At 47.7% G+C, this 108241-nt stretch overlaps 7 protein-coding genes across 14 annotated transcripts; 3 read left to right on the top strand and 4 right to left on the bottom strand.

Annotated features, from left to right (window-relative positions):
- Positions 1-207: 207 nt before the first annotated feature.
- Positions 208-5981, bottom strand: YIPF3 (Yip1 domain family member 3). The gene is made up of 9 exons (XM_067293235.1): positions 5825-5981; positions 5526-5729; positions 5337-5443; positions 4420-4465; positions 3896-3988; positions 3419-3550; positions 2742-2855; positions 2151-2274; positions 208-704 (listed from the first exon to the last, which is right to left on the bottom strand). Exons 1-9 carry the CDS (start codon positions 5903-5905, stop codon positions 583-585), a joined length of 1023 nt encoding a protein of 340 aa, XP_067149336.1. The 5' UTR covers positions 5906-5981; the 3' UTR covers positions 208-582.
- A 347-nt stretch (positions 5982-6328) lies between these two features.
- POLR1C (RNA polymerase I and III subunit C) lies at positions 6329-9886 on the top strand. 3 transcript variants are annotated; one of them, XM_067293232.1, is made up of 9 exons: positions 6329-6428; positions 6517-6588; positions 6714-6821; positions 7498-7630; positions 7762-7881; positions 8074-8226; positions 8399-8548; positions 9092-9208; positions 9561-9886. In XM_067293232.1, exons 1-9 carry the CDS (start codon positions 6360-6362, stop codon positions 9677-9679), a joined length of 1041 nt encoding a protein of 346 aa, XP_067149333.1. In that variant the 5' UTR covers positions 6329-6359; the 3' UTR covers positions 9680-9886. The 3 variants fall into 3 exon arrangements, 2 of the variants coding, with proteins under 2 accessions (XP_067149333.1, XP_067149335.1); XR_010883702.1 differs by lacking the exon at positions 9561-9886 and having other exon boundaries at positions 8399-8750; positions 9092-9174; XM_067293234.1 differs by lacking the exon at positions 6714-6821.
- A 2620-nt stretch (positions 9887-12506) lies between these two features.
- On the bottom strand, positions 12507-43462 carry XPO5 (exportin 5). Of its 4 annotated transcripts, none has more exons than XM_067293228.1 (33): positions 43357-43462; positions 42855-42976; positions 42126-42198; positions 41344-41481; positions 40870-41052; positions 39826-39867; positions 38908-38934; positions 38387-38572; positions 37603-37679; positions 37065-37164; positions 35495-35578; positions 34916-35041; positions 34577-34667; positions 32964-33092; positions 32080-32195; positions 30953-31108; positions 30493-30534; positions 29772-29879; positions 28164-28363; positions 27434-27533; positions 26329-26510; positions 21251-21351; positions 20340-20436; positions 19659-19795; positions 18843-18940; positions 18254-18300; positions 17760-17854; positions 16818-16880; positions 16224-16306; positions 15354-15461; positions 15037-15174; positions 14709-14873; positions 12507-14171 (listed from the first exon to the last, which is right to left on the bottom strand). In XM_067293228.1, exons 1-33 carry the CDS (start codon positions 43459-43461, stop codon positions 14031-14033), a joined length of 3660 nt encoding a protein of 1219 aa, XP_067149329.1. In that variant the 5' UTR covers position 43462; the 3' UTR covers positions 12507-14030. The 4 variants fall into 4 exon arrangements, with proteins under 4 accessions (XP_067149329.1, XP_067149330.1, XP_067149331.1 ...); XM_067293229.1 differs by having other exon boundaries at positions 29772-29861; XM_067293230.1 differs by lacking the exon at positions 39826-39867.
- A 288-nt stretch (positions 43463-43750) lies between these two features.
- Positions 43751-53359, top strand: POLH (DNA polymerase eta). Of its 3 annotated transcripts, none has more exons than XM_067293225.1 (10): positions 43751-43922; positions 43999-44133; positions 44236-44453; positions 44876-45045; positions 47058-47161; positions 48232-48351; positions 49082-49205; positions 49873-49938; positions 50661-50824; positions 51740-53359. In XM_067293225.1, exons 1-10 carry the CDS (start codon positions 43786-43788, stop codon positions 52587-52589), a joined length of 2088 nt encoding a protein of 695 aa, XP_067149326.1. In that variant the 5' UTR covers positions 43751-43785; the 3' UTR covers positions 52590-53359. The 3 variants fall into 3 exon arrangements, with proteins under 3 accessions (XP_067149326.1, XP_067149328.1, XP_067149327.1); XM_067293226.1 differs by having other exon boundaries at positions 43786-43845; XM_067293227.1 differs by lacking the exon at positions 44236-44453 and having other exon boundaries at positions 44928-45045; positions 51740-53358.
- Positions 53360-54936: 1577 nt separating this feature from the next.
- Positions 54937-65884, bottom strand: GTPBP2 (GTP binding protein 2). Its single transcript, XM_067293224.1, has 12 exons — positions 65708-65884; positions 63473-63499; positions 62699-62883; positions 62294-62402; positions 61539-61736; positions 61066-61240; positions 60217-60436; positions 59639-59774; positions 59174-59232; positions 58194-58365; positions 57730-57894; positions 54937-57279 (listed from the first exon to the last, which is right to left on the bottom strand). The coding sequence occupies exons 1-12, from the start codon at positions 65882-65884 to the stop codon at positions 57082-57084; spliced, it is 1821 nt and encodes a 606-aa protein (XP_067149325.1). The 3' UTR covers positions 54937-57081.
- A 1539-nt stretch (positions 65885-67423) lies between these two features.
- Positions 67424-70871, top strand: MAD2L1BP (MAD2L1 binding protein). Its single transcript, XM_067293222.1, has 2 exons — positions 67424-67816; positions 68391-70871. The coding sequence occupies exons 1-2, from the start codon at positions 67424-67426 to the stop codon at positions 68919-68921; spliced, it is 924 nt and encodes a 307-aa protein (XP_067149323.1). The 3' UTR covers positions 68922-70871.
- LOC106485556 (epoxide hydrolase 1-like) lies at positions 70813-82028 on the bottom strand. Its single transcript, XM_013943957.2, has 11 exons — positions 81942-82028; positions 81647-81803; positions 80269-80292; positions 79080-79293; positions 78071-78251; positions 76865-77095; positions 75978-76107; positions 74823-75037; positions 72139-72247; positions 71683-71808; positions 70813-71165 (listed from the first exon to the last, which is right to left on the bottom strand). Exons 2-11 carry the CDS (start codon positions 81781-81783, stop codon positions 70964-70966), a joined length of 1569 nt encoding a protein of 522 aa, XP_013799411.1. The 5' UTR covers positions 81784-81803; positions 81942-82028; the 3' UTR covers positions 70813-70963.
- Between the last annotated feature and the right edge of the window lie 26213 nt (positions 82029-108241).

The following is a 108241-nucleotide window of genomic DNA, read 5'->3' as shown; positions in this document are numbered from 1 at the left end:
CAAAAAACCAAGCAGGCTAAAGTTCATGTGCCTTTTGGCAACTATTGAAAAGCTGTCCAAGAGAGGTCAGGTAACATGGAATATTTGAAGTAGGACAGGACAAAAGTGCAAAGAATTCTGTTTTGAGTCTAGGAAGGGACAGAAAAAGGAACAAAGACCCAACACCACTCTCCCGTTAACACAAGTAGGCTCAAATGTAAGACATCATTCAGCACCAACATCAATTTAATTCTTCCCTCTTCAGGACAGGAACAGAGCGCATAGCCCTGGGGCTATAGGAGCAAGCAGAAAGATGGGGGAAGGGATGAACTGAGCTGGGAAATCCCAGCTAAGCGTGCAGGTGACAAAATTGCTCTACCCCAAACAGCCCAGGCCTGGGCAGGGGAAGAGCCTAATTCTTCTGAGTCACTGAAGTGCTGTCCACTCCACTGCCCAAAACTGCAACCCAAAAGAGAAGTCCAGGAAAACAACATAAAACCAAGTCCTGTTCCTGCTGTTCTGTCCTCTTCCTAGGAGACAGCAGGTAATACTGCCCTATACAGCCCCAAAAGTAGTGAAGGAAGCAAGTCCAAGTTTGTGAAACTACAGGGTCAATGCCACAGCTTTGGCTGTTGTGTTCAGTATAGCATTGGAAACAACTGGAATGTCTCTGGCAACTCTCTGAAAGGGCGGCATGTTGGGTCCTTCCAATGTGTCCAGGATACCTGCAGGGAACAGAAAAAAGGGGAGAGCGGCAAGAGTTAGTACCACACTGATTCAGATACAAATGACATTTATTCTTGTTCTCTCTGGCCAGTGGCTGATCGTGGCAGGGCCTAGGATGTGGGAAACATGGAGGGAGAAGACATCTAGCCCCAAGGAATGGACAGACAGCCTTTGGCTTCAGATAAAGCAGTAAACACTTCCATCCAGAGAGCACTGTGTACAGATCAGAGCTTATCCCTGGGGCAGGGAAACTGCGTATCCTCAAGGGAAGCACAGATCATGCCATCTTGAGAGTGCCAAATCCAACCCTCTGCCATCTGACCTGAATGCAGACACTGCTGGGGGATGCTGCTCTGCCAAGGCAGCCTTGTAAAATCCTCTCCCCACCTCATCCCAGCACAGACCCTGCTCTCTCTTAGATCCACTGGTTGCTTCCATTCTGAGATACACTTGCAGACTTACATCAGGAGCTGCAGCTGGGAATGCAATATGGAATTTGTATTGCTGCAATGTAAACATAGACCAGGTTTGGCAGCAAACACATGTACTGATGCAAGTGTCTGTCAGACCTTATCAGTTACCCTCTCAAGACTGATAATCGGTCCTGGAGATTGTTTAAGAAAATTGCTTGGAGTATATTCTACCCTATCTCATCTCTATCCGATCAGGGCTTGGAACCCTGGCCATGAAAATGGATCCAGGGAAGAACTGTGTTTACATTTAAAAGGACTTTTAATGCCATGCTATAATCTCAAATTATTCAGGCTTATCTGCAGTATCATGAACAGGACTGGCTGCCTAAACTCAAAAAATGGGCTACAGAATGGCAGGTTTAGGGATCTGGAAACTTTCTGGTGATTGAAGATTGTGACTTTTTTTTTTTTTTTAAAAGGGATAGTGGCTTTTTGTTAGGGGAAAACAAAAAAGATGCAAAAAGGGGACCTGAATATGTACAGCATGCTAAACAGCACAGACTGGAGGAGATGGAGCTTCTGCTGTCTGTGTTGTACAACACAAGATAAAAAAGGCATTACGCCAATTTTAAGAAGAAAAAAGATTTTTCTTATGACACATTGACTGTGGATTTTCTTATCACAGGAAAAGCAACCTGACTTCAGCAAGATTCAGGAAGGGACTGGACATCTGCATGAGAGAAACAGACAGTGCTGTAACACTTCATTTGTGGGGAAGATTAAACCTGTTGTCTCACAACTTCTGTCTTAAATCCTATGACTCAGCTCACACAGATTACCCCATATCTACCTGCTGCCCCATTTTGACAGCTTCCTCTAACACAGCTAGTGCTGGCCACTTTTGGATAGGAAATTGGCACAGATGGCCCCAGGTCAGATCCAAACCAGACATATTTTTTCTGAGAGAGAACAAAAAGCAGCTCCTCTTTCCCCAGATCTAAGAGGCACTGCCTTCCTACCTCCCTTTCTTACCTTCTACCACCTTGTGATAAGCAAAGTGCAGGTAGAGGAGGAAAAGCATATGCAGAGCAGCAAGGGTCCCACACAGGATGAGCCGCTGAGTATGTCCCACGGTACGCGACACCAGCACAGCAACCTAGGAGAGAGGTGGAGATTAGGGACAAGGTAGCTGCTACCTCAGACTTTGGCGTTGCAGTCAGGAGCACACAGGCAGATGAGCCAAGTGGTAAGAGCCAAAGGAAGCACTTCTCAGAGACTCTTTGGCAGTTTACACCACCAAATTCAAACTAATCTGACTTTGTTTCACGTAGGTGAAGCTTGTCCAGCCTTGCCAAGAGTTCGGGATGCTCAGGCAGGACTCTCCACTGCAGTAGGGGCTGTAAGGGAGCAAACCTCCTGCAGCCATTAGAGTTGGTGAGGATATTAAGCCAAGTGTCACTACCAGACACCAGTGGCCAAACAACCCAGGAGCATCAGGCTGTTCTTCATAGCAACCTAACTGGCTGCAATATGAACTACCTGCACCAAGGAACAGAAAGCAAATGACATTTTCCTTTTTTCTCATCCCCAGAGCAGGAGGACACCAGGCTGCCTGTCCCTTACCATTCGTAGTGTAGACAGTCCACCAACACCTAACCAGAAGATGTAGAAGAGGGAGTGGAAGTGGATATTATAGGTGACAAAGAGGGTGATGCAGTGTCCAAAGAGGCCATAGCCCTGACAAAACAAAAAATGCATGTGTTATGAGTGGCAGTCCCACATGAAGGGCCATTGGTGACGAGCATGAGTAGCCTACTCCTGCGGCATTTCAAGGAGGCAAAGCTTCACTAATCACTCATTCAATGCCCAAGAGTCAACCAGCACACCAAACACAGAAGCCAGTGTGCTGTGGGAGCAGCTCACACCTAGCTTATCTGTCTGAAGGATTCACAGGGATGATAGAGATCACAGCAACTTGGGAAACAGAGAAAGTCAGCCTCTGTTTCCAGAGAAATTGGAATCTCCTGTTTTTTACCACCATGCTCCCAGATCAGGAAGTACAAAGCAGGAGATCTGCATGAAGCAACAGCCACTTTGCGCTTATCCTCATACCTGGGATGGGGCAGGTCAGAAGAGCAACTTGGAATTCCAGGTTATCCCCAGGCAATAGGACTGCAGTCATCTGGGACCATGGAATTACGAGGAGACTTCCACGTCTCTGGGAAGACCTCACACACCACCCTTCTGCTGAAGCACTGTGCAGCTAACCTGCGTCTTAGGGCAGCCCTATCCATACATACCAACAGTGACAGCATCTGCACCATCGTGATTTGGGCATTGCACAGATATGCCAGGAAATAGATGAAAGAGGAGACGCCCAACCAGTAACCAAAGCAGGTGCCAATGGCTGTGCCCATCAGTGTGCCTTCCCTCTGCAGAGACAGTGTTAGGGTGAGGAGAGCGCTAAGAAGTGACCCGCCAGTACCCAAATTCCACCTCAGAGTTCCCAGAGCCTTTGCTCGGCATTACTGAATAGTTGGCCAGCAGCATCCAGGATGCCACATAACCTACCACCAAGCCCTCCCAGCAACAGAGCATCAGGACTTTCTGATGCTTTCTTCCTCCCACTCCTAAACTAACAGGCTCTTCCTCAAGTCAGTCTGCTTTTCAGCAAGGTGCTATTCAATCATGGAAGAGGTTTCCTCTTCCTCTCTAGTATCATTATGTCAATCCAGACCCCCATGCAAACCCCAATCTATCACCGAGACTCGCCGTACAATGATGGTGTCTGAAGTTTTCATCCCATGCAAGAGGATGGCCACCAGCGTGAAAACCAGCATGAGGGGCCCATAGAGCTCGCCTGCAATTTTCTACAGGAGGAAACAGACCAGGGAAGGTTTGGTTAGTGGTCCTGGATGCCAGACTCCCCATCCCAAGCCACGTGAGAAATGCCTTGGATGAAGTTTATCATCTAGCCACCTACTGATCTGAGAAGTAACAGTAAGGCCACTGCTGACAGGAGCCAAGCAAAATAGGTCATGTGATTAGGAGTCAAAGTGGTGTTAAACAGGATGTGGAAATGCGATAAGTGAAGTCTGGAGATCTAGAACTGTACCAGCATTACGGGTAGCAGAAAGGGGTTTAGAAGAACCCCGGGAAAGAACTTACCAACAAACATTTTCAGGGAGATGAACACCTAACAAACTCAGGTCCCTACTAACATGGGCTAATTAAAATCTCCAAGGTGTCTGTGGGACATTCTCTTGACCCATGGAGTCTGATTCAGCAAAAGGGAACTCACCTGTGGGAAATTAATCATCTTCACAGGAATCATGGACTCTAGCAGTCTGCATCACAGAAAAGCATAGAACGACATCAAAAGCAGGGAAAACAACAAGATTAACGAGATGCTTCAAAAGTAAAAGATCCCATACACCAGTCACCAGTGTTTTCCTGGTGATGCAGTGTCACAGGCCTTGGTGGACACAGATTCCTTCTAAAGGGTCACAAAAGGTAACTAAAGAAAACGATCTTACTGTCAACAGGTTAACTTTGCCAGGTGGATTTAATGAAAATGTAGAGATATCCACCCAGGGATAAGGGAATCACTGCCAGAAGAGCAATCCCTAATTTTTTGAGCCAGCCAACTCCTTGACCTGAGGCTGGATGAAAAGATGCATGTTGATGATATAAAGCCTTTTCCTTCCTGATAGTGGGCTAGCCAAGCCTCCTCACAAGTCAGTCCTAGATAAAAACCATGTGACAAGCAAGTGACACCATGCTTTAAAAATATAAACAAACTGTATTTCAGTGCTGGCTCCTTAGGCCTTGGAAGGTTTTAGAAAGCCTCATTCTCTCCAGTTAGATAAGCTGCTCCCTGAGAAGACACAAAACTTTGCTCTTCTGACCACAACTGTGTTGCAGGTCCGACAGAAGCCATGTAATGGGGCTGGGCAGTAAAGCGCTGAAGATGCCCCAAAGCTAGAGAAGCTCTGCTGGGCCACAAGTGACACCGCTGCCAGCCTACCTAAGGAACCTCTTTAAGGACAGGGGGACAAAGCCCAGCATGTCACCCTGCATCTGGGCAGCGCCACAAGGGTGGCAGCCCACCCCGAGCTGCTTGCCTGGGGGGCAGCTGCTCGCTGGTGAGGAGTCGCTGGTGCCCCCCGTAACCCCAGGCGCTCCTGGCGGAGACGGCCAGGCCGCGGGCCTGCCCACCTGGTGCGCACTTGGACAGGCTCCACGTCGAAGTAGGGCCGGAGGATGTCGATGTTGGCGTAGAGGCTGAAGGCCTTCGAGGCTTGCCTCTTCCCCACCTGCCACATCTGCGGAGAGAAGGGAGCGTGCAGTGGCCGGGCCGGACCCCGGGGCCGGGGCGGCCGCGGCCGGGCGGGAAGCCGCGCTCACCTGGTCAGCGACCTGCCGGCCGAGCTGCCCCCGCAGCCCCTTCATGCCCAGGAACTCGCCGTCCTCCTCCTCGGCGGCCCCCGCCTCGCCCTCTGCCTCCTCCTCCTCCTCCTTCATGCGCTGGTGCATCTCCCCCATGTCCTCGAAGCTGGAGCCCGACGTGTCGTCCATGTTCTCCATGTCGATCACTGCGGAGCCGCCGCCCTGCGCCGGGGGCAGAGGAGTCGGCGTCAGCGCCCGCCCGGGCCCCGCTCGGCACCGGGCCCGGCCCGGCCCGGCCCGGCACGGCCCGGCCCTACCTGCATGTTGTCCTCGAAGCCGCCCCACTCTGCCGCGCCGCTCCTGCCGCCGCCCGGCGCCGCCGCCCCCGGAGCCGCCATCGTGGCCCGGGCCGCACCGCGCCGCGCCGCTCTCGGTGCTGGCGGCTCCGCGGGCAAGCCGGACCGGGAGGACCCGGATGTGACAAGCTCCCCCTCCCGCACCGGCGGACGTGGAGGCCGCGCCCAAGCTCCCGCGAGATCGCGCGAGCGCGGGCTGCCGCTGCCGCCATGTTGAGTGTGGCAGAGGAAAGAGGAAGTGCGCGGTGAGAGGAAGGTGAAAGACGGTGAGGGAGACTCGCAGAGCATACGGGAGCGCGGGCCGCGCTGCCGCGGGGCTGCCAAGCCAGCCTGCGGCAAGGGAGGGTTGAACGCCCCGACCCTGGAGCGCCACACATAGGCGGGGACAAGCCCGCCTGCCCGGCCGCCGGGGGCACGTCGGCCCGTCACGTGACAGGAGCCTATCCGGCCCCTCCCCCCCCAGCCCGGCCGCGCACGCGCTCTGGTAGCGGCAGCTATGGCGACCAAGCGGGGCACCGGGGAGATGCGCGACCGCGTGGTGCTGGGCGAGTTCGGGGTCCGCAACGTGAGTTGGGGCGGCGCGTGGCTGCCGGGTGCCCGCCTCGCTCCCGCCGCCGCCCTCACGGGCGCTCTGTCTGTCTCCCTTCTCGCAGGTCCACACCACGGACTTCCCCGGCAACTACCCCGGCTACGACGATGCCTGGGATCAGCTGCGGTTCGAGGAGGTGAGCGCGGCCGTTGGCGGGGGGCAGCCATTGGCGGGGGGACGCTTACAGGCTCCAGGCGGCGGCGCGCGGCGGCCGTTGGCGGGAGCGGGCCCGTGGCGTGACGCGACGCGTGGCCCGTGCAGGGGTTCCGCGTGGACGTGGTCCGCGAGGAGGACGACGCGCTGGAGTTCGACATGGTGGGCATCGACGCGGCCATCGCCAACGCCTTCCGCCGCATCCTGCTGGCTGAGGTACCGCCGCGGGGCCGCCCGGCGGGGAGGGCGAGGCCTGACGGTGCCCCCCGGGCCGGTTCCCCCCGGGGGCGGGGGCGGGTCCCCCCCAACTCGGGTGGGCTTCGGGGTGTGGGGTTATCATTTCTGCGCCTGCGGGGGGGAGCCCGCTGCAGCGTTTCTGCAGCAGGGCATGGGGGACAGGGCCCTGTACAGAGAACTGCAAGCTGCCTGAAAGTGGGGCCCTAGGTGTAGAGCAGTCTGTATGATGGGTGTGTGTGTGTCGTGTGTTATTGTAGTCCCTGAGAACATCATCTCTATTTTAGAAGAGAAACAAAAATTCTTTCTACCTGTGCATCAGGGACCCAGAGAGGGTTAGGGTCTTAGCGGCATGAGCAATAGCAATTGTAACTGTTAAGGATGCTGAGTAATGTGCTGTTGGTAGTGTCTGTGGATTGGTCTGCCCTTTACCTTTCTCACTTTTTTTTTTTTTTTGATTAATCTATGGGGATAGAGGAAGAACTCATTCATATTTGTATTGGGTAGCCCAATTTGATAGAAATACCAGTAAGAAGAGTCTGCAGAACAATTATTTAGAAGAGAGGAGTGAAAACGAGTGTGTTCTAGATGGATACTGTTTTAGTTTGTAGTTGGACTGTCATCTTGTACTGACTTGATCTGTCGTCCTCTTCTTGAGGTACCAACGATGGCTGTAGAGAAAGTCTTTGTGTACAACAACACTTCCATTGTGCAGGATGAGATTCTGGCTCATCGCTTGGGCCTTATCCCTATCCGAGCTGACCCTCGACTCTTTGAGTACAGAAACCAGGGTAAGAGTCTTGGATCTCTCTTAGATCAAATAGAAATATTGAAGATTGCCCCCAAAGTAGGAAACCAGGGGTCAGGTAAACTGAGCAGAAATGTGATTCTATAGAGACTTATGCTATTCTCCCTTTTCCAGGAGATGAAGAAGGGACAGAAATTGATACACTGCAATTCCAGCTGAAAATAAAATGCAGCCGAAACCCTCGGGCAGCCAAGGAGTCATCTGACCCCAATGAACTGTACTTCAATCACAAAGGTAAGGTCTTTCCATGTCCTAAAAATAGGTGCTGTTGTTTTTCTTGGGAGACAGAAGTTGGTCCATTCTCTCAATCTTGTGAGCGGAGAGAGCTGATTCCCTTATTCTGCTAAACTTTTTACCAGCTCCAGTCCTGTAGCAGTCTGCTTTCTGAGGCAGCAGCTGGCTGATGCTTGTGGCTCCTCTTCACAGTGTACAGTAAACACATGACATGGGTGCCCTTGGGAAATCAGACAGACCTCTTCCCAGATGCTGACTTCCGACCTGTTCATGACGACATCCTTATCGCACAGTTGCGACCTGGCCAGGAAATAGATGTGCTTATGCACTGCGTCAAGGGTATAGGTGAGTCATGGGTCCTGGCGGTAAGGGGAGAAGGTGTGTGAGTGCTCGGACTAGGGCGTGGATGTGTGGAGGGGAGAGGTGGAGGGCTGGCTTTCCTCTTTGACCTTTAGGCCCTAGCATCTTTATGCTTTTGTTCTGCGAGGCCTGTCCTCACCCTTACCTCTTTGTGCAGGTAAAGATCATGCCAAGTTTTCTCCTGTGGCCACGGCTAGTTATCGACTGCTCCCTGACATTGCTCTCCTGCAGCCTATTGAGGATGAGGCAGCTGAGTTGTTGCAGAAGTGCTTTTCCCCTGGAGTCATTGAGATCCAGAACGTCAAGGGTACTTTATTCACTGCTCTAAAGTGCCTTGTTCCTCACAAGTCTTAGCAGAGACTGATTAGAGACTAGAGACAAAACCATGTTGTGATATTGTCTTGCTGATCAGCAACTGTTCATGCTATTCTGAGCCTGGTTTTATGGATGAGTGGCTGTCACATGCAAATATGTTTGCTGATGAACTGGGATCTTCCTGAAACGCTAAGGTATTGTGTGTCTGTCTGCAGGGCCCTGTGGCTGCTTACTGCAGCTTTCAAGTACTGCTCAGTTTGTGTAATACTGTGTAATGAGCTTGGTCTTTCTAGCAGTTGAGCGTGGGGATGACTTGTATCCTGCCCAGGGGTACGTAAAAGCGTTGTGTTTGGGTTGGAACTGCCCATTTCTATCATGTTTGAATTTTGTGTTGGGAATGTGCTAATTCTTTATATATGTGGCTTCACTGCCTTTGCTGGTGGGCGAGTGCTTGTTTGGGGTGTCTTTTGGTCATGGGAAGTGCTTGTCCCTATTTGCTGCTGGTGCCCATCTTGTTTTGTCTTTTTCACTTTAGGAAAAAAAGTGGCAAGAGTAGCAAATGCACGACTGGACACGTTCAGCAGGGAGGTTTTCCGTCATGAGGGTCTGAAAAACCTTGTGCGCCTGGCAAGAGTGCGAAATCATTACATCTGTAAGTGACCTGTTTTCCTCAGAGCAGAGAGCCTTTCTCTGTTGTGTGTGCAGCATAAGCAGAGACTTGGCCAGCATTGCTATCTCTGGTCTCTGTCCTCTTCCCCCTCCTCAATCATTAGCATTGGTGCATTTGTATGCTAGTGGGCAATTACTGAGACTGTGGTTTGGTGCTGTTTTGGGACTGAAGGTGTTTGTGCTTCTTGCTGGATAATGCTGTAACCTCTCCTCTTCTGGCTGTGAAGGTTTAGCTTGACAGGAGTGCAATGTAAGGGAAGATTCAGGGGCAGAAAGGCTGCAGACAGGTGTAGGCTGAAGCTGGATAGTGGCGGTACTGACTTGTGTCTCTGCAGTTTCAGTGGAGTCTACGGGTATCTTGCCTCCAGACGTGCTGGTGAGTGAAGCCATCAAGATACTAATGGGAAAGTGTCAGCGCTTCCTGAATGAGTTGGACTCTGTGCCTATGGAGTGACCAGGCTGTAGCTGAGAAGCACATCTCTTCACTGCTGGTTTGGGCTTCCTGCACCTGCATGCAGGGGTGGCTCTTCCTCTCTAGGCAAGAGATCTGAGATGGGTTCGTTAGATTCCCAAGACCATCTCTTTGTATTTGTTTTCTGTTTGTAATGAGCCTCCTTGAGGAAATGCCCTAAAATAAAGGCTTTTTTTTTTTTTTTAAACAGTTATGTGCCTCTGTACTGTTAACAGTTGTAAGACCCTAATATACAGAGAAGAAAGTGCCAGCAGGCCTAAAGATGAGTAATAGGATTTATTCTGGATGGCATACACTGTCTGAAGAGGGCTGCTATGGCAGTGTAGTAAAGCACTTAGCAGCAGGTCAGTGAGATCTTAACGCAGTCCTGCCCTGGTACTGACTTGCTAGCAGCGGCTGTCTCAAACCAGCTCTTTGTTGGTTAATTGATGTGGTAGATGAAAGGCTGCACTGTTACATAGTATTGGGCTTCTCTGTGTAGTAGCAAAGTGGGGCTTAAAAACATGCTCTGTAAGGACCGACTGTTCCCTGTTATGTGTCTCAGAGTGAGGCATTTCTTTCTTGGTGTTAGCCAGGTTTGACTACTCTGTTCTCCCTTTCAGTGTGTGAACTTGAAGCAGAGTTAAGAGTTTACTGGGGAACAGTGGCAGAGTAGGTGGGAGCTAAAGGCCTGTCCCCACCAAGGGAAGCCTGTGAGAACTTGCAAGCAAGTCTCTGTGGTGAGCACTCTGTTAGTCAGCACTAGGTATTTCTTGTGAAGGTCCCTATTGTCAAGCTTATAAATGAACAGGAACTCCAAAGAGTGGCTGTGGGTACTGCTCTGTTTCAGTGACGTCAGTTAATGCTTATTAAACTGCTAGAACTGGATGCAGAAAATCATACTTTATCTGTTTCACAGGGGTAGTTACCTATAAGTATGTTTACAGTACAAGTATTAGGCTGGATGTGCTGTAGGAAATGTGTGTGTTCAGGGCAAAGTCAGTGAGGATCTGAAAGTGGGATAGAAACAGCAGTGACCCTTGGTGGCATTCTGGCCACAATCCCAGGCCTGTCCCATGCTATTGCACTGTGTTGCAGACCCATGCCCTCCTTCCAGATTTTTTCAAGACAGCTGGTAACTAGTTGCTGGGAAACCGGCTGCTTCCCTGTCAAGGCTATTCTGCGTGGAGGGGAGGCAGTTGGAGTTTCACAGATGCGCTTGCTGGCTCTTGCACCTCTGCTTCTTTCAGTTGTCTTGCAGGAGCCTTTGCTGCAGAACCTACTCTGCATGATCTAATTCTTCTGCTTACAATCAGAAGAGAGTGTTGAGAATCAAATAGCTAGGCCTAAGTTTTGTAGTCTGTACCTCCCCATTTAAAGTTCCTAACAGCCACAGCCACAGCCACGGTGTCTCCCTAGTGCTTTTGCTTCCTTAAAACTAAGACAGCCCAGCTCTACAGTACTTGTCTCACGTGTATGAGGATTCTTAGTGCCAGCACAGGCATACAAATCTTCTTTTAGATCTGGACTGTGATTAGTTCTTAATCAACTTCATTCAGGTTTTACTACTCCTTTTCAAAAGTAGTAATTTATAGCTGGATTGTTTCAGTTTAAACAAGCTGAAGCAGCTTCCCAGTTGAGCTGGATTACAGCTAGGGCCTCAGAAGAAGGTTTTGTAGCAGGAACTAATAGTGAAGCTGTTCAGGCTCACCTCTTGGAGGGCTTCTGCTTTAGTTGTAATAGAGGACTTTCTTGCAAGCCTCAGGACAAAACAAATCTTCCAGGGTTACTGAAATGGTAAACTGAGAGAATTAAGGCTGAATAGCTCAACTACAGTATTGCTGCTAGCCATTGTTCCTCCCAGCAGTAGCTAAGGTGGTGCTCAGAGGCTACATTAGCAGCATATGCAGCTTTCTGTTTCTGGGGGCTTGGAAATATCCTGGGATAACCGAAGAAAGCCCTAAAGACCTTTAATTATATGGAGTTTGTTGTTTCGTATGTATTGATGGAGTTTAGGAAAGAATATGCTACTGTTGACTGGTTACTAGCAGGTGTGGGAATAAGTCTTTCATGCTGGAGGAGTTTAGAAAGCTTCCAACCACAGAGAACAAAAAAATTATGTGAAAACGTCAGGTTCTTCAAACAGGAAACAAAACTTGGGACAACTCCAAACCCACTGCTGGTGAAACAGTGATGCAGCAATGGACTAAAGAAGCAGCCTGGAGGCTAAGCCAGCCTCTTTGCCCTACTTCAGATAAGCCTTGCTACAGTGGAAGGAAGAGAGGAGAAAGAACTCACTTCAGTACATCCAGAGCTGTGTTCCCAAGAGACAGTATGTCAGTCGTCATTAACTTCTTGTGCTGTCCTTAACCACTATGAGGGATGTCACCCTTGTGGCACCTTAAACCTTTTATTAAGGTGTCCTTACAAGCTCCTGCATCTATTGTAAGGCAACAATACTAAACTTGCCATTCCTTGCGTTTTCAAGGCATGCTTTGTCTTCTGTAGCCATGTCAAAGCATTCTTTGTAAACACGTACCCTTCAAGCTTTGAACACAGCAGCTGTGGTAGAATTAAGATAAGCCAGCTCTGACTGATCAACTAATACTTTTTAAATGCATCTTTTTCCTTGCCTTCTAATTTAATTAGCTAGTCTGGGAGGGTGCATCCCCATCCTGATTATTGACATGTGACAATTCCCAATTTACACTGACTACTAGCAAAGGTGCCTCCCTTCTAGCAGATGGGATAAGGTATGCTGAACAACCCTTAGGAAGGCTTCAGCTTTTATTGAAGCAGCTAGAATAAAATGAAATCATGACACCATATGTATGAAACTGGAATAGCTTTACTGACATTCAGAGGTGTAACACAACCAGTTCAGAGACAGCTTCAGATTTAAACATTCCTACAAAAAGGTTCTAAAAACCATTTAAAAAAACCCCTTGTGTCTAGCATGAAGTCACAGAATGTTAAAAATACCACAACACAATAAATACACCCAGCCTTTGCTAGAGCCAGGAGCCATGTTAGCTCAGGAGTTTAGAAAAAGTTGAGGCCAGGAAGAAATTGGAAGGTGCTGGTGGAACAGCAGGGGCAGGAGGGTGAGTGGATTTCCTCAGGCCTGCCCTTCCTTTCAGCCCCCTCCACCCTCTTCTAAGCCAAGCTTTTCTGTCCAGTCCAACCTAGTGGAGACACTACCTTTGTTCCCCTCGTGATTTATTACTTCCTCTGTCTCCTGAATGGCAAAACCACCAGCTAGTTCTGGACAGACTGTCCCAGCTCCTGTACCACTGTGCTAATGTTATAATAGATTGAATGAACCATTTATCACATAAGAATAACCAGCTTTGCAGCCTGGAGTGGTTTGCTTGATTCCCACCTCCTCCAAAACCCAGTTTCTGGCCAGGCTTCTCTCCCGTAAACAGCATTATAAAACCCTACTACCTCCTGCCATGCCATGCAATCCTCTGACAAGTACCATACTGGGTAAAAGTAGAGGCTACTGTCACCTCCACAGCGACAGGGTGGGTTGATCCCTTTTGGTTTGCAGGTGCTTCAGCTATTGGTCCAGATTTTGTGTACCTGCACTGCCATGTTCTAGTCTACAAGGCATGGTTAAAAAAAAATTCCTGTCCTGCTCCTGAGAGATGTAAAGGCTGGCACAAAGCAAAAGCCTTCCATTTGGCTCTGGGTAGAACAAGACACATGAACATACATACATGATGACAGTGTCTGCCTCCTTCCAGAGAGGAGCTGCACCTTAAGAAGACTGAACTCAAGGGAGAGCCTAGAGCACTGCAAGGCTTGCTGGCACACAGCCCTCAGCCCAGGGCTCTCAGAGTCCAGAAGGGAAACAGATTCATCAGAAGACAAGTCCACTAGGGACAAGCACCTATGGGCATGACAGGAGTGTCTGATGTGTTCCCTGCAAAGCCTGGTTACTGCCACCCAGGGTAAGGTTAGGGCAGCCCCTTTTCAGATGGGGCACTATTCTGCTTTTTGCATTACTCCTAAATGCCAAGGGATGAAGGGGTGGAGTTAGAGACACCCAAGGCTAGAGAATGACCAGGCTTTACCTAATGGAGTCTGTAGGCTCAGCTTCCACCTTGCAGAGAAGCAGAAGTCTAGAGTAGCTAATACTCGGAGGGGAGGGGAAGGAATCAGAAAAGCTTAACGGACTGGATCAAATGCCACCCCAGGCCCCATCCCCATGTAGGGAGAACAGGACAGGACCTGTAAGGGGCTTTATTCGGGTGAATGCTTGTGGAGATGACAGGGAGAACCTAATGTGCTTACTATGAGGAGAGACAAAATATAAGGTAGGGGAGAAGATGGTTGCAGTGTCCCTGGCTCAGGGCTCAAAGAGTGCAGTGAGGCCCTCTCCATCCTCATTCTCTAGCACGTCTGTCTCCAGTGATGGCTTCACCTTTTTGAAGAGAGATGGGAGGTTCCGGATATGAACCTCCTTGCGGAACTGCTCCCCGAGAGACTTCTGGAGAGGACAGACAGGCAGGTTTTAGTCATTACTGCCTTCACAGGCCCACTCAGCCCAAGCGCAACCTACTTGCATCTCAGAGGCAGGCCCCAGTTTCTGAGCAATCCCTAGACCCACACCCCCTGCTTGGGTTTTAGAGAATCCCAAAGTGCCAGGGCATCTATGGTAACCACTAATGTAGACTGCACCACACGCCCGGGACTCTAACTCAACACCTCAGACTCCAGCCTCACCAGCCTCACTAAAGCCCTGCAACTGTCTAGCAGCTTTGTTCAAACATTTGAACGCCCTGTCCCCCATAAGTACCCACTGCCTTGCAGAGAGAAGTTGTTGCTGGAGGTGCTGCTCAGTCAGTGTTACCACCCCCACCCTAGCTCCAGGTTGAAGAGACCCAGTACAAATCCTGAGAATACGCTGCAACAACCTCCTGGTTGGAAAGGGACATGCTGGGTAGAGGCAGGCAGGCTGGTTTCCCAGTCACTTCTGTGGGATGTGAAAGGAAACAGGTTCATTTTGCTCTAGGATATCACCTACCCCAATGCAGCCTGTGATGAGGCGCTTGAAATGATCCTTCCGGCGCTTATCTGCCACTTTCTGCAGTGTTGGGTTGAGAAGTTTTGACTCAAACTGCTCCAAAGATTCCCTCTGGATGTCTGGGACCTGCTCCATCACTGCCCTCAGCTCAGCATAGCGAGGACGCTGCAGGGAGAAGGATGGTCAACACAGCTCTGCTAAAGGAGCCGTCCTGCCCTCCTAAGGGGGCCCTTAGCACCTCTGCTTCCCTGACCCAAGCTGGCACAGGATTAGTTTTCTACCCCTCCCCAGCCAACCTGGCATCCTGACAGAGAGCACAGTTTCTCACCAAGGCCTCGTAGATCTGGAAAGCCAAGTGGACAAGAGCTGCCATGCAGCCATCGTGCTGCCCGTGCGTCTGTAACCCCTTCAGCACACTCGTGAAGAACCAGGACACAGCATCAGGTAGCAGGTTTCCTGGGAGCACCTGGGGAACAGGCACTGTCAGCACAGAAGCAGGATACTGATACATGACTGCCTTTCTCCAGCAATTTACTTTTCCCAAGGAGAAGGTGCCCAGGGATGGAGCATCCATGCCTCTCACTGCATTCAGAGCTTCCTCTCTCAACTGTGCCAGAACTAGTTCCCTCTTTCTCCCAGAGGTACCTGTTTGAGCAGCGGCCAGCAAAGCTGTGTGGTGGTTCTTTGGCACGACAGGGTGTCCTTCCAGGAGAGGGATGTGTAGGCAGTGATTAACAGAGCAGTGCAAACATCCTGAAAAGGAGTCAGCAGGTAAACCAGTCAGAAGAATTATTTCCCACCTTGAGGATTCATGTCTGAAGGGAGCCAAGAGAAAGCCCAAGGAAGTTGAAGGACCTCCACAGGGGTATGGTCTGAGAAGCCTGCTTGCTGCTGCTGCTGCTCCAGCAGAAGGTGTTCAAAGGCACTCAGGTGTGCACAATAGCAGCCATGAGGAACCAACTGCAGGCAAACCTGCTCCCTTCATCCCTTCTGGGAAGGCCCCAGAGCGCTCCCAGTGCTCACCAGCTGCTCAAGTCAGTGCCAAAGCTTCTGAGGCATTTACAGACAAGGAGGAGTACAGAGGTATGTGGGTGAAGATACTCTGCATGGTGGGTTGTGGTAACACTTCTGACTGCTGTGCCAGCTCTGGGAGATCTTACAGAAAAAAAGAGCTACTGTGAAGTTCTTCCTTGTGAAGACTGAAACCCAGGATGGGTGCAGGGCCAGGGAACACCCTGGGGGGCTGAATGCCCAGTGCCTCACCACATAGAAGGCCACAGAGGGTCTGAAACACTTTAGCTACATGTTATACCAGATCCTGACCTGTGAGTGCTTTGTGGCTTCTGCAACAACTAACAGGGCTCTTAAAAACAAGGATGTTCCTGCCAGACTGATTCTCACAGTGGGGAATGCTCAGGCAGACTAGATCTTTGTAGCAGTGTCTGGCTGCACTGCAGACAAGTGTGACAAGGACTGCAGAAAAAGGATGGTACAAGTTAGAGCACGTGCCCTTACCTCCTGCTTTGTCAAACACTTGCCAAGCTCAGTAAGCTCTGCACTGGCAGGAGGAGTCACCTCTGTGGCCATCACCTCATCATCTGCAGAGCAAAGAAGAGGCAGCAGTGTGAGTGTGGCGTCCCCAGGACTGAGGAGTACAGGGAGAACTGAGTTGGGAACCAGGGGACAGCACACACAATCAGTACACTGGCACATCTTGCCAGAACATCTCTCTCCCCAAGCAGGAAGCACCCAGCCATTGTGAGGCAGGAAGGGCACCCAACTAGCTACTCTCCAGCTAAAAAGATGACTGTGCACATCCCTTGTCTCCTCAGCCCTCCTCTTGGTACCTTAAGAAGCAGCTGCTCCAACAACTTGATTTCCCACATGCTACCTGTGAGCTCTACAGCAGAACATTTGTCCCTAGGCTAGACCTGTTTTTTGTGTAGCCCCCAGACAAGAAGTGTGGCAGAATCCAAGCTGAAGGCTTGGTACCAAACCTCCACCCCTCTCACACAACCTCCAGTAACAGGCCAGGGTCTCCCTTTTAAGAAATGGGAAAAGTGTTAGCACACACCAAGAGGGAAAAGGCAAAGGTGGGCATTTACTCACCGTCTCCGTCTACAGTAGCAGCAGTGTTATGCTCAGCACCTTTCTTAGAAACACAGCAAACAGCTGCAAAAACAATTGCAGGTCAGAGGAACAGAAAGGGGAAGATGCTACTTCAGGACATGCAGAGATTATCCTGCATAATCTGATGGGCTGACAACTGCTTCAAGCTCCCCCCAGCTCTCCCTAGACCTTGTTCTTTACACAGTATCTGAAGAACCTGAAAGCACAGTATAAAAGCCAAATATTGCACTAACTGGAAGTCTGAAACACCCCGCTCACAGTATCCTTCCTGGTGGAACCTGCTGCAAGGTGGCTGCTTTAAACTACTGAGAACCAGAATGTGCAAAATCATTTGAAGCCTAGAACCTGAGGAAAGCAGCATTTTACAGCAACGAGGCTAATCAAGAAGGCAGGTGCAAGGTTGACACCCTGTAATCTCTATGTGGAGTTAATTTTTTCCAGTCTCTCTGCTCAAAACCACACTGGCAAAAACATGAAGTTGGAGAAAGGGAATACAAAGGAGATCTGCTTGTGGGGAGGAACTCTCTTTCTGACTGGCTGGAGACATGGCAAATGCCAGCAACAAAACTGCTCTATGCTCAGGTTGTCCACAAATCAACATCATGTATCTGACTCCAGGGTACAGAAAGGAAGAACCCAGATTCCAAAGGAGGACTGGACTCCTACAGTGACAGCGCCAAATACATGGAGCCCTAGATGCCAACAAAACAAAAGGAAGACAATGCTCTTCTGAAGGTTGTAAACTGAGCTCTTACTAGGTTTAGGTAAGATTTTCACAGGGTTTACTGTCTCATATCTGGCTTCTAAGGATTATGTTAATCTCTACTAGCTGTAAGTTTTACTGCAAACTGAAAATACCTGTAGTCCTCTCCAGGGCAAATTTCCCAAACATCCCAGTGGACCTAGCTTAGTTTCACTTACTGATGAGATCCATGACTTCACGGGTCAGCAGCCTGACCAGCTGCTCCTCAAGCATCTCCTGAGACTCAGGATTGTCGTCTGCAGCATCATCCTCACTGAGGAGAACAGGTTTTAGTGTGAGGGGAGCCAGTGTCTTAATGTATCCCTTCTATCCAAGCACAGGAGTGAGTCACCATCAGGATAAACAGAAAGTGAGACCGAGGACTAGCTAAGACCACCACTCCCTTGGTGAGGTGGGGATTACTGAGGTGCAACTGTGACCAGGAATAGGATGGGCTGAGCAAACTCCTCACCAGCATTATCTGTTATTAGCAAGTCCAAAAGCAAAATCAAGGAGCTGCAAGCTAAGTCAAAGTTCCAGAAGGACCAGTGTTTTTCAGTGCTCTGCTGGTGGGCCTGTTCCCATCCCCAGGGCAAAAGGGCCCGTGAAAGACCAAAGCTCCAGCCCACTACCCATTTTCCCCTTCCAGTATTCATCAAGGGATGAAGCTTACCAAAGCATGCTTCGCTGGTTGATCACTTGCCATTTCTGAGACAACCTCTGTTTAAGACCAAGACAAAAGGGAAGATTCAATAACTTTCTAAGGAGCCATCCTGGATACAATGTAAAGATGCCCAAGCACTACTCACTAGGAAGCAGTGACAACTGCTGACAGAAACACTTGTAAGAGTTTCTAATACAGCTCTCATCCTAAGCCCGACTTTGAACAGGACAGGAACTGCTAGTTAACTGTAGTGAAGAGCCAGAAAGCTGTTGTGGCTGTGCTGGCTCTAGGAATCCGAGTGAGCTGTCAGGAAAATGAGGGGATGCAGGCAAGAAGACCCTTATAGAAATTCTCATGGCTGAAGACTGAGGAGTTGACATCCACAAGTTTGAATTCACAACAAGGGGTGCAGTGGGACAGCCAGAGTTCAACACACCTCAAAAGCCCCCCTAGACAATATCAAAATCATTAAGTATCAGGGCTGTGCCCTTGCCCCGGCTGGCTTTGGAGAGATGCAGACATTCTCACATGTTGCTGCCAGCTGCTACAAGGAGCCCAGGCTGCCCAGGAACAGGCATCAAACCAGCTGTTTTCTTACCACATGCAGATACGTGAAGAGTGGTCCCAGCATGGGGCAGACAAGGGTTTCATAGTATTCTGGAGGGCAGGAGAGTACCAAGGGCTTAACAAACACACCTGCACAGAGCAGTTAAGGAAGAGACCCAGTGCGTGTGGCTGGCTGCCACGGCTCCTCTTCTAGGAGAGGCAAAGAGCCTGCTCCCTGCCTCCCAGTGCTAACAGCTACTCATTGCTCACTGAACAACACTGCAAGCAACATCACCTATCAGGCTGTGGGAGGAAATGCCAAGGACTTGGTCCAGCCATGAAGTAACAGATACACCTTTAAACCCAGCTGGCCACAGCCCTGAATTAACAAGTGGCATCTCTACACAAGTGTAAGGTGTTCAGCCTCCTCTCCTGACAGTTCAGCTGAGAAAGCCAAGAGGAAGGTACTTAGTGCCTATTTCCTAGCTGTGGACTGAATGTCCAAGCCCTGGAAAGTGGCTGGGGACTCCAGATGGTCTCCCATGCAAGCACTGAGTCAGACACCATACTGCCAAACGCCTACACTATCCAAGCCCCCTTGCTCCTCAAAAGGCAATCCCCACCTCTCATGGTGCATCAGGACAGCACAAATCCTTTGTATGCATCTCTGACCCCATGCACTGCTGTTCCTGCTCATGCCCTGCTAGGCTGACACCTCTGCCACGCCATGTGTATCCCTGTTTGCCTACCTTCCCAAACATCCTTCTTTGTCTAGGCCATACTGAAAATGATGCCAGAAAGCCAGCAGGTTTTAGATTTACATGCTCAAAGCTTTCCTAGCTGGCCTGAAACAGTGACATAAGGATACGGAGCATAGGACGCAGTCTGTAGTCAGGAATGTTGTTGAGGTTGATGAAAGCTGAGCTGAGGAGCTGGGTGGCGAGACCCTCAACGGTATAGAAATCCTGATGCATGGAGGGGCCTGCATTTCCCAGGATGTGGAAACTACAATGCAAAACCAAGTTACTTGCAGCTGTGCTGGATAGCAGGTACCATGCCTCTGACCTGGCAAAGGCTGCAAGTGCTATCATTTTGAGATTAGATAGTTGCCACGTTCTTATGCAAACAGTACAGAGAAATTTTAGCATAGGATCTCCCCTTTAGGATACCTGCAGAAAAGACAATGAATTAAACATCTGAACAGTAACACACACTTTCAAGTGCTGATGTTGTATCCTAACACACGGGATTAAAAGCAAAGAAACAAACTAGGTCAGGATATGGAATGGGCGTTCCAACCCTACTAGCCACCTGTGCAAGAGTTACAAGCAGATCCACATTTGAGGTACTTCTTCTAGCAACTATGTTCCATGTGTGTGTGGTGGGTTGCAACTGTTAAGTGTAGTTCACCACTGCTCCTAGCACTTAAGAGATTATGGGATACAGCGCACTTGAGAAGTCTAAGTCTAGAACAAGGCTGCACCCAGCAATGGCTTCCTGCACCAGCTATGCAATGTCAGATTGCGTGTGGGAGCTCTGGTGCTCTTACCAGTTGTCGTAGAGGGTACAAAAGAAGCCTTGCATCCTTTCTAAGACCGTTTTGTAAACAGGAGAATCATAAAGCTCCAGCAGAGGCTGAGGGAGACCTGTGGGAAAGAATAAAGCCAGCTTCATTAATAAGAGCACAGTGCATCCTTCACAATGCGTAGGACAGGCCCCAGCCAGCCAGGCCCGATGGCAGTGAGGGAAATGCTCAGCAAGGTCACATGCAGCCAAAAGGGACAAGATGTAGCAACCCTGGGGGAGAACTGTAGAGGTCAGCTGAGTTTCAACTGGTTGTACCCAGAGTAAAGGTGTTCCAGCTAAGGTTGCTATAGCCCTGCCTTCTTCCAAAACAAAACTTACTGGAGCCATCAGAATCCAGTCAGAAACAAAGCTGACAGTTCTACAGCTCCTCTAACAGCCCATCCCTGCAGATTTGTATTCATCTTTGTTGGGGGACGCATGTTACTGCTGAACCATGGTATCAGTAAATCTCCAGAGATCAAGGCTCTGCTGCTTTATGTGCAGTAGCTCACAGAAAGAGAGAGAGTTTACAGATGACAGAAAACAGGTAAAGGAAGCATGTCCTTATTTTACTGATAGGAAACAGAGACAAGAAAAACAAAGCAACTTCACCAGTCTTTGACTCTCTGGCAGAGTTTGAAATTAAACCTCAGCTTCCAGAGTCAAGGTCCATACCTTGGCCACAAGGCCACCCACTTTTGCTTTGCTTGAAAGCCTTCTGGGTTCACAAGCTCAAGCTTCTTTTTAAGAAGGCTCCAAAAGCCTCATTTTAATACAGCAGCTAGAAACAAACAGCAAGGCCAGAGTGCAGGACACAGTTCATGCCCCGTAGGAAAGGTCTCTCCATGAGCACTCAGGGATCCCACACATTCCTCCTGAAGAGAAGCTCCTTACCTAGGATGGCATTCTTCTCCACCTCCAGCATGTCTAAGGCCTTTGCAAATGTTTCCCCCAGCTTAGCCACCATCTCTGGCATGTAGAGATTGTTGTGAGTCCTGAAACAGAAGAGCACTTGGTTTATACTGGTGTGGGTCAACCCCTTTTGCCCTTGACAGTGGGATCCTCTCCTTCAGCTTGTGAACAGCTCCTCTGTGGCAGACGATGAGGAAGGTGAGACCAAGCACGTGTGCATGGGATCCCCCTTCCCCACCTGCAAAAATATTGGGGAAGCTCACCCGACAGAGACGTGGAGTGACTCCACCTCATGTCCTGAAGCTCCTGGCTGCCCCTTCCACTTCCTTCAGTTCACCCCACCCCTTGCAAGTGCTGGCAGTAAACTCCCAGCAATTCTCCAGTTGATGCTGGCAACAGCTTATTAGCTTGGCCAAAGGGATCAGAGAATGTATTTTAAAAACTGACAGACACGGATTCTGTAATCTCAAAAGATCTTCTGCACCTAAGGCCCCTACGGCGGGAGAGGCTGTTCCAGCTCCAAAATACACACACTGCCCCCCAGGGATGGGTCACAGTCCCCAGAATGGCAGGCGGCACTGGAGGGACTCTAGGGAGAACTTCAGTCCAATATAGGCGTTACTCATGGCAGACACACATGCCCCCTGGAAAACGCATCCGACTGGGAACAATTCCACATAATCAGGAGGCAGCCATGGTCAGCTCTCCGTGAGGAACACCAATTCAGCCACGGGTGGCTGGTTCTTGCCATCCAGGCCAAAATGGGTCCCCTCTTAGCCAGGGTACTGACTTTCAGAGCTGGACTTGGCGGGGGGTGTCTCTCTCACCTACCTCTCTCCTTTGAGACCTCAGACCTCCACTCTGGGTGTCGCCAGCTGCACACAGCACAAATCCTGCAGCCTCCTCCAAAACTGCAATGCCATTGTACCTGCTGCTAGAGGTGATCAAGGGCAACTCAGTATCTCCCCCTAGAGCAGCGTTTCCCAAAGCAGGGTGGGGGGGGTGCGTGGGAATGGCTGGGGGGAGGGAGCGTGGACAGACCTCAGTATGTTCTCCAGAGTCTCAGCTTTCACTCATGTCTTAATGATTTTTTTTTTTGAAGGTCTCTGTTCACAATCCTGGCACCCCGATGCAGTGACGTCTGCCTGAGTTTGCAGAGAGCCTGAGTTAGCTCCGAAATGGCAACTATCCCATTTCTCTCTGCCAGCGTTAAATACTTCCCTGCTCACTGCATGTGAGGAAGGCAAGTATGTAAGTTTTGTATGAAAGAGCTACACAAATGACTTCTTAACCACTCATACTCTCATTCTGGGCTGGATCTACCACCATGCAACAGGCCTCAAAGGGGCAGAAGCTGGTTTTAATTTCTCAGCAGGAGTCAGGGAGAAGCCCAGGTTCCAAAAGTTTGGATAATGTTGTTCCACTGACTCAGAAAACTCTGCATTTCTGCTTGATGCTATCCTGCAACCTAGCTCCTAAAATCATATCCTCTTTTATGTCTCCCGCCTGCTCCATGCCAAAGTTGGCTTTGCCTCATACTGGGCATAAAGGTAGTGGGGCAAACCCAGGACTGCAGAACTGTGCAGTGAACCTTGAAATCTGACTGCTCTAATCCCAACAGAATGGGTCAGACAGTCACGTCTTGAAGCTGCAGTCATGGTCCTTAGTTGTCTCAGAGTCCTTGAAGCATTTTTTCAAGTATGACAGTTGGGAGAGCAGATATTGCTCACAGGCCAGTCTCCCTTAATTTACACCGCAGGAAGGTCCCAGTGGTAACAGAGAGAACATGGCTAATCAGTTGCTCCCCGTGGGAGTTAAAAAAAAAAAAAAAAAAAAATCCAACATCCCCTGTACATGACGAAGATGTAGCCCCTAGGCACAGTCCAGCTGAGACTCTCAGCAGCAAGCAGCACTCCTGGGCATCCCATACATAGAAGAACATGGAAAAACAAAATTCAAGAGACATTTATAATTCAGATAAGACAAGCAAAGGATATGACAAGGTGTGGGGAATGTATTTTCAGAGATGGTCACAGCTCTGCTGAAAAGGATGTCTTTGCTCTCGAGATGTGGGCTTATAGGCCAGAGGATGAATCCTTTAAGACAGTCCAGCGTCCATGCTTGAAGAAGTCTTGACTCACAGCTGGAGCTGTCTGTACTAGAAATTCTCACAGCATCCCATGTCCGTACAACCATTCTGCCACCGATATTAATGCCACAGTAATGTCAGCATCTCGTCAAGAGAAGTTCTAAAAAAGTCTTTGTCCGTGCAAAGCATTTGCTGAGCCTGACTAGTCCATTTGCAATAAAACATGAGCAAATCCCAGCACAACAAAGGTGCTGCACAGATCAGTCCATGCATCTGCTGACTCCAGAGGTGTGTCTTTCTCTAAAGGCAGAAATTGCATTGGTGGCTGGAGACTGATGTGATTTGAATTTAAACTCAGGAAAGAAAAATTTTTAGCAAATTTAAGCTAGAAGCTAGAAAACAGCTAGATGAAATGAGGTACCACAAAGGAAAGGAAAACCATCATTCAGAAACCTGCAAGCAGTGATGAACAAAGCAGCCCCATGATCATTCAGCAAATTCGGCTACCATAGAGACAAACATGGATAGACACAAAAAGACAGGCTGGCAAGGAAAGCACCACTCTGTCTATGCCACTCAAAACTGCCTTATTTTCCTCACTGCTTGGGCTCCCTCTCATTCCTCTTGGTTCTTTGGTCTCAACCACGAGCTATCTCCAAAGTGCCTACCTTGGTGCAGACCCAATGGCTTATCAACTTGCACTGTTTCTATCTGCAGACACAGCATAAAACACCACACAACATCCAGAGATCAGCACAGCCAGCAGTTCAGCAAAGTGGCAAATGCCCTTTCTTTGCACACCGGTGCCTGACTTAGGAGGATCTGTGCAGCTGCTGCTTGCAGATCTTCTCCCACAGCAACCAATACAATCTGTGAGGGACTTCTTCCCCCACTTCCTGCATCAGTACATAAGCAACACTGGACCTGGCTTGTGTCCCCAAGAGAGTTAATGGCACAGAGCTGAGAGAAGCCTCCCTCCCCAAGAAATAATGCAACTATGTTCTTGAAAGCATCCTCAACACAGGCAGTCCTTCCAGCCAGCATTCCTCTGAGCTCTGCGCTTCCCATCTCTGACGGGCTGCTACAGATTGCAATCCATATTAAAAGAAGGTCCTCAGAAGCAGTACATGAAAAATGTGCTATGGAGCCCCTGGTGTGATTTTTGCTGGCTGATTACAAGCTCCAACTTCTCCAGAAAGACATAAGCATCATGAAGCCTTTAAGCTGAACAACTGTGAGCCTGCAGGTGTCACACAGAGGCCTCTACATCCAGCAGCAGCCTGGAAAAGTATCAAGTGGAGGATCTATTGCTCTCAATACATCAGCTGTTCTTCTTGGAGTACCCAGCCTTATGTAACTCCTTTGGGAAAGCCTGGATTCCTGAGTGAAGTGCAAGCCACTCCAGTATGTTACCAATCACTCAGAAAAATCCTAAAATGGAGATTTTGGTCTGCAACAGAGAAGCTTGAACAACACAGATGCATTAGCTCAAAACACAGCAAAGGAGCCTCTTCCTTTGTGTTGATGGGGAAGCACTGGCAACAGATCATAGCTTGTGCATTTTCCTGGAGGTGGTAAACAAACAGACACAGCATTTCTGCTTCTTTACAAGTAGTGCAGTAGGAGTTTGACAGAGGAGGGCGTAATTTAGTTTCCTCAGCTTGTCATAACAGGGATCCCAAGCATTTTTAACAATGCACCAATTCTGGCAAGAACAGCAACTGTGCCAGCAAAAATCCTGTCCATTGCAACCTGTTCAAACCTTGGGCACTGGTTTAACTGGTTTCCCACAATATGGAGCACGTTCCATGCTCTGCAAGAATTGGCATGAGGCTGTCCCTACTCAGGCAAATCTACTCCACACAACCTGCCCAAAGAGCTCATCCATAGGGTCTTTGGCCTTCAGGATAAAAGACAAAAACACTTCAAGCACAGCTCCTCTGTGCTACAGCCACAACAAGATGGTTCAACCTTGCCCACAGGCCAAAGTACCACCCACTGTGCAGCACAGAGCTCTGTGATGAGGCCTGCATGGGCCAAGACAGCATGTGCTTGTGCTACCAGTCCAGCATGTTGCTTCTCACTAGAAGCAGCAGTCCTGAACTTGTCAGTGACTACAAAACATACCTGACTAGACAGAGCTTGCAGTAATAGGGTCTCCTTCTCACAAACCTGGGAACTGAAAAATGTAAGTGGATCTGAAAACACTCCTTCCCAGCAGACTCCTGCCAAGTACAGACAGAGCCACCAGTTTTCAGGTACTCAACACACAATGTTACCTCACAAACAGGCACATAATCTGGCAAAATCCCAGTGTCAGCAGTTACCCTGAGCTAGATTCCCCATTTATAAATCTGGGAAATATGTTATTCAGGATTCGCCTTTTTTGCTTTCTCTCACCCCTTCCTCTGGCTGGCCTAGAGGTACACAACACCAGTGAAGTGCAGAGAGGCACTGCTAGGTAGTGACAGCCTGAGAGTATGCATCCACTGGTTTCAACAGTAGACAGTGCTTCAGGAAGCTAGCTTTCATATTCAGCAAAACCAGCTTAATTTAACATTGAAGAGAGAACAATGCAAACTGGATACGATGAGAGCTGGGACTGCCCTGGTGGTGACCGGAGAGGTGGCCTGGTAGGGGCTGAGGGCAGAGCAGAGATGTTAGTTGAGAAAAGATTAACTGGATGGCAGATTTATAGCAGTGGAGGTGGGGGAGGCAACCCCAGCCCAAGCTCCCATTGGCTTTGATGGACTCTTGTAGGCCAGGCCAATGAACGTTCAGAAGGCTCCAGTTTCCCCAGTCCCATTCCCCACTATGAACAGTCAGGAACAGTACTTGGGCACCTGCACCAGCCTGTGTTCCTGCTGGCTTCACTAGGAGAACATGCTCTGAGCATACCACATATTTACCACCGTTTGACTTTCAGAGACTCTTAAATCAGCATAAATGATTTCAAGTCAACTTGACCCACCTTATGAGAGCAAGTAAGTTGTCAAAAAGCTTCAGGACCTGCTCAGTGCAAGGGTTACGGTAGATTGGACTGCCACTGGGCATGTACCCAACCAGGAATCCTCCAGCTTTAGCCTCTTCCATAGCAACGGGCCAGCGAGCTCGTTTCACAACTCCCAGAATGGTATACACACAAAAGCTTATCTGTAACAAGATGAAGAGACATGGAGGGAGCATTTCTTCGCCAGAGCAAAACCCAAATAAATAGATTTTCAGAGAAACCTGTCATCCTCCCATCTCAAGGGGAATACTCTACAGTGAACCTAACATGGTGACAGGACAAACTCTGGTGGGTTTGTTGCCAAGAAAATGCAGCAACCTATTATGATACATTCCATCATCTTTAGGGACCCTTGGCCATGGCAGGACAGCCTAGGAACGTATTAGACAAAGCATCAATGTGTAAGTCTCATGAGTATGCAAACAACTCATTTAGAGGGCAGGGGTGCCCTCTAAAAGGAAGGGTCTATGTCATTACTCCCTCATCTCCTTCATGTGCTGGGATGGATATGAACATCTGCAATCGCACAGTGGTCAAACTGCATTAGCATCAGAGCACAAGCAGAGCTCTATTGACTTTATCTCAGCGTCTTCCACAGACCTAAAGACAGCAATCCATTTACAGCCAGTCCATGAAGTGAAGGCATGTCACTAAAAGCTCAAACAACATGAATCTTCTAGGATGAATTTTAATTATATTCCATGCTGCAGTCTCAGCAGAATGTTTTCCATGCTGCCTGGCTCAAGAAGCACAGTTCACATCACCGTATTTCCAAAAATCATGTTAACCAATTGATTCCCACAAACCTAACTCTGCCACACAAACAGAAGGGAACAGAGTGCTTCACTCTGCTGAATCATCTGGTTTGGCATGGCCTACATGCTCACTAAAGCTCAAAGAGGCAAAAGCTGACCTGTCATTCTGCAGTGTGAAAAACCTCCTGATTTGCACCCTAAAAAAGTGGATGATCAGGAGAGATCTTGTGTGTAGCCACAACACAAATGAGGGCTGTAAGGAGATGAGTCATCTCACTAAGGATTAAGCCTCTCCTGGTAATGATACTCACTCTAGAACGGTTCAGGCCACTAGGATCTTCCAAGACTGGATCAGCAATTTTGTTATCTGCACCCACATAGGAGATAAAGGCTTCAGGATCCGAGAGGACCCTGGCAACAGAAAGAGACAGTGCTAGGGATTATTGTTTGTACCAGGGAACTTTGAGCAGAGCCTTATGCTAGCAATAAACTTCTTAACAAATACAGAACAGTCTAGAGACACTGGCTAGCACTCCCCACTGTTCATGGAAATTTAAGGAAAAGCAGCAGAGATCTGGGCACTCTCCAAACATCTCCAGCTCTCTTGGGCCATGAGGACCCAAAACCTTAGAATCCCTTACAAAGGTGGTACTTCTGGGAAAACTCTTGTGCATGCCCAGCTGTCCAGGGCTGCTGCCTAGAGCTGTGGGACACCTCCATCTGCTTTTAGTAAGGACAGCTCAGCTTCCTGGCAATGAGCAAAAGCATCTTTCATTTCCCATTTTCTGCAAATGCTTTGAGCATGCTGGGAAGTGTCCCTCTACCACCTCCAACAGTTCTTAGATAGCAATTTTCAATAAGCAGCACTTAGACTCAGTTGGCAACTTCTCAAGAGCAGAGGGCTATTATCTCAAGCAACCAACAACTGCCTAGCGCAGAGGTCACCAGGCACCCTACCACCCATTTGGCATGTATATTTCCTATTGAGGCATGTGCTACCTCTGCAATAGCTCCAGCTCAAACCTCAACAGTGACCCATACCTCTGCATCTCTGTGGAGAGCCATAAGCTGGCAACAGGAGCCATGAGCTCCTCCAGGAAAGCTTTCTGCCGCTCATAGTCCTTGAACTGGTTGCTGATGAGGACCAGGGCCTCCATAAGGGCACACTTCTCCATCTGTGTCAGAAGCAGCTCATTGGAGAGCAGCTGCTTCACATGGTTGTACAACATCTCAAAGTTTGGCTGGAAAAAATATCCAAGCAAGAGTGTCATGTGTTTGGTGTGGAGGGGTGTTAATGGGGGAGGCAGGGGTGGGGACTGAGGTTTACTGAACTATGAAAAACAGCTGGAAGAGCATGCCTATGTTTCCTTTTCTTTACATAGCCATCTCCTTCTGAGTCTCAGGTCACCCTAAATGTCCAGTATAACAGCCTCTTTTCTGCCCTACCCCTCTATCATCATCCTGCATCTAGTTTACTTTAAGTCTCCAGAATGATTGACATAAGCAGAGGAAATCTCCCTTCTCTAGGCAGTCATATCTGTTACAGTAGGGTCACACCTCAAAATAGTTCTGGTGCTTTTATTTGCTGGCAGAAAGTACCTTGCTCCCGTGTCTCTAAAGTGCCAGACTTGGGAGTCTTCCCTCTCTTTACTCACAACTAGTCTAATAAATGTTCATATGGTTATCACCATCTCCATAGGAATGACTGAGTTTCTTCCCTACACACTCTAGTCACAACCATGTCTTCCTGTAACTTCGTACAAGCATCAGGAATCACCTGCTTCAGCAAAGTCATCTGAATATACTTTGGGGCAGCTCTGGGCCCTTGGCTCTTCCAGTGAGGATGTTTGGCTGGCTGTGGGGAAGGGGGAGTTCAGGGAGCAGTAGAATGAGACAAAGATAAAGCCACTAATTGTTGGCAGTTGTTGCAAAATGCAAACTGGAACCTCTAAATGACCTTAATTAGCATCCTCAAAACAGCTGCTGGAGATTAACCTGTAGCACAAATTGAGGGTCTCACAAAATTTGTTTAAACTAGCAATGTGCTCTGGTGCTCCCATACCTCTAGAGCCATCCAAACACAAACACTGCTAGAGAAAGGAGTTCAGAGCTACTTGGTTCAGCAAAATCAAACAAAACATTAGCTGGTGGATTTTAAAAGTAAATAATCCATGTCTGTATTTTCTAACTTCCTCAAGATAATCCAGAAGACAAATACTCTCCTTTTGCTCCTTCATTCTTTTAAGTAAGAGAAGAAAGTCTGGAAATCAGTCATGGCTAATGTCCTCAGCTAAGGAATCAGTCGAGATCACCATAAATGACAAAACCAAAATTCAGCAAATGTACCCATAAAACTGTTCCAGTGCTGCCTGTCTCCTCCTCCCTTTCTCCTTTGGATTTAACTCATTTCAACTCTTCAGGCAGGAAATTTTCCTTAATACATACCAAGGTCTCTTACTGTTACCTCAAACATGAGAACCACTCAAGCATGGGGAGTGTGGGTGGGGGGAATAAATCACTTTGTTGATATTTGTGCAGCAGAAGTGTTTCCTTGAAGAAAAACAGGGGCTGCAGCCAAGGAAACTGAAAATCCTACAAAATCCAGCTGAAATTGAAGCAAGGCTCCTTAGGACAGTTGAATTTACATACCAGGACAAGCTGGGGGTAATCCCGACACATCTTTATGATAGAGGAGCATGCATGCCTTCTCACATTCTTCACTGCTCGGGTTCTAGGAGCCTGAACAAACATAACAAACTTCAATGCAACAAAACAAAAAGTTCAGACAAATGCAGGGTATCTTCAAGAGACAAATCCATTACATATAATTTTCTGCACTGTTGAGTGCAGATCAAAGAAACGCTTCCACCTCCCTTCTCCTGCCCACAAGCAATCACATAGCAAAAGCCAATTCCCTCTGGAGCTATAGCCAACCCAAGAAGCCCACATCCAGACAAGCTGTGCTCTAGGAGTGAGGATGTCATGGATCTTATCGACTATATCAAGACTCTAAGCATTCCCAAAGCAGCTGGCAGTTTTACAGCTGCCCTTCACAGCCACGTATGCCAACCACTGAAGAGTATCAGCAGCTAACAATGAATTTAACTCTCAGGAGGGCCAGCACAGAATTGTATACCCAAGTGCATTGGCCTTGGGCCTGTGCCTGCGGCCTTCTAAACTTGTAAGCCAAGGTTATTAAGCTATGCCAACAGAGAAGAGATCAATTGTCTATACTCCCCTGCCCTTTCCAGGAGCAGGACTATACGTGAGAAGCTTACTACAGTGAGTCTTCAGACTCTGCATGCTCTAAAATATAATATAATTTGATCCAACTATTACAGCATATTAAAAGAGAATAATCCAGACATACCTTACTTTCTTCTATAACTTCAAAAGTAACTGAAGCAAACAGCTGTGAGAAAAGGGAGGAAAAATCCAAAAACCCATGTCACTTGTTAATATCTAGCACTCACTTGTATTGTGAGCTCAAGGAACAGATCATAAGATATTGGTGCAATTTCATTAAGTCAGTGAAGAACCCTTGACTAAGTTGAAAGATGAATCATCAGCACAAAGAGGCCTTGAAATCAACCATGGTATTTATTGGCCAGAGAGTGCACTTTATGTTTCCCAGCCCTAAATTGTAACATTATGTTTGTGTTGACTGAGTCTTGTTCAAGGAGAAACAGTATCTCAATTTTCCTGTTTTTAATGCAAGGAGTAGTCCTTGCTTCATAGGAAGCTCAAGAGCATTAATTAACGCCATCTAGTACAAGGGCCTTACTCCACTCAAAACCTACTTGATTTTAGCACGGTCTGCAGGTGCCTACCTTGGAAAGGACTTGTGGTAGGTATTCCGGTCGGTAAGTGACAAACGGGAAGAGAGCAGAGACATTGGTGAGCACACAGGACAGGATGAGAGGATCCTTTGTTTCAAAATTAAGGACAAGCTGCAGCAGATCTATGCCATCATTTACTGGGATTTCCTACAGGAGGTAGGGTAAAAAGAGGGAGAAGAAGGAAAGAAAAAAGCAGGCAACACTCAGCACTTCAGTCTGTAACATACATCCTAGAGCTCCTAGAGCCAGGCCAAGGAGCTGCTGCTGCGATATCAAACCCCTCAGTTGAAGACAGCTGTTCTCAAAGCAGAAAGAAAAGCAGTGGAGGCCTCAGTTTACCTGTATGCTATGTGTACTTGCTGAGGGAAAAAGGATAGCAGCACTGCCATTATTGCTCAGGCAGTCTTAAGATGCCAGTCTGAAGTCCCTACTATTGTTTGCACCTCTAGGAAAGGCAACTCTCTCTCATTTTGTCTCCTGATTCTCCTTTTCACTCCAACAGATTTCATGCTTAATCAGCTAAATCAACCCTTATAATTATTTTACTGTAATCAGAATGATGAACTAAAGTGCATGAGCAGCTTAATCCAATAAAACGCCAGTTTACAGGAGTCTAGGAAAAAATTGCTTTCCTTCAGATTTGTCTGCTGTTGAACAAACAGCAGAGAGAAAATGCATCTCATCTTCTGATCTCCTACTCCTTGAGCATGAGTTTCTCTCATTGAATTAAAAACACAAAAAAGAAAAATCAAATCAGGGTATGATTAAAAAAATAAACTCAGGAAATTTCCACCTAAGCTGTCCTCTTCTCCTCTAGCAAGGCACTACGTAAAAGTATGCCACCTCAGTGCTCTCCTGTGACTTCTTGTGGAGTAGCATCCAGAACCAGGACAGAATCTGTCCTGACATCCAGAATCCAGAACCTGACAGAGAAAGCCAGTATGAGATTGGTCTCATCTAAAGCGTCACTGCTCCTCAGGATAATCACTCACCAAACAATCTGGGTTTTTGCATGGAGGTAAATGCTTACAAGATTTTCAAAGACAACACAGCTGAAAAACACCCATGTCAATTCAGAACAAGCCAGGAAAGCAGGCAAGAGCATTTGGTACACATACGTCTTTATCCAGGGTTCGAAACATCTGGCTGATGACGCTCTCTGAGAAGAAGGTCATGGCATCCCACTGAACAAAGGAGGGAGAGAAGATGGAGCAGAGACCTTCGCCTGTCTTAGCTGTAAGGAAGAGAACACTGGAGCTCTCACCATGCTCCTCCCATCACACACAACACCAGCCCCATAAGCTCTCATAATGCAACATTTTAGTGCTCAAGTATTTCTGCCACACTCTTCTCCCTGCAGATGCCTGGCAGGGATGCACTGGAAGCAATTAAGGTACTCCAGTATGATTTGCCTACTCAAGTGAAAGGTCCTGAGCCACAAGTCTGATCTTCAAGATACTACAGGCTGCAACACCAACAAATCACAGAAGCAAAAAGAAAAGGAGGGACCACAAGCCCAGATTCAGCACTGCAGGCAAGACCGCACTCAATGTGACCTTGCAGGGCACCAAGTGGCTTTCAGGGGAGGAAAGCAAGGTGACTGACAGAAGGATTTGCCAGTCAGGCTGAACTTCCCTTGAAAAAAAATAACTGATATGCTACAGTGATGACAAGGTCCAAATAATTGTAAAGTTATATCAAAGGGAAAGTGATGCATCTGCTTTGCAAAGAGATTTTGGGGAAGGAAAAGAAGGAGTTTCCCCAATAGCCTGAGGCTCTACAGTAGCTATTGTGGAAGCAGGCTACAAAAGGTTCATTTTGTGGGGGTTTGTTTTTATTTTTAACTTGCAAAGACCTTGAAAGCCTGAAAACCTAATGTAGGGTCCTGGTCCCCCATCAAAAAGTGTGGTTTAGGAAAAAGGCAAGGAAGTTGCTTCTTGGCTTGAAAAGGAAGCTAAATCCCACATGTATATTTATATATTTTTTTCCTCAGATAACTTACAGTTCATGGGTCCAGTATCAACAGGAGCTGTCAGTTGGTACTTCAGCCATTCCCCAGCCATTTGGAAGCCAGTTCGAGGGTCCAGACGACAAGCCATCCTCATCACCTCTCCTTGTTGGGCTCGAAAAGCTGCAGTGAAAATTGGACACATGCAACAAGCTGATGCTACAAACGCTCCCTCCCCAAAACTCACCCTGCACCTTTCCGGACCTGGGAACATTCTGGACTGTTGCTCTGGCAGTAGCTATGCAGTAAGCCCAAACATTTAGATGGTAAACAGCATGGACAATTTTTTGAAGAGATATAAATGGATTTTAAAATGAAATAACATAAATACAGTTAAAATGTAGTAAGAATTATGAAAAAAAACTATCCTAAACCCAGATTTACTACAATTGAGCCTCTATTTCTCAAACTGTACATATTTGCTGCTTACAAAGCACCATGAAACATTGAGATGTTAAACCAGCATTAGATAACCACCACTTCCTTCAACTAAACACTTATTTTTTCCCCCCAGATTATTTAACTTAATCCAGGTCAATAGCAGGTTCTAGGCTGAAAAGCTAATGGTAACTTGAAAAAAACCCCAAGAAGTCTTGTTTTCATTTTCAAAGCTATGAACAAAAGTAAAGATAAGAACAGGAATTCCATTTGTTTCAAAATCTTCCAGCACAGGACCACACAAAAGAATCAGCTCAACTGACTACAGATGAAACTTGCATTGTTTAAAAAAGATGCTTATCAAATAAATTTGTTTTGTATTTCAAACCCGTTTTATCTTCTTATATATGTAACACTGTCAAGATCATTTAACTCCCTAAAACTAATTCTGGCTTTGTGCGTTTAACTGCCTTGTGATTTCCACCCAAGTAGATTTAATACCATAAATAAAACCCAGCTAATCTAATAAGCAATACAAAAATGCGACACTCGACATCTTCAAACATAAATGTAAAAACTAAGAATTTAAGTAATTTATTATAGCTCAACATATAATTCAATAAAGTATACAGTATATCCTCCCAGCCACCAAGCACGTACCAGACTATACCAGCCAATGAAAACCAATCTCATTTTCAGGAAGTAAAACACAAAACAAAAATAAAATTATAAAAATTAAGGGCTCCCTCTTTGCTGATTTAAGATAATGATTAAGACCAGCTATTTACATTGATCAACTGTAACTACTGGGACTGAGGCAGAAGCTTCTCAGCAGGGTGAAAACAATTTCCTTTCAGCAATGACACTTAACATCTTGTGTAAGCTGCCTTCCTCTTCTAGTCACTGAACAGGACTCCAGGCTAATGTTTCCTCCTCCAGGTGATCAAAAAGCCCATTTTCTTTGACACTAGGTAGTGAGGGCTACTTGGCCACCTGCCTGGCCAGCAGACAAAGTAATAGACAAATGCTATCAAAGAACCACCAAAATGAAATGCCTGAGCTGCCACAGGAAATCTCAAATTCACTCAACTCCAAGATCTAGGCTGAAAGTGTCAAGATAGGACTGGCAGCTGCCAAGACAACACGGTAGGCTCCAAGCTCAGCCAGCAACTGAAAATAAGAGGAAAGTCACAGAAAACGGCATCCGCACTGGGGCAAGGGCAACTTACAGTTGAAGAAGGCGTTGAAGTCCTCATCACTGTCAAAATCAAAGCGAGAGTATTCACAACTGGGGCTGTCTGTTTTAGAGGGAAAGCCCACCTGGAGACAGAGTGGACAAGGTCAGGAAGGAAGAGAAGCCACCCATCACAGCTAATACCAGCTTCAAGGAGATGAAGACTAAAGGCAAGGAGCAAACAGTGAAATGCTGAGATTAGTGCTGTTGCTCAGCAGCCTGGTGATTGTGTCTCTGGCAGCCACAATAAAAATTTCAGTTTCTCCCCCACGATCTGCAGGCCATGTTCACCCAGGCTCCTATTCACACTGACCTGGCCACAATTCTCACATACCTTCACTAGGTTGGTCATAGATGCCCGAAGATACTTGGGAATCATACCCAGCAACAAGGGGTCCCGAGACAGAACTTCATGCCGAAAGAGGGCTCCCCAGGTGATCTGGGTGGAAGAGCGCAGAAACTGTGGGGAAGAGAGGGGAAAGAGTGGGAACAGAGAAGGTTTTCAGTGCTGGGATCTCCACTGCTAACATTTAAGTGTTGCAATCAGAAGGCAATAGTAAATTACACTGACTATTCTGTTGAGGACAAGGCACCTTGCAGGCTCAACCCAAACTTCCATAAAGCCAAAAATCTCTCTAAATAAATGCTTGGGCTTATTTCAAATGCTGCAATTCCTACTCAGCACCTCCGTGTCAGGCACTGTTCCTAATGGGGCAGTGAAACAGGAGAAACCGCTTTGCGTTACATATCTTCAGTTGAAATGGAGAGACTGCAAAGCCTTACCCAGCTGTCAAGTATGTGGCACCTGGAGTTCTGCAGTCTTCTATAGGTTAATTTAGCTGTGCATTCACACATTCATATACAGACACACACACACACATATTACATTAAAGACTTTCATTCCTTTACATACCTGGCTGGGATGGGTTGTGAAGGCTAAAAATGAGTCGAGGTATTTTCCAAAGTTGGTTGGGGTTTCCACATCAGAATCTGAGCCCTGTTAGGAAGACAAACAATTTCAGACAAAATACTAACTTTATGTCATGCCAGGTCACAAGTGGTATGTCTCTGAGTAAAGCAGGTGTGCTATATTCAAGGCCACAGATCGTAAAGAAGGGGAGAAGAAACCACAGTAGAACAAGTGAGTTTTTCTGAAACTGGTGTAGCTTGAGGAGTAGCAAGTTTTGCTGACCAGTCTGGAGGTGCCAGAGACAGCACCATGCTCATTTGAAAGAAAAAAAGTTGACTTCTCAGATCCTCAAGTTCAGTTAAAGCCAACTGCATAACCATGACTGTTGCTGTATGTCACAGCTGTGTTCCCATTGGGTCAAGAGCACCCAGCACCAGCTAAGTGGGGCAGTTCTTAACTGCAGAATTCCGCATTTAAATACACTCAGATTTCACTCCCACTCCTCCAAATGCTTCCTGTATTTAATGTATTGACATCTCTTACTAATAACATTCTAGGAGGTCTGACAGGAAAACAAATTTCAGCACGTGCCATAAATTTGAGTTTCTGCTACTCCTCTCTAACTGTAACCTGACCTGTTGCCCTCAAGATCCCCATTCTGAAGCTGTACAGCTCAGTGCTGCCTCTCTGGAGTGAGTCCATATCAGAGGACCCAGATCCCCATCTCATTACTTCATCATGGACTAACAGCAAGTGAAGTCACCATTGCCGGAGGTAATTACTCATCCTGTGTTTGCTGTCCATTCTTGCCAGGATTTTTGTGGCACCCCTGCCTCCTCCTCCCCCCCCTCCAAAAAAAAAACCCCAAAGGGTTTTTTTCTTTCCCCTTCCTGTGAAAATTTACTCTGCTCTACCACTTCTCACAGGCTGGCTGCCTCAGCTTCCCCACAAATAGCATCTCTCAACAAGCCTGCCTTCCTTACTATAGAAGCAGTGTGCTGAATTTGGGGGGGGGAAGTAGGGGAGGGCATTCAGCAGACAGTACAGCACCCAAATTATCAGTGTGCATCTTCCTCTCAACACTGACACAAATAGTGTTAGAAGGATGAACAGCAGGAAGACAAAGTTTTTTCTTTTCTTAGGTTGGTAGAAGAACAAACAGATATACTCTTTTGAGTTAATTTAGTGTGGAAATTTAAAAGGCTTCCAACATGGGAATAATTTTGCTGAGCAGCTTTCCTGTAGCAGTAGAGACAGCAAGAAACCTAAACCATTTTCAATAATGCTTCAGCATTTCACAAAGGTAACAGGAGATGATTCTTGGTGACAGCAGAGGCCTGGAACCAAGACACATCCCCTCCATTCTACATTCCTAAGACTTGGCAGGATACAGTTACCCCACCGTCAAGCAGACGTATTTCTGCCTCTTCCAAACATGTGGAGAGAACCTTAGGGCTCTAGAGCCAACCACACTCAGATGAGGGTTGCCTTGTTCCCAGCCCTGAAAACCAGCTTTGCCAGGACTGCTGCTGGAATCAGCAGAGACTTACTGCTGGAATTAGTAGAGACTTACCAGCAGCGCACACAGCTGGCTGCCCAGCGCACACAAAACTTGGCAAAGTCTTTTCAAGAAAACATAGTGCTTCTCCACCAGGCCTTCCCCATCTGCTGTCCTGGGAATGAGGAGAATGGAAAATACAGGGTGGCAGTTACACGTGCTGTAAGTGACAGGCACACTGCTATCTTGTAGATAAAAAGAGCACTAGAGCAATTTGATTCTATCACGGTGGGATTTCCTTTGCTACTAATGACACAATACTTAATTGAAGTCTAAACCCTTTAGATTGGATTCTCTCTCAGAGTCCCTCCTGATCAGTTTTAGTCCAAAGGAGAGAGTTGGGGAAGCTGAGATATTCATCCCACTTTGTTCTTCAATTACAGAATTTGACAAAACTGCAGTTTTTCAGGTTTTGCAAAAAATAGTGTTTTTGTTCTTTTCTAATCCAACCCCAGCTTGCTGCGGTTAAGCAGCAAGATCTTTTGCAAATTAGATCTGGAAAGTCGTTTGTATGCAGTTTTGTGTGAAATTACAGCAGCAGGATGGTACTCACTGGGCAGCGGAGAGAATGTAGTGCATGGCAACGTCTCCAAATAAGACCATTAGAGGCTTCCGATCCTCCAGCTTCCCCTACACATAAAGTAAGCCAAATGCCTCAATTAGAACATGAGTATTTCTTGTGGAGTTGGAAGACTCCCTAGTTGTTCTTCCATCTGGGGAGTGGGTTGTTTTCCACAAGCGATCTTAGTGAAAAGCATTACCAAAAAATATCTAAGCCATTCTTGATTTCAAGCAATTTCCCCCAGCAACTCCACCACAGGAACTTTAAGCTGAAAAACTGATCCTCGCACATTAACCTTTCTTCACTGCAGACTGGCTGGTTACTTAAAGGCAGCTGATGAACAGTCAGCCTAGACACTAAGATTCTTGTAAACATGGAGGGTCACAGCACCTGTTTAAGTCCTTTTATCATTGCTCTGAGGCACTAAGCTGCTAGGTGACACAGCTAGGTGACAATATTTCCCACCTCCCAGTTGTAGAAAGCATCAAGGACAAGAAAAAAAATTCAGTAGGGATCCCCAACTTCAAAGCTGTGAGGAGAGGCAGGCACAGAAGTTGGAGAGGGTTCCAACAATCACTCTACGTACTGTACTGGTACAACGTTCACTCTAAATGTCATTAACAAGAACAGCCAAAAACGAGTAGAACTTTGTTTCCTTAAATAAATGGGCAAAGACATCCTTGCTTAATCTGAAGAAATATACAGGAGAGGAGGAGGAAAAAAAAAAAAGTGGGGGTTGGGGGGGTGTCAGAGGAGCCAAGGAGAAATTACTCACTTTCCTGCTGACAGCAATCAGGAGACATTCAGCTGCTCCTATTTGGAGCTCAGGTTCATTTAGGAGCAGACACAACATCTCCAAGAGCTTGCAGTTGTCTGCTGTGATGTGGCTCAGGGCCACCCAGTCAATGTAGCCAGCCAAGGTGTTGAGTGCTGCAATCCCCACACGGCAGTTTGCCTGGGCCTGCAAACAGAGAAGAGCCAAAAGGTCAGAGTCAAAGAGAACATCTATTCCCACCTAAAGCTGTCCACTCCCCAGAGGAACAATAGCAAGAACTGCCCTGAGAGAGCAAGGTGGCAGCAAAAGGGTCCACGTCCTCACACTAAGGAAGTCAGTCAAGGACTGCGCATTTCTCCACTTGTGCACCTCTCACTTCTCCAGAAGAGTTTATACTATGGGTGGACAAGCCAGGCTGTAAATGAGAACTGCAGGTAACAGACTCCAAAGTCTGACAGAGGACTGGTTCTAAACAACCTTACAAATGACTAATGCATTAACTCTTACACAGCTGCACTCACCTTTGGCTCCTGACCCAGATCAGCCTTCTGAAAAAGAAAACAAGAGATGGTAAGTGAGCAGCTACAGCACACACTTCCACCCAGCCTCTGCTGGACAGGCTTATTCTCGAGAATGCAGCTGGAAGCAGCTTCACAGAACAGCTCCCCAGTGAAAGAGGCTGCAATACAGTCTGCAGCTCAGGACATCACTACAGCCATCACAACCACTTCCACAGCCCCCTGGCAGGTAAGAAAACCGAACTTTCAATTGCAAGTTCAGCCACGATTTCCTTCTCATCCAAAAGATGACAATTCAGTCAGCAAGCACCAGGGAAGACACAACGCACAAGAAGGAAAGGCATTTCAGTGCTTCCTGGAAGCTTCCAGGGAAGATGCTTTTGTCCTTTTAGAGCATCTTACATCCAAGAGCCAGGCTCTGAAAGATGTGGGTGGCTTCTATCTTATCCTTTCCACACATCAGTCTTATAAGTGATTTGTTCATGGTCAGAAAAGCAGCAGGTGAGAGCTGGGGCAAGAGCTTACAAGCCTGACTTCCAGTTCCAAACACTTAGCAGCAGTAATGCACTGCTTGTACCATCTTTTCGCCTAACTAATGCAAAGGCAGTTTGTGTGCCACAGACACTCGGGTTTGATTGGTTTTTCATATTCAAAGACACCACAAGCATATCTTTCTGCTGCAAGGTTTTGGTTTGGAAACTCTGTCCATTAACATATTCTCTGCAGTGATTTTAAGTCACTCTGTGCCTGAACCGTTTAACAACTGAGCCACTGAAGCAGAACCGTGTTCTTACAAGAACCGCAGATTACGGTTTTGGGGAACTGTACATGGTCTCCACCAGTGTCAGTGTACAGACATGTAACTGAACACCCAACCCTCAGAATTTACCCTGTGCACAAACATCCCAAAGATCTGCTAACCTGTGGAGTGGTGAGGGCTTCTTGTTCCTGGGGTGCTCCAACCTTGCCAATCAGAAAGATTCCACCGTTAGCAGAAGCAGCCACACTTCAGAGCCTCAAGCATTGCAATTCAAACCTTACCTGGAAATGCATTTCAACCAGACTACAAAACGCACCAGGGTTTCCCACCCACCACCATGAACTGCACATAGAACTGCCTGCTCTACAGCAGGATTTGCTGTTAGTGCATCAGGAAAATGTATGGAAGTCAAGATAGGATAGGCTTTTTCATTGCCTCCCAGCTTCATGTTTAGTGTAACTCCAGATTTTAACTCACAAAGAAAAGAAGTACACATAAGCAGCTATTTCTAGACTGGTCTCTGATGTATGCTTCACCTTCTCCGATCTAACTCCTTCTTATGGGAACAGCCTGGGGTAGAAATCTGCCATCACCTCCTATCTTGACCAACTTGAATGCCTCTGACACCAGATAAGAATTCAGGAAAGATGACGCCTCTTTAGGCAAAAGGCAAGAGCATTCCTCAGCACATCTTGACAGAAAAGGGCTTCCTGACCTGAACTGTAGGAGAAAAGGACCAGACAGACCCAGATACAATGCTGAGACACCAAAAACTTGCGCATTTTGGTGCATTGACATGAAGATGTAACTGCAGCAAAAGACAGTGGATGTATGCCCAGGATGACATCTCTTTACCAGTGTTGTTGTCTAAGCTACCCCAAATCAACCCATTTCTGTCACAACCACACCTTCATTTGCTAAGCTGTACACCCGTAGTGTCAGCCAGATGAGTGGTTCAATAATAAGCATGATGCACACATTTACTCAAGAGATTTACACTAGCAAATCCAAACTATCAATGTCAATCCTGTCACCTTGTGTACTCAGGCTTTTTGATCAGTGCAGGCTTCCTAGGTCACAGCAGAACCCTTCCCTAAATCTACAGTCACAGATTTCAGACAGTTTCTTGCACTTGTTTCCCAGATGATTCTCAAGTTCCTAAAAGCCTCCAGCACTGACTGAACCTAAGGAAAAGAGACTCTTACCATGCGTCTGTATTTGTTGACATTCTGCTGCAAGGTAGTAAGTAGGAAGCTGAAGATCTTCTCCATGTTCTGGGTGAGGGTTTGCTGGATATCTCGTCGCCGCTGGGTAGGCAGTGTTTGAAAAGTCACCACATCCTCTGCCAAACGTAGGAGGATGAACATCACCAATTCTGTCTGTGTTTCCTGATGTAGCAAAATGAAACACACTTCATGAATCCAGCTGAAACATTAAAACCTTTAGAGACCAGCTGAGAGGTGAAGAGAGAGTGAGCGAGCTTGCATGAAGGTACAAGTCATAGCTTGTGGAAACAGACAGAAGGTCTACCTCTGCTAAAACCATCTGGAATAACTGAATCTTACAGGGATATTTGAGCCTACCTTGCTCAACCATGAGTTAGGCTTTCCTCAGGATGGCAGAAGACTGAAACCTATGCTATGAGCCAGTGGAAGAGAACAGACAGGTATGTTTCATACCCCTTGCTTGGAGAGGGTATCCAGCTCCTTTAGCATATCAGGCCAGTGCTGAGGCCATTCACGCTTGATCATCTCCACCACAATGCGAGACAGAACATCCTTAATATGACTTTCCTCCTCTAGAATACTTTGAGTTCCCTGTAAGAGAAAGGGGGCAGAGTTATACAAGCAGTAAACCCCATGACATTCATCATTCTGACCCAGGAGGTAAAGTGGCTGGAAATATTCTAGACAGCACAAAAGGGAAGGAAAAAAAAAACCCCAAACCCCAACCCCCCATCACAAACAAACAGCTCTTGATCCTAGCTACCTTGAAGGGCACTCCCATCCTCCCATATGCCCACAACTAGTGAATTCTGGGCACCAAAAGGATTTTCCTGAAAGGGAGGTCACTTGGTCATGAGAGCAATTGCATCTATAGAGTAAAAATGACTAAGATAACGACTTTAGCATTCTTGCAAAGGACAAAAGTGTTCACATTTACTGAACATCCTTCTAAGAAAAGCAAAAGTAGCTTATATGTCTCATAAAAGCCTCACAACTTCCTGCCATTTGAGGTAGCAAGGTTATCCTGTACACGAGCTGACTAAGGCACACAGAAATGCGCTGGAACAGTCAGGGACATACAGTAAAAAAGTAATGAAACCCAGAACTGAATTCAGGCCCTCTATGGTAATTAATTGAAGGTTTTTTTTTTTTTTTTTTTCATTTTCACTCCCACTTTCCATCTCTAAGTGAAAGAATCATGCCTCAGAGTACAGTATGGGGGAGAAGGTACTTACGCTAGATATAAGGCCCATGACATTATTCTTCAGATAAACCTTCTCCAGGCGAGGCATGTTGTTCCAGCGGAACCTGTTCAATAGAATAATAATTAAAAAAAAGACACAAAGAACATCAGATCAAAACACTTACAAAAAACTCTGACCTGATTCTCAATGAACTGTCACTTCTTTACCTAAATTAAAGGGAATGAGACTCTACAGCTCAATATTCTGCCATTGCCCAATCTCTTAATGAAAACATTGAGTTAAAATTACTGCTGGCAAATGGGTGTGCACCGCTGAGGTCAACAGACACCAGAAGCAGCAGCAAAAGCACAAAGCATCAGGTCTGTGGCTGTCAGAGAGAGGAATCTCAGAACTCAACTAATACAAGGATTCCTGATTAGCGTGAGACTAATGATAGGGAACACTGCAGAGACCTACCGATAACCCCCTGCACCTACTTACATCTTGAAACATCAGTGTGTCTTAGAGCTCTGACTTAACGTAACCAAACCACCCGAAAGCTGTTTTCTCTGCTCCTTGTTTTACAGAGAACAAAATAACCACAGAGCAGGGCAGCAACTGGCCCCTGCAGCAGAACAGGCTCTGTGTCCTGAAACCCACTCCCCTGCACCAGGAGGCCCCAGCCGGGCGCAGAGATAAGGTTGGTGGGCAGCTGCACGGACGCAGGCCGGCACTCTTGCCCAGCGGCGGGGGCGCGGGCAGCTGGGCGTGCTCTCTTACTTGACCACATGCTCCAGGATCTGCAGGCCGAAGTGCCGGACGATGGCGGTCTGCGTCTTCTCGGCCAGCTTCAGCCCGCAGGGCACGCAGATAGGGCACTTCTCCTTGAACTCCTCGCAGAACTGGGGAAGCGGCGGGCAGACGCCCAGCAAGTAAAACGTGAGAGCGGTAGGACAGCATGGAGAAGGGAGGAGGGAGGGGGACCCCGGGAAAAGGGAGGAGAAGGGGATCCCAGGAAAGGGTGGGGGAGAGGGACCCCCGGGAAAAGGGGGGGGGGGGCCGGCACCGCGCACCCCCACGCCGCCGTCCGCCTTTCCCAGGCTGCCGGCAGCTCCCAGCGCCTCGGCTGCTGCCGGGGCCGCCGCCCCCCGGGGCCGAGCGCGGCGCAGCACGGCGCGGCGGCCGCCCGCCCGCGCCACAGGGAGCGGGGCAGGGCCCCGGCGCCGTGCGGACGGGGCACCCGCGTGGCCGGAGCCCGGTGCCTCCCCTGCCGGCCCGGTACCTTGAGCGCCTCCAGGCGGTAGCGCTGCGTGGAGGCCGGGTCCATGATCACCGTCACCGCCTTCACCAGCTGCTCGCACAGGCTGCTCACCTGCTCGGCGGACATGGCGGCGGCGCGGACCGGCCACCGGCGGGCGGCGGGCAGCGGGCAGCGCGAGGCGGCGGGGGAGGGGGCGCGGCGCAGGCGCAAGCGCCGGATCGGGGCGGCTCTGCGCATGTGCGGCGGCCGCGGGGTGCACGGCGTGGCAGCGCGCATGCGCCGCGCCCCCTCCGTCCCTGGGCGGCTCCACCCGCCTCTCGCGAACTACAGCTCCCGGCGTGCCCCGCAAGGCACAACAGCTCCCGTGGGGCAGCGCGGCAGGGGGCGGGGCACCGCCCCCCGTTCACCGGCCGACGGAGCAGCGGCGCGCGCGAGCGGCGGGCGGTTGGGATGTCGCGCGGACGGGAGCGCGTGGTGGCCCTGGTGGACATGGACTGCTTCTTCATGCAGGTGGAGCAGCGCCTCGACCCGCAGCTGCGCGGCCGCCCCTGCGCCGTGGTGCAGTACAAGAAGTGGCAGGGCGGCGGGTAGGTGGCGGCGGCGGCGCGGCCGGCCCGGTGGCGGCGGCGGCCCCCTCACCCCCCCCCCCCCGGTGTCTTGCAGGATCATCGCCGTGAGTTACGAGGCGCGCGCCTTCGGCGTGGCCCGCGGCATGTGGGCGACGGAGGCGCGGGCGCTGTGCCCCGAGCTGGCGCTGGCGCGGGTGCCCGAGGTGCGGGGCAAGTCGGACCTCACCCGGTGAGCAGGGCCGGCAGAGGGAGCGGGCCGGGCCGGGCCGGGCTGGGGGCAGCGCCCGGCGGCGCCGGGGCCATGCCTGAGACGGTGCCCGGCGGTTGGCAGGTACCGGGAGGCCAGCGCGGAGGTGATGGAGGTGCTGTCGCGCTTCGCTGCCATCGAGCGGGCCAGCATCGACGAGGCCTACCTGGACCTGACGGGCTGCGTGCAGGAGCGGCTGCAGGCGCTGCAGGGGCGGCCCCTGGGCGCCGCGCTGCTGCCCACCACCTTCGTGCAGGGGCTGCCGGCCACCCCCGACCCTGACCATGGCCCCAGTGGGAAGGGTACGCACCACACCGCTTGTCCGAAAGTCACCACACTGCTTCATGTACTGCAGCAGGGCTTGGTGCCTGTTTCGAGATGCTTGGCAGCATCTCGATGAAGAGAGTGAGCGTCCAGCTGCTTCCCCTTTTGCTCCCTGCGCTGTCCCTCCTATCCATCCCTCTGCTGCTCCCTCGCTAATGCTCTTCATTTATCTGCATAGACAGGAAGGGGTTGCTTTATTTTTTCCAAAAAAAGAATGTGGTAAATGGGATCTTTATTTTCCCAAGTGCCTAGGTTTTAAGGTGCCTGCTTCTTGTTATTGCTGTTGGGACCGAATTACAGAAGCGTGCAGCTGTTCACTGGGGCTTGCTAAAGCTACCAGTCCCTCTGCTGCACTCACCAAGAAATGCCCACACTGATCCTCTTTGTGTCCCTCTGCTAGAGGAGCTGCGGGAGTGTGGCGTGCACGAGTGGCTGGCGTCGCTGTCTTTCAGTGACCCCGAATGTCCGGACCTGCAGCTGACCGTGGGAGCAGTAATTGTGGAGGAAATGAGGGCAGCTGTAGAAGCAGCCACCGGATTCAGGTGTTCAGCTGGGATTTCACACAACAAGGTATGAGTTTAACACATCAGCTTGGCTTCTGAGAGCAGAGTCAGAACATGCCGTAGCAGTGTCACACTCTTCTAAATATCTGTGTGATAGAGGTTGAGCACAGTGGGGTGTGCAGCCACATCTGAGAACACATTCAGAGAAATCAGGACATGTGGGAAGAGGTTTAAATGTTTCCTTCCAAGAGATAGGAACTATTTAGTCAGAGCTGAATTAATTTACTGGCTCGGTTCCTGGTATATCCTAACTAGTTAGCTCACTATGAAGAAACGGCTTTCAAATCCCCCAGGAGAGTTTTCTTTAGAAACAACAGAACTTAAAGCTGGTGTCTTCCTCCCTGAGGTTTGGGAGACGTGGCTGTAGCTGTGGAATGGTTTTCACTGACACAAATTCCCAGTTACTTGGAAGAAGAAGAATACCAGCTCAGTGGCACTGACGTGCATCAGTTTGTTTTTCCTCTGTCTAGTCAAGCAATCTCCAGCACCTGCCAGCCATGCTATGGGTGATGCTCAGCCAGCTGCTGAGAGAAGCCGCAGGAGCACTTCGTGCATGACAGCAGCTGCAGAAAGAAACTGACTTTGATGCTGCAGCTATAGAGGTTTCCTGCTTGACGATATGCAGGGTGGTTTACTGAGAGCACCTAACACTTGTTTCAGCCTTTCCAAAAAAGGCTTAAACAGACAGTTAAGATTTAAAAGATGCAGGCTGTGGCCAAAATAAGAAAAAGATAAAGACTAAATCGGTGCTTTGAAACTTCAGATAGATGAAGTTCATCTGAGGATGCTGCAGAACCAATTTGAAGTATTACAAGCCATTTGTGCATACTGGAGCTAGTTTTGCACAGGCTCACCTTAAAACTAGAGAGGACTGTGATGCAGAGATGAGCTGGCTAAGGAAGAGTGCTGATGTAGAAACTTCTATTGGAAGGGATGTTCAGCTTGTCTTTTTGCTCTAAAGGGAGGTGGGAGGAACAGAGACTAGGAGGCCTTTGGCTGAGTCACAGTAAGTCAGGAAGTAGCCTGGAGTTATTGTGGGCAGTCAGCAGGATGAATCAGTTATGAAAGTACTATTGTAGAAATGGTGAATCCTGTTTCAGCTTGTGCTACTTTAGAGAGGTGTCAGAAATAAATTATTCTGCCCTGTGAAGTCTCAGTGATTGTTTTAGCTTGAGGCACTTTACTCAGGGATAATGTGGGTAAACTTAGAAGAGTCTCCAGTGAAACAAGAATAATAATAACCAGACATCTGGAAAATGACTGGATGTGAAAAGTTGAAAGAAATGAATCTGTTTTGTCTAGAAAAGTGAGAATGTATGTAAGCCTGTGAAAGAGGCTGTTAATATGGATTGTAGCTTAATATGCTGAAAAGGAGTTTTGCTTAGTTATAAGATGGGTAATAAAGCTGTGAAAGAGGAAATTATTAGATTTACTTAAAAAAAATAAAATCAGCTGTATCTATTTCAGGGTGGTCCGGTTATTCTTAATTCTGTGTTAGACTATGGTGGGAGGGGAAGCTGTGTAGTAAATAGGCTAGAGAACATTCCTTCTAGGCCAGCATTTTTGTATTTTGCAGATTTCCTTCTGTAGCACTATGCTGCTGTGGACCTTGCAGAGAGAAGGTTAAAATAGTCACATCATGAAAAAGCAAGACAAAAACAGAAGATGAAGGAGAAAAGGCTCAGAGAGAGAGAGAGAAAAATAGCCTGGGGAGGATAGTGGGGATGCTCCGGAAGCTCTAGCATGCTCACCTGATGAAAACTAAGCCAGCCAGACCGTGTGATAGACCCCAAACTGCGTGGAGCAGGAGTCTGACCTTTTGCAGAGCTACACATGTGGAAGTAGCAGTGCTAGTCTCTGGGAGCAAACAACGGTGCAGCCTGTACGTCCTCCGTAACAGCTGTTCCAAAGACAGCTCTTAGCTAGAGGTGATACATTACAGGCCATTAGGCAGTCTTTCACAATAAAGTCAGTGCAGAATTTGTAATAACAGGCTTTCCACCCTCTTTTGTGTTACAGACACTGGCAAAACTGGCCTGTGGGTTGAACAAGCCCAACCGCCAGACACTAGTATCTTCACAATCTGTCCCACAGCTCTTCAGCCAGATGCCTGTTAGCAACATGTAAGTGCTGGGGAGCCGTCTGCTTTTGTGCAGCCTGGGGCTCAGGCTCAGCCGCTCTGTGGCAAGAACGTGTGGTGGAAGTGCTGGCCCTGTGCTTCCACGGTCTACGCTTTCACAGGGAAGAGAGCCCTGCTTGTCTTCATTGCTTCAGTGCTTGCTCCTGTTGGTTTTGTCATCACTGGTTGCGTGAGCAGAACCAGAGTGACTAGAGGATACGAAACTGTTCCTGGCCACCTCAACAGACAGTAATTTGATGTTAATAGGTAACAGCCAGCAAAGGGTTTTCAACATTCACCGTAACCGCTCATCAATGCTTGTAAGAAACAAAGAGGGAGTCCTGCTAGAAATCCTGCACAGCTGTGAGTGACAGTTCAGGAAGAGCACGCTTGGGAGCTGCAGCTCTGCCAGTGAAGGTGCACACCCACCAGCATCTTGTGGGCAGCCTTTCCCTGGGTAGAGCTGTGCTCAAGATGCCTGCTGAGATGAATGGGTGTCTGCCAGCAGTAACCATTAGCAGGAGGCCACAGCTATGCCCCAGTATGAGGAACAGAGAGCCAGACTCCCAGAGAGCAGGAACAGTTTGGTTTTGAACATCTGCAATTCGCACAAGTGCTGCTTCTTGGTGGGGAAGAGTTACCGGCTCTGCTACTCCAGGGGGAGCACTGGTTCAGCTCTCCAGATCTGCAAACTGCTCTCTGCCTTCAGTGTATCACTGGTGGAGAAGGGTGTGTGCATGGGAAGGGTCCTGCCCATGTAGGAAGGAAGCAGGGAGTGTGTGAGGCATTCTTCAGGGCACAGATTGGGAGCACATCTTAGAGATGGAGCTGGGGGAGAGGCACTGGAACTGGGTGAGCTCTGAGCTCTTCCCACTTCAGCTCTTGTACATCCTTCTACTACAAGTGAAAGAGCTGTTATGCACTAAGTGTTCCCTTTTGTCCTAGAGCCTATTAGACTGGATTACTTCCTTGCCTGGCCTGCTTCTAGCTGCTCTGGATGAGGGCAGCTAGCTGCTGAAGACTTGGCATAATCTTCATGTGATGCCTCATTTGTGTTCCCTCTCTCCCCTGTAGCCGAAACCTAGGGGGGAAGCTGGGTGCTGCCATCAGAGACATCTTCAGAGTGGAATACATTGGGCAGCTGACACGGTTCAGTGAGATGGAGCTCCAGACTCACTTTGGAGACAAGACGGGGTAATGATGCACCACTTGCCACAGTTTGGCTCTTGGCAGGAAGCAAGTCTTCCTTTTGGTGGTGGGTTGTTCTGCTGTGGTTAGGAAGGTTGGAAGGTTTTGCCTGCCAACCAGCTCCTCTGCCTTGCTCTGCAGCATGTCTAAGGATGGGGCCAAGCTGTACAACGGCTCATAGCAGGCTGGGAGGCAGGTGAGCTTGACAGTCTCATTACATAGGAAATTCTAAGGCTGGACTGGAGCCTGAAACACCCCTTTTGAGCCCAGAACAATGGCTGGGAATCCATGCGGACTAGCGAACTGCTGTTGCCTCAGGAGAAGAGGCAGAGGAGCTGAACTGATGGGCAGTCAAGGCTTGAAGGGAACCTGCCTACTCAGCTGTGGCAGCGATTGCAGAGTTGGGAGTGAGAGGCAGAGCCATGACTTGCGCAGAGCTGAAAACATGGCTCAGCAGAGGGATGGTTTGCTGTCCAGCAATGCATGTGTGCCTGTCTGTGGGCAGGGAGAGAAACAGCTTATCACTCCTGACTAATATTGATGCAGGGTCTGAATTCCAGAGCACCTGTTGTGCCAGCCCTAGGGCTGTCACATCTGACTGATCTGAGGACAGAAAGTAATTATCCACTGGCACATGCAGAACCACTGCAGTGGGTGTCCCTGGGCCACAGGTTCACCAGTGTCTATAGGGGGCTGTCTAGCTGTCTTCGCTTCCTGTTTCCTCTGTGACTTTCAGGTCCTGGCTCTACGACCTGTGCAGAGGAATTGAAGATGAACCTGTCAAAAACCGGTACTTAACCCAGTCCATTGGCTGCAGCAAGAACTTCCCTGGGAAGACAGCCCTGGCCACGCAGAAGGAGGTAGGAGAGGCTGGTGCCTGGCCTTTGGTTTAGAAGAGATGAGGATGCTCAAAGCTGGGACTAGCTTGCAAAAGCTGCTGCTTTTCTGTGTCACAGCACCCTGAAATTCAGTCTGGGGGCTGGGTGGGAGGGAGTGGTTTAGGCCCCAGGAGCTAGGGAAATCCTCTGTAGATAGAAGTGCAGCGACAAAGTGCTGCACAAAGAGGTCCAAACTTGTCCTATTTTGCATGAGCAAAATGGCCCTGTGCCCTTCAAAGGGGATTCACAGTGCCAGGCTTCAAGGGCTGGTTGCTAGAAAGAAGGTAACTAGCCCAAAGAGGGAGCGAGGCTGCACCTTCCCTGCTGGCTGGAGAGGCTTCCACAGAGCTGTAAGAGATGCAAAGAGGGATCCAGGGTAGAGAACCCAGTTTCCCTTAGGTGATGGCTGGTAACAATGCAGCATGATCTCTCTGGTGCTGGCTACAATAATTTGCCTCTAGGGTTGAATCCTCACCTGGGCTGATTTCTCCAGGAACACTCCTGATAATGGGCCTTGTGGCAGTCTGTGTCTGTTTCAGTCTGACTGCTGCTGCAGCGTTCCTTGGTGTCTGCAGCGCTGCTCTGAGTTGGCAGCAGTGCTCTGAGCATAGCCCCAAGCCTGTTTGTTACCCTCGTGTGTTTCGTGCAGGTGCAACACTGGATCCTGCAGTTGTCCTTGGAGCTGGAGTCCAGACTGATAAAGGACAGGAGTCAGGTAAGGAGAGGGGCATGGAGGGCTTGTTTCCCCTGCTGTGTGCGAGGGGGCCAGGCCTTCAGGAAGCCATGCAGCACATTTGCACTGTGAGCTGTTTGCAGGAGGCTGAAGGTGGGGTGTGTGTTGGGGCAGGAAATCTGCCTGCCCTCAGACATGCAGCTGTGTGTGACGTGCCCTGAGCAAAGAGGTGAGCAAGAGCCTGGCCAGGAAGGATGGCTTTGTCCCAGAACGCTGCAGCTGAGGATGCTCCTTGTCCCGTGCTTTAGGATGTAGGGACCTGAAAGCTACTACATGCTTATCCTGCCACACTGCCCCTCCATTGCAGCTGCAAGCCCTCTACTGATGCAGCCTTGCCTATGCTGCAGGCTTTCAGAGGAAGTGAGCTGTGTTTAAACCCACAGATGTTAGACTGCAGGCCAGGGTGAGGTTAATCTGCTAGCTTCATTGTTGCAGGGAGGTCAAGAAAAGGTGTATAGCTGACTTTGAAGAAGAACAAGGACTAAATGCTTCCCATCCTGTGTGCTGCAGCTGTATGAGCATTTGCTGTCCTGTATCTTGTCCCTTGGAGATTAGGCCTGGCAGGACAAGCTGCCATCTGTCAAATAGCATTGAGAGGTAACAGCTGATAGCACAGGGCTCTAGGCAGTGAGACCGTCTCCTCAGCCTTCCCTGCTCTGCCCTGTAGATGTCGCTTGTAACACAGCCATGTCCTCTCTCTGCAGAACAACCGAGTGGCCAAGCAGCTGATGGTGGTTATCCGCATGCAGGGAGACATCCGGCTGTCGCGCTGTTGTGGTCTGTCCCGCTATGATGCCCAGAAGATCAGCAGCGATGCCTTTGCCATCATCCAAAACTGTAACATGGCTGGAGCTCACCAGGCTGCCTGGTGAGAGCAGGAAGAAGCGGTTCATGTCGCTGTCAGGGGCTGCTCTGCTGCTGGGGTGCAGGATGAGGCAGAATCTGACAGATGGGAACAAGAGAGTTATGCTGACTGGCTGGAATGGGAATCCCCGGTGCACACACAGCAGAGCACACTTGTTTGTGGTAGGACAGCTGTGAGAGCCTGGCTCCTTCCTAGCCCCACATCTGGCTGGACACTGCTAACTTCTGTACTTGAAGCTGCAGCTGCTGGCATGGGAATCTCCAGCTGGAGAGCTAGAGTGAGGCAGTCCCTGCTTTCCTCAGTCTGAGAACTAACAAGGCCTTGCTCTGCTCCCCTAAGGGCAAAGATGCTTGCTGGGAAAAGGCCACTGGTGTAGGAAGAAAAATCAAGGTACACAGCTGCCATATTCAACCTTACTCCCTTCTCTTCTGCTCTGCAGTGAAGGCTGAGGCAGAGTTAAGGCAAGAGGGTGCAGTCTCTTAGGCTGCAACAAGCTTGCTGCTCCCTTAAAACCCTTTCGCCCTGACTGGGAGTCTCACAGCTGCTCCAGCCTGTGGTAGACTGAAAGTCCAGGCTGGCAGCCAGCATGCACAAGGCCTAGGCCAGCTGTCCTGCTCCAGTGCTCGTTCCTTTGGGAAATGCTGCTCTGCCCCACTCTTGGGAATACCAAGGCTTTCTGTGCTGCCCAACCCAGTGTACTGTGTCTGTGAGGGAGGAGAGACTCTGTTCTGAAGATAGCAATAATAGCATTTTGTTAGAGGAAGCATCTCTCTTCCACCCCTTGCCAGATACCTGGACTAAGCTCTTTTGCAGCCCGCCCTGCCTGTGATCTTTTCTTATGCTGCTTGAAGTCTCACCTCAAAAGACTTCCTGCTTCCCAGGCTGGTGTCTGAGCTGATGTTGATTTGTCCTTTGCAGGTCTCCGCCTCTCATATCGGTGCTTCTCTCTGCAAGCAAGTTCTCAGAGGCTCCCACGCTCCTCTCTGCAGGCATTGCCACCTTTCTGACCAGTGATACCCAGTCTGATGGCACTGCCACCGCCAGCACAAAGACCACATCTTCTAGGAGCCCAAGGGTCAAGTTCTTCAGGAGCCCAAGCAAAGAGCATAGGAAGAAGCCGGCTAATGCTATTGAGTCATTCTTCCAAAAGGCAGCAGAAAGGCAGCAAGCACAGCTGCCCAGCCTGCCAACTACCACCAGCACAGAGTCACCTGTGCCCAGCTCCCTGGAGCATCAAGCGGGAAATGGTGTTGGACTCGCCTCTGTGCAGTGCGACCTGGAGTCCCCTGTGAAGCACAGTCCCAGAGAGGGGAGCTCTGCCTCTCCTTACAAGAGGCTTCCTTGTGAAGAATCACTGTCTGATGTTACACAAATGCCCTCAACACCCCCAGGCTCCAAAATCCTTTTGAAATTAGAGCAAGCTACAGAGGGGAATGAGCAGAATTTGCCACCTTCTCCTGAGCTCGCCCTGTTCCCTCACGCCTCGCCAGGGGACCAGCAGCAGTGTGAGAAGTGTGGCCAGCACGTGCTGGCATGGGAGCTCCCAGAGCACATGGACTACCACTTTGCTGTGGAGCTGCAAAGCTCCTTCCTGGAGCCCAGCTCCCCCCCAGCTCTGACAGCAGCTCTTAGCCCTAGGGCTGCAGCTTCCAGGTCTCCTGCCAAGACCAAGAGCAAGCCCAAGACTCAAGGAGGCTCTGGTGCAAAACGACCTAGAGAAGGTGTGACAAGAACTTTAGATTTTTTCTTTAAACGCTTATCTCCTTAACTCCCAGCCACGCTGGGATTTTTAGATAATCAGTGTTTTTTAAATACAGTTGAAAGTTTTTATACTGGCTGTCAGGTTTTAATGCAGAAAAGTCTAATAAATTATCTCTACCCCAAATCTGAGAGGAACTGGAACTCATGAATAGTGTGTGGTGCTGGATGTACCCAGCTTTGCAATTGATCGGATAGAGTCTGGTGGCAGCTAGCTCACCCCTGCTTGATATGACCAGAAGCTGCATCATACTTTCACCTACCCCTCCTACTATGGGTATTTCCATAGCTTCACTGCTCCATTAATAAATCTATTCCTATAGGTCTTTCCTGTGGTGGGAATAGTGTCTCCCCACACTGTAAAAGTGTGAAAACTGAAGCACAAAGACAGCAACTTATCCCAGGAAGTCTCCAGCCAAGTCTAGTCTCAAACCCCTATCCATTTGATCAGTCTGAGGCCTCCACCTTATGATTGTTCTCCTCTGGCTGCACGTGGGGTCCTTGGCCTTACTGTATATTTTACATATAGGAACTTACCCTATGGTTACCCCCCCCCCCACAACCCCTCTCTGACAGCAGACTGATTTTATTCCACAAACCAGAAGGATTTTTATTATAGACTGTTTGTCAATTCCCTCTATGTAGCCATCCTTTCTGTGATGCTCGTCTCCAGCTCTGGAGTGTGCAAGTAAGACTGCTCCTGTCAAATAAATAAACTTTGAGGAGGCTGGAACTGTACTTTTGGTGGGCTTTTTCAGGTCCTAGCACAGTGGCTGATACTTGCTCTTGAGACATGAACTGCTTACTGCTAGAGTCCTGGTGAAGGGGGTGGGAAACATGCCAAAGCATCACGTGGATCTCTGTGAAAGCTCCCCTCTGTCCCAGAAGGAGCGTCTAACCTCCTTCCTCCTTACAGACTCTGGGTGATACTACAGGCAACTTGGTTACAGGTATCTGGTTTGATGTTGTTCTGGGGAACATCTTGTTCAGCTCTCTGGGACGTGGGAGATCGTTCACATGAGAGTGGCTGCCTCAGCCCTCCACAGATTGCAACACAGCCAACAGAGCAGAACATTGTACAGGGAACAAGCAGGCACTGAGCAAGGGAGAGACCCCCCTCCAGGGCAAGGGAGGCTTTTGCCCTCTACCTCCCAGCAGGCCTCAGCTCCATGCTACACTGTTGGCTGTCTGGAGCCATTGGGTCTGTTCCAAAAGGCAAAAGTGCTGCTGACAATAATTTGAACTCAGCTGTAGGGCAGAGGGAGGGAACTTGCCATGTCAAAGTGGCGCTGGGTGGGGTTTGGAAATGCATTGCACACAGTTTCATCAACTGCAGGCTTCCCCTCCCAGGGAGGGGAAAGAGCGCCTTTCTGGTGGAGGCTTCTGCTGGCAGCAGATAGCACATGCAAGTACTGCTGCACTTTGCATCGTTATTTCCCCTTCTTTTCTGAACTGCACCATCCTGCTTGTAGCTGTTGATGAATCTGCTCTCCTTGCAGCAGATAGATAGCCTTTTTCCCTGTGCTAGGAAGCTGCAACACTCATGTTAGTGTGGGGCTAATACTTGCCAACACAATTGTTGCAAGGTTGCAATTAGCATATGGCAGAGCTAATTCTGGTGTGTGCTGGTAAGCAACAGAGGAAGGAATTAAGGAGTCTCTCTCCTTAATGACAGGCCTCACGTTCCAAAGTGACAAGTTTCCTGAAGCTGTCACACAAAATTGCAACCAGTTTGGTAGGGTTGCCTCATGCTCCTGTGACAGTAGCATGTCTCATTTCCTACGTGTCCAGCAGGCCTGGACTCAGCAGGTGGCACTGCCTGACACAAAAGCAAGCCAAGGACAGACAGATCCCTTCGGTGACACAAGTCACCTCCAATGGGAAGCCTTTCTGCCTCTGCTTGACCCAAGGGAATAACCTGTTTTCATGGAGAGAAGGCAGTTGCAAATTGCTTGATAAGGTCAAAGCTATTTTAAAAAACAAACCACTGGTTAGATTTGTGCCCTAGAAAGCATCCCTTTAATTAGGCTCTGGGGAGGGGGGAATTTGTGGCTGCTAGGAAGCATGAGCCACAATCCATCCAGCCCACAAGAGTGAGAAGTGCTGTGCTCAGGGTGACGTGGTTGCCTGTCACCCCAGGCTGCACATGCAGGTCAACGCAGATAAGCAGGGAGAGCGAGGCTGTAAACAGCAGCGTGCATGCATTCCTTCCACGCCACAGCCTGGTATTTATAGGGCTGACTGCAGGAAGCTTACGAAGGGGTGGAGGGCAGCCGTCTCCAACCATGACCCAACTCCAAGGGCAGTATAGCAAGAGCAAAGCTCTACCCTCGCTCATTGTACAACTCAGCCAGCAATCTCAATAAAACATCTTTATTCTGTACATTTATATATAGAAGCTTGGGGGAACAGGAGCCCCCCCCGGCATTAGAAAAGTTAAAGACAACAAAACAACAATTATGAAGAGCATGGCACCAAGAACGGTCATGCCACAGATGGCAGGGACAAGACGAGACCAGCCGTCTGCTGTTTCAGAGATGGTCACTGCACCCTGTGTCTGCCTCAGTGCAGAAGACACCAGGGCTGCTGCAAACAGCTGGATTCACACCCCCACCCAGGGCAGTTTTCTCAGTGAGCCACTAGCACCAAAGGGAAGAGCCTGCTGGCAGCTGGGGCCTGTCCTTGCAGGCCTGGGTGAAAGAACATGTTGCTGTAACATCCAGACCACTGTCAGGGTGGAAGGGAAAAGGGCTCCTGCTTCAGCAGCTGCCCTGAGCCTGTAGGCGCTGTCTCACTGCTGGGCTGTTGAGGAGGAGGCAGGTTTTCAGCTGGATCAGTTCTCCTCCCGGAGAACAGGTAATGCCTGCTCCTGTCACTACTGAGCTGCCTCTGAATCTCTCATGGGGAGGATGGCCTTTCATCATCCCTTCATATATAACACATTTTCACCAACTTCACATCACTTCAGCATGCTCTTTGCAGGGTGCAGCCACTCCATGTGCTAAAGTGCTGCTCTGAGACGTCCACAGATCAGCGTGGGCTGCTTAGCCCTGCATGCACTGCCTGTGCCAGCAGCCCCAGCAGAAGAGGAACTTGCTTTCAGGATGGTAGTAGGGTTATTCTGGCAAGTGAGTGCTATTACGGGCCCTCTCCTTTCTCTTCAGTCAGGGCTGGCAGGACACCATGCCCTGCTCCAAGGCTGGCTGAAGAACTGTTGCTCACAGCTGATACATTTGGTCTAACAGTCAACAGTAAAACCAAAAGCCTATGTACAGCTGTACAGCCCCTGCTGCATCCTCCAGGCTAAGAGTAGGCTAGAGTAACTGTCACACAGGGCACAAATGGGGAATCACATGGTAGCAAGTGAGGGACAAAAGTGCTCCACTTCTTGTGCACAAAGTCCTTGCTGGCAACACCAGCTTTCCTCCAACAATGAACCCCAGTGGCAGGGGAAAGAAAAGAAATCTTCCTTGAGAACAAGAACTAAAATCACGCCACTGTCAAATCACATCTATACAATAAAAGTCATCTGTTTTTGTGTTAATAACACGGCCTGCCCTGCTCAAACATTAAGGCAAGTGTCTGAGGAGCAAGCTGGGCTGGGCCCTGGAACAGCTGTACCAGGGAGCCCACTGCAAAATGCTGCCGCCCACTTGAAGATGACATCTGTAGCTGAACCCCCGTAGAAACAACCAGCACATGCCAGCACAGGCCCAGGCCCCACTCTGCTCCACAAAACTGCCTCCTGCTTCTGACAGCAGGCTGCTGCAAGGAGCAGATTTAAGTGCAAATTCTGCCTTCACACTTATGTCAAGAGGCCGTGCCACTCAGAACAGCCCCAACCTCCCAGAAGTCACAAGTGGGAAGCTGAAGGAGTGTGTGCATGTGCATACGTGTGGGGAGCAGGACAGGATGCTTGTCCAACAGTAAGACATCCAGATTACAGTAATGCAAAACCAACACACAAATGGACACTGCAGATTAAAGTCAACCAAGATTAAAATGGTTAAAAAGTGTTCCGAATGCATTTTGAAAGGTTCAGCCAAGCCCCCACTGTGGGTAGCAGGGCCTCTTCCATCCCCTCCCCAGAGGGATGTGCTGCAGGACTACTCAGGATCGAGCTGGAATGGGACCAGATCTTGTATCAGAGATGGAAAAAAAAATCCCTTCACTGCTAGTCTTCGAGGGCTCTGCTCCTCCCAACCAGTAATTTTCAAACAGTAAACAAAGCCAGAGCTTGCCTGCCCAGGTCTGCAGGTGCCTCTGATCTATTCTGGAGGGCAGGGTAATCAAAGCAGCAGGCAACGTGGAGAACATGCTTAACTGGCCTCATGTAGGGCACTGAATGCAAGAAACTCTCCAAGGCTCCATCTCACAGCACAGAGGAGGGATGCCCACACTAGAACTGGACAGCAGCAGCTCCAGGCATCACTTGGAGAGCCAGGGGAGCTTCCATCCTTCTCCCCAGTCGTTGGTGAGTGATCTCTCTGACCTAGTGGTAGTCAGAAGCTCAGTTGTCCAGGCCCCAGGGACTCCTCCAGACCATTTTCTTTGGTGGTGATGGCTTGGAGGTCAGTGACATGCCCAATGCCTTTGGTGACTCCTTCACGGAAGAGCAGTTTGGCTCCTATCTTCAAGTATTCAGGATGCTTGATGAATCTGAAACGGACGACTGCCTTCTCTCCTGTCCGCAGCTTGTCCTAAGGAGACAAAGGGGGACGCTTGGGCCCACTTACTGCACCTCTGCATAAAGGAGAGGTGGATGTAGATGCTAAGAAGATGAGGTAACTGGGCTGGTTGCCTCTCTTAAGCTGCAGAGTTTGAGCCCTTCCCATTATTGTCTGCATGGTGGGAGACAGGAACACACAAGCTCTGGAGAATGGAGAGTTCACCTCCCTTCCCAGTCTTGCTGGGATCCAGCAAGCTGCTTGTTTTGTGATAAGGAAATTCTTTAACATTGTTAGAGGCAAATCAACTATACAGGCAGGATAAAGGGACGAATATGCTCTCTGAAGGGACACAGCTGCCCAAGATACCAGAGAACTGGACTTGATAGTCCCATGGTCCCTGGCTTTACTAGAGGGCATAGTGGAATCCCAGCAAGCCCCACAGGGAAGTCCATATTCCCCCCCCTTTCCTCCCAGGCCTACCTTTCCATGGATCTTCTCTACAATAGCAGTCTGCCGCACGTTTCCTACATGCACCGTCACCTGAAATCCCTTCCGGAAAGTCGTGGCATGGAACAACAGCACGATCTCGGCTTCAAACACTGAGCAGATGGTGGGGTTCATTTCTGGGCTCACCATCACCATGCCCTGCACAACAGCCCAAAGCTCAGACCACTTGGGGCCAGCCCCTTTGCCAGCCCCATACCACACGCACATTTCCACTCTGGGACTTGGCCTTGTCTCCCATTCTCAGCCCTGCACTCCTCCTACTTCATAACCTGGCCATTTCCTCCCCTTCCAGCAACTTTTCTGCAAACATCTCTACTTCATTCCCATGTTACCAGGGAGGATCTCCATGGAAGCCTCCAGCCCTGCTCACTGAGGACCCTGGCAGCTGATCTTACCGTTTTTAGAGTGGTGAGGAGCCTGGCAGCAGCTGGACTCACCTTGCGCAGCAGGGAGCGGTCAAAGGGCCCAAGGGCCAGAGTGGCTGCCTGCCCTGCCCGCAGCACACGGCAGGCTGAGCGGTTACGCTGGATGCTGCACACCTTCAGCCGGAGGAACTTCCCGTCATCAGTGGGACCAACCACCAGGTTCTCCCCTTCTCGGCAGATCCCGCTGCCCAGGGCACAAAAGCAGGACAGAGTTCAGCAGGAAACAAGGAAGAAGCCGCACTCTGCAAGAGTGACCTGTACTAACTCCCCAGGGCCAAGGAGATGAGTGTCTCTGGACTCCTACTCAAGCATGTGATGAACTAACAGGGATACAAAGCTGGTATGAACAGGGATTTCCTACAGCAGCAGCAAAAGCCACACTATCACTCCTTAGAATACCAAGTGTTTTTTTCTCTTGGACAGGTGCTTGGACAGGTGCTCCCAGTGTTCTGCCACATTGCACTGTTTCTCCTGGACAGACTGCAGTTGGCACCCATTCTGTATGGGCACCCCGAGAACCAAACTGCTCTGACCATTCCTGGGACACTGAGGGACAGCTGATAACTTCTGCTGGGATCAGAGGATTTGCTTTGCACATTTACTTCTCCTCCTGCTTGAGGAAGGAGAAAAGCAACACCTTGGGATGCTGGCTAACCTCTGCTGACTCTGGGTTCTACCATGCCTTCTTTCAGCACGCTACAGGTCACATTCCTAATCTAGCAACTTGAGAGCAGAGTCCTCACTTGCCGCCACATGAGCAATGGGCTGTTCACAGCACCTCCCAACACCCTGTAGGGCTTTACCCTCAATCAGCTCTGTTATCTGGCAAGAGCCAGGACTGACTTAGCCTTATGCTGCTTCCATCTGATACAGATAGAGAGGACTGGATAGCTTCCACTCTGCTGCTCTCAGAGCAGTGGGTGACTTTAACCTTGTTGGAAATCTGGCAACCATCCACACCCACACTCATCTATCTGCCTGGCATCACTTACCTCGATAGAGTTCCTCCCACAACAGTCCCCACCTCTGGCACAGTATAGATTTCATCAACCTGCAGGAAGGCAACCAGAATAAGCTGCTCAGACAGCTGGAAAACAGCACTCCAGAAGAACAAGCCACCCTCGCCATGTGTGGAGGGAGGGGAGCTGTCTGCTGGGCATCAGAGGCCATCTCGGAGCTTTCACCTGTTCCCACTATCTTTCCATTAGAGGAACCTCAGCCCGAGAAGTGGAAACCAGAGAAACCATCTTTTATGTGAGATGGACATCCCTTGGCTACGACAGAGCTGAGCCTAACAGGCCTTTACAAGGAGCAAGTCTGCTCTTTACTCTAACAGTTACCAATAGTCCAGAAGTTCATCACATGTCCTCCCATGGTGTCCAGAGCACCTAACTGGTTGTCACACATCACAGTAATGAGTGCAGGAGCAGATCTAGAGCTGAACTACCCTTACATACCTGAAACTCCGTGAGCTGCTGCATTAGTTCCTCCTGCTCTTTACTGTTGGTCAGTGGAGGAAGGATGTTGAGGAAGACTTTCAAGAGATCTAGGTTCTCCCCAGAAACGCTGGACAGTGTGAAGATTGGGGTGATGCTGCCAAATACACACAGACAGGGATGAGCGGAAGGCCAGAGTGCAGCTGCAGAAAGTGACTGTGATTCTGAATCTACAGAGCCCAGCAGGAAGACAGAGACTACAGTAAGAAACTGGACCACAGTGGAAGGGTACGTGGGCTAGGTGCAACTCTGCAGTGACCCTGCCTTAACGCTTGGTCAAGGCACCTATCATCTGCCAACCCACGTTTCTGTCCTAGAGAAGTAACCCCAACTCAGCCTCTGACACCTTCTGCTCCAAGAGCTCAAAAAAGGCCTAGGAGGGGAAAATGCCCTCTTGGAGAACATAAAGGCAGGAAACCTGATAAGGAGCCAAGATGTTCAAGATGTGGTCTGCTCCCCTGAGGAAGGCTTTCCCAGCTCCACCCAGCAGCCCAGTCTGAATTATGTGTTCCTGGCAGAAGGAAAGAAGAGTCCCTTACTTGGGAGACTGCGCGAACTGCTGCGCTGCTGTGACAGCATCGTCATCTGAGTTCACAAGCAAGGGGAGCTTGTTGCAGCCTGGCTGCTTCAGGATTCGCTCCAGCTGTTTTACTGTCCGTTCCACAGTGGCTTTTGAACACAAGTCGACTTTGCTGATGACGATGAAGAAGGGGACCTTGAGGGCCATTGCCAAGCCCAAGTGCTCTCGCGTTGTGCCTGCTGCAGGAGAAAAGTGAGAGTGTAGGTGCAGTAGCAGTCACCACTGCTGCTTGTTTATGGTACAGCTGTGTCTCCTGGACCTCCCACAGGCCCACCCTAGAGATTTCACCCTATCCTGCTCAGACCATCAGGCAACGAAAAGGGAACATTGTTCTTTTAATCAAAACAAACATCAGTCTAGAAAAATACAGATAACCAAGACTTCTTGTGCCTGATCTCTTTGCTTCAGAAAGATGCAGTAGTTTTCCTCCACAGACCAGAGTTTTCCAGAAAACAGCCATCAAAACGTCACAGAAAAATGTGAGAGAACTCCAGCTGCCTTTTTACAAGGCTTCAGGATCCACTACCCCTACGAATATGTCAAAGAGATTTTTTTCCAGCAAATGCAGCCTCAAATGCCAACCAAAGCCTCTCTGTCCTGAGCATTGTTTCCAGTAATATGGTATACAGCTGACCAAAGGATCCCACTCTACCCCCTCCCGGCCACTTGTAGGCACTGGCCTACCAGAAAACAGTATTTTTTTTCTGACAACAATTCCCAGCTAACCAGGATCTGCCCAGCCATCCTCCATTCATCTTCACACACTGCTGTAAGCCCATCTGTGTGTTTCTCAGTGCACAACACTCACCAATGCCAGTGTTGGCACTAACCACCAACATAGCAAAGTCTGGGCAGTAGCTGGTGAGGCCAAAGATGGTTGTTTTCAGGTACTTGTGGTGGCCAGCCAGATCAATGAAAGTGATCATCTTGGAGGAACTCTCACAGATCTCTTCTGCTGTCCGGGAGTCACTGTAATTCACCACCTGAGGAACATGAGGACTCAGTAAGAAGGAGCACTACCAGGCAAGCGAAGGAAGAGCCAGCCCTTATCAGACCACCTTGACCTCAAAATTAACGAATATAGATCATTCCCCATGGATGCAAGAAACTACGTTTGTTGCAAATGGACAAGCAGCACTTGGGTTTAGCTATGGGGACACAGCTGGGCAACCTCTCTTCCATCATGTTTCCGTCACTGTTGTAACAGTAACAAACAGTCATACTCTCCTTCACCATCTCACCCTCTCCCAGCTCTTTGAGTTCAGCAGGCCACTCCCTCACCTCTCCTTTGCTGTTGAAGCCAAGGATCTCAAAGCTGATACTCGATGTTCTTCCTGACTGGATTTCGTGGAGATGCCGGAAGAGGTTGAGGCGTGCTCTGCCCCTCCCATTGTCCAGCTCTCCTTGTGTCAGGACACCCAAAAGAGTTGATTTCCCTGAGTCCACGTTCCCCAGCACAGCCACTCGCAGGTCTAAGAACTAAGGGAAAAGGATCAAAGAAATCAGGAAACTTAGCCACTGTTGTGCTGGTTGTTGCACCAATGCTGCATGGCAGCACAGATGGGCTCCAGAGACTTTCCCTCCATGATGGGCACTGTGCAGCACAATCCTCTTCCTCAGATTCTGCTCCTTCTCTCAGCAAATCACAGCCCAGGAATTGCAATACACTTTCTAGCGTTGTGATGTCATACACCAGCCTCTGACATCAGAGAACAAGGTCATTTGTTGCAGCAGGAACTGCAAATCCTTCCCTGTTTGCACACTGGGCTGCATCACAACCAGTGCCTTAGAAGTGAAATAATTTCTCACCTCCGATGAAGGCAATCTCCCCTACTGGAATCTGCCACAACTGCAATCCTGGAGATGAAAAACGTTGTTCTCAAGCCTCCCTTTGGCAGCTCTTTAAAAAGCACCTGCTATGGGCCAATCTAGGGCAAAGCGCCTCTAGGGTTTGGGCTCCCATCCCAAATGGAAGCTGCTTGAATGAAGCCTGGAAGTCTCCAGCGGGAGAGGCCGGCCAAGCTGCAGGTTCCTACCTGCTGGTTGTCAGGCACCTTTCGGACAAGGACCTCTGTTATCTTCCTTGGAACGTCGCTGTCATAATCGACCTCCCTCTCCCGGAGCACTGTGATGTCTGCCCCAACTCTGCCATGAACGCAAAGGAAAGAGTGAGACGCACATTTGTACTCAGCTGCCTTTGCACTTCTAGAATCAGACCTGGCAAAGTGAATGGCCCAAACACTGGAAACAGCAGGGCAGAAGCCTCAAGCTTTCAGCCAGGTTGCCCTCCTACTCCCAGAGCCTTGTGCTAAGGGAACTTCAGTCATACAGAGGCTTTGTGAAAAGGAGCCACCAGCCCCACTCCCCTTTTTGGGGCCGAGCTTCTCTGTACTGGAGGCTGTCTATGCCTGCAGGTCTCACAGAGGGAAGGGAACACATACTTCTCCGCCATACGGCGCAGTGTCTTGAGCGAGGCACGCATCTCCTCTTCTGAGAGGCCCACCAGCAGCCCGTTGTCCTCCACACCAATCTGATAGACAGCCTCACCTCGGCCTTCTTGTAGTCGCCACTTCATCTGTGTCACCAGGTGCTCAAAGCGATATTGCGAAGGATTCACTAGCTTTAGCTGTTCAAAGGAGGGGGTAGTTAGAGTCACAACATGGGTGCACAAGGAATCCCATTGCCCAAGGCAGCAACTCCCCAACCCAACACCATGAAGCAAGGCCTCCACCCTAACCCACCTCTGGAAAACACACCTCATGATAATGGGGTAGCAGATCATTCCTGCATCTTGCAGAAGGGATCTGTACCCTGCCTGCTCTGGGGGTAAAGAAACAGCACCATGCAACCTATTCATGATACAGGAACCAAATAACTGTGAATGGCAGGAGAGCCACAAGCAAGTGGCAAAGGAATATCAGGGATACCTGGGTATCTCCTCCAAAGAAGGAAGATCTCAGGAAAAGTATGGTGGATCTCATCTCCTAAACCAGATTCCTAAAACAAGTGCTGAGATCCAACTCTTCCAGCTCAGCATACTGGGTATTGCTACGCACAGAGACCCAGAAGTGGACAGATAACTCCTTAGTCCAGTGTCTGTTTTTCTGTCCCTTTCTTGAACATGTTCCCCATATGCTGTCTTTGTTGGAAGTTACTCACTGCAAAACAATCCTCTGGGAGGAAGACCTCCCCTCTACAATGCTCAAAAGACTCACCTTGTACTCGATGTTCCCATCTTCTGCCTGGTCAGAGAATGAAACAAGATAGAAAGATTAGACATTGTGCCAACAAGGACTTCTATAGGCACCAGCCACCCAGGCACTCTGTAGCTCCTGCTACCATTTTCAGAGAGAGGGAAAACTGCAGAAACATGCTGTGTTAGTTACAGCCTCACCTGCCATTCATTCCTACGCTGTACTGGAATTTACTTTGGGTTTGTTTCTGCTGTTTGCATCACACAGGTTGAAAAACAGAGGCTAAAATTAGAGTCATGCAGGAGGGAATGCTGCCTTTTTTTTTTTTTCTCCTGACAGCAAAGGATGGGGTCAGTCTGAAAGTCACAGAGACTTCCAGTTTCAAAAAAAAAAAAAAAAAAAAAGCACAAACCAACAGATGATCAGAAATCTCCACACATCCCACTCCATTCACATCCCACACTGCCACCACACGCTGTCCAGCACCTTCTGTCCACCCAGTGTGCATGGAAACACCTGACTGGGGGCAAGAATTGCTGTCCCCTCTCCCACACACTGTTATGCTCCTCACCCAGTTATTTTTTCATTGACTCCTTCCTATATCCATGCACATCTCCCTTGCAGAGAGAAGAAACTTCAGACATAAGGAAGCAAACTATTGACTTGTTTGTAGTACAGCAAACTAGTCACTGGCCTGACGGTTCTGGAGAACTGGAGATGATCAGGAGCGTCTGTGGACAATGTCCTCAGAAAGGCTACCCCAGGAAGGGCTGCAGCCAAACTGGATTGTCACAGCCCGAAACAGACCCATTAACTCATCAAGTCCACTCCAACCACAACAGGCACCAACTCTCAGAGGGAACGTATGGTCAGTATTGAAGTAAATTTCCCACTGGTTCAGTCCAAGGACCACTGAGAAAGGGCTGGAGCCTGCAGGAAGCCAAGTACTCTGGCAGACTGAACTGGGCTGCCAGCACTAAGCACTTCCTTTTCCTCTGGACACTGATTTGCACATCGAGAGAGGCAAGAGCCCTCTCCTCGCCTTCTAGTTCAGCTCTTAACCACAGCGGAGCTTATGGTGGCAAAAGGCCAACAGAGGCAGGCTCCAAATTATCAGCTCTGCTCTTGGGCAGCGGAGCTATTTAGTGAGAGAGCGGTACTTGCAAAAGTTTTTCCTCTGTTATCATCCAACTCTAAGAGAAACACTGCATTCGCATACAACGCTGTATGTGATAAGGGGGTGGTGGGTCTGTTTCAAGGCAGCTGAGACTAGAAAAGCAACAAGTCTAGACTTGCTGGGCTGCGTAGCAAACAAGGTAGCGGAGGACAGGAAGCTGTGCTGAAACCACAGGGACTGTCCAGCCTCCAGCTGAAAGGAAGAAAACCCAAACTGCCGCTGCAGGGGACAACTCTGCCCGTGGAAGAGTCAGCTCACAGTAGCTAAGCCCTGTACATCCTCTGCCAAGAGGGATTTCTCCCTCCCCCCCCAACACAGGCTCCTACATCTTTTACAGAAATCTTGCTGACTGGGGCTGAGCAATGCAGGGCTCGCCACAGCAGCAGTCCTATCGGTTCTGCGACAACTGTCTGAACTAACCAACACGCTACTTATTACCAACATCACACTTTCCTGCTGTAAGAGGCAAGCGAGAACACGACCTCTCACTTTGCCAGTACCCTCTGCATCTCCACGTAAGAAGACATTTGTGAAGCGAGCTGCGAAGGGTGTCACTAGAAGCTGCCGAGCGACATCTAGGAGCTTGGCAGCTGGAAAGACACTCGCACCCACCAGACCGACTCCCCAGGAGAGACGCGAACAGGATGCTCGGGGCTCCGAGCTGAGCAAGGTCTTACTTCCAGAGCCGTTTGGCTCCCAGATGGCAACGCACCCAGGGAGGGACGCTGCACAGCGCGCCACTAGCGATGGACAGCTTGGCCCACCGCGCCGGGAGCTCCCTGGCACCAGGGGCGCCGCCACGTCGAGCGGCGGCGGGGAAACCGGGGCAGCGGCAGAGGAGGAACCAGCGCTGGCGGGGCCGGGGCTGCCAGCGGCGGAGCGGCCGCAAGACGCCGAGCCCCGCTCCGGCGCGACCTCGCCGCGACAGCCCCGCCGGGCCCCGCCGCCCCGCGGCCCAGAAGCGGCCTCCCACCTCACGCTGCGAAACCCGACGGGCTCCCCGCCGCGCCAAGCGGGCCGGCGCCCCCCTCGCTGCGGGACACCCCGGCCCGGCCCGGCGGCGGCGGCGCGGAGCTCACCTCGGGCGGCAGGTACGGCGGGTTGTTGGCCTTGGCCCCCCGGCTCCGCCCGCTCTTCTTCTTCGCCTTGGAGCCGCCGCCGGGCGCGGCCCCCCCGCGCCCGCGCAGCGCCCCCCCCGCGCCGCCACCCGCCGGCCGGCAGCAGCCCCCAAACAGCTCTGACACCCGCGAGTCCATGGCGGCGCGGCGCGGCCCCGTGCGGCCCCGCCGCCCCGGTGCGGCGCCCGCTCCCCGCCCGGGCTCGCTGCCCCGGCCCCGGCGTCAGAAACCGCCGCGCGGCGCCACGGGAAACTGAGTCCCCCGCCGCCGGACTACACCTTCCGGCACGCCCCGCGCCATCTACCTTGCCCAGAACTACGGCTCCCGGCAAGCCCCGCGCCGCGCCGTGCCCGCTCCTCTATGGGCTAACCTGCGCGGGGGCGGACGGGAGTTGGAGTCCGGGGAAGGCGGGAGGGCGCCGCCTGGCGGCCACCGCGGACATCGCCGCCGGGTCGCGGCTCCGGGCGCTCCCCCCGCCCCCGCCGTGCTTTGGGGAGGGGGCCTGGGCCCAAGAACCACCGAGGGCGAAAGGCTGAGGGAGGGGGTGATCCTCTGACACCTGCAACTCCCGTTTTGGGGACTCTGCAGTTTGCAGCTTGTGTTGCCAGGGCACAGTCTGCTGTGTGCATTGAGCCCTGAATACCCTCCACTTCAGTGACGGCTATTGGCACTGATTCTGACTGGCATCAGGGACAGGGAGCCAAAATGTTTTTTAAAAATAAGTTTTGCATCAGAAATACTTAATGACTATACAGAAATGGTAGCACACTACAGAACTATAAAGAAGATACCATAAGCTCTGCTGAGAAGGGTTAGGAGTAAAAGCAACAGGCTGAGAATCTCCTGCCACTGGCATTCTCTGCCAGTAACATATTGCATGTTTTGCCACTTGTTTGCCTCTCTGATATTGTTATTGTTACTGCCAGTAAGCCTCGTTTTTCTCAGCTCCATCCCCTGAGGACAGTGATGCTCGATTAACGTTTGTTACCATTAGCAGCTTTTTAAAACCTTTGACTGGTGCTTTTAACAGGTAGCCAAGGTCGCTGTACCGTAAGCACACAGCGCTCTTCTCCCTGCACGAGCACTGGAGAATTGCTCACCCCATTACAGAGCGGCGCGACCGCCTTTCTCGGCTGTGTTTTGGAGGCTGCACCCAATCGGGCTGAGGCCACGCTGTTTCCAAACACGGCAGGCGCTCGCCGCACGCCGCCCGGCCCGGCTCCCCGCCTCCAGCTCCCAAACAGCCTCGCTACGCGCGGCAGCACGCTGCCGCAGCTGCCAGAGGAGGGAGCCCGCAGCAGCGCCGCGGGGGCTCCCCGGCCCGCGCAGAGCCAGCAGGGCCCCGGCCAGGGCGGCGGGCTCAGTGGGCCGGGCGTCCGGCAGGGCCTTCAGCTCGGCCCCGGCGGGCCCCGTGCCCGGGGGCGTGCGACAGGCGCTCGCTGACCACCTCTTCCCGGGGGGGGGGGGGCACGGCACCGGGGCAAAACCCGCTCGCCCTAGCTACTGGAGGGCTCCTGGGAAGCCACTGGGGCAACCCCGTGCCAGCGCACCCCACAGCCCGGCCGCTCCCCCTCCCTCCGCCGGGGCCAGGCCGGGCTGCGCAGCACCGAGCCTGCTGCACCCCAACGAAAATGGCGGCGGCGCCGCCCCCGGAACCCGCGTAAGGAGAGCGCTCCCATGATGCCCCGCGGCGGCAGCCATTCAAATTCGACCTGGCCGCCCGCTGCTGGTCAGAAAATGGCGGCGCCGGGCAGCGCGGAGCGGTCCTGCGCCCCGGCGGCGGCTCCCCCCGTCCCTCCTGGGCGGGCGTCCTCTGCCTTGTCGCCGCTCCTCACGGCTGAGGCGCTGCCGGCGGCCGCCCCGGAGCGGGGCGGCGGGGCGCGGTCCCGGCCCCGGCGGAGCGGGGTGGTGGCGGGGTGCTCCTCGGTGTCGGTGGTGTTCCCGGGCGCCGTGAGCCGTGAGAGCTGCTGCCGCTTCGCCTGCGAGCTCCTCAAGCACGTCCTGCATCAGCGGCACCAGCTGCCGCTGCCCTACGAGCAGCTCGTCTACTTCTGCCGGCGGGCGGCGCAGGTGGGCGGCGGGGGCGCTGGCTTGGGAGCCCGCGGGTGGCGCTTGGCCGGCGGGTTGCTCTAGCTCGGTGTGTCGCTTCTTATGCGCCAGCTGTGTCGTCTCCGTCTAGAGTAAGACGGCTGTATTAGCGCTAGCCTTAATGAGCCACAACTTTATTTTAAAATAGGTCGATAGTTAAAGATCTCAAATGTTACTGTTTGTCCCTTGAGTCCCAATTTCCCCTCAAAGCGTGCTACTTGCTGTTTTACCTTTGTCGCTCAGACAAGCCCACCAAGTGTTTTCTTGCTCTTACGTGGCTCAGGGTGGTTTCACACCTTTGAAAGATGGGATTTCTAAGCCTTGTGGGGAATCCATTAGTAGCCTTATGCAGATTCAAGCTCAGCAGCTACAGAATGGCATTTTGTGTTCCTCTGCGACCTTCTGATTCCACATGAGCCTATCTGTACCTCTTAAAAAAAAAAAAAATCTGCCTAACCTTTGAGTATTAGGGAAGGGATGTGCCTTCTTTTCGAAAGGGCATGTTAACACCTTCTCCCTAATTTTCTCAAATATACTTTCTTCCTCCCCCCCATAGGATGGAGACATGATTAAGAAGCCACCTTCCATGGACATGGCAAGCAAGAAATGCCAGCAGGTGCTGATGGAGTTGGAGGGGGTGCTCCAGCACTTGGAAGTGATGTTCAGTTTGACGCTGGTTCCCCGTGTTCTTATCCTGCTTGGTGGCAATGCCATGAGCCCCAAGGAGCTTTATGAGCTCAACTTAGAGGGTATCTGTGTGGGCAGTGCTGAGGAGAGCCTGAAAACCCCATTTTGCATGCGTAAGCTTTTTCACTCCCTCTTCATTGCGGATGTCTTCAGTGAACTTAAGGTTCTCCCTGTCGTGGGCACTGTTGTTATGCTTCAAGGACACCGCAATTGTGGTGTTGATTGGTTCCGGCCCAAGCTCAACTACAAAGTGCCGACTCGAGGAAGGAAGCTAACTATCAGCTTGTCCTCTGATGGAGATATCAGTATAAGTGCCTCATCTCCTCAGGTTATGACTTCTGCCTGGGAGGATTACATATGGTTTCAAGCACCAGTGACACTCAAGGGGTTTCATGAATGACTTGTGCTTTATAGAACTTTAATGGATTATTGAATAACCTTTTGGTGCTGCTTTAGGTGATGACTATTTTATCAAATGCAATTGCATATTCTTGTCTCTCTAGATCTTTTTCTCCAGGGCATCTGCTATCTTCCTGTAGCTGGACTGTGTTCATCTTTCTATGAAACAGCTGTAAAATTCTTCCTTGTAAAGAATTGTTATTGAAAGCAAATACCTTTTAAGGCACAGCTACATATAGATACAGGCATTCTTTAGGGACCTGGGCTGTGGCAAAGAAGATGAACTGTTGTGCTGGGAGTAAAACTTTTTTGCAGCATTCTTATTGAACTGGCAAATACTGGATACAGTCTTCTCTCTCCTGAGTTTTAATGCAGCAATTCCTCTAGCAATAATTACTACTTTAGCAAATTGTTTGGGCCTCTAAAAAATGTACATGATGATTAATCAGTTGGCCTTTCCAGAGCTTTATAGCCTTTACTATAAAGGCTATAGCAATTCTTACCTACCCCACTGCTGGGAAAGGAGATCTTTCCCTGTAGTCTGATCAAATTTGAGTACTCAAGTGTCTGGCCATCTATTTGATAAAACTAGACTCCCATAATTCAATTTGAGCTAGTTAATCATCCAAAGAGTGGGACTTCTCAGCAACTGGGAGATTTCATACCTAGCATGGTGTTCTACTTGTAAAAAGAGGTTAAGCAGTCCTGTGGAGGCATGAAAGCACATTTTGGTGTCTCTTTACTAACTTTTAGTCCAACAGCCTTGATAATCAGTTTGTTATACAGTTAAAATCAAGAGTAAGCAATTTTTGTTCTAGCACTCTTCAGAGGAAGTTAGGACTCCTGCCCCATTATACTGATGTATTGTCATAAAAAAGTTCAGTTCTTGCTTACTTTTATCTCTTAGAAATGTTAGTCTTGGACTCTAAACCTTGCTGAAATATGGAAAAGAGATGAGGGGGATATGATCAAGTTCAGCCCTATCTTTAACTGTGAACTTCCTGTTCCAAATCAGAATGCCCTGTATTACATGGAAGTGGAACTTGAGCCCTTTTTTCTGTACCAGGTCTGATATCTAGTGCAGAATGGGACACAGAGAGAAACCTTAGAGCACACTGTCAAATTAGATATCCACTGGAGTAGTCTTGAATCAGCTGGTACATACCTATAATGCAATGAGTTTAATAGCTCTAAATATCTCTCTCCTGTTTGAAACTGTAGGCTGCTGGTGGTGAGGTTGCCTGTAGTTTCTTACTAGCACTAAGTGCACCCTGGGGTAGTAGAAGATCTGTTGAAAGGAGGATAAAGGGTGAAATAACCTTCTGCACTTATTCCTTTTTTTTTTAATTGTCTGACCTTTTGGAGTAGAATAAGATTATAGAACTGGAAGGAAAGTAGTTAAGTTGATATTTTTGAGCTTGGAGAACTCTAGGAGTGCTGTCTCTGCCTTACTATCTGTTGTCAACTGTTAATAAAGATGTAGTGACTGCTAAAACTAGCTCCATGAAGAAATTGCTAGAATGAAGAAAGTTGCCTTATGTGCAGCTGCCCACTTCAGTGTGTAATCACAGGTCTCTTGAATGAAATGTAATTTGAACAGGTGAAGTGGTTTGTGCTCAGGAAATCAAAACCCTCTACTTCCACCAATGCTGCTTGTAATGCATATTTAAGAATGTTAGCACTCAAATATTTAAAGAAGCTTTTGAACAGAAGCCTTCGTTCTGAGGAACAAGGGGCCTGTCCCTTTCCCCTCCTCTCTGAAATGAGTGCAATGTTATTGCATTAAACTGTTTACATATTCTGTTATACTTGAACTATGAATGCAGCAATGATAGGGTGCTAGGAACAAAAGAAGACAAGATGCTTTTTTTCTTATGAAGAGCTTTAGAGCTTGATTATAAGTTTAATAGTTATAATCATTATCATCAAAATAAAATGCTTCTGTATGTGACTACAGTGGATTTATTTAATCCTTCAAAGTAGTGCTTCTGGTAGTGGCAGAACAACATGCTTTGATTCTCTTTACATATCTGAACTGTAGGTTCACAGTTGCTCCACCTTTCTGACAAAGTGCCTGATGTCTTGTGCCAGAAGCCTTGGTTCCTCAAAGGCAGCAAAATGCCCCCCACGTGGCATGTAAGAGTAAGTGACAATGTTCTTGAAGTTCTTCTTTGCCCAGATGCGTGGTGTATGTGCTATCTCCTGAGGAAAAGCTGCAATCCCTGTGGGAACGTATATGTTGACCCTAAAAGGACATTAGTTAACCGCATTTTTAAAAGACAATTCCTGGGGAAAGTCTATAAAACTCTTCTGACTCCCGTAACTGCTACAGTGAGTTGGAGAAGTTTCACTACAGCAACTCATTTTGTGGTCTGTACCCAGCTGAAGTGCTTCACCTGTATTTGGGGGTCTCCTTGAGTTTAAAAATTGTTACATCCAAAGATGTGTAAAGTAGAGCTGACCTTGTAAACAGAGTTCAATCTTAAAATGTTTCAAAATTTTAAGCTGTATTTTGAACAAAAATGTGTATGAATCTCCTTAAGTATGTTCCCTGCACTGCCTTGGCCATAAGCCAGCTTATGTGCATTACAGGTTCAAAGGAAAAGTGACCCTTAAGTATAGTTATCAACAGGAAATAAGAACCTGGATTTTTTTTTTGTGTGTGTTAACTTTGTTGTAAGTGATCTAAATGTTTATACAGGCAAATGTGGTCCAATCCTAATTTCTGTTGCAAATCTATCCTGCACCTGCCACTTAGTTACCTCCAAGCAGCAGTTAAATCAGGGTCCTTGGAGAAGTTCTCCTTATAGAAACGCATTGAGGACACAATGGATGATGTCACCCAGTAAATCATCACGTTGGTCAAGAGCTCATCTAGAGAGTATTTGCTGTTGAGAGGAAAAAGAAAAAGTTGTGCCGAAAGCTATTTCTCAATGCACAATAGCGGGTTCATGCACTGAAGAACTGTCAGTCCTCTTGTTTTCCACTCATTTTCAAGCAGTAAGTTAATTGGCATCCATGTGGCTGGAGCAAAACTGCCTGGTGCTGAAGCAGTAGCTTGCAGACAGTCTATTATAATTTAGAACTGCTACTTGTCATGTGTAATCTTTCATCCTTAAGAGTCAACTTCAACTGGCAAATGTGTTTTTCTCTCTCCTTATTAGTTATCATCTATTCTTTTAAAGAGTCTTCTCATGAAAGAGCATCTGTTTTCTTACCTTTCCAAGCCTCCATCATCCTTGTGCAGAAATGATTTATCAGTCCAGGTAGAGAATTTCTCTAAAATATATGCAGCAAGCCCCACAGGGGAGTCATTCAATCCACAACCTAATTCAGGAGAAAAACAGGAGACCTCTTGTACTTGCATGGCATTGCAGTACTTCAGTTAAAGTTAAACTGGACTCTTAAGAATTCTTCAAAGTTTTCTATGAGAATTCAGCAGAGTTTGTTTTATTAGCCCTGGCGCTACTTTATTCTTGACAAATTTACCCCAACAGAGTTCAGGCTGTAACTGACAGCACTACGAACTTGGGTAGTTTCCATACCTGAGAGGTTAGGAGTTAAGCAAGTCCTGTCAGCTTCCTGGTGATGCATGGAAGAAGCACCATGCTGGGGATGTGAAAGTGTTGCACACTAAAAAAAAATTTCAGATGAACTGTTTGAGAGCACTATCCTGGTAAGGATAGATAACCAGGCCCTTGAGTGCTGTTTCATCACCTTTTATTTTTAAGAGTGAAAAGTGCTGCGCACCAGTTAACTCTTCGTGCCATTGGGGAACACTATAGCAAACATAAACCTAGCATGTATGTAGCATATCATCCATGTGTTCTTAACTATAAATCAAGATAACGATTATACCAATAGTGATAGAGGCTTGTCTTGGGAAAATTCCTGTGCAGTACCCTATATACTGTAGTTTTACAGTATATAAAGTACTGTGTATTATCTCAGGTGTATTTTCATGCAACTTTAGCATTGAGTGACTTTGTGGAAGACCATGCACAACAAGGTCTCAGGTAATAGTGGACATGGCTGACCCTTTCCCTGCATTGGCAAGCTCAGAGTGATTTACTACAGGTTATAAGTTATGTAAAGGCTTTGCCTGGCAGTAGGTCAGGCTAAAATGTGCCATCTAGTGCATGACCCACCAGCAATAAGCATTTTTAGGTCTTCTGTGCCAAAAGCTGCCTCTCAACCACTATGTTCAAGGTCCATGGATTAGATGTTTGGATATAACAGCCTTGCAGCCTATTAGTCCTTCAGCCTGTACCACATCTTAAAAACTGCAATTTATGCTGAGTGAAAATACAGCAATTTTGCTTTAAACCTGCCTGATGAGAATTAAATGCAACTAATGAAGATATTTCTTGAGACTGAACAGGTAGTAAGTTTTTTTTTTTCTTTTTTCCCCTATTCATTTTCTACATCTCACAGTCTTAGTGTGCTGTAAGAGCCCTGTCATTTTTAAATTGACTATGTACTGTCCTTGTATGGAAGGAAGCTGCCTGGTGACCTCAATCATCTTTTTCTCCCATGTCTGTGTTCTTCTGATTCTAAAACATACCTTTGAAACAGGGTGAATAGAGAGACAACAGATTTTTGGTTATCACGGATTTACAGAGTTTTGTCTTTCTCTTTTTGTTTTCTTAAAAAGTTTGTAAGATTCTTAAACTTTGGTCTGGCTGATATTTTCAAAGAACTACCCATCATGACTCAGGAGTCTTCTCTTATGGCAACAACCAGTTGTGATTTTTTTTATGAACTTTTCCTCCTCTGTTTAAATTGCTTTGCACTTTGTTGACATCAATTTTTATTGGCCATTCTAATCAACCAGTCACTTCTGATCAAACAGACTTTGCAACTCTCTGCAGTTAGCTTTAGATTAAACCAAATCCTGGATACCTGACAGATTTTCCCTTAATAGTTAACTTTTTACTCTAGAGAAATTAAGATCATGTTGAAATGCACAGGTCCCAGCACAGATTTTTGTGATACTCTCCCTCCACTGAAGCCTGAGCACTTATTCCTATGCTTAGATTCTTATGTTAACTATTCATTAATCCATGATGTTAATCCTTTTCTTAAGGCAGTTTTATTCTTTAAGAACATTTGGAGAGACCCCTCAATAAAAATTGCTTGGAAATCCAGATATGTTACATTACTGCTCTTTGATTCTGCCAGAACTTTGATTTGTGAAACATGATTTCTTTCTACAAAACCATGTTGGCTCCTCCCTATGACATTATTATCACCTGTGAATCAACTCTTTATTCTTTAGAATAGTTCTGCTAGTTTGCTTACCATTGAGACTAGACAAACTGGTTTGTATTTTTCTGTGACTGCCTCCCCTCCACTGTTCAGCTCTTAAACTGGCATCTTATTTGCCTCCTATTATTCCTTTGGTATTGAGATCAGGTCAAGCAACAGACTGGTCATCAGTTAACATTTCAGTTTCTGAGTTATTTTTGAACTTTTCAGTGGCTTCCCATGATGAAGTGCTATTTTTTCTAAGGTCTCCACTAGTGACACTTCGGTCTGAGACAGCTCTGCTGTCTTTCCTGATGAGGGGTTATTTCAATAAAAGAATCCCCCTAAATTTGTTAACTTTTCTGAGATGGCTATATCTTTCTTCAGACCCCTTTTATATTGACCCCAACTGTCAGGCCCTCTGCTTTCAAAGTGTTAGGACTGAGTCTGCCTTTCTGCAGTTTCACATTGCACTTGTTTATGATCTTTTTCTTATTTTGATCCACTTTTATTTCTAGAAGCTTCAGTTTCAAGATACATGCTTCACTTTAAGTGGCTTTTTGATGAGGGTTTTTCTTTTCCCAAGAGAAGTCGCATACCATTTTAAAGAGTGTGAAAAGTAATATTTGCGGAGTCTCCATCTCAGGTTCATTACCTGCAGTGTCTGGTTTGGTGGCTTGGATGTGTAAGTATCCAGATTCCCGCAAAAGGTCATATATGTTCTTCTGGAGAAAAGGGTACACACGTCGAACATCTTCTCTGGTGAGGCCTACAAGCCATGGTACATAAGCCCCAAGCATCACAGAGATCATCCTTCCCAAACCCCATTCATTGATGAAGACGACATTCAGATGAAGCCCTTTCACAGACCTAAAATCAAGTTAATGGATAGAAAGTTAAAAAATCAAGAGAATTTCTGTCTCCAAATTCTCTAGAAAATAAGTCTGACGGGAGCTGTGATAGAAGCATTTCACTGAGCCAAATATATATATAAAAAAAATTCATGTTTTTGTTATTAAAAAAAAAGCTAGAAATGGTGCAGTTGATGCCAGCTCCGTCCAGCTGTGCCATTTGTATGATGTTAATTTTAGACACTCAGTTTTACGGATGTGGCATATCTGTGCTGATAGGTCTGACTGTTAACTCTTATCATTCTGTGCTGTAGGTAACCAGGCTGCATTGGGTACTTTCTGAAGAACTTTACTAGATTGCACATGGGAGTGCTGCAAAGCATAATTACATTACAATCCAGAATAGCGAGCTCTGCTTGCAATCTAACAATGTTAGGAGCTTTCCCCCTTGATTTGTTCTCTGACTTAAGCATGGTTGTGGTGGCCACTTTTCATTAAATGCTAAACAGTGAGCTATGATGTGATCTTCTAAGGAAGGTATTATGCTTCTTTTTTGGTCAGCCACTTTCAGCTCCGCATTTCAGACAGGAAAGTGCTGTGATGGTACTGTTCAGGTGCTGAAAAAGTGAGCTCCCTCCTTCCTTCTCTCCCAGCAAGTTTTAAATTTCTTAGTCTCTCTCCTTCCTGATTTTGAATGAGGATCTGCCTTCTTGAGGTCTCAAGTCAAAATGCAAGAGTTTACTTTCACAGCTAGTGCAGAAGCCAAATAACGGTGAAATTTAGGAAGCCTGAGAAATGAACCAATATCAGTATAAAGCATATGAACATAATTAAGTGCGCAGGGTTGGGGATGTCCCTGGAGGACACAAAGCAGAAAGGGTGAGAGGGAGGACGGGGCCCTGGAATCAGAAAATAGGATAAGAACTGAAGGCAACTTTTCTGTTGCCGTTGTTACTCACTGTGGCAGCATCTGGGCCATGTTTGTAGTAATTTGAGCACCCCAGTCTCCTCCCTGTATGTAGTATTCCTTGAAGCCCAGCCTGCTCATCAGCTTGTGAAATATCCGAGCAGCTGCTATGGTGTCAAAGCCTGCAGGTAAAGAGAAAAACAGCACAGGAAACCTGTTTGTCCTAGTGTGTGTTTCCTGGCTAGAGATCGTGGTCCTAACAGGGGCGTGTCAGCGTGCTGCTGAATAATCCCAAAGGCAGGGAGTGCCATGCTGTTCTCCCTTGCTCTCTGACAATAGAGAACAAGAGACAGTGTAAATGCAATGGGAATTGGAGAAAGCGGAAGGCAGACTTGGCTTCCAGCTACCATTGCTGTCCAAATCTCCACAGCCACCCCCAGAGCCTAAGACACCACGATCTTGCCTGTATCAGTCCAGGGAGCTAGAGAATGAGCGCTGGAGCCTTTCCCTTTTATAGCTTTTCTGGTTCTAGGCTGGAGGAAACTGTCCTGGGGAAAGGACGTATGCTGTAGAGACTTGCCAGGATAATGACAGAGTAGGTTGAACCCATCTAGGTGCGGGGCACAAGTCTTTCATTTTCAGAGAGTTTAGCGAGTTGTGTAAGATGAGTTGGGAGTGTCAGTCTCACACCAAGGACAGATCCTGATCATCTAAGCTTCTCCATCTCCAGTGTTGAGACAAGCCAGCTGTTTCCCATTTTGCAACTGCAGAGAAGACACCAGTCTTCTAGGCATTAGTGCAGAGCTAAGTTTACTGAACTTAAGAAAACCCAGAATCTGCCCTCCTGCATTCGCAAACTGCTATGCCCAAGGGTCCAGTGATGGCTGAGGTGTTACTCCAAAACCCTTGTGATTCCAGCAGAGCCTTTTCATCACTTACCTTTCTGGTGAGGTGCCTCTGAGAAGCCGTAGCCTGGGATGGATGGGCAGATGACCTCAAACACCACATCACCCTCGCTCAGACTGTGCTTGTCCGGCTCCGTGAGCAGAGGGATGATCTTGTAGAACTCATAGAAGGAGCCGGGCCAGCCGTGCACCATCAACAGGGGATAAACAGTTTGGCCATGAGGGATGTAGGAGGGCTTCACATGGATAAAATGGATATTGATCCCTGCCAGAAATTCAAGACATATAAATTAAAACTCTGGTTCCATCTCAGTTTCTGTTCTGGACCCCAAAGAAGGAGGGTGGAAAAATCCTAGCTAGTTTTCATAGCAGAAATTATACGACCAACCCATAGGAAAAAGCTGCCTAGCTGAAAGGGGATACTGTGCCTTGTATTTCACCTATGTCTGCTCTTTTGTATATAGGCAGGGGTATTGATCCCATCCCCAGGCATATGGGTCACAAGAGATTAAGAATGCATCTCCTGAGGAACTGATTTCATAGAAATAGGTAGAGCTGCACTTAAATACACAGCATAACTCAGGTAAGATGCATGCAAAAATATGATAAAATCATATGGTCAATAAAAAGAGAAACATGAAAAGGAAAGTGGAATATACAAGTTCTACCTGAAAATTGCTTATCTAAAGGCTGGCTAAGCTAACCTGGCTTAACTAGTGGGGGAAAAAAAAAAGCCCAGTCTGACAGTTTGGGTAAATGTGGCAATATTCAAGGGAGATTTCAAGGTAGTGGCAGAAGAAAATATCATGAGCACAGGTTCAATGCCAAAGGAACCCTGTCTTGAAGCAGTTTGAATATTATTGTCAATTTAAAATGGTCTTAATCTATATAAAGTTATCAATAATATAACCTACACTAGTGATATTTCACTCATATCACTTAGCTCTGTTATGCATACTGTTGTCTTAAATATTCTAACATCTGAAATCACCCTGGCTTCCCTCAGTGCATTTCAGAGCAAATTGTTTCAGAGTGCAGGGCAAGCTGTCTGGGCTGGTGTTCAGCCTGAACTCTTTGTCCCAAATGTGCCATTCGCAAGGGCAGAGTGAGCAGGGACTTCAAAGGTGCACAGCACAACGGCAGTTGTGAGGACAAGGCAATTTGTGACCAATGGGAAAGGCCTCTGAGGTGCTACGGGGAGGCATATGGACCCGCTTGAACTGCAGAGACCCCCCCTCACCTTCGATGGTGGTTTGGAAATGAGGGTATTTGTTCAGGATTTCCACTTGCTTGCGCCAGTCAAACTGGTTCCTCCAGTAGGCAACCACCTTCTGCAGGTAGTTTGAGTTGAAGCCGTAGTGGAAGGCTGCCCCTTCCAGTGGTGGTGTGTAGCGGGCCTGGTCGAGGCGGTGGTGCAGGTCCTGCAGAGGGGAGCACACACCACTCTTGCAAGGCTGGCCGACTGCCCGCGTGCACTATGCACCAGGACAGGTGTGCTAGCGGGCACAGAGTCTCGCACCTCTGCTGGCTTTTACTCCGTTACATGCTACACCAAGTGCCTTGCCAAAGCAGTGACACGCTCTGCACAATATCCTCAGTCATTTATATAGGGAATATACTTTTCTATAGGGTACCAATTTATATAGGGTAGCCAGGAGTATTGGGGTCCTACTCTTGCCCTTCTGCTAACTTGCTTTAGGCTTTTTGGTGCTAGGAGCTCTCAGGCACTGCTGGATGGGAAGAGAATAAAAAGTGATGATCAAAGAGCAAGCCTTTCCATAGCTCAGTCCCAGCTGGCTGAACTGCCTACTGCTAGTTGGTTGGGGACAGAGATGCTGGGACTCAATTAAGGCTGCATCTCTCCACCCTTCCAGGCCTTTCCTCTACTAAAGCCCTTCAGTGTGCCCCACTGCTCTCCCTAAACCCTCCCACTCTGCTCCATCATCCTCAGACCCACTGTAAAAGTCTGCTGGTCAAAGTGTGGCCTTTTGGCGGGAGCAGATGCAGGTTGCATGTAGGGTCTGTGATCTTGGAAGGTCTCTATGGGACAATATGATGAATTTGAACTCACATCTGCTTCATAAAGGATGGTTAGGCAGTGTATCGTTTAATGGTGGTAGGTAACTGTACTGGAGTATTTGAGTGCAACGGTGATATCCCCAAGACATCATCTTCAAGAAATAAGATGGATGATGGACTGGCTCCACCTCACAGCTTTCTGCCCCTCCCCACATCCCAGCCACTGGTACCTGGATTTCTTTGTCAGATGTTTCAATCTGGAAGGGCCGTATTCTTTCATCTTCTTTTTCTTTAAGGGGTTTTTCGCCTGAGCCCCACCATCCATCACCCATTTCAAGAGTCTTGATCTTGCGTCTAGACATCAGCCAACAAACCAGCATCCCTCCAACCCCCAGAGCAGCTGCAGGGACCAGGACTGCATTCTTCTGAGAATATTCAAAAGACCTAAGGAGGTGTAAAATTGTTTGCATTCAACAATGAAAGTGTCAGGGTATTGGGACTATGTGGAGACCTGTATTCACACACTGGTTGGATTTGAGCAGTAAGGGATGCCCACAAGTCCCATGGAGTCAACAGGGGCTGGAGATTACTGTTACTTTTGAAGGTTTGGGGCATTCCCCCCAAAAGCAGACAGTTCCACAAACTCTAACAATAAGAGCCCAAAGCCTCAAGGTTACCTCTAACAATGCTAATTAGAGGAGCTCAAGTCCTTGCTGATCATCACTTGCCAATCAAAAGGCTTCCTTAGCCCTCTCCTTGTGAACTAGCAGGTTCCTTCTCTACAGGATGCTTTGGGGGAACAGAGGTCAGCAGGATATTGGCAGGTGTATTTTAAGGCAGGTGCTTGAGTGACTGGGATGGTAGCAGCTGGAGTGCTCCAAGAGGAGAAACTGCAAAGCCAGAATGGGCTAAGGAGAAAGGGCAGAGACAAGGGTCTTCAACCTCTGGAGAGAGATAGGTGTGTTGGACCTGCCCCTCTCAGCAGCACTTTATACATAGCTCCCCTACAGATTCAAGCATCTTTTAGGGTAATTCTGGCCCTCCACCATAGTGTTCCACAGGTAAAAGTGTCAGGTTCTCTGTTTGATGCTCCCATTTCTTTTCTAGACAGTCAAGTTTCAGACTTTCTTCAGGGGTGGAAGCCAAACATCAGAGTTGATTTTAACATGAAGGACATTTCAAAGACGTTTAAATACTTGAGCAATCAGTCCCAAACGTCATGTACCTTCCCCTCCCTCTGACCTGTGTGTCAAGCTCTCCAGCTTCCCTTGGGGATGGGCCTGTTGCAGGAGGCTGTGAGAGGACTGTGAATGAAGCTTTTGTTGTCATCATGCAGGGTAGGGAAAGGACTATGCTGTGCCCCACTGAGGGAGCTGAAGAAAAGTGGAGGCCTTAGCACAGAGCAGCTACTTCACTCACCTGATCCGGGACAAGATGCTCTCCCTACAAAAAAAAAAGAAGATCCTTTCAGTCTGGCAGTGTTGTCTGGTACCAATTCTTGGGGACACTGCAAACAATGTCGCCTGCCAGCATCATGTACTGCACAGCCGTGGGATCACAGGCAGTTTAGCCATCTGGGCACATCTGAAAGTTTGCTTCTACTTTTGGATGAGACAAAAAGAAAGGGCCTCAGAGCACAGATTCTGCACAAAAGCGGTATTTCTTTGCTACATTTTAGCTGGGTAGTTTGTTTCCATAATATTCCCTCCTTCAGCACAATTTAGATAAGAGGCCTCAAACAACTGGGTAATGTCCTTGCAGTGTTTCATCCTACGAGCAGCTGTGTTATTTCAGCCAAGAAAATAGTTTGTTTTGATCGCTGTATAGAGATAGATGTACTACCTTGGCAGAGAACTTTCAAGATCAAGGGTCATTCTGCTGCTGGTCATGCTGTACTTGTGCCATGTGGCTGGCATGAGGAGAAACTTGCAGGACCTTTACCTGTGCAGAGTTTAATGAATAGCTATGCCTTTGCTATTTCTAACTGCTCTTGACTAGATACTTAATTTTCAGGTGTCATCCCCCTGCAAGAAAAACAAAGCATCCTCCTTTGTTCTCTTTTAGCCTGCTAGATTGTCTTGTTAGAAAAGCACAATCAGAAATTTAGACACATTAGCAGCAATGAGAGAATGTCTTGATATTTCACACTATGGCAGGCAGCTAATGTAGGGAGCTGTTTGGTGTCATAATTAAGATACCTTGAGACAGAAAAGACAAAAAAAATCCCAAAGGACATGAAACTCCATGATAAAAACCCAAGTCTGCTGGTTTTCCACCCATTTCCCACCACCACCCTTGGCACAGAATGCAGTGTGTGTACTGGAGACCCTGGCAGGATCTGAGGCAATTTGGTGACTCGCTCTGAAACAACCCTGGTGTGATTTGTGAGTAGGTATTTCTTTAAAACACTCCCAGCCAGGGGAGAACAGGGCTCCTGAGAACAAACAGTATCAGCCTTCACTTCCTTAGAGGCTGAGCAGCTTATGCAACATGTAATAACACCCTCCTGCACTTACATCCTAGAGTTTAACTAATCAGAGGCATGAAACAAGGCACCATGGCAATATCACCAAGTTGGCACTGCTAACAAATCAAGCATGTCGGAGAACGAGCTCTCTGAGTGACACAGTCTAGTAAAATCTCTTCCATAATCATGTTCAAGAAAAATCAGTCAGATGTTCCCAGCACCTTCTGATGGCCTGGCTCAGCCTTGGTTACCCGGTGGGGCTTTGTCCCACCCCGACCCTAGCGGAGTCCCCTGCGTTGTCCCTGCCTCCCGGTGCCGTGGGGCTCTCACCAGGCGTTGGGAAGGACCTCCTGCCACATGCCTGCTCCTCCTTGAGTTGCTGCAGCTCTGAGTGAAGCAGTCCGTTGTCTCCTCTGCCAGCTTCCTCTTTGGCTACGTTCTCTCAGTGACGACGCAGTCCATATCATCCATTAGTGCCACCTATTGCCTAAGTGTGTGGTTGCAAATCAAGTTCAGTCAAGTTCAACAGAGGCAGATGCAAAGTCCTGCACCGGGAGGGAATAACCCTGTGCACCAGTGCAGGCGGGGTGCCAAATGTATAGAAAGAAACTCTGCAGAGACTGACCTGGGGTCCTCAGGATCAAGAAGCTGAAACTGGTTCAACAGGGTGCCCTTGTGACAAAGGCCAGCTGCGTACCAGGCTGTATCATCAAGAGTGTAGCCAGCAGGTTGAGTGAAGTGATCCTTCCCCTATATTCGACACTTTTGAGACCACATCTGGAGTGCTGTGTCCAGTTCTGGCCTCTCTAGCACAGGAAAGACACTGACATACCAGTGTGAGTCCAGTGTAGGGCCACCAAGATGGTTGGGCCTGGAGCACGTGGTGTACCCAGGCTTGTCTAGCTTGCAGAAGATAAGGTGAAGGGGATATCTTATTGGTGTCCACAATGACCTAGTGGGAGGGCATAGGAAAAATGGAGCCAGGCTCCCCTTGGAGGAGCACAGTGGAAGGATGAAGGGCAATGGAAGCACATTGCAACGAGGGAAATTCTGAATAAATGTTAGGAAAAATTTATCACCATGAGATTGTTCAGACACTGGAACAGGGACCCAGAGAGGCTGTGGGTTCTCCATCCTTGGAAATATTCAAAATTTGACAGGAAAAAGGCCCTGAGCAAACTACTCTAACTGGACCTGCTCTGAGCAGGAGGTGAGACTAGCTGACCTCCAGAAGCCCCTTCCAACCTGTATGTTATATATCATGTGGTTCTATTTTATGTGCACTTGTGATTTGCAGCAGCCAAAACCAAACCAAAACAAAAGGGAAAAGTTAAGTCTTTTCATTTTCCACAGAAATCAGTGCTTTGTTTTAGCTCAGGGAACTATATTTCATTTCCCTAACAGTCTGTCCAATCTCACTGGATAAAGAGTTCTCCTTCCTAAGTTGTTGCACAGTGTCCTTGCTGTGTTTCATGCTAGGAAAAGCTACATTTTACTGTCAGAGGAAATGATTCCTACTTCAATGCAATGCTCAAAGTGAAGTACCATTACCACTGAGATCTGTGATGATTAGGTCTCATACTGCTGTGGGTTTATATGCACTCCCAGCACTGTCAGAAGAACTGTCTGGAGGAAAAGCTTGCAAATCCTTCACTTAGTCAAAGTTCAATTTATTGCCGTACCATAGCTATTCTGATTATGTCTGTCTGGGATTACTTAGCTTTAAGGTCCTATTGCCAAAATAAAGCCAGGTTTCCCAAGGACTTTGGAAGATGCCAGAGGGAACTATAGTCAGAAGACTACAGCATTAGAAACAACCAAAAGAAGAATTATAACCCATGTGGAAGGCAGCTGAGGAAGCCTGTAGGGTGCATATTAAGATGCAACAGGCTGTGATGTCCCTAGAATATAAAAGACACCTTGAGAAAATTGTGTTTCCTACTTAGCACTAGAAAAAGGCATAGAGGCTGGTAGAGTTAGATGAAGGTCTGACTTAAATATATGAGAGTGAAATTATCTATACCAGAAATGATGGAAAAGAACCAACAGAGCTAATTAAAGCTGCAGAGAAAAGATAGGGAATGAGCAAGTTGCTGCTGTCAAAAAGGCTCCAGAGAATCAGAACAGCTTTAGCTAAGACATAGGAGGAGACACCGAGGCCTTTAATGTCCTGGGGCTACAAGGCAACCCCTCCTCCTCCCCTGACAAATCTGAAATAGCTGAGATGCCAGAATCTGGTCTAAAATGAATGGTAAGTGCATGAGTTTTGTCTGTGAGTGCTGGTGGGAAGAGAAACCCACTCCTGGGATACTGCAGTAGCTTGTCCAGTGATAAACAAGGGTTTTTCCCTCTCTCTTACAACCTTAAGTGGCCAAAATGCACAACTCCAGACAGTAACTGCTTGTTGGAGCCAACAGGCTACATATCATCTGATTTTGATGCATGTCCCATAAATGTAGCTACCACAGGAAAGGTTCCTTGAAAGGTGGTTCAGAGCATCTCCCTGCACTGGGGCAGGATCAATTATCTTTAAACCAGTCCTGAGAGACATTTATCTAACCTGTTTTTAAAAGCCTCCACTGAATAAAGTTTCACAGCCCTCTTGAAGCACTATTAGAAGGTTTTCTGCCTCTGTCCCAGTGCTGTGATTTTGCTGGTCCAGATGTTATTCTGGCATGGAGAAAAAAAAGGGTGAGAATGATACTTGATATCCTGCATCTCAGTATTGCACCTCTATCTAAGCCTCCCATTGCTGCCACCTGGCAGTCCCTTTATAACCTACATCCATTTTATAAAGGGATTACATATGTTTCCATTGCATGAATTGCATATTAATATGGAGCTTGTTTCCTACCTATGTTTTTCCCTTGCTCTTGTCACTAATCATTTGCATCACCCTGCAGCAATGATAGAAAATGTGCACATGGAAATGTTACCACAATGTATTTTTTCAGCTGGTTTAGCAGCTGGAGATATGCAAGAGGAGCCAAACACAACATAACCTTCCAGCTCTCCCAGGATCATCCACAAATACTAGTTTAGTGTAAACTGCTGCTGGAGAAAGGACCCAAGGGCCAAGCAGCAGAGTTGCTTGCAGCAGTTTTGCAAATACTGGGTGCCCTCTAGTGGGAAAGAGGAGCTTGCAGTGTTCATAATTCCAAATTTTCTATTTGGGCACTTTCTATTTTTCTCATTGTCCTTTGCACATAATCATAATCCAGGCCTCATAAATGCTGAAATCTGAGATATGGGGAGGGAAGCTGGTGACTTCTGGTTATGAAATGAGGTAGTGCACAGAACTAAGAATGGAGCACAAAACCTTTGAATACAGCTCTTGTATAGTTTGAGATGCTCTGGTGACTTGTAAATGATTATTCTTACCTTTAGAGCCTCTCACTGGGGTTTACGACCCTGGCTGTCATGCTCTGCCCTTCATCTTTCAGCAGGAAGGCCTTGCTGCGTAACTTCCCTTTTGGATGCACAAGGTCAGGTTCACTGTCTTAAGAGTATTACCAGACAGCAAATGGTGGGCAGTAATAGCGGATCTTTGTGCATATGGTCTCCTGGCTCATAAACATACTGGGGACCAGCTATCTTCTTTTTATTTGGTCAGTGGCTACTACTTGCAAGCTGCTGGCTAGGTAATGTTTGTGCAGGCAGGGCAATGTCTAGCAGCTTCAGAACTTTCTTGTGCTCCTTGAGGCTCCCAAACAACCATACTAGACCCCTACGTAGCACTTTGGCTTTGAACTCCACCTCCTATCCTTTTTTCTTTAAGGAAACTCCTGAGGCTAATGAGGCATTTCCTCACCTTGACTGCATCTTTGTGTCATCACCCAGTCGCTCTCACAGCCCAAAGATACTTCAAGATACCAAATTGTGCAGGAACTGGGGCATGGTCTGAACAATCCAACAGGTCCAAGATGGGGCAGTTCATGCACACAGATTTCTTTCAGTAGGTAGGTCATGAGAAAAACACTGCCCAGAGATAGGATTGCACAGGAAAAATCAGAGAGCTTACCACATCTGGCTGTGTCCTGGGGCCCCAGAATGAGCTTCAAGACTGTCTCAGCACCCACAGTGGACAGGGAAAGTTTTCACCTTCCCCACATGGCGTCAGGCAATTCAGCTGGCTGGCAGGAGATTTGTTTTGTACCAAAATTTATGCCAGCCCTGAATGGCAGTCTCTACTCAGCCTCAGTGATTACGTCCTGGGAGGAAACACCGAGCTCCTAAGTGCTTCCAAGCTCTTAATTCCCGAATCTTATTAACAAAAAACAGATCAAACATCTGAGAGCAGATCACATCAACACCTTACCCCTATCTTCACCAGCACCCAATCCGTGAGGCCTCTGTGCTACTCCACAATATTTTATATAAAACTTAGATTACAAGAGTGGTGAACAACTTGGGACGGACATAGAAAATCTCTTCTATCCCCTCCTCCCCCTTCACAAATACTCTCTATTTTGCTTACAAAGCCCATCATCACTTCTTCAGGCTTCTTCTGCAAGTACTTTCCCCCACACGCTGTCTTCTAGTCCTCTGCTCTGTACTGTACAGTGAATAAAAGTTAGTGTTTTGCCAGCTTGAAATGGCCCCTTCTCTGCTTCCCTTATTCTCAGGAGACCTCACAAATGTTTCACTGCTACCTCCAGCAAGGGTTGGCCCCTTCTGTTGCTAATTAGGAAGCTAAGAGGTTCCTCCAGGCACTTCCCAGTGAAACTAAGCCCATTAAATGAATGGCAGGCAACGTGTCTGGGGGTGGGGAATGAAGTTACACAACAGCTGCTTGGAAACAGGCAGTTTGTTATGTGCACTGATTTTAGAGACTCAGCAACATTAAAAACAAATGCAACTTTCAATGTATTTAGGTCACTGATACCCTGGGGATAATCACGGGAATATTGGTGATGAGAGGCAGGGCAGCAGGCACGGGGAGCTTGTGCTCAGGGCCCAGATGTGCAAACCATGGTGGCCACTGTGTGTGCACTCTGCCATGCACACAAGGCTGGGCGCAAGGGTGAGGCTTTTTGTGCTCTTGGATATGAATTCTGTTACACTGCAGACTAGGAATGTTAATCCTGGAGCATAATGTGAGACATGGCCCTGTTGGACTGTCATGACATTGCTGTAATTTTGGAAGATGAGTGTTGCTGAAGCTTGCAAGCTGCAGCTGGACAGGGGTAATTCTCCAATGAAGGCTGAAAGCATCAAAGCTGAATGTGCTGTTCCCAAGTCTTGTATCCCAAGAGGCTGAATTCTCTAGATACTAAATGCCAAGGGTTAAATTGAGTACCAAAGACAGAAAAATTTCTGATAGAGAAGTGAACTCCATACAATTGACACAGCTTTAAAACCCTGTTTGTTTTTGCTGTTTGCTGTCTTACAGTCTTAGAAGTGCATTGTGTACTTCCCACAACACTTCCCTCAAACCATTGTCTTACAAAGAAAGCAAGACTCATAATAAAAAAATTATGCAACTGACCAAAGGCACATGATGGAGGAACCAGACCTAAAATCTGCAGGACTATATAGATATAAATATCTTGTGGAAAAAAATACCCTGGATGATTTATCATTGGTGTAGTGACAGAAGAGTTGGAGGCAGAAACAAAAGCCAGAGTTTAAGATAAATCAGTATGGTAAGTGGACTATACTCGATAATTTATTTAGTCTAAAAAAACCCTCCAATAATCATGTTTGGGTGAGGCAGAGAATGACCTCCATCCTTCCCTATAACAATGACCAATGCTAAGGATCCTGTGAAACTAATTATTATCAAGGGCCAGATCTCAGCTTCCTTTCTTTAGTCCTTATTCAGGCCAACTCCTGGACTTGCTTTTGGTGGGCATCAGTGCTCAGAGGCTCTGAGGGGTAGGTGCAGTTGCAGGCGATGGGCAGGTTGTCTCTGTGCAAGTTGCGTTGTTCTGCTATAGCTCCACACAGCAAACTTCCTTAAACAAGGCAACACTTTTATAAAGGGCTTAATAGCGAAAAGAGAGAAGCCCCGATTTAAGTGTGCTTTTGTAGAGACATCAGGCAAGCGTTAGCCACCCACAGAGCTCCCATGATTTGTTCCTGCAGAAGGCACCGCCTGGCTGCCGGAGCCACCAGCCTCTCCTTTGTAGGCCTGAAGAAACGTGCAAGCAAGAGATGTGCTTTTTCGGAAGTAAGTCTCATGGAATTTCCAGTGCAGTTTGCTGGAAATTTTGGAAAGTTTTTTGCTCTGATCCTGTGCTATTTCCTCCCTCTTTGGGAACTGCATTAGCCATTTGGAAATATTTCTGTGGCCTCCTATCTGAAGAGTTATTTCTTCTATGTTTTTTCCTGCTGACCATTACCGGTTGTTATGCCTACATTATACAACAACAACAACAACAGTAACATGAAGAACTCTTCAGGTCCAGTGGCATTATGGAAATGAAGACTGAATCAACTAAACTTCTAACATAAGAATATGATTTTAATTTTTCATTAAAAAGAGCTAGTCTGATGAAACCAGGAAAGTTTCAGTATAAAGTAATAACAACACTGCAGACATCTTTTCTAAAGAAAATAGCACTATGGACCTTGAGCTTTATAAAAGGACCTACAAATGCAGCTGGGAAAATAATTAGGTATCATATCTGAAGATACCAGTTTGAATATGGCAAACATGACTCACTCTATCGACAAGTCTGTAAGCATGAATTTTTTCTCTCCTCCAGCCTTTCAGCATTCTTGGAAAGACTTGTCTAGGCAAAATCACAGCATATGTAACTGCCTGGACCTTCCCAAATGTACAAGGATAACCCCTTTTGCAAGTGGCTATTAAGAAAACTTGGCAACAACAGTGTGTGGGATGATTCCATGCCAAAGATTAATAAGCAGTTCCACGAGTAGTGGAACTAATGAAGCCTAGTTTCCTACATATCTGTGTCTCTTTGACCATAAACTTTTTGATGGGATTATTCTAAGACTTTGTTTTCTCTGTGTATCTTTATAAAATTCCCCCTGCACTTGGCAAAGCAATCAGTTTTATGAAATATGTAGAAACACATTTCATAGCCATTTTAAAAATCTCTGCCTGCCAAATTTGATTGAAATTGTCAAATAGATTAATATAGACATATTAATATAAGTCACATAGACATACCAAGAGATTGCATAAGGATTAGTTCTGCAGGAAGCAAGGAAAAAAAAAGTGAAGATGGAAAAGAAAACATAGGAGAAAGCATCCATTTCTTAGTAGTGTTGAATTAACAGGAGTTGCAAGGCATTTCCTGTGATATCCCTGAGACATATAGTGGCCAAAATAGATCCTGTCCAGCTCATTTGATTTCAGTGACAAAACCTTCAATGTCATTAGGGAGACCACAGCTTAGTTCTGCACCACACATCCAGAAGGTGATGGGAGAAGGTGAAGAAGTTAAGAAGGTCCAGTAATGTGACCAAATTTATGTAAGATACAGAATGACTGAGAAAAGCTTCCAAAGGTCCTAGAAAAGGCTTTGCTCTTGCTCCTTTTGAAACTAATGCCTGTTTTGGCATTTGCATTCAATGGGAGCAGGAATGAACCAAGTTATGTAAGTGGGACAAAGCAATGGCAGACGGAGCTCTATGTAGACCAGTGTAAGTTAAGGAATGCTGGAAAAAAATATTTAGCTTATCTACATGCTGATAAATTCTGAATTAGAGCTGATCTCAGCGAAAATATCTGGACACCTCTGTGGATAGCCCTATACTGAGAGAGGAGGTTCAGTGCAGAGCAAAGCAAAACCACTAAGATGTCATATATTAAATAGGTCAAGAATGTATATATTACCATAGTAATTCCTGAATAAGTCAGGTCTGTATCTCCACCTTGAAATCAGTGTTAGGTATGATCAGTTCCTTAACAATGAGGCAGAGAATAATAGAAAAGAAATAGAAAATAAAGGGGCATCATAATCACTGGAACAGCAGAGACTTTGATAGGAGAAGGGAATGAATGAACAGGATGGCTTAGCTTTGTGAAGAGTTGAGTTAAAGGAGAGACAAATACAATGAACTTCTAATATGACCTTCAATAAAGTCTCTTGTGTCCTTCTGAACAGCTTCTAGGATTTTATATATATTGTAATCAAGGAATTACAGAACACCTGGTGTAATAAAAAAAGTAAATTTAATTTTATGCCACATATAATTTTGAGACAAAAATGAATTGCTGAAAAATGTGACCAAGACAAGTAGCCATAAGAATAAAATTATTATTAATAAAGTTGGTGATGATGGAAGTCTGTCAGTTCTCATGGCTCTTGTATTAGAACTCACATTCAGCCTGTGAAGGTCACAAGACGCACACCACCAAATCACTAAAACTGAGATTCCTTCTGCTGATCTTCAAGCACAGTAGCCTCCACAAACTGGGAGATACGTCTAAAATGCAGAGATCTAAGACTGAGAGCAGACAGTCAGAAAAAGCCAATGTCATCCTGAGTTCTGTCCCAAGGCATCACGTAAAAGAGCGCTCTCTCTACAGTTTCGATACAGTTACAAATCTCTGTACTGAAGATACTATTTTTTTTTTTTAAAGCCTCATCATCTCTCTAGACTAACCACCTGAGGGCAACATCACACACACAATCATACACACAAAACTCCTATGCCTGGAATATTGTGTTCAGTTCCAGGAACCACATTACCAGAAAAATAGTGACAAACTAAAAGAAACTGAAAGAATGGCAACAAAGATGATTATGAGGCTGGAGCTACTATACAGAAAAACATTACAAAAGCAAAATCTAGTTTGCCTAAGGAATGATTGATTAGGGGCAGGTTAATTGCCTCCAAATATTTGAAGAGTGAAGAGAAATTATTCAGCATAATAAAGGAAGATAGATCTATGAGTAATTGGTGCAAATGAGGCAAGGAAAATGTGCCTGGTCTTCCCCTTGTATTTTTCCTATGTGTAAGATATTAGGCTGTAAATTAGAGTTATTAATGTTCTGATTCTCTAGTGAAAGATCGAGGCTCTATCAAGGTAAGCATAGCACAGGCCAGGAATACAGCTGCTTGGCCAAGAAGAGCAACTGTCTACGTGACAGTCAGGACGTGTCTAGTGGATAGAGCACATAAGTGTGGGGGTAGGAAGATAGGGTCATTATAAAATAAGCAATTCTTAGAAAATGAGAAGTTTTTTCTCCCCAAGGAAAATGACAGAAGTGCTGGAAAAAAGCAAGCTGTCCTCCCCCATCTACAACTTTCAAAATACATGTGATCCCAAGATGGATCTTTCTCCTTTGGTGGCCTGCAACATATTTTTTGGTGTTGCAGAGCTCTACTGATTTCAGGCCAGGACTATTTCTCCATCTTCCCACTCTTTTATAAGAAAAAAGGTGTTTGGGCCCTTGCTCAGGCTTGAGAGTGGATGGAGGCAGCCCACGGGACACACCATTTGCCCTGATGCTGAAAAATTATTTTTCCGGTGGGAAGGGGAGGCACCTTGCTCTGTACAAACACTGAGTTGCTGCCTAGAACAATGCGGCCCATGGAAGCGAATGCTGAAATTATGGTATTTATGTGAAGTGCATAAGGGTCCAGCCTGGCCCATCCTCAGTTTGGCAGGCAGCCTGCAGGAGCTGCCTAACAAGTCCCTAGAGAGGTGCCTGGCCCCTGTGGCCTAGGGAGACGCTTTTGACGGATGTGAAGTCTTGCAGTAAGGGACTGAGGGGGCTAGGATGGGGCAAGGTGGATATGTTGGACAAGCTAGCAGAGCTGTAATTTGGCAAGCCCTGGTGTTGCCCTAGGCTCTTGGGGACAAAGGGCAGATTTAGCAACCTGGGAACTTACATAGTTGGCAGGATCACACCGTGCCAGCACTGAAGGCAGAGCTAAGCTGCAGAGCTAAAGCTGTAGCACTTGGTGTTGATTAGCATCTGTCCTCTGCTCAGGAAGGAAAAGCTTACGGGGTGCTCACAGGGGCTCACATGCCTCTGTCAGCACAGCACGAGAAACTAGTTCAGCTCAGCCTCGTACAGGTCTGCAGACAAGGGATGCAGAAAGAAGCTAGGTTCACACAAGTGGCTTTGTCAGTTAGTATGTTTGGCAGGGATACAGAGAGGGGGACACTTCAGGTGTTCTTCTTGTGGCCAGCCAAAGTGAGAAATTCGCCCTCAGTGTTCTCATGCATTAGGGAAAGTAGATCCATGGAAAAGGGGAAAACTGTGCTTGTTTCCACTGGGGGGGGGAAGCAAGGCCTGGGCTGGCTGGAGCTGCTTGGAGATGATGCTAAAGCATAGGCATGGCCTGTCATTTGGTAGGAGCCGCCAGGGTGTGGTTTAGCAGTATTCAATAGGGCAAGCGTTACAAACGAGGGCAGTGCAGGGACTGCATCTCCTTTCTGCTTCTGTAAGCCCAGTGTGCACTTCTACAGGATCCTCTGTGGCAATGAGTGGGTGTTTTTGTGTAGGTGTTGGAGTAACTAACCAGCACACCTCACTCATCCCTGGCTCTCCTGCCCATTCCCATGTCAGTTACTCCTGCTGGCGAAGTCTGAGTGACACTGGTCTGGCTGAGAGCCGTTTTTGTCCCACTTCTCCCCCAGCCAGCTGCTAATCACTTATCTTGCACCCAAAATGAAATCTCCCCATGCCAGTCTGTCCCTTGCTTCCCTTTCTATCCACCCATCTGCCTCCTTTAGTCATTGACTTGATGGGGCCACACCGGCTCTTGGAAAATGTCAGTGTGAAAATCAGCTTTTTAGCAGACAGTGCCCTGCAATCGTGGAAGGCTGTCCAGTATTTTAATACATGCTTGGGCCTGTACACCAGAAGTGGAACAGGCTCAGCTAATCCGTAAGGGAATGATTAGCAGCTGCAGACTTGCCTCATGGTGGCACGAGATTTGGGATTCATTTTCTTGAAAAGTGCAGAGCCAAAGGCTTCAGGGTGATCTGGAGCCACTGGAGAGCTCTGGAAAAAGAGCGATTCTGGACCTGTCCAATGACCAAAGTGCCCACTCTACAGCAGGACCTTGGAAAAGAATCTGCAAGTTGTGCTTTATTTAAAACACAGCTGGAGAAGGGAGTGCTGCACAGGCAGACTTATCTAGCTCTAAGTAGTCGGGTATCAACAGCAGTGTAGCCACAGCAGCATGGTCTAACAAGCTTGCTCAAACCTCTTACTAGCCTTGACTGGCCTTCCTGCAAGTCTGTACTGCTGTTACTTTACCACTGTTAGCGTCCACATACAGTTGCTAGTGCTGCAGTTACACCCTCTGATTCTATGGTAGGCATGCCCTAAGTGTGGCAGAGCCTGGAAATTTGGGAAGCAAACTGAGCTCAAGTAATTGAACTGACCCCACAGAGACAGCAGTAGAAGACAGCAACCTCTCCTTCTCTTCCCAAACCCCTCTTCTAAGGAAGAAAATCCTAACTCTTCTAACAGTCCAGTTACAGGACTTTTCTGCAGCAATGATGGCAGGTCTTTATTAAAAAAAAAAAAAAAAAAAAAGATGGGTAAACCTACTGTCTCCTTTCAGAGGATGACTTTGCAAATACAGCTAGCTACATCGCTTTCCTATAGTCTGCAGCAATATGTCTTTTCCCTGATACCAAGGAGTCGGCACTTAAACACATTAGTCCATCTTAGTCCCTGAGGCAGTCTAATGCACCCTCTAGAGCATTATCCTCACAGCGCACTGTCTTCATGCTCCTGTTAAAGATTAATCATCAAAGAGCAAACAGATTTTGTTTTGACTCTAATTCTGATTCTAGCCTGGATTCATGTTTGAGCAAAAGCAAAACAAGCGAGTCCTCATTTGTCTTGGGAAGAGCAAAGAGGACAAATTTCTTTTTCCATCTTCTGGACAATTTGTATTGGCAGCTCTATTGCTTAGAGCTAGATAAGTCTGCCTGTGCAGTACTCCCTTCTCCAGTTGTATTTTAAATAAATTTGTGCCTCAACAGACCTTCAGGCCTCCATGGCACAACAGCTGGAACACAGGGCACATAAGTCTATAATACAGGCCTCTACCATTCAAACTTAGAAGAAGAAATTGTCAGAAAGAAAAATGCAAAGTGATTTTTCAATAGAGAGCACTAACCCATGGCTTTTCCAGCAGCTTAAAGCCATACCTTTTTTTTACCAGCATCTTTGTTTGCACATTCCCATAGTAGATATCACAGACCCAAGGATGATAAGTGGAAAGGAGGAGACTGGTATTGAAGTGCTTATTGCTGTGTGTTGGTTTTTAGTATCCCCTGTCTTTATGTTCCACTGTTGCAAAGCAACATATAATGAGTATCTGGCAAGGCATTCAAGTACCTGACCTGTGCAGAGATATGACATGGAGAGGAAGATACAAATTGTTCTGTTACAGAAGAAATGGCAGAGGTCCCCCTGGCTGGAGGGGAAGTCACAGCTAGGAGATTGTTCTATTTTTCCTGGCAGTTCCTTCCTGGCTGTGTAGGGTCCTTGCCCATAGGCTGTTTTCCTGGGAGAAGTAGTCAAAGATGTTCACTTGATTTCATCATATCCTGTTTTTACTGGCTTCTGGAAAATATAGCTATTGTGAGCATGGAAGAAAAAATAGGGATGAGCCCTGGAACATGACCTGTAGAATAGCGACAATTTCCCACAAGTTTGCTCTCCAGCCATGACAGTCCCCTCTGTGCTGCTCAGACTCCAAGGGAGGAGCGTCTGGAGTGTGAGAACGTCCAGTATCCTCTGAGTAGTACAGAGATAGGGACATAGAAAGGTGTCCAATTATCTGCTAGTGCTTAACTAACAGCACCTATCCAACTCTGGCTATGGAAATTCTGTCTTTGTGCCGGGATCTTCCTCTTGGATGCATGAATAAGACAGCAGCTCAGCCTTCCAGGTGCTCTCTCACTCCTTTACTTCTGCCCACCCTTTCCCCTCTTGACTTACAGAGGAGGAGAATGCATCCACCAAAGCAGACACGCATACAGGCCAGCATAAAAAGATGTTGGTCTGGGAAATCTGGAAGCCAGCAGCCCCTTCTGCCTAGGGCCTCACACTTTATTCATCCTCCCTTGCTCTGAGTTTTGGGAATATAGATCCAGCCAGCTTTGTCTTACAGCTGGACATGAAGAAGGGTCATTTCACAATTCTTCGGAGCTGCTCTGGGTTCACTGGCCTCTGATATCTGTCCCATTGTGTATTCCTGACATCCCCTTTCCATCTGAATTGTTTTCTCATGTGCGATATTGCCAGGTGTTACTGTTCCTGACTCTGCAGTGAGATATCGTGCAGAAGCAGTTGCTTCACCACTTCAGCTAAGTTCAGTCCTATGTACTTTTCCTCTTGCTGGTGATTTCCTGGATGATAAGAGTTTGCATGGATACTGGCCCTCATGTTTCAAGACACTTGGAGATGGAAGGCAATTAATATTATCCTCCTGTGCTTTCTGACCCAGAGGAGTAACAGGGACACCATCAAACACCAGCATAGATGTGAGTTATCTATGGTTTCACATGCTGTTTGGAGAGAAAAGCACCTTTATATCACAGTAAGGCCTTCATCTTCCAGGCTGCTGACCTGCATGCTGCTTTGTGAGCTTCTTCAGCAGGGGCTTAAATGGAGAAAGATGCCACAGAATATATGTGACTGCTTTTCTCTCAGCAGGACACCATCTTTGGCTCCCTTCCCAGAGTCTCAATGAACTTCTGGAGGCAGTAGTGGAAGCTGAGAAAGCATAAGGCCTTTGTGGAATATTGTTAGGATTCAGTACATTATTCTCCCCTTTCCACTTCTGATAACATAACTGAGTATATTAAATGGCATACACATGATGTTAAAAGCACCAATGGCTCCAGGCAAGCAGACTCTGCAGGTGCAAGTGTAGCAGACACTAACTGCATAATGGGGTGTGAATGAAAGGAAGCCCTGGAGGTTGTCCTGACATGAGCCTCTTGTAATCAAAACAACTGGAAACAGTGACACGAAGGGGAACCTACTTGAACAGTTCAGCCTCTTCCTGATAAGGCCTGGTGAGCCCTGGGAATCCTGCAGATTTTGGCAGGACAGGAGGAGCTGCAAACATCAGAAATACACTTGCAGTCTGTAGCCTGCGCAGCATCCTGAAACATCCCAGCTGCGAAGAGCTCTTCCGTCCCAGCACTGTCAGTCTGCAAGATCTGCTCTTCAGGAGGGTGGCTGTGGATGTGCCAGAGCATGTACCTCATTACGTACAAAAGCTCCACACCAAAACATAAAGGAACAAAAGATTAAAGGGGAACAGATGTTGGCTGATCTTGTCCACCCTGCTCCTGGGAGGCAGCCCAATGCAGCTGCTGTCTGCCCAGGGCTCTGCTAGCTCAGGCCGGCAGGGCTGGGATCTTTACAGCCCCACACTGCTCACGGTACTGAGTGTGGCCCCAGTGATACTCTCTTGTGCCATGGGAGCTTGTTTCATGGGGCGGCCTTTTTGTAAAAATTCCTTTAAATGAACCCCCATGATCATAAGACATGAGCATTTAACTGCAGGATGCTGCCCTCCCCCCCCCCCCCCCCCCCCCGGGCACTGAAACTGCAAACTTGACCCCACTGAGGGAAACAATTCAATCCATAATGGGAAAGGAGATCTGAACCACTGGGTCATTAGTCTCAAGCCAAGTTAGGCCATCCATGATGCAAAACTTGCCATCAGAAAAGCCTTCTGTTGGCCCGAGTGGGCTTCTCACACTGCCTGATTCTACACACAGTCATCTGTCAAAACTGCTTTTCCTCACTTAGTGCATAAGCCATGCTATTCCTTTTCTTGTATCTTTTTCCTTGTTTGTAGCCTTCCTTTCAACGCTCTGTACAGCCCTGCCTCCCGTATTTTGCACTCTGCTGTACCAAGCCACTACTTAAACATGTGATGGATGGACTCGCTCTCCTGATACCCTCCTTGATCAGCTGCTCTTTCTTCCTAAATCCTCAGGGAAATGCTGCCACCCACACTGCAGTCCTTGAGGGTTTTTTCCAAAGTGCCTAAGTCAACTTTTGTAAAACTTATGCTCCTGTGTCACTTAGACACTACAAAAAGCCCCAGTCTTCAGTAATTTATATTTCTTTCCCTGAGGGTTCTGATAGAAGGAGAAAGTTGAAAGAAATAACCAAAAAGAAACAGCCCAAACTGAACAGCTTATCCATTTTTTGAATATTCTGCCTCAGTATCTCTAAGCCCTTTCTACTGTTTAGCGATCCCTCCCCTCTGTCATTCACTACCTCTGAGAGCTATTGTCCGTCTAATGTAGAACAGAACATGCCAGTAAGCTCAGGCCAAATTCAACCAATTAGTTGTAATGTGCCTACCACTATAGTATCCTCAATTAGCTGTGGAATCCCAGAGAACTAAGCCTGAAAATTTAATGGCAGAAACTGACTTCTTGATTTTTATTTGCATATAATGGCTCACATGTACATGTTTGGTAACTGAAAGACTGCAGTTGTAATTGTGGAGTGGAGTTCATTGCCTTCCAGCCTGTGACTGCACTTTCCCCACAAGTCTATCCCAGATCCTGCCTTCCCCATCTTCTGTACACTCTGCAATAGGAGACAGGCTCTTGGGCTGCCTTTCCCTTCCCCTTGCAGTGTGCTCCAGGCTGTTGCACTCACAGGGCTCTGTGGAAAGCCCAGGGACAGGGCTCCAGCTCTGAGATGGCACCGTGCCTTCCCTGCAGAGCCCCCTTAACGATTCACTTCATACCCCTCTCGAAGCTCTGCCTTCCCCAGCACCGAATGCCAAGAATAGCACCTTTCCTGTCTCTCTCCTAGTACAGCATCATATGCTACCTGATACTTGCAAAAAAAGAACATCTTTCTCAGCAGGTGTCCTGAGCCCCCCAGGAAGTGTTTGCTGTTCTCTGTTTGCAGACCTCTTCTCATTTATCAGGCCAGCCTGGTCACTCATCACCTCCTGATGTTAATGCTGGAAGACAGAGCCACTGAGTGCAGGAGTGGCAAAGCTGTCATGCTCCAGCTGGGCAAAAGTGGAGCCTCACTCAGTAAATATTGACATGTCTGCAAGCAAACAGAAGGCAGCTTTCAGCAAGCAGCTCTGGCTCCCTGAGCTGATGCTGGACCAGAGATGCTTGGTGCTTTGTGGTTATGAGCTGCTGTTTACAGAGTGCAGGATGCAAGAATGGATCTTCAGCAGCTGTGATGACAGTGGCAAATTGATGGGCTCACAGGAGTTGCCAGCTGCGTGCCCACTGCCCACCTGCAATATGACAAGTGGTTGCAACCACTTCAGCCTCTGGAAAAACAAGCCGTCTTTTCCATCCCTCAGCAAGTTCCAGATAGGCTTTCTTGAAGAGGATATTCAAGATAATCTCCATTAAAAATTGCTGGCATTAAACTGAGCGTTGTTCAAAGTCTTCAGTTCCCCTGACTTCCTGTCCTCAGGCATTACCCTTAGTGAGGGCATACAGATGGTTATTGCACCTCCTGTAAGTTGTCAGAATTGCAGAAGTCAGATGCAAATGCATATAACCATAGAAAACATCAGATTGAGTCTTTCTTAGGGGCCCATGGAATTGAGTGGCCAGTCATTAGCAGTATTAGTACTTACAGAAATCCCAAAGTAAAGTTCTTATACCTTATAAACTACAGCTTGACTTATGTTCTAAAACAGGAGTTTTATGTCCTCTTTCAGACTATTGTGTGTGAATGCATGTGAGCTAAATCACCACACTCCCTGCACGGGTGGAGCAAAGTCCTTACTGAAGGAAGAGATGGGACTGCAAGCAAGGAGTCTTAATGGATTGGGTTCACTTTCTGGCCCACCCTCTCTGTGACTTTGAGCAAGTTATTTGATCTCTTAATGCTCCAGTTCCCATCCATGAATAGGAAGTGATAATGCTTTCTCTCTCCAGTGCTTTCTTTCACCTACTTAGACTGAAAGGGACTTTGCTTTTTCTTCTGTTTCTCTGTTTTCTGTTTTTTTGTGTGTGTTTGTTTGCATGCCTAGTGCAATTAAATTCTGATCCACAGCAGAAGTTTCTTGGTACTGCAGTAATGCAGATAATCATCTGTTCTCATTTAGAGCCTGTGGGCACCACCACCAGACAATAAGAGGATGACTCAGATCCTTAACTGACACTCTGTGGATGAAGAAGTGAAGAAGCAGGACAAGCAGTTCAGGAGCAGTTCCCAGGAGTCCCTTTCACCTCTTTTTTGAATGTGCAAAGTCCAAATTCTTTCTTTACACTCTCTGGTTTATCTCTGTACTACCTGCCTCTCACTTGCAGAGTAAAGATACAGTTAATCCCGCAGTTCGTTTCTTGCTCTTAGTAAACATACTGACATTCTGTGATTCTGTGATTAACGTGCGTGCTTTGGAAGGAGGGCATCTGCCTATCCATGAAGCATATCGTCTCTCTTCGTCCTTGTGGTCTCTTGCCATTTTCCATTTCTAATTGAGACTGTCAGTTTCTTAGAACAGGGGCCTTGGCTGTGTCATGGAGCATATCTGTAGCGCTGTAGCACACACGATAAGCCATTGGTGTAGACTGCACCAAATACAGTTTCTTATTTATTAATCTCCTAGAGTAAATTAGTCACTGAAAGTTCTGTTACACAACTCCTTTGCTGAACCAGATGTTGGGTGATGACAAGTATCATATGTGGAAAAGGAGGGTGGAAACTGCAACCTATGGACTGTGGAAGAAAGCACGAGTATTTGGGCAGTACAAGACCAAATACCTCACTGATACAACAGCTACAGCCCAAGAACTGAGCAGAACCAGAAGGCACCAAAGTGCTGTGTGAACAGCACTGCTGTTCTAATCCAAACCTCAGCATCTATCAAGAAACTGTTTGATAGTAAACCATTTCAGCTGTTCCTCTCCTCGGGCCTTCCCTGCTCTGTGGGGCCTCTGCAGAACCCTACAAGGAAACCCACAGTTCCAGGCTAGAATCAGTTTCTCTGCCGAGATCACTGGATATCATGTCAAAGCCAGAGCCAAAGTTGCTGTGTGCCTCCAGCACTGGCAAGTCTACCAGTAAATTGAATTACAGGGAATGAACCTAACAAGGCACATTGCTGCAGATACAGGGGAGGGACAGAGAAAGAGAGAGAAGAGGGAAACACAGCAAAGGAAGAAGAGAAAAGGAAGGGACATGGTAGACACACAAAGGAACTTAGAGTAAATGAGAAGGGCTAACTGGCCTTTTGTTAGCTATTCACTGAACGATGGTTTGTACAATAACAGCCAGAAGCGATGTTAACGGCAGGCACTGAAACTTCATTGGGCTGGCAAGCTATCTTTCTCTTCCAGAAGCCACTCCTGCTGACCACTACAATAGTATCAGTATAGAGCTGTTGGTATATATGATGCTGAAAATTATGTTGGGCAAGTTTTTGCTTCAAATTGCTTCCAGTGTAAGAGCATACAGGTGGAGAAGCTATGCTTTATCTCTCCTATACATGGACTGAGGACAAAACGAAGAATCCTGTTATTTGGCCACTGGTCTCCCCACTGAACCCTGGGAGATGGGGCTGAACTGCACCTCCGTATGATGTCTAGAAGAGAATGAGCAGTAAATAATTTATTTGGAGGCTTTTTCTGGCACAGAGAGATGTGTATAGACACAGAAGGGAAACATTGCTTGTTAAAAGGTCAGCATATATTCGTTATGAGCAGGGGAATGTTTTCACAGGAAACACTGAGGGCTGGGCAGAAGTAAACATACCTCCAATGTGGAGTGATGTGGTGATCCAGCTGAGTCCCTCTCTGGGGACTAGCTTCCCAGGGATGATGCACAAGGCCCTTGGGGTATTTACACAGCCCGCTCTCTAAAGATCAGCTGCCACTCAGCACAGTTTATCTTCTTTTCCTGATTATTCAGTTTGTGTTTTCTTTCCTCCTCCTGGCTGCCTCTTCCTCTTGTTCCTGGAACTGTGAGGAGCTGTGGGCCTCTATAGCACCTGTGTGCGTGTGCCATGCACAGCAGCTGCAGCATCCCTAGATGCCGAGTACGGCCATCAGCAACACTCGTTTCCCCACCACTCTGTGCAATAGGGTACTTATAGATCCTCCCCATGCAGGTTTATTTCTAAGCCCAGAATTATTATTTTACTACAGTGTGAAAACTCTGCTCTTAGCCCCTGGCACCTCTGTGTTTTGTGTTTCTCTCAAAAAAGTGGGAGGGTTCCCATTATTGTGGGGCCACTGCAGTGAGCACACCTCAAAAGAACTATCTATCTCCTTGTTGCCACCAAAATTAGAAGGAGAGAGAAGGTTCCAGTCTGTGAGGGGCCAGGCTGAAATCTAGTAGGGGAATAGGGAATATCAGTGAGTGAGGATCTTACTGGATCCCTGGATTTGGGTCCAATCAGGAGCTCCTGTAATCACAGAGGCTCCAAATTCCAAGAGCCTTTCAGCAGAAACAGTGTTTAAAATGGATAGAGTTCTGGTGCTCTTATAGAGGGTCAAAGCCCCTCTTTATTGCTGCTTACCAAGGCTTGCATGTCCGTGTCTGCTGGCTATACTTAAATATCTGTCATAGTCTCCACTTTGGGCAGGAGGAGCCCTGACTTGCACAAGATTTCCAAACACACGAAGATTAAGCAGGCCATGCTGAACTGCTGGCACCTCTTCAACACATTTCTTAGCAAGAATCTTACTTGCTTCTTGCAATAGCAAGGTTAAGAGAGATGCATTCTTCTCTGTGGAACAAAGAGGGCACTGTCTACCAAGCTTTTGCTGTCCAAAAATCAGTTCAGTGAAATCTACATTCCCTGCTTCCCTTCTCCCTACTTTCCCAGGCCTGCTGTCTCGACTGCTACCTTTACTAGCCCCATTATTTTTTGAACCAACCTCTGAAACAATGGAGTTTGTCCATAGAACATAATACGCATCTGTTTCTGGAACATGGAACCCAGGTGAGAGAGCTTCATCCATCCAACCCAGATCTTTTCCAGAGTCATAACCCTGCAAAAAAACAATCCTTAAAAAAAATACTTACAAAATAGAAATATTTATTAAGTGCACAAACAAAAGCTTCCCTCTCTATCATCAGTTTTTATTGTCATTAAATATCTCTGTTTAAAAACAAGGGAGGAGAGGCGAAATGATAGTGATACTATTTAGCCATTGTTTACCGCACTCAAGGAGGTGCTGTTTCATACCACACTAAACAGAGAAAAGGGTTCTCTTGCATACTGCCTCCTTGCAAACCTAATTCCTAATGTATATACAGCAGGAATGAGTGCCTCGATATTCTTGCTACAGACTAAGGGAGCAGGGGGGTTGCTCTAGTGGGTACAAAGTCTACAGATGTTTACAAGGTAGGATTTTTTAGGGCATACCAGGCAGCTAGTCATCAGCCAAGGTTACCTCTGGCTTGAGCAATCAGTTCAATGGACTTTAGCATTGTTACATAATTGTAACCAGAAATCCTCTGGGAGCTTGAACCATGCCATTGTGCTCTCACAACAAGTAATTTGCAGGGCATCTCTCCTCTTAGGAGTCCACATTGGTCACTAATGTAGAGCAGCTGTGATTTTTTGTTGGCCAAGAGGCATTCCTAATGACCAGAGCCCCAGGTCATGCTCTAATTGTCTCCCATGAGGTCATTTTACATCTCTTCTTCAGAATATGTAGCTGGCTCACAACCCCTTTAACTTTTTAATCAAGTTCATGTTGTAGATTTATAATCTTGTTTCTCCATGCAACATGTAGCAGTGTACCCTACCTTATCACAACTGCCCATTCTGCTGAGGTAGTTCTATTGGCTCCTCATTTGCACACTACAGATGAGGACCTGATCCAGCAAAACCAATGAAAGCTTTGCCACTGACTTCTGGCAGACCTAGGCTTCAACCTGTAGCCTCTGGCTATCACCAAACTTGTATTTTAATCCAGTTGAATACAGTTTCTGATTTCAGTTTTCTCATAAGCAAGGTTCTTCCAACCACTCAACAACACACACAGCTAACAGCTTACCTGAGCTCCTATTTCTGCCTACACCAAGTGGATAATGTTTTGAAACAGGCTGCAGATTTAGCCTACTCTCAGCAAAGTTCATACAGCTGTGGCCCATCACTTCAAAGATAAATGATCTCAAACTGCCAAGATGTGATTCTAGGTTAACAGGGGCAAAAATAAAGCAATGGTCAAATGAAAAGGAAACATTACATTGTTTTTCATTTTTAAACAGATTAAGCCAACATTTACACACAAAGACCCACTGAAGTCCCAGAACTAGACACCCAAACCAGTTATTACTGGCCTGAAAGGCTCTCTCCTGAAAGTAGATGTACCTTAACTCATGCCTGCTGATAGCGGTAACTGTAAAACAAGCAGTGCTTCAGGTTGCCTCATGGAGGTCTTCTGGGAAAGTAATTTTGGTTCAAAAGCACCACTGCAGTGCCTCAGTTACTCAGAAGCTGGCAACCAGATTACTTGACACAGCTCATCTAGTTGTGATTCTAGCGTGCCAGGTCGAGCTTTGTGATGTGTTAATATTAGTTTGAGGTGAAGCGTAAGAGACACTGTGGCTGTCTAAACTACGAGTTCACCACAGCACCCACTCCCCTGCCCTCAGTCCAGGTTTCTTTCTGACGGAAACCAGGAAGCATGGCAGGGAGAGGAGGGAAGAGAGAATGGACAGGTGCACTCCCAGGCTGCATCCTGACAAGAAAGCAGGATGTGACTGTGGTGCGCATCTGGGGCCCGGAGTTGGGAAACAGTCCCAGGCCTCACAGTTCAGATGCACCTCTATTCCCCAAAAGTTGTTGTGAGCATGAAATAGTCCTCTGTCTGGTTATAAAGCCTGAACAACTGAGTATGGAAGGTCCACCCCATTTTCCAGTGGTGTAATGTTGTGCTGCTGCATTAACAAACTGACAATGGGGGTTGGGCAACTGGTTTCTCATCACCCAGAAAACTTCCCTGGAGCAGATGTGGAATGGCCTCATGCCCTTGCTGGACAAGGTCACTGTGCCATGGGAAATTCTGAGGCTGAGGCAGGTAAAAGCAAAAGCAAATAAGATAAGTATTGCAGGAAACAAATCAGTATCCATTGACTTCATTATTATTATATGAGAACCCCATGCACCAGTACAGGTTGGGGGTTGACCTGCTGGAAAGCAGCTCTGTGGAGAAGGACCTGGGTGTCCTGGTGGACAACAAGTTGATCAAGAGCCAACAATGTGCCCTTTCAGCAGAGAAAGTCAATGGTATCCTGGGGTGCATTAAAAAGAGTGTTGTCAGCAGGTTGAGGGAGGTGATTCTGCCCCTCAGCCCTGGTGAGGCCCCATCTGGAGTACTGTGTCCAGTTCTGGGCTCCCCAGTACAAGAGGGATGTGGCACTACTGGAGCAAGTCCAGCGAAGGGCTACAAAGATGATTAGGGGACTGGAGCATCTCTCTTATGAGGAAAGGCTGAGAGAGCTGGGCCTGTTTAGCCTGGAGAAGAGAAGGCTGAGAGGAGATCTTATCAATGTGTGCAAGTATCTGAAGGGAGGGTGTCAAGAGGATGGCACCAGACTCTTTTCAGTGGTGCCCAACGACAGGACGCGAGGCAACAGGCACAAACTGAAACACAGACAGTTCCAACTGAACATGAGGAAATACTTTTTCACTGTGAGGGTGACAGAGCACTGGAACAGGTTGCCCAGAGAGGTTGTGGAGTCTTCTTCTCTGGAGATATTCAAAACCCGCCTGGACGTGATCTTGTGCAACATGTTCTAGGTGACCCTGCTTGAGCAGGGGGGTTGGACTAGATGATCTCCAGAGGTCCCTTCCAACCTCAACCATTCTGTGATTCTGTGATACTATTTGTATTCTAGTAGATGGTAGGGACCACACGTGAGGCTACAGGGGGCAGGGGAATTCATTCTCCTAGGTGCTAAACAAACACTGAGCGGCACAGTGGCACTCCACCCTTGCAGTTTACAAATGTAAGCCAGCCTCATTTAAGGGAAGGTATCTAAAGTTGCAGCATTTACTCATTTACATTTTGCTATGAATTCTTCCACTCCTTTAGAGATCAGAGAACTGGAAAAGAGATCAAACCAGGGAAGGCTGGAGTTTGCGAGCGCAAGTGCGTGGCTCAAGCCTATGAATCATGTTTATATAGGGTTAATCAGGTTTTGGGAGCGATCCAGACAAGGAAAGACGAATCAAGGCAAGAAGGAGACAGGTAGGAAATAATTTTCAAAGGATTATGACTCTAGATCGGGTTATTAAGATTGAATGAGTCTTTGTTCACACCCAGGAAACCACAGACTGTGTTCTCTCTTCAGAACTAGTAGAGGTCTCTAAACAGACAAGAAGGAAAAAATTGTCCTACCAGAGATCTGTCAATAAAGAAATGTCAATAAAGGCTCAGTTGATTAAAACAATTTCCCAGCACAGAGGATACAATACATTTCACAGGGTGGTCTATTACTTCTTTTGGTGACACTACTTCCCCTCCCAGCTACAAATGCTGACTTAGCTTTCCAGTAGCTATGCTGGGGGTACACATCCATTTAATATTTGAAAATTTTCACATACAATTCCCTTCTGAATGGGCAGTGTGTGTTTAACATTTCATTACATGAATAGTGACAAATTCTGCTCATAGAAAAATTTGATGTAAAACTGAAGTACCTGCCCTAATATAGATAGACTTACACTGGTTATTACATCAGAGTAAATGAGAGCACATTTTGGCCTCCTGATATCCAGCAGAGAGGCCAAAACATAATACAAGAAAGGGTTACTTTCTAACTGCTTGTAAGATTTAAGGCAGATAAATAAATAATAATAATAAGTCTTTGTTTTTGAAATGAGATATTCTGTCTGCCCAAAGCACCGTTCAAGTCATTAAAGGATTCCCAGGTGCCAGTATTTGGAAAGGGTATTAGCTATTCAAACAGTTTAGGCTGAGGTCTCTGCTGTTCTCTCTCCTGGGCCATCTCAGATTTCTTCAGTCTCAGCCCAGATCTGAACATAGGCAGCAAAGAAAGTTTGGAGATTTCAGATGAGTAACATTTTTTCCAAAACTAGAAAAAACATATTACTTAGTCTTGCAGTAAAAATGAGGAAAACCCTCCTTTGTTAGTTCAACTGCAAAGCTGAGTGGAGGAAGGCCTATGCACTACATGTGGAGGGGAGAGAGCAGGGAAACAGACTCTGCAGCAGATGCGGTAAAGGGAACCCTGAATCCTCTTTTCCTCCCCTTTTCAGATATGATGTACTTGGCTTGACTCTATTACTGGGAAAAGAAACCACACAGAAGCGTCAGCACAACACAGCTGGATTATTCAAACAAAGTATTTCAGCAGCAGGTGGCAAGAGTGGATCCACACAAATGCAAAGGTCTTACTGAGGGGATGGCTGAGCTATATGGAGTGTCAGTGCCCCAGAGACAGCAACACAAACACCAGTCTGGGAGGACAGTTCAGATTTAGTCTGCAATCATCTGATGCCACCCATCCCCACCTAAGTTAGTCTCTATCTCCTGCACAATTTCAAAGATAATAGTTTTAAGCAGATGCCTGAGACTGAACAGAAATTTCAGGTTGGAAAATGTCATCTTGAAAAAAAATAAATGATGTTGGAAATAGGACTCCCTATAGAAAGTGAGCTAAGGAAAGGCCAGTGTTCTCTGACTATCTGGCCAAGGAGGAAATATGGATGTCTCTAACTGGAATAAGCTCTGCCTAGATAAGTTATAAAAGCAAAGCTTGCTAGAAGGATGTTTTCTGAAGACATCATCTTCAATTAATGAGACCTGTCTTATCAATTAGTTCTGATCCCAGAGTCTCTCTGGACTCACTTCCCTACTTCTGCTCTGGGTTCTCAGACAGTAGGCCAGAAATGCTTATTCCATCATCAGCTAGCCAAATGATTGTATGCTTTCCTCACACGTCACCCAGGCTTTGTTGCCTCTGTGCTAAGCTGTTACAGTGTGTTCTGTCTGGAGCCACCTGCAAGCTGCAGAACTTGCTGGCCTTTCTTTCAAAGACAGGTTGGTTAAGCTTTGTTACACCATGACTGTACTTACTTATGGCTGCTGATTTGTATCTCTGTGCAATATATGACCTTGGTCATGTTTCCAAAGACCCTAAGTCATTCAGGACCCAGACATTTTAACACATGCTCTTCCAGCATCTCACTGCAGCAATTGCAGCTTAGAGAAATGAGCTGGGTGTCAATTAGCCCCCAAAACTGAGCTTGTAAAGACCAGGGATCATTGGAAGCAAACTGCAGCCAGGAAAGCACCAAATCCACAATCTGACAATCTTAGCTGCAATGGAAGATGCCCATCCTCTTAGAATGTCTCAAGTAATCTGTATTAGTAATTTGTAAATGTATTAAATCACAGCGCCAAGACACTAGGATGATGGGCAGCTTGAAATGTGGGTAATACCTACATCCATGCATTAAATCCTCCTAAAGCCTAACTACAGTCAGGACTGTAGTTCCATACCAGTTTCTCACTGTGCTGTTTTTCCCTTTCCAGGGTTCCTTAAGAGCATCCTCCCACTCAGACTGTCGGCAGTTTGACTGGCAGCATAGTGGGTGCGAGGTCAGAGGGCTGCATCTCATTTCTCTGGCTACCTGAAAGACACAAAGGAAGGTGTGTATACTCAGTTACTAGCTGGAAGAACGACAGCTACTCATGTGATGCCCAGGCAAGATGATATAATCAGCACATTGGTACTTCTTACCCAGTAAACTCTTTACCTGTGCCCTGTGCCAACAGCAGTCAGGAAGATGGATGCTATTAGGGGAGTGATGAAAAGCATGAAATGAAACTGAAAGACATAGAAAACTTCATGTTACAAATGCAGCAAAGTTCTTTGGCTCTGATGCCTGTCTTCTTTGACTAGGGCAGGATAACTACTTTTTTTTTTGGACATATTGCCTGCCCAGGATTATGTCAAAGAGAATCTCCAGGGAAAGCTTATCACAGATAAGCCTCACATTTCCTCTTTATCTCAGCACAGCTGTTCCCATCCTGACCTACTAGCCTGATTTCCTGCTAACTTGTTACTGAGAACGCTACTGCAGTGATTCCAGATGTGGGTGAACCCCAGCCCATGGTACACATAGATAATACACACCTTCCACCCCTTCCTCTTCAAATCTCTTAGTACCAGCACACAGCTAATTCAGGTGTCATTTAGTGAAAATGGCATTAGTCCTGGACAAGTCAAAAAACCTTTTTTCTTCTAACAGTTTGCAGCCAAAGTATTCCCAGAGTTTTTCCACATCTAATTCAGTCTCCAAGACAGAGGAAGGTGCCTGTACTATAAGAAGTAGGGACATCCCTAGTCCCTTCTATTGCTGTTCAACTGTTACACAGCTCCATTTCTTTATTTTATGCTCAGCACAGCTCAGGGTTTCACTTTGCAGATCTTGACGTTTGTTCAACCTTTTACCACTCACAATCTCCTCCCCTTCAGTTATACAGCCATCTATCGTGCCTTCCTTATTGAAAAACACCCTGTACTTTCCTTTCTGTTTACTGTCTTTTACTGCCATATCTACCATATCCAGTAGTGATGTGTACGCAAAAAAAGCATTCAAAGCCACAATATTTCTGAAGCCAGTGAAGTCCGAACTTTCGAGATAATCAGGAGGAAGGTTAGGCTTTGTATTCAGCACACTTGGGAGGAATAACCCCTATCTGCATCTTGCTCCATGAGAACGAACTTCAGACTGTCCTCACCACATGAAGAATGTCCAGGACCATGGATAGGAGCATAGCTTAAGAGCAGTGATGGCCTAGTGGACCCGAGCGCAATGTTGCATTTGTCCTGCAAGACTCTTTCTAGGGCAGCCTTCATAATCTGTACTAACAGAAAGGTGACATGGATCAGGCCACTGGCTCAGTAATTGTTTTTCTTTCTCTTCAGGTGAGGCATCCTAAATGAACATGAAGGAAGATGAGCTAATTTCCTACTACTGCACTAAAGGCATTTCCAAATGTTTTATGAAGCAGTGCAAGGCATA

Source organism: Apteryx mantelli, chromosome 3, assembly GCF_036417845.1.
Source record: "Apteryx mantelli isolate bAptMan1 chromosome 3, bAptMan1.hap1, whole genome shotgun sequence".
NCBI lineage: Eukaryota > Metazoa > Chordata > Aves > Apterygiformes > Apterygidae > Apteryx > Apteryx mantelli.
Note: the sequence above shows the minus strand (reverse complement) of the source record. Positions and strands in the feature narration are given on the sequence as shown.

Coding starts and splice junctions, on each gene's coding strand:
- YIPF3 (XM_067293235.1), bottom strand. CDS start 5,905: ATGGCGGCTCCGGGGGCGGCGGCGCCGGGCGGCGGCAGGAGCGGCGCG. Junction 2,856..3,418: donor TGCAGATGCTGTCACTGTTG/GTATGTATGGAT, acceptor TTGTTTTGTCAG/GGCTATGGCCTCTTTGGACA. Junction 705..2,150: donor TTATCACAAGGTGGTAGAAG/GTAAGAAAGGGA, acceptor TGTTCCCTGCAG/GTATCCTGGACACATTGGAA.
- LOC106485556 (XM_013943957.2), bottom strand. CDS start 81,783: ATGATATGGACTGCGTCGTCACTGAGAGAACGTAGCCAAAGAGGAAGC. Junction 76,108..76,864: donor AGAGGCACCTCACCAGAAAG/GTAAGTGATGAA, acceptor CTTTACCTGCAG/GCTTTGACACCATAGCAGCT. Junction 75,038..75,977: donor ATGGCCCAGATGCTGCCACA/GTGAGTAACAAC, acceptor ACTTGATTTTAG/GTCTGTGAAAGGGCTTCATC.
- POLR1C (XM_067293232.1), top strand. CDS start 6,360: ATGGCGACCAAGCGGGGCACCGGGGAGATGCGCGACCGCGTGGTGCTG. Junction 7,631..7,761: donor CTTTGAGTACAGAAACCAGG/GTAAGAGTCTTG, acceptor TCCCTTTTCCAG/GAGATGAAGAAGGGACAGAA. Junction 8,549..9,091: donor TGAGATCCAGAACGTCAAGG/GTACTTTATTCA, acceptor TTTTCACTTTAG/GAAAAAAAGTGGCAAGAGTA.
- MAD2L1BP (XM_067293222.1), top strand. CDS start 67,424: ATGATGCCCCGCGGCGGCAGCCATTCAAATTCGACCTGGCCGCCCGCT. Junction 67,817..68,390: donor TCTGCCGGCGGGCGGCGCAG/GTGGGCGGCGGG, acceptor TCCCCCCCATAG/GATGGAGACATGATTAAGAA.
- XPO5 (XM_067293228.1), bottom strand. CDS start 43,461: ATGTCCGCCGAGCAGGTGAGCAGCCTGTGCGAGCAGCTGGTGAAGGCG. Junction 42,977..43,356: donor ACCGCCTGGAGGCGCTCAAG/GTACCGGGCCGG, acceptor CCGCTTCCCCAG/TTCTGCGAGGAGTTCAAGGA. Junction 38,935..39,825: donor AAGCCCTCACCACTCCACAG/GTTAGCAGATCT, acceptor TTTCTTTTTCAG/AAGGCTGATCTGGGTCAGGA.
- POLH (XM_067293225.1), top strand. CDS start 43,786: ATGTCGCGCGGACGGGAGCGCGTGGTGGCCCTGGTGGACATGGACTGC. Junction 45,046..47,057: donor CTGGGATTTCACACAACAAG/GTATGAGTTTAA, acceptor TTTGTGTTACAG/ACACTGGCAAAACTGGCCTG. Junction 49,939..50,660: donor TGATAAAGGACAGGAGTCAG/GTAAGGAGAGGG, acceptor CTCTCTCTGCAG/AACAACCGAGTGGCCAAGCA.
- GTPBP2 (XM_067293224.1), bottom strand. CDS start 65,884: ATGGACTCGCGGGTGTCAGAGCTGTTTGGGGGCTGCTGCCGGCCGGCG. Junction 62,884..63,472: donor ATGGGAACATCGAGTACAAG/GTGAGTCTTTTG, acceptor TCCTTTGAACAG/CTAAAGCTAGTGAATCCTTC. Junction 58,366..59,173: donor GTGGGAGGAACTCTATCGAG/GTAAGTGATGCC, acceptor TGCCCTGGGCAG/CGGGATCTGCCGAGAAGGGG.